The 139,258-nt window shown below is 54.5% G+C and overlaps 2 protein-coding genes and 2 long non-coding RNA genes across 9 annotated transcripts; 2 read left to right on the top strand and 2 right to left on the bottom strand.

Moving 5' to 3' along the window:
• Window positions 1-3,785: 3,785 nt before the first annotated feature.
• LOC149853629 (uncharacterized) lies at window positions 3,786-9,306 on the bottom strand. 2 transcript variants are annotated; one of them, XR_016438907.1, is made up of 2 exons: window positions 9,053-9,306; window positions 3,786-7,829 (listed from the first exon to the last, which is right to left on the bottom strand). It is a non-coding gene; the product is annotated as an uncharacterized LOC149853629 (long non-coding RNA). The 2 variants fall into 2 exon arrangements; XR_016438906.1 differs by having other exon boundaries at window positions 9,085-9,306.
• Window positions 9,307-16,428: 7,122 nt separating this feature from the next.
• Window positions 16,429-37,904, bottom strand: SLC16A1 (solute carrier family 16 member 1). 3 transcript variants are annotated; one of them, XM_090025748.1, is made up of 5 exons: window positions 37,819-37,904; window positions 24,784-25,041; window positions 20,429-20,572; window positions 19,225-20,097; window positions 16,429-18,506 (listed from the first exon to the last, which is right to left on the bottom strand). In XM_090025748.1, the coding sequence occupies exons 2-5, from the start codon at window positions 24,998-25,000 to the stop codon at window positions 18,229-18,231; spliced, it is 1,512 nt and encodes a 503-aa protein (XP_089881874.1). In that variant the 5' UTR covers window positions 25,001-25,041; window positions 37,819-37,904; the 3' UTR covers window positions 16,429-18,228. The 3 variants fall into 3 exon arrangements, with proteins under 3 accessions (XP_089881874.1, XP_089881873.1, XP_089881875.1); XM_090025747.1 differs by lacking the exon at window positions 37,819-37,904 and adding an exon at window positions 26,058-26,377; XM_090025749.1 differs by lacking the exon at window positions 37,819-37,904 and adding an exon at window positions 25,643-25,988.
• Window positions 37,905-57,223: 19,319 nt separating this feature from the next.
• LRIG2 (leucine rich repeats and immunoglobulin like domains 2) lies at window positions 57,224-98,740 on the top strand. 3 transcript variants are annotated; one of them, XR_016438837.1, is made up of 18 exons: window positions 57,224-57,521; window positions 71,535-71,606; window positions 72,162-72,236; window positions 72,777-72,911; window positions 73,693-73,836; window positions 73,985-74,128; window positions 74,929-75,072; window positions 75,344-75,487; window positions 78,416-78,496; window positions 79,991-80,062; window positions 80,206-80,274; window positions 82,191-82,354; window positions 83,674-83,994; window positions 85,483-85,764; window positions 86,515-86,964; window positions 87,534-87,683; window positions 93,668-93,888; window positions 94,578-94,716. XR_016438837.1 is itself a non-coding variant. In XM_090024978.1 (18 exons), exons 1-18 carry the CDS (start codon window positions 57,298-57,300, stop codon window positions 94,805-94,807), a joined length of 3,183 nt encoding a protein of 1,060 aa, XP_089881104.1. In that variant the 5' UTR covers window positions 57,224-57,297; the 3' UTR covers window positions 94,808-98,740. The 3 variants fall into 3 exon arrangements, 2 of the variants coding, with proteins under 2 accessions (XP_089881104.1, XP_089881105.1); XM_090024978.1 differs by having other exon boundaries at window positions 93,607-93,888; window positions 94,578-98,740; XM_090024979.1 differs by lacking the exons at window positions 93,668-93,888; window positions 94,578-94,716 and adding an exon at window positions 88,576-89,007.
• A 1,429-nt stretch (window positions 98,741-100,169) lies between these two features.
• Window positions 100,170-138,004, top strand: LOC149853626 (uncharacterized). Its single transcript, XR_016438911.1, has 3 exons — window positions 100,170-100,522; window positions 119,392-119,920; window positions 137,952-138,004. It is a non-coding gene; the product is annotated as an uncharacterized LOC149853626 (long non-coding RNA).
• The last annotated feature ends 1,254 nt before the right edge of the window (window positions 138,005-139,258 follow it).

Genomic DNA, 139,258 nt, shown 5'->3' with positions numbered 1-139,258 from the left:
GTCAAGGTGGCTTCAATTAGCTCAATGACAAGTGGAAAGGAACTCTGCTAGAAAATACAAGACTCAGAAAGTGCAGGGGAAGAATGCAAACGGCTCTGGAAAACGATCCCAGCACAGCTGTACCAACCACACAATCCTCTGCGCCAGCCCTGCCGGTCTCCTGGCCCGTAGCAGGTGAAGGTCTATCTCCTAGTGTGCACTGAACGGCAAAAAACCGCCCTGCAAGTGGTTGTGCAGCGCCTCCTTGCCCAGCGGAACTGGGAGGCTGGCTGTGCTCCGAGTTCACACCGGGATACAGCTGCTCTGGTACCTTCCTGCGGCTCTCGGCGGTACACAGCTCGCCCAGGGACCTGATTCACGAGCCCAGGGGTGACACCAGCACGAGCTGCCCACACCGAGTCCCAGGGCTGGGCGGGGTGGATCCTTAAGTCATTTATTGCCTTCAAGTCCTTGGGGACAGAATTGAAAGGTGCTAATGATTTTCCTTGCCAAGCAGAGACCTTTTACAACATCAGCCAGAAAGGAAGTTTTGGAGGAAAATAAGTGTCCAGCAGAGGAAAGTGGCTACAACTGCCTGTGACAGCATTAACTGCCCTGTCCTGGAGCCTGTGATGTGTATTCACAGATGATTATAAATAATTATTGGAGGGTGAGAGCCTGTAATTAACCATAATAATTTCATGGTGCTTTGGCTAAGTAAGAACCAGACATTTCAAGATAATGGCTTTCTTTGCCTTTTATTTGGAGCGTATTAGCTCCCCACACAGCCCGAAAGGCAGTTATTAACACGAGTGCATTTTATAATTAGGTTTGTTCTGTCTTGTCTGCTATTCATTAAATACTTAAAGTCAAACCTAATAAGATCTCATTTCTGGGACAGGACAAAACTATGGTCTTAACTAATGGGGGAACTTATTCTTTTTGACACAGCATTGTATCAGTGAACAATCACCGCAGCCCTGATATCTATATACAATTTATAATTCCATTAGGAGGTATTCACTGCAGCTCAGTGTCCAGTGCAGCACACAATTTAAATACGCGCAAATTTAACATTACAAAAAGACCTGCTTTCAAAAGCTAAGGCACAATGAGATGTGAATAGGTTTTGCTCAGCACCAGTCATTTGAACACAATTATTGCCTCTGCTGAAAGGCCCTAACAAGCCGATGTGCTTTGACGAAAACCGGTTGTGGTTTTTACCTTTTATCCCTAGGGGGGAAGCCAGCAAACAAACACAGCCCATCTTGGTTCCCCTCCGTTGACTAATGCCGCGAGGATGCCCACTTCTCAGGCAGAAGCTGCTGCTTCTGGTCCGTGCAAAGCCACGGAGGTCCGACGTGTTAACGAGACACGGGTGACGTCGGGCTGCTGCACGCAGCAGGGCACGCTCACCTCTTGGGCTAGCGTTTCCTGGCAGACAGGGGTACCACAGGCCTTCCACGTGCCAGCTCATTTTCCTCTGCAAGCCATCAGAGACGGGTGACGGGGCTGAGCTGGCTCCTGCTCTTCTGGGCCCAGCTCCACTCTGAACCTGCAACCCCTGAGCCACCAGCAAGGCCCCCGAGGGCCACGGGAAACACAGCCACTTTGTGCCTAGCAGTTGAGTGGCTGGAAGCCAGCTCGAGGCACAGGTCTGCCCAGGGAGCTTGAAGCTCAGACTCGGTGCCCAGGGGCGTCTGTGCGCAAACCGCTGCATTTATTGTGCTTCCTGCACCACGTTCCCTGTGCGCTGGAGGAACCCAGTAAGAGAAGTCTCTAAGTATTTTATAGCCATTTTCAATGGGTCCCTTTGATCCCGTGCCCAGCGTGGCCAGGACCCGGCGCTCAAAGGCTGTGCTGTGCAGCTGCAGACCTGCGTGTGTTCGGGCAGGAAGCTCTTTGGAGGGCTTGATGTGCTGTAATTGCGCCTGGCACGTGACGGCTTGGCATGGAGCTGGTGCTGCTTCAGCAGCCTGGTTTTTTCCTACTCCTCCATGTGCTCCTTGCACGGGAGCTGGGCAGTGTAGGAAGGCAGCTTGCTCAGGCGCAGAGCCTGCAAGGCTCTCCATCCCAGGCAGGCCTCCCACTGCGCAGTCCTCTTCTTTCCAACCCTTTTATGCCCCCGACCTTTCAAGTGCTTCTCTGCAGAGAGAGGGGATGAGGAAAAGCTATTCCTGCACTCTTCCCCACTGGGCTGAAGCCTGGAGCGAAGGGGGACAGAAGGGGCATGAACTCACCAGGCTCCTCTTAACGCCCAGTTCGGTCCTTGCAAGAGGGTCGGAAGGGCGCACAGGCCCGGTGCTGGCCCGCTGCCCGGGGAGAGGCCCAACCTGCAGCACCCTAGAGAAGCCGGGAGCAATCAGTCCAGTGGGGCAGGGCTTTGCTGAGGGGCGGCACATGATCCCGAACCCGCCTGCCTGCCCCCGACTTCCCTGGGAGAGGCCACTGCAGCCACGGACACTGATGACCCCCCACGTGCACACACACCACGCCTGGCTGACGGTGCGATGAAGGACCGCTATCGTGAGCAATTACCATTATCAATTAAACTGTCGCAGCACCTGTGGCATGCTGTGGGCCCTGTCCAAACACCCTGCAATCCCTGTGCTGCAGACATGGCCACTGGGAAGATGAGCAGCGGGCAAAGGATGGTCAGAGATGAACGTGGCGCACGTGAGATGAGTGGCACCACGTCTCTGGGCATAAATCGTCGGAGGGATTATTCTCTGCCTAATTACCGGCGGGCTCATGGAAGGGACGTTAAGAGAGTGGAGTGAAATGAGAAGGAAGAGCAGTGGCCGTAGGGGAAGCCCCCCCACCCCTCTGATCTCTCTCTCCAAGAGGGCGCATCAAGGCTCCTGCAAGCATTTTACAGCACTGCGGCTGACACGCTGCTGCATCGTGCCTCTGTGCCTCAGTTTCCCCATCTGTAAACAGGGTCCACGCTCTCCTCCCTTGCAGGGTTAATCCAAGTCACGGTGCGTGGCCCTGATGCAGGCTGTGGACCAGTTTGAAGCTGGCAGGGCCTGACTTTTAACAGCCACCCCTGTGCTGTCTGGTCCCTTTTGCTGCCCCATTGCTTAAGCACAGGGTCCCCCTGCCCCCACGCTGGTGCCGAGATCACAGCCAGCACGACTTGGGGCCCGCACAGCCCACCCCAACCCCACGCAGTTAAACACTCCCTGCGTCTCCCCCTCCCCGCAAGGCGGCCGCAGGAGCCGGGAAGCTGCAGGAAGAGCCGGGCAGCGTGTGCCGTGGGCCGCGCAGTCGTCACGCGGGACGCCGCGCACCCAGATGCGGGCAGCAGCCTGCCAGGATGGGGGACAAAACCCAGCGGCCGTTCCCCTGGCAGTGAGCCATGGCAAAGGGGGAGATCTCTGACAGCCGGGGGGAAAGGCCCAGCGGTCAGCAGAGCCTTGCAAATCACAGCACACGGGGAGATCTCCCCTGCAGCTCCTCAGCCACCAGCTTCGCCGTCCAAGATGCATTTTCTCGCGGTGCCCCCCACCACCCTGGAGCTGCCTGCGTGGGGCCTGGCTCGCAGCAAAGTGGGCATCGCCAGCCCAGTCTGGCGAGGCTGCGGGCCAGCTGCTCGCGAAGGGACCCCGTGCTGCGGCCCGCCCCGACGCGGGGGGACGCCCCGCGTGCCGCCAGACACCACGTCAATAGATCTTCGTTCCCGTGGCCGCGGCTGGCTGAGCCGCTGTCTCTTTGGGGAGGATCCCGGTCAGTCCTAACATGTTGTTCGTTATTTAGACATTAATCAAACGTTAATGAAAATTCAGCTGAGCCACATCCATAAATTTGCTTGCAAGTCTTTTATATGATCTCAGAAATCCATTTTTCTTTCTTGACCTTATTAATGTCGGCGCCGCACGGGTAAGTGCTCCAATAAATCAGCACGGAGCTGCTCGCGGGGGCCGTCGCTCACCTCAGCGTCTGCCCCCGGGAGCCCCCCCGGACCCGCCGCGGCTCCTCAGCTGAAGAGGCCAAAAGCTGATAGGGACACACTGGAGGGGACCCTTGGATCGTCCCCTGGCTCCAGCACAGCCCTCGCCACCCCCGGGCACCAGGCCGCGGCACAGGGGAGCGACGATGAGCATCTCCCGCAGTGCAGTGGCCTCTCTCGTGCTCATGGCCCTGGCTCCGCCACAAGGACAGCCAAGGAGGCCGGGCCCTGGGGTCTCTCCCCTTGCTGGGCACGGCCTAACGAGAGCTGGAGAGGCGTGATCCCGGGGGAGCCGGTGCACGGCTGGACCCCTCTGCCAGCACCCGCTGGGCTCTGGGGTCTGCGCTGCTGCCGGACTCCGGACAGCGCGGATCTGGCGCCAGCTGGGAGAGCTGGCCCTGAGCCGCGAGCCCCGGCACGGCCGTGCGCGGGTGCGGAGGAGCCAGGACCTCAGGCAGCCACGTGTAGGACCACGGGAAACGGCCACATGCAGTCAGTGACCTGCAGAGGTTTGGACTGTAGCGAGGGTGGAGGGGCTGGATGCATGGACCCATTCATCCCCCGGGGCACAGAAACCGAGGCACCTCCGAGCAGGACCTGGGTGATACTGAGGCCTCTGTGTGGGGGGGGGGCGGGAGAATTCCCCCTGAATTTCCACCAGATCAACCCAGACTGAACTAATTGTTATGCCTGATTAAGGCTCCTAATTAGGTTTTGAATGGCACGGCTTCTCCTCCCCAGGAGTCAGCAAGCCCAGCCAGAGATGAGAAAGGTCTCTGAGTAGTTGAGCCAGCACGCGCTTTGCTCCGTCTTGGGGGATTTAATATGCCAAAGCCAGAAGATCTCCCCTGCCCATCTGCTAATAACTCTTCCCAAGAAGACAATGACCTTCCAAGGCTTGGACAGATGCTGTTCCCCCGCAGGGCAGGGCAGTCATTTCCCTCTAGCAACGGAGACAAGAAATATGACGATGCCACCAAACGCTGCCTGTCTCTTGTCACCAGCTGCCGAGAGAAGGTGGGCGCTGGGCTGGGCACGATGAAGGGAGCGGGCATCGAACAGGCCGCCGGGGGCCGTTCGGGGCTGGCCAAGGGGCGAGCAGGCAGCGAGGCTCCGGCTGTCTGTTGAGAGCAGATGCTTGAAGGGTGAGTAAATCTGCTCGGATGATTAATAAGCCAGGAGGAGCCTGGTGGGCTCACGAGTGACGAGGCTGCTCCCCCCAGCCCTTCGCACTGGCCAGAAGTCCCTCCTTTTCCTTCCGTATAAACGGAGTCGAAGCCCCAGCGGTTCGTGTCTCCAGGGCCGGACCCGAGAGAGAAGTGACTGCTGCCTGGCTGAGCCCATCCGGGCCTCAGGGTCGCGTCTCAGCCCCGGGCTGCTTTCCAGCGAGCGCTGAAATGACTCGGAGAACAACCGAGTGCAAACTCCGGCCCAGCCGGCTGCCTCGTCCCCAGCACCGCTGTTGCCCAAGACAGCTCAGTGCACCGCCCGTTTCCTCTGCCTCCTCCACTTACGCAAGCTCTCTGCTTGCTTCCCGTCAGGCCACGACTCCACGTCTTCCCTTCTGGGCCAGCACTCGCAGCCACCGCCACCGGTCCCACAGGTGCTCCTGCTGGACTCTGGACGTGCCAGGGGAGCGAGCGCGGCCCCGGGGCTCGCTCTGTCTTGTGAGTCACGTATGATTTCCGTGACCGGAGCACCAAGAGGCGCTGCGAGGGGAGAGGGGGAAGTGAGACGGGGCTGTGGCAGCACGTATCCCTGGGGCCCTATGGTGGGGAGCCCCAAAGGGGGCTAGGGGCTCATGGCTCCTCTCCGGAGACACCCAAATGGGGCCTGGCTTACAGATGTGGAGGAAGCAAAACCCTCAAACCAGCCCCCAAAAGCCCTTCCTTCAAGAGCGAGTGGCATGTGTAGCCCTCGGCTGTGCACCCCAGGCCTCCTGCATCTCTTTTCCCTGAGGGTCTGTCTACGTGGCTGTGACGTGGCCGAGCTGCTTGCAGCGTCGCTCGCTCAGGTGCCCGTGGGGCCAGCCGGGGCAGCGCCCAGCTCCGACACAGCTGCAGCCCACCCCCACGAGACCCCGAGAAAGCCCGGGGGGAGGTTGGCCTGGCCTGTGCCAGGTAGTGGGCAGGGCTCACGCGCTGTATTGTGGCTGCTTTGCCCACTTCTGCTTTCCTAGCTCAGCAGCCAGAGGCTGCCAGGCAGGGAGGCCAGGGTGGCAGCTGCGCGGAGGGCAAGACGCACGTCCTTGTCCCTGCGGCGGGGGGCAGATCAAGGGCCTACCGCTGCAGATGCTGGTGGGAAGGAAACAATCAGCAGGCAGCCCATTTGCAGCGGCCTTCCTTGAAAGCGGAGTAAATCGACTCCCTCCCAGCCCATAAAGGCGATGAAGACATCAGAGGAGCGACACTCGGCTGCGCAGGACTCGGCTCTTCATTATGGAGTCGTCCGGCGGCAGGATCGATTCCACTTCCACGCGGCTCGTCGCAGTTCAAAGCTGGGCTGGCTTTAGCATTTCATTGTCGACGGGCTCCGCCGGCAAACATCAAAGCCGGAGGAGCATTAGAGGGGTCAGCGAAGCACTGGAAGTGGTATTAGCACAGGGAGAACCGGAGCGACTCGTTCATTGAGACGTGAGGGAGCAGGGCGGGCCGTGAGAGCTGCTCAGGACGCCGGCTGCCCAGAAGCTGTCCGGCTGATGTCAGGCAGGTCCTTGGGAAGTCACCAGGAAATGCGAGACCCTGAAGTGCAACGTTTGGGGGGGTTGCGTCTGAGAGGGCAGATAGTGCCTCGGAGGACCTGGGCCGGACCACCGCAGCTTTGTTCCTGCACCCTTTGGGCAGGGGGCTGGACTCGATGGTCTCCCGAGGTCCCTTCCAGCCCTGATGTCTATGAAATCTATGAAATCTATGAACTCCCCTTTGCAGATGGGCAGGAGCAGACATCCTTCGCTCCGGGGCTGGGGCTGCCGGCGAAGGGGACCGTGGCTAATGGTGCTTAATCACGGGTGGGCACCTGTCCCCTAGGCCTGGACACGGCTGTGGGTGGTGGCAGCCGCTGCGCTGGACTCAGTGCGCGAGCTGGGAATGTCATCCATGGGGCGCCCTCAGTACCAATTCCTGCAAAGGTCACTGCGTGGCAGGGTCAGGCCCCCTCGCTCAGGCCTCGCGGCACCTCCTGCCCACGTGCTTCCGCCCTCCCAGAGCTAGAAGCAGCCCTTGGAGAGCAGAGGGAGGAGCGGCTGGGCGCTGGGGGTGCCCGCGGATTAGGCAGCCAGCCCCGTCCTTTGGCTCGCAGACACCCCCCTGCCTCCGAGTGCTCCAGCTTGGACGGCGCGCGCCTCTCGGCGCCGCTCCCCGGCGCGCGCCGGCGCTGCCATCGCGTCACGGTGCAGGCTCAAGTCCAAGCTGCTCAGCCCACGGGTGGCCGCCCGCCTGGCACAGCGGGTCTGTCTGTGCCGACGTGCTCGTAGGGTCTGGTGGAATGCGCTCCTCGTGGCGGTGCCTCCCCTGGAGACCAGTGATTCGCCCCCAAATCAGCAAGCGGAGGGGAAGGCAAAGGGCCCAGCACGTTGGAAAGCCTGCTGCCTGCTCCTCCAGGCTGCGGGATGCCCGTGCCCAGGCCCAAGGGTGCCCCCACTCACCGCCAGCTTTGCTTGGAGGCTCCGGCTCAGCCGGCTGGGTCGGGCACCGCCGCAAAGCCCTGTGCAGAGGAAGGCAGCGGCAGGAGCGCTTGCCAAGCAGAGGGTCTGGGGAGAGCTGGCAGCTTTCCCCTTCACCTGCTCAGCAGCGAGATCCTCATCAGCCGCGCCGTGCCAGGCTTCAGCAGCAGCCAAAAGCGAGGCGGGTGAATGAGTGCGCGGAGCCAGCGCGGCTGGAGGAGGGATGTGGCTAATTGCCTGACAGGGAGGAGAGGAAAATGAGACACTGATCTGTAATTGCAAACAATTAAATCAGAAGAAACAGGCTCATTCTCATGCATGACACCTGGCCTGTAATTAAATTTTAAACACATGTTGCATTTTCTCTCTCCCCCCCACCTTATTTTCTGTAGAAAGTAATTAACTTTCTTTTCTGTGGGTAAGTCATTAATTAATACTTTGTTAATTATGATCGGGATCAGACTGTTTTGATTTAGTTAAGTGTTCGTTTTTCCCTTGTGCATTACTCCCCAGCTCTCAGGAGGTGGCGCGGCGGGGGCCGAGGGGCTGGGCCGAGCTGGGCTCTCCCGGAGCCGGGGGGACGCCGGGGAGCGGACCCCGCATCAGGCCGCAGCCCCGGAGCAGCGAAGGCATCCCGGGCCGCCGCGCGTGGCCGTCACCAGCCGCGGCTGCAGTCCCCGGGCAGGGACCCGGTCTCGCCTGGCCCCCGGGACTGTCGCCTGCATGCACGGGGAGGCCACGGGGCCACGGAGGAGATGAACGGTCCCTACAGGAGTCTGGCGAGAACTTGAGCCTGGGACTAGACACGGGGCAGGAGACTCGAGACGAAGCCGGGCCCGCTTGCCGCTAGAGGGGGCCCAGCTGCTGGATTTGCCAGGCCTCGTCAGACGGCACAGCTGGAAACCAGGCCGCTCCTGGGGCCAGACACGCTCACAGCCAGTCTCAGGCTTGGCCCCAACATTGCATTTGTTGTCCAAGGGGAGTGTGAGGGTACCAGCACCCCCGGACACTGCGGTAGCCTCAGCCGCCGCGCCCACACAACCCAGGTCTGCGCGGCACGGGGTCTGGACTCGTATCCTACGCGCGTTCATCAATTCTGGGTCACCCGCCTCTTCCCTCGCTCCTGGAAAGGCAAGGGGCACATGGCGCGGAGGAAGTGTGTTCTCCCCGAGCGCGGACGGGACCAGCCCCTTGCATTCAGGGTGTCCCTGTCTGTTGGGGTATCCCGTCCCCCGTCACCGGAAGAGCAGCCTCCAATTCATCATCTTTCCAAATGATTTGGGCAGCATGCCCAACAGGTACAATGCAAAGGGGGCTGCTCAGCTGAGATGGGGACCAACGGGCCTTGAGGGGAGCTGTGCCCGCTCAGGGAATTTGGGGCTCGACCAAGTCTCTTGGGTTCCCTTGGAGGCTATCCCCAACCCTGGGTCAGGACCTGCCCAGTAGTCCCCGCCGCCCACCTTGCACGGAGGTCCTGCTGCAGATCCCCTACCTGCCAGCCAGGCTGCGCTTGCCCAGGCGTGCCCGAGCGTGAGACCAGCTCCCGCAGGGGCAGGGCCCCCGGCCCCCGCGGCACCGGGGCACAGAGGCTTTCCCCTGCTCTGACTTCTGGCAGGGACGGGCTGCTCCAGCTATAAAGCCTGGCAGTCGGCTCTGCCGTCACGCGCACAGCCCCTCCTCCCAAGATGAATGGTAATAATTAAATTCACATCAAGCAGCAGAAAATCGTGGTGAGAAAGCTGCTTCTCAGCACCTAATGGCAGGGGAGGGTCCCAGGCGAGGGACCCTCCTGCGTGGCTAGATGGACCTGCCAGGAGCATCTCTCCACCTGCCCGCATCCAGCGGGGAGAGGCGGTAGCACTTGCCGCGTGTCTCCCGGGGCTGGAGGGCAGAGGAGATGGGTGCTGCAGCTACGGCTCACAAACGAGGCTGTGCTAGCACTGCTGGCTCAGGGGCACGGTCACCTGCCCCCGTGCTCCCTGGTTGAGACGTGCCCAGGGAGCAAATAGGGCCGGCAAAGCCCCGCAGCCAGAGCAACGGGTCACGGCCAAGCCGCAGGACAGCTACCAGGTGCAGGTGGCAGGGGCCAGAGCCGCGCGGCCACGCGGGCGCGGAGCAACAGGTGCTGCTTTTCCCATCTACGGCACCGCAGCAAGCCGGTACCATTCATCTCCGGCCCTTAATGGGCCCGTGACACCAGCGGAGGGCTCTCATTAACAGCATATAACGTGCAGCGAGAATAACTGATGACCGTCTTGTAGCAATTGATTAGCTGTCCTTCGTGACACCCGGCACTAATACATGAAGGGAGAAGATTGCCTCTCCCCGCCCAGCTCCGACCCCGACAGGCGCCTTTGCTGCCTGCCAGGTCCCTTCTCCCGTCGGCAGTGGAGGAGCCACAGATGATCTCAGCCCGGCTGAAACGCTGCTCTGGGCCAGGGTCCGGCCGGCCTCCGCCCTTTGCCAGCCCGTGCACCGAGCTCAAAGACTTCAGTTCAGCTAAAGGTTTCAATGCACAGGACACGGGGGGCTGACCGGGACCGGGCTGTGCAGTGCCGGGGGTATCACATCCCCGCGCTCCCCGGCAGCGTGCGGGAGACGCCTGGTAGCCCTGGGGGGGTCTGCCTCCTTCCCTGCAGGCAAGGGGCACCCAGGCCGGGCACGAGCTGGCAGATTTCTGGCTACCTGCAGTGTTTCAAATGCAAACAAGGTTCTTTGGGTAAAAATGCTTCCCTCCCAGCCCCGGACCCATGCCTGGTGGTGTTTGATTTCAAATCCCTTCGTCACAAGCTTGGCGCCGGAGGCTGCTGGGAACAGAGCACATTGGACCTGTGAAGCCATGAGGCCCTCACAACCTGATCTGGCAGGGGTGGAGAGGCAGAGGAGCCCCTCAAAGCCCCCTCAGACCCTTGCAAGCATGCATGGGGCAGCCCCACCCTCTTAGTGTAAGAGTTTTCACTGCAGCTGTTGGCCCAGACAGACAGACAGACAGCGGGTCCCTAGTAGGGCTTTCCGCACCCAGGCTCCCCCGCACGCCTCTGCCGCCCAAACACGTGCCCCTGCCAATGCGCAGGTGGCTCAGGGACGACGCACGGGCTGCTCTGCTGACTCCAGAACCGAGCCGCGGGGGCCGGGGCTTTGCTCTCCCGGCCGCTGCCTGCTCCAAGTGGCCCCGAGACCCACTGCTGCCAAGTGGCTGCGCTCTGGGTGAGCAGCTCCGGCCCTTTGTTGCTTCGGGCATGGATGTGTCTCATCACTGTAACCAGCTCTTGCATCTCTGCAGAGGCGACCGGGACCAGAAAGGCCCGTTTGCAGAAGAGCGGCCCGAACTATTCGGCAAAAGATGCAGACGCAGCACAGCTCAAATCCCCTGGGAAGCCTGAACCCACGCCCCTGCACGGGGGAGCGGGAGCCAGGGGCAGCGGGGGAGCCCCGATCCCCTCCTCATGCACATCACATGAAGGAGCTCTGGGGCCGGGGGATTGCAGCGCATTACGGAAGGATTAGCCCGCTTGACCACGGCTCCAAGGGGCCGGGCTCATGCCTGAGCTGTGGGCAGACGCGCAGCACCCCTCCAGCCCGCCTGGGACGTGGCAGGCGGGACTCAGCACCCCCGCCGCGCAGGCTGCTCAGGGCAGGGTCGTGTGCGGGAGCAGGAGGCTGAGGACACACAGGCTCGAGTCATTTGTGTGGCAGCACCGTGATAATGGGCACACACCTGCAGCTGAGCACTGCCCCCAGCGTGACACCGAGTGGCTACCGCCCGGGCTCAGTGCCATGCCCCGGTGCAGACCCTCTGTGAGACCTGGGACCGCTCTGGCCCGCAGGCCCCCACTGATTAAGCAGGGATGAGCGCTTCCAGTGATGGGGCGCTGCGCGAGTTGTAGACCACGTCAGGCAAGGTGCTTGTCCCCCCCAAGGTACGAGCCGGCCCAGCCTGCGGCCCCCCCACTTGACTCCTGAGTGTTTCTTGCCGGAGAATAGGAGGGCGCCCACCCCGACCCTGACCTTGCCGGCTCCTGGCCTGCAGCAGGGCTTCGCAGGCAGGCGCTCGCGGGAACCCTGCTCCCACGCAGGCTGCTGAGGGAGAGACATGTGGCCACGTTAGGCTGCAGCCTGAGCTCACCCTGAAGCAGGCAGAGCCGCTATCTCCCTCGTCTACGCGGGGACAACAGGAAGGAAGGCAGCCTTACCTCCAGGCACTTTAACTGCTGCATACCACAGCCAGGGTCAGCTACCAGCAAGGGCAAGGGGTGGCAGGACTTGCACCCGCCTCATAGTCATCGCGCTAGAAAGCAATGCGGAAATGATGGAGGCAACGGGACCACGCCGTCACATGCACGACCTGTTACTGCCACCTCTCGAGCAATACCGAGACGCCCCTGGGAACACAACTGGTGGACTGGGCCTGCGGCGTGACTCACTAGGAGAGGCAGGATGCCGGCTCTGTGGTGCCAGACGCCTCCTTCCTTTACCTTGTATAACCACAGACAGCCTCGACTGCTCACTGTGGAGGGGAAACTTCAGCTCGTTTAGATGAAATGCTTGCCAGCTCAGCGTGACTCAGCTGCACCAGCGAGTCGATGCGCATCACCCCTCGCAGCACGTACTTTCCGAGGCAGGAAAGCACTGCTCTCTCTCAGCCCGCGGCCCCGTCATAATCCTGGCAGCTTGCTTACCTCTCAGCCCCTCCTCTCCTTGCTGAGCCTCTCCGGCCCGTTGCTTAATATAGCTGGGGCTTTCTTGCAACTACAGAGGGTGGCTCTGATGCTCGAGAAAAGGCCCTTGAATCACATGACAAGGCCAACCTCGCTCTGCGTCCTGGCAGGAGGGGACAGCAGCTTGTCCCAGCTGTGACCCTACCACTGCGACAGGCACTGCCCGCGGGTTAAGATCGTGTTCAGTGTAGTGCCGTGGCTCTTAACCTCGTTAGGCTCGAGGCAGTCCTTGCTGAGAGCTGGCAGTTTCCAAAGTGCTCTTAGCTCTTTGCTTTCACCTGTTTTCTGACTGGTCAAAAAAATACTAGAGCAATTCTTCTGAATTGGGAAGAGAAGACCACAGCAGAGCAGAATTTTTGGCGCTGTAGACTCCTGTTTGAAATCTTGGGGTTTCTCTCATGAATCAGATGGAGGTGCTGGCTAATATTGCACGACCCCTTTTAAAGGCTCTCTCATGACGCTGGCTGGGAACGATGGGTAGCGCCTTAACTTGCAGGTACAAATACTCTAGGCAGCTCGACCGTCTACGCCCGCTCCAGCGCCCACTCTGCGCGGTCAGCTTGGCACAGCAGAATGACAAGGCCAGCGCTGCATTTGTTACCTCTGGGCTGACTTGGAGCACAATGGACGGAATAGCTGCCAGCAGTCCCTTCCCGGGGAGCGGCAACGCCCTGTCCGTGTGCACACCTCGGCCTGCCCTGCCCAGCACCATTGAAAAGGCCTTTTGGCCGCCAGCCTGGGAAAACATTTGGGAAAACGGTTTCCAAGGAATTGCTTTCCAACTATTTCCTTGATCACTCCTGAGCAATTCCCCGCGGAGGAAGGGAGCGCAGGCAGACACAGCGAGCAGGACAGTCGGAGGAAGCCGGTAATGCCTTTGCCGCGAAAGACCTGCCGGGGCTCCAGTGGCAGAGCGTCACGCTGAATGAGGCTCGCGAAGACTTGCACAACCTTGTCAACTATTCACCCCCGTTCCTGGAAGTGTCCTTAAGAGAGTAACGGGGGGGTGAGGGCCTTCCCCAACCCTGTGCAGAGGTATCGATAGCCTCAGCAGTTCTTCCAGCTTAATATAGTTAAAGAGTCACTGCCTGTTAAGGCCAAAGCACAGCAATGTCACCGCATCGCAGCCCCACTGCAGGGTGCCAGTCCCCATCGCATACAGGCAGCGAGCCCCACCAGCACCGACGCGGGAGCAGTGCAACAGCCCTGCTCGCTCTCCACCCGCTCGAGAGACGTGCGCTTCCTTCTGCCTCGGGGAGGGACACGTTTTGGGGAGGAACACGTTTTGGGGCATCTCGTTCCAAACCCCAAGGCTGCTGAGTAATAGCAGGAGAGGTGGTATTAAAGATTACCTGGGCCAGTACAAGGCTGCTGGGTGTCCAACCCTGGCCCCAGGCAGAGCTACATGTGCGGCTCTTCGTTTACACAAACTCTCTTTATAGCACCCAGCCGGGGAGAGACCTGCACATAACCTCGCTCACAGGGGGTCTGCGTACAAGAGGAGCAGAGCTCCTTTCACCTTTTCAGGTCTGAGGAGGGAAGCTGGCTTCAGCCCAGCTCTGCAGCCTACAGCAAGGCGGCTTTCTCCTTCCTGGTGGCACAGTCAGCCTTCTAGCTGGCCCCCGTCTCCAGTGGGTGTGCACGCTTCTGGGGCAAAGGCAGCGGACTGCCGTTATGGGCCCAGTGATGATGCATCCTCCACAGCTGAGTCACCTGGTGATAGCCCTGCAGGCGGGTACATGCCTCCCGTATTCCCCCACTTTCAGCTAGGAGGATTTTATGCCCCGAAGCAGCCAAGCCTGAGCACCCTATTGACTGCAGCAGGATTGCAGGCCTGCATGGGCCCCAGGGCTGGTTGGGCCCCCCCAGGCATTTGGTGCGATTCCTGGGGGAAAGCACCTGATGGCAGGCAGGGCGGAAACCCTGGCTGGGATGAAGCAGCCTTATCAATCAAGGAAGTCAAAGAAGGCACACCCAGCAGGGCAGCACCCTGCTGTTCAAATGTCCAGGTAAAGGAAGCCAAGTGCCTGTCCTCTCCTCTCCTCTCCTCTCCACCCAGGCTGCAAGGATCCTGGGCTTTGTCCTCACCGCCAGTAAAGAACAGGCAATGGCCACCTGCCCTGCTCGTTCTGCCCCTGAGGAGAAAGTCAAACCACAGGCTATGAGTGAGAGCAAAAGCAGCCCCGACCTTGCAGTAGGGACAGCAGGGTAGTTCCACGGCCCTTATCTTGCTGCAAACACTGACGCAGGCACCACCTTTTTGGAAGCAAAGGCCTGGCTCCACGGCGATCACTGTGCAAGATTACGAAACATGGACAAGGTGCCCACTCCCGATAGCGCGTTACACAAAGTCACATCCTTGTCTGAGTGCAGCCCGGAGCGGCCCGGCGCCCCACGACTCTTCGCAGCGAGGCAGCCGTTGCACCGCGCCGAAGGGCAGGAGCTGGGAGGAACGAAGCAGACAATTCAGTGTGCCGTGTGCTAGTCCAGGTTACCCAGGGAGGCTTGCTAGGCATCAGGGGCTGAAAGAGCCCAAGAAACCCGCTCTCCACTCCCCCTTTGTATGGGTCTCTCTAGGTCTGGCCCAAGACACATGGACAAGGTCTGTCTGCCCTGGGAGAGCCTCCCATCCCGCACCTCCTCCCCAGCCTGAGATGCCCCAGAAGAGTGTTAATACTTCCCAGTCACCAGGAAGCAGCCCCCTGCCAGGTAGAGACAGCCGCTCCGAGCGCAAGAACACGCAGCAGCAGCAGCAGCAGCTGGTCGCTTTTCTCTTTCCACCTCCAAGAAGAGGGACCACACCTGCTGTTCTTTGTGGTTAGTTTATTGCAACACAAAATCATCACTATCGACTGAAACACACACATGGAATTCATGAACATACAGCAGCGTGGCGTCGACAATGCCACAGCTCAGTACAGTACAGTACAATAAACTCTGTTTGTACAAAATACTCTATTGGCTTCATAAAGTTACTCTACAGTATGAAAATACCCTGACCAGTTCCTTTTGTAAGATTTAGAGTAGACTGCAATTGAAAAATAAAAATCCCCCGTAACTCACTAAGTCAGCAGCCAAAAAAAAACGGGAGTCGAGGAGTTCACAGTGCATTGGGAAATACTGTCACAGGCTCCCAGGAACGGGAAGGTCACTTGCAGTGAAAATAGACATCTAAGCAAAAACCTGGATTCGGCTTCATTCCTACTCACAAAAACTAGCAATATTTGCCTAGACTCCTCAGTTGTGCAAACTCTGTTGCTCAGCAAAAATATAGCTCAAAGTCTCTGTCATGAAAGTTGATAAAGTAAAGGCTTCTACAGCAATGCAGAGGGGAAGCTCTGGAGGGTTTCCCAGGGTAGATTATGGAGATGATTTTGTTAGATCAGGAGCCTACCTATTTAGTGTACAATTTGAGATGCAATCTTTTTCCTAAAAAAATCAGAGATTTAGGCTTTAGGAAAAGCCATTTACGAGTCACCGTGTGTGGACCGGATCCACTTGGGCTTGCATGCCACCAACCTCCTTCTGCAGTTGAGACAACTGTAAAAAGAAAGGCACAGCCGCCGGAGGTGTACGTTTGCCCCTCACTGGCGCTCTAGCAGCCGGCACTTGAACAAAATAGTCTTTTGGTGTTTTAGACCATCATGTTAGCTTTGGGAACCTGGGGTTTGAATGTTTCTCTTGACTTCAGTTCCTCCCAGTGCGGTGCGTTTCCTAGACACAGCAGAGACAGCCCTGCAGTGCTCTGAGCTGGTTGGCATTTAAAGGATAAGGTGAATGACATTCGGATGGCCGAGGATGTGCTTGGTCAGACCAAGAGAAATTTGAGCGAGGAAGAAGTTTGCTGACTGTCAGAACCATCTTACAAGCCAGCTAAGCTCAGTCTCCCTGCAAAGACAAGGACACGAGCTCGTGGGTTAAATCAGTCCACGGCACCGCACCTCTACCACCACCTGACTGCCCAACCTGAAGAGTTTGCAGCTTGAAACCTCCATGAATTTCCCCCTACAAAAGCACATCCACTGGTGCACCCCTGGGAGACAGCTATGGAAAAGGATGCTGCTATCATCGACTAGAAAGAAAATTCAACATGTGGTGGGTCAATTATACAAAAACAAGTTTATTTGAAAAAAAAACCACACACTCAGCCTCTTACAGGATTTCCTAACAACATTCACTGACACTTGAGAGCCGGCGACGGGTCAGTCGCAGGCTGCTCGCTCAGCCCTGCCCCGTACGCTGGGATATTGACCCATGCTAAAAAAATAAATACATACAAACAAGTCTCCCTCCTCGGCATCGTCAACGTGAGCCACCAGGCTCGTCTTAGCGGCACGAGAGTGAACGGACTCAGATCTGCTGCTTTCGCTCTGCGGTCTCAGGGCTGTGGGAGAACGTGGTATCCTGGCGGCTCCCACGCTACTCGGGCCTGCAGAGCAGTGTGCCCCGGCATCAAAATGCTAACAGAAAGAGATGAGGCTGGGTAGTATGATCTACTGGCCACATGCCATGGCCTTGAATCATCGCTGGTCCCTGGCCCAGTGTGGGAGCCTCTGTCCTGTATCTGGCCCCATTCAGTCTGCACAACATTCAGCCCCACTGCACTGAACTATATATCCCACCCCAGACATCAGGGTGAATCCAGATCCCCTCACTAAGAGCCAGCTCGGCTTTCACTGGAGTAAGAGTTTTGCAAGGATCAGGATCCCCGCCACGCCAGGCGAGGACCCTGTTTGAAGCCCTATACTGTGCAAAGGGCTACCCAGGAAGAACAAGTCTACAGGCAACTTTCAAACAGCCCCGCGGTCCCTTCAGCAGCTCTGGGACAGGGCCAGGCAGGGGGAGAAGTCAGGTCTGGCTGCCAGCGGCAGGCACCGGATTTCAAGAGAGACAGCGCTGGAGACTTCCAAACCAGACTCCGCGGCTGCATGGAAAAGCCTGATGCACGGCTCCAGCCCGGGCCGGCTGGGATCGCTGTCGGGGGGCTGTAGGCACAGGCTCACTCTCCTGCTCTGGTATCCGTTTCATCTCCTAGTGTTACCGTCAGACAAGGTGTCAGGGACACAGCTGGGAGGCTTCTGGCCAGGAAAAGCAGCACCGACTGGACTCCAAATGCTTCCCATGCTATCAAGCCCCACTTGGGAGAGCGGGAGGAAAGCCTGCAATGGAAGCCTGGCTGGACCCCAAGGAGCAGAGCAGAGAAGAGAGCGTTACAGCTCGGCGGGCGTGCCATCCGCTCCTCTCGGGCAGCCGTTTCAGAGTGTTTCACAAAGATTCACTACAAGGAAGGGAGACTGAAAAAACCTACAGTAACTACAGTGTTCACAAGGTGCTAGAAACGGCCTCCGAGACAGCCAGACGGCCTCAGGCACCCGAGTTTATCTGCTTGTATTTATTCTAAAGACCGTGTCCCCCCTCCCCACCCCCACCCCAACAAAAATATCCCTACCTCCACAGGGAGTCTGGCAGTAAGAAGCATGTGAAGCAGTATTCATTTTAGACATGGCAGTGAAGGCAGTCAAGCCTCATCTCATCCAGTATCCTTTTTTATGGCTTTTTAAAACCCCCCTCTAAGCAAAGTACAAAAAGCTAACTACATCATGGTTTACCAAGTGGAGTTAAGGCTTTCTCCAGAGTCAAACAGGTGTGGAAACTTTAAGGCACACATTAGTACATTCATGTAACAGTTAAAAAGCCAACATATAAAAACACCCCCCACCCCTCAATACAAGGATACTGCACACTCGGCTCTGTGACCGCGGCCGAGCGCGGATGGAAAGAGCTGTGCTAAAAATGAACACCTGGTTTACACACTTCTCACGACGGCTCGATGTCTGGGGAACTGCCCTGCCGGTAGTGTTTCCGAGTGACCGCTTCCTCCGACCCCTCCAGGAGGAAGACGCCAAAGACCGGGTCCCTCACATGTGGCTCTCCTCCTCCTTTACCCCGTCCTCCGTGCTCTTCTGTGGCAGGGTGGCCACATCGTTGTTTGCCTCCTTCTGCTTCTCCACCTCGTCCAGGTTGGTCTCCTCCTCCTTCCCTTCCTTCTTCAGCTTATCCTCTGCCTTCTGCTCCTTTGCCAGCAGCCGGTAGTTGATTCCCATTCCCACAAAGAGGTAGATCCCAGAGACTATCAGGATGATGCCACAGGCCCAGTAGGTGTATTTGTAGTCACCATACATGTCATTGAGTTTTCCTGATGAACAGAGGGGAGACAGTGTCACACAACAGACCCGACCCATTGCAGGGTAGGACTTGTCCTGAACTACCACGCCTGAGCCTTGCTCTATAAGGGTTTTCCCCATGAACATGCACACACATTTACTCTCCTAAGCTTAAAACCTTGGGTAAGGCCGCACAATAAAAACCCCAGGGCTAAATCAAGTGCAGGCAGGTCAAATGGCACAGGTGCCATGCACGCACACACTCACAGCAGTCATCAATCCCTGCTTCCATTTTAAAAATGAACACCTTGAGCAACAGGCTGCTCAGGGTTGTTCTGTCTTAAAGCGCCACAGGCTGAGGGCACTGGGGAGGCGTTTCCAAAACTGAACAGAGGTTTCCTAAGAAATCCCAAGGCTGGGGGATCCACCCAAGCCACTGGCCCGGCTCCATCCCCATTCTACCCCTGCCCGCACGGGTAAGACAAGGCAGGTCTGCTGTGCAATAGGGGAAGGGGGAAACACCCCGAGGTGTCCTGCTTCATCTGCTCCTCGTGCGAAGAGGCTGCCTCCCCACGGAGGGGATAGGCTCCTGGCAGGACGCAGGGCTGCTGGAAGGGCTGGCCCGCGTGTGGCTGGCTCACCTGGGCTTCACCAGGGTGAGCCTCCTTGCGGGACCGCTCCCTCTCTCCCCGCCGGCATGCCACGTGACGCCCCCTCCCACCTTCCCCAAGAGCCGTGTCCATACTCTACCTAGGAGAGGGGGTCCCAGGAGCACGGGGCAGCACTCCACGATCGTCACCAGCCCGACAGCGCTGGAGAACCTCTGAGTGCCCACCAGGTCCATCAGCGTCTCAAACAAGACAGAGCTGAGCCAGCCGAAAGCAAATCCAAAGAACCCCGCGTAGATGCAGAACCCGGCATAGGAGGTGGATAAGGGAGCCAGGAGGTGGCACACGCCATTGTAGATCACAGAGATCGCAAAGAAGTACTGCACCCTGGGCCTGATCCACTTGGTGTTGGCCACCAGGCCCATGGAAGGCCTGGCCACCATGTCTACAAAGGCCAGAATGGAGAGCAGGAAGGCAGCCGACTCGTTCGCGATGTGCTTGCTCTTGGCGTAGTTGCTGAGGAAGACCAAGGGAGTGAACAGGCCAAAGAACATGATAACGTTGCCCGACAGGTAGAGCAAGAACCCTCTGTGGGTGAACAGGGACAAGTCCAGGAACTTGTTGATGGTCTGGAAAACTGTGAGCTTCTCCTTCTTGGCCTTTCCCGCAATCAGGTCTGCACTGGCATCACCAGATCCTTCCTCTTTTTTCAGACCAGCTTTCCCGGCCTCCTGCAATGCTTCTTTAGTAACCTCTTTCTTCACCTGGTCGGGTTTGGGGCCTATCGGTCGCATCAGAGATCCGGCCACACAGCAGTTCAGCAGAAGGCCACCGAGAATTAAAAAGCTTCCCCGCCAGCCAAAGATACCGAAGAAGATTTGGTTCACAGGTGCCAACGTAGACAAGAACACAGGGCTCCCTGCCATAGCGAGGCCATTAGCCAACGGGCGCTTCTTAAAGAAGTACCTGCCGATCATGGTCAAAGCTGGGTTCAAGTTGAAAGCCAGCCCAAGACCTGAAAAACAAGCAAGGATATGGTGAATTCAGACATAAGAGCTCTGCCCTTCTAGAGATCAATGGGATAAGGGAAGGGCCACCAGTGCTGAAAAGGCTGAGCAAGAGATATGGGCCAGGTTATTAAGTATCACAGCATTAATTCTTCCAGACACATTTTTCTCAGCAGATTATAAATAAAGAGCTGTGGCTGGGCACCTCAAATAAGGATTACTATCCACCTGTATTAGTCTTTCCTTAAATTGCAAATACTGGTTTAACCTCCCCGCACCAAGAATCTAGGCGTCTCGTTTGTACCGTGACCCTGAATGGGGAGGAAAGGGGCCACTCACCTCCAACAACCCCCACGCAGAAATACAGCTCCTCCACCGTGTTACAGAAGGACGCGGCGATCAAGCCGCAGCCCGACAGGCACCCGCCAGCAATCATGATGGGCCGACTGCCGTACTTGTTCACCAGGATGCTGCTGATGGGACCTAGAGGGCATCAGAAAGCATAGTTAGCCTCAGCCTGGCCTGCCTACACGAGAGCAGGGGGAAGTGCTGGAGAAAGTAGACTTTGCTCAGGAGTCTGTGAAAACCAGGTGCAGGCAGGCAGAGAGCGGCGGCTTCTCTTGTCCTGCCGAGGAGATACAAGGACGTGCAGACGCTTGACTAACGCACATGCTGCCAGCTCCATCAGAAAGAAGGGCAAGGCTCAGGTTGGGGCTCAGGTTGAGTCTGCAGGGGCCCCAAGACATCATCCTGACACCCCCAGGAGAGCCCGCGTGCTGTTACCTTTGCAGTATGGGGGAGTTTGAGCCCCTGGGGTTGTCAGGAGCCTGAGCCCAAGCTGACATAGCATGGCCTCCCCATCTGCTGTTGTAGCCAAGTCAGCTCCCCGTGTGCCTGTTTCGGGCTCCCTTGCCTGCCCGCCCCCACCCGAGCTGGCGTGGAGCGAGGGTCTGTTTCTTGTTAGCGCCTGCTTCTGCTGTTTGTTCCTTCCCTGAGCTGCCACTTCAAACGCAACAGTCACGTGCAGATCCTGCTGTCGCGCACCATGAAGAGGGGGTGGAAGGCGAGACAGCCCCTGAACAAGCATGTTCCAGGAATCAGCTGCTCTTTAAAAAGAAGTCTTTGCCCACGTGGCATCTGAGCCCCCTTATTGGGCCAGTCAGACTCCCCCAGCCCCCAAAATTGGCCCGCAGAATCCTCCTTGGTGGCAAGTGCTGTGTGAGCATCTCTTGGGACATCGACCCCTCAGAGACTCCCTGAATTCAGCCACATGTGTCTCCTGTTTGGGGGACCAAGACAAAGCCTCCCTGGCCCAGTGATTCCCTGAGAGAAACAGTAGCATGAGCTTCCTGAGTAGTGACTCCTGGAGAGACTCTGGCAGACCTGGGAACACAAAGGCCCAGCACAGAGCCCCATGCTTGCATTGCACCGGGGCGATCTGGGGCGCGGGGCTCTTTCTGCCCAGGCAGTCCGACTACAGTTTGCCCAACCTGAACACGAGGGGCTGTCTAGTCTGTGGCCGTCCCAAATGGGATTTGGGGTGAACCAGTCACTGCAACATGAGGGTGCCTCGCGGCCCAGCCATGCTGCAGCCACGCAGTGCCAGACCCGACAAAAGCATGCCGTCTGTGATGGTCTCTGCCCCAAAGCGCTTGCCCACAAGAGGATGAGACCGAACACATGGTGAAGCATACAGGCAGGTGGGAAGGCTCAGATAGGCCAGCAGGGATTCGCAGCCAGGCAGCAGGAACAGTAGCTCCAAAGAGCCACACGTGCAAGTGGCATTTGGTTATTTGCATTTCTCCCGGTGCTCGGGAAGGCAGCTCGCTCTGTGGGCCAGAGCTGACGCACTTCATTACCAAAAACCGTAATCCAAAGTAAACAGCCATTAAGTCCAGAAGTGCATGCTCGACAGACACGAGCAGGTCTTTAAATACACTGAATGAACATCCATTGAATATTAACAAATCTAGCTTCACCATTAACAAGCAGCAAGGTCGTCAACATGTTATTCACAGGTACTCAACTGCTACTTGACCTTCTCACCCAGTTTAAACAGAGCCCGGAAAATGTTTGAAGAGGGACTGCTGGGAACAGGGCATTCCCAAATCCTAGCGCTTGGCCCATCTCCTCCCTCCCATCATACCTGGCGCCTCTACGGATAGTGCCAGGGCCCGGCACGGCACCTGTGTCCAACCCCTGCCAGTACAGCCCACCAGCAGCGGAGGCAGGCCCTGGAGAGGGTCCACAAGAGCAGACCCTTCCCTCTGATCTCAGCCCAGCGGGGGTGACCTCCCCACCCACCACACGGGCACTTGGCACCAGCTAAGAGCTGTACCTTGATCACTCGCTTGCTCCCTGGTGTCCCAAGCCAGGCTTTGTGGACGGCACTGCACCCCCTCTTGGGAACAGCCACAAAGCCGCGGACGGAGCCACCTGCTCAGTTTGGCTTTACAGCACCCTCTCAGCACAGCAAAGAGGGACGTGCATAGAAGGACCTGCGCGCCAGGCTGGACCCAAGCTCTAAACCATCTCAAAGGGCCAAAGCCCTTCCAGCAGGAGCTGGCCTGAACTCCACTGGACAGAGGACACAACATAAAGCTGGGCAGGCTCCCGCCTCCCTGAATCAGATGGTCCCTAAGGTGCCGCCCTGCCCTCACTCCCCGGTGTGTGTGAAGAAACAGGCCGGCCGGCTCTGCTGCTTGTCCTGCATCTGTTCTGCAGCAAGCCAAAGCAAGCCCCGGCATGGGTCTGGCTCCTGCTGCCAGGAGACACGCTGTCGTTGTGCTAAAGAAAACAGAGTTCCTGGAAAGATGTACTTTTCAGGATCCAGGGTCTGGGAGGAAACAGACTGTGCCTGTGATTGCTGGCCAGTCTCAGCCAAGCCGACATTCAGAGGTCCTGCTGGGTCTGTGCAGGCCCACAGAGACCTGCAGGGAAACACTGCATCTTTGGGAGGGGGAAGGGAGTTGTATGTGTATCAGCACTACACACATCACAGCCTCCCAGAAGGGACACTCCCAGACCAGACTACATATGCAAAGTATGCCTGGGATGCCCAAATGACTCATCTCATTCCAGGAACCAAACATGGTAATTTAGGGGGAGGAGTGGCAGCAATATCATGACTCTCGGCTATGCAAAGTGAGAGGCAGTAAGCACTGTGGGGCCCCTGGGGCAGCCCTGCAGCATATGCTGCCCTTTCCCCGCGAGGTTTCAACCCACGGTCACATGCACATTGACAAACCAGTTCCGAGCACTGGGAGAGGCTGGGAGTCCAGCCATGGTGCTGGGGGCACTGCTCTAAGGAGAGCCGGGGCAGCGAGTTGCGTCCAAGCATAAGGCTCGTCCCAGCTGCAAGTGTCTGCAGATTGGCTCCATCCTGACAACAACCCTATAAGCCACTGAGAAGCACTGGGACAGCAGCTCCCAAGGGAAGTGCAGGGAACTGCTTTCACTGGGGAGGGAACGGGAGGAAGAGAGACAGAATGGCTCAGTCGGTCTCATTAAGACCCACGGTCACCGTTTCCAAGCTTGTTACGACAGGGGACCAGGGAAATGTGCCGGCAGCCTCGCCAGCTGAGGGAGGACAATGCTGGAGCTGTTGCCCTGCAAGGGGAAGCCTCGTGCCTCACTCGCCGGCTGACGTCACTTGCTTCGGATGCATAAATACAAAGCAAGAGTCCAGCCGCTTGCCAGTGGACAGTGGCCACACAAGTTCTGCTCCGCTCAGCACCAGACACCACAGCAGTGCCACAGGGGCCGCAGCTTTTAGTCTCCCATGTCACCAGCATTTGCAGTGGTGTTTGCAGGCAGCTGCAGAAAATCAAGGCCTGGTCAGGAACAGGGCAAGAATCCCCCATGTTACCCTGCATGGTCAGAGCCAGCGAGGCAAAGGTGGTGTAAAGGGAGATGGGGATAAGGCTCCAAACTAGCTCCTAAGCTTGGGACAAGGGGATTCCTCCAGAGTTTTTATGCATTTCCCCATATTTTGGATCTGTGTTGCCATCCTCCTCCTCTAAGTGGGAGCACAAGGCACTGCCCTGGGCTAGCACTGCAAAGTACCCTCTGCTAAAAATCAGTGCGGGCACCCCGCTAGTGCTGGCCAGGTCAGAAGCCACAACGCAGCGATGGAAGAACCAACAAAGCAAAGTCACTGGGTGTGAGGAAGAGCAACTGATTGAGCAATCCAAGTGCCTGGATCAGATTTGGGGGCCACATCCACAGCTGGCGCGAGCTGGCACGCTTCCAGAACAGCTCTGCAAGCTGGCATACCGCCTTGTCTAAGGAAGTGCTAGGCACAGACCCCTGCCTGCAGCGCAGTACTTATCTACAAGCAGCCCAGCATGCTAGAGGCAGATACAAGATGTCAGCAGCCACGATAACAAGGACAAGTGCAGAATTATGTAAACTGATAATTCCCCGGAAAGACTTTACTTCCAGCTTTGCTGGACAGGCAGGACAGATTAACCTCATTTTCACACATTTGAGGCATTAAGCCAGGTTTACGCCAAACTCCTCCAAACTAGCCAGCTGCCCAAAGGCTCACCCGGACAGGAGGCCATGCTTGCCGCTGGGGAGGTTTTGGCTGAAGCATCCCAGTAAGGTGCAGTCAGGTCAGAGGCAGGAAGAAGATACCTCCCCAGGCATCAAGATAAAGGTCCTGGCACTGCTGCCGAGGCCTGCTGGCTTACCTCCTCCATACATAACAGCCAACATGATGGAAGAAATCCAGGAGACTTTGCTGCTCGATGCGTTGAAGATGACCTCAATCTCTTTGAAGAACACTGTGATGGATTTGGGAAAGGCGTAGGAGAACCCGATGGAGATGAAGGCACCGATGACCACAGCCCAACCCCATCCTCCCTCTGGTGGTGTGTATCCCTGGGGGCCTCCGACTGCTGGTGCCATCTTGAGCAAAGTCAGTGCTGATGTAGCTGGGGTTCAAGGATCTGCAGAGAAGACAGGGTGTTAGTATTCAGCAAACAGCAGCATTTTATCCTAGAGCCCACACCACAGGGCAGCAACTTTGACCATTATGGCCTCCCTTGCTCCCTCTAGGGAGCCCCCAATCCGGGGTGGAGCAGAGCTACAGAAAAACTCACATAAACACCAAGAGTATCTAAAAGAGGTCAGGATGGGGTTGGGCAGTTCCCCTTGATTTCAGCAAGGGCCAGGAACCCTAACTGTCCCAGATAAGAGCCAGGCTTTGCCAAGGGCCAGTGCTTTGGGGTGTCTTGACTGGTAAGATTCCCAGGCAGAGACCCCGTGAGGAGCACAGATTCAGCCCCCCAGAAACACAGCATCCTGGACAGCGTCTCAAGATGGGCATTCAATGTGCCATTTTCTAGTCGCAGGCTGAGCCACACAAGCTTTGCAAGTTGTGAACTAAGAGCACCGGTGCGGCTGAAAACCAAAAGCAGCTTTACATAAGCAGCACATCGGGCCCAGATTTAGGAGAGGGTTGTTCGGCAGCACTGGCCTGACCCCTGGCAGGGAGCACGGGGTGGCATACGCCATTCAGCTGGTGAAGGTCCATGCTTGGAAACTCACTGCCATGGCCCTTCCTGGAGACGATTCAGCAGCCGCTCCCATCACGCAGAGTCCAGAGCAGGGGCCACCGCACTTCCAAGCACTACCAGGCCTTTGCTGCGCTTTCACCAGAGCTGCCGGTGACGCAGGCGCACACGGGCCCTGCCCTGCTGTGCTCAGCTCTGCAGAGAAGGCTATTTTCGGGCTCTACTCCATGCCACTTCCTCTTTTAGCCTCCCTGCAGCCACACACCCTGCACAAGTAAGATGCAGTGACACAGCTGGGAAGCGAGACAGCAAATGGGAAGCAGAAAGTGCAGGCTGGCCACGTGTGAGGGGAGGCAGCTGATATCAGATAAGAGGCGCGCATTGATGAGCCGGAGAGCAGGTCGCAGCAGGACCGAGTCCCCAGGAAGAGGCAGGTCTTAGACACTCACCCCGAAACAAACTGGATCTTGCCTCAGAGACAGACAGGAGCCAGGTGGCTAGCAGCGTACGAAGCAGCCGCAAAAAGGTCACCAACGGCAGCTAAACATAGCACGCGGGCGAACAAAGGGAAGTTTCAGCAGGTGCCTGGATGCAAATGCTCTGACACAGCCTCGCTACCCACCCCTCCGCGCTGCCGGGAGCACTGGGGCCCTCCCAGACCTCTCCCTGGGTTTCCGGCCGTACCCATCAGCCTCTCCCCCAGCACACGCCATGGCCCGATCCCAATTCCCCACCACCCCGGGGGTCCCAGCACTGCCAGCTCCCAAAGCTTTACTGCCGGGCTCACATTCCCCCCCTCTTCTGGCTCAGGCCACAGCAGAGCCCCTTGGCTACAAAGGGATCTCGTCTTTCATTCAAAAGGGCTCTGGCTGTGGGAAGGACAACTTCAAAACGTGAAGTGGACTCACTCTGGAGGTTCACAAGCTGAAAGGCAAGCAGAGCCTTGCCCCCACCACCTTTTCTAAATGCTCCATGCTATTCTGGGGCCCTCTCAGGATTTCTAAATGCTTTGGGGCCAACAACCCGGAGCCAGAGGGTCAGCTAGCAGCAGAAGCGATGCAGAAGTTAATCCCATCTGGCTGCAGCCACAGAAGAGTTTGCATTGGAAGCCAAGCCAAGGCAAGGAAAGGAAATGACCACTTAGACACAGCCCTGTTCCCAGGAATCAAGATGCCTGCAGTGCTTGCCACCATCTCGCATCAAGACAAGGCCCTTAGAGGCAGAGACACGCACATGTTCCAGACACGGTGGGATGTGCTGGAAATAAGACTTAGCCTGAGGAAATGTCCTGGGTAGCAGGGACAGGCTTTGCCCTGAACTTCGGAGGCTGCATGGCTATGGCAGGCTGCTGCATGCATTCAGCGCTGTGAGAGGGCCCTCTTCCCAGTGGGCATCTCCCTGCAGACATCCCATCGGGGCACGGCCCACTAGCTCCGACTGCCCCCATGTCTTCCCGTCTCCCAGCTCTTGAGACTGGCAGCCTCACCCCCGCACCAGCTCCTGCAACCTGAGCCAGCCCAGGCCTCCCCAGCACTTAAACTGCGCTCGTGTCGCACTGGAACAGGAGACCACAATGCTGAGCATTGCCCAGTCCCAATTTTAAACCATCACATTTGGTTTGGTTTGAACTTCAGATCGGCCCGCTGCAGGATGTGCAACCTACAGCACCAGAAACCTGGGGGCAGAATTCAGGGCAGAGCTGTGCCAAGATAACCGGGCTAGCTGTTGCTGGAAGTAGGGCAGCTGCTCTAGCACCGTGCTTCGCTCTGGCTGAGGCTGACAGCGGAGTCAGGCTAACTGACCCGCGTGGCTGCACTGCTTCTGGGCTAGCATGAGCATGCCCCGGTCTACACAGCAATGCCCTGCAGACTCACTTTCTGTCCCATCTTGCTTGCAGGTTAAAGGGCTTTGAATCATCCACCCCAGCAGGGAGGTGCTCCGGCCAAGCCTGCCAGAGCTCCCGAAAAGCCGCCAGCCTCCTGCTGTTGGCCGTGCCTGATGGGCAAGAGCTTTTGGCAGTTTAATGTGGATCCATATCGAAGGAGAGATTTGCGAAAGCCGTCGCAGACTAGTTCGCACAAGTGCCTGTGCCTTGGACTGACATCCAGCAGCAAGGGGAACAAAATACTGCACAACGTTTTACTGATGCCATTTCAGACTCAGTCCACCTGATCCAGGCACCACTCACTTTTGCTGGATAGATACTTATACCGACTCTTGACCAGCGCAGCCTGCGACCACGGTGAGCAGAAGCAAGTCATGCTGTAGGCTGGATGAAAGGGTCCTTTCCAAGGCACTCCTGCTAAACAAACCCTGCGGCTGCCCCGATCTGCCCAGCCAAAGGGAGTGCTTATTCCACCTTCACATCGGGTGACTTCCACTACCACTGAGCCTCGTTCAATACAGGCAAAGTTGCACAAAGGAGGGCCTTAATACAGATTAAAGCCCACAGGCCTTTGGGAGAAGAGCTCCCAACTGGCACAGATGCCTGGTCTCCTCGTCCAGCAAACCTGCGCGGCCGGCCCAAGTGCTCTTCCCACCGAAGACGCGCAGGGCTGACAGGATGCACTCGCAGTCCGGGGGGAGCGTGGCGCCAGACAAGGGGTGTGCAGGGTACAACTGCCAATGGATACAGCCACAGGGACATCATGCTGCTTTTGATATCCAAGTGGATATCAAAAGCCTGGCAAAGAGAAGGCGCGGGGGGACTTGGCGGCTGCCTGTAAGCGTATAGCAGGTGCACGTCAGGGTCTGGGAGAGCAGGCGTTCACCAGGGCTCCCCAAGGGAAACTAGGTCCAACGGCCACAAGCTTCTAGAAAACCAATTCAGACTTGATATAAGGAAAAGGGCCTTTACGGTCCGAGTGTCCAAGACAGCCTACCCGCAGAGGTGGGGCAAGCACCTACTCGGGACACATTCAAAAGGCATTTGGATGTTTATCTTGCTGGGATCATCTGAACCCTGCAGACTTCCTGCCTCTGGCAGTGGGGCTGGACTCGATAATCAATGATCTCACGAGGCCCCTTCCAGCCCCTAACGTCAATGAGCTCTCTGGATGTGACCGCCCCGTCTTCCGGTGCTGCTCCATGCAACCCGACTCCACGGAAAGCACGCAAGTGAATGAATTGCGCAAACTGCGTAAGGAAGTTTCCAACCTATTCTTGTTGTGTGAGTTGTACTGAGCTTTCATAAGGTTTGCTGAACTCCCCCATTCAAATGCAATCACTTGCACAACGTCCTGTGACTTGCTCCTTTCCCAAACACCCCTTCCCCTTTCCAGATCCAGCTCCCGCGGCAGCAGCTGGAAGACCATGTCCAGGGGGGTCATTTCTCACTCGCTCCCCACCTCTGATCCTCCCCCATTTCAACAGTGGAAAATCCTGAATGGAGGGAGGGTTTCACTAGATCGGAGAGCATCAAGGCAGACTGAAGGGCAGAAAGGGGCGGTCTGCTATTTTCCACAAGCCAGCCAGCTGCAGCTCTGTCTGCCATTAAAGGCAATCAAGAAAGATATATCTTAAAAAACAAAAGTTTCTCTCAACCCTTGCAGCTTTCCCTTATGCTCTATGCCCTCTCATGGAAGAATTTTTAGTCAAAGCAGAGAAACCACACTTCAAAAGCAGCCAGTTAGTTCAGCATGGAAATTCCCAAGAAGTCAGGGAAACAGTTATGACACCAGTTTTGGAAAAGGGGATACGTGTCAGACGTGTTTAGATCTCCAATTCACGACTACCAGGCAGTCAGCTACAATTTACTCTATTAGGCAGTAAAGTAGCTGTAGATGCCATAACTAAAGCTGAGACCGAGTGAAGACTGCAAGCATCACATCTGCTGTGCCGTAAACTCTTAATAAATCTCCAGGAATAAGCAGTATCAAGCAACTCCGCCTGTGCCTTCCTGGCAAGCAAACAACAGGCGGACAAGAAGTCTTGATCGGGGAACAGGTAACTCCAGGTGTGGACCCTCCAGGGGCTGTTCCCCTCCTCAAACTTAGGAGGCTTTAGGAGGAATATCCAGGATATCTGCTTATACAATGCAGCGAGTGACTGTGTCCTTAAAGAGCCCAGCCTGGCCGAATTCCACAGCTAAGACAGAGACTTCCTTTTATAAACACCCTGTAAACGCAGGGAAATATTTTTGGAGCCAACCATCCACAAAAATCTCTGCACAATGCCCACTTGTGAAGGCCCAGGACAGCCATCCTGCACGGAGGACCAAGAAGGCTTTTTATCCTCCCGGGGTCTGATCGGCTCGGCTCTCTCCCCGCTTTGCTACAACCCTTCCCCATGGCACGCCGGCATCCTGAGCAGCTGTCAGAACGCAAACGGCGTCCTGGCAAGCCCTCCTCCTCCTCGTCCTCGTCTTGGCTGGCAAAGAGCCTCCCCTGCACAACCCAAGCCTTTTTCCCCAAAAGGCGATGCACTCTGGGAAGCCGCCGTGCGCCAGCTCGGCTGTCTGTGCGCCCCAGGGCGCAGGCAACATGCAGCCTTTGCCTCTGCTACTCAACAGCAGCATGTTGTTCCTCTAAGACCTAATAACCCCAGCCCTGATTTCCAGCACGGGGGAGGAGATGCAGGCAACAACAACAGGCACAACCCACACGTGCAGTCACGCACCCTGCACAGCTGCGCTCCATCCCTCTGAAGAAGGGAGACACGTGCTTGCAGCGCCGCAAGGTCTAAGTGTCACGACAAGCGGCTCTCTGCTACACTCCCCACCCACCCAGACCCTCACAGGTTTCCTATCGTGCCCACTCCTGGGCAACCCCTGAACTGGTACTACTTGCACGCTTGCACCAAGATGCTGGTGCTGTATTTACCCACAACCAGAGCTGATGAGCTGAACAGGTCAGTCAAGGCTAGGAGGAAGAGGCAGGGCAGTCCAGAAAGGTGAAGGGACTTGCCCCAGATCACAGAGCACATCCCTAGCAGTCAGATTTGACCCTAGCCCCAGGGCATCCCCCGCGCCTCCTGTGCACGGTTAGGACCCGTTCCACACTTTGGAGGTACCCACAGGGAAACCCTTCAGCCCCTGGCCCGAGGGCTGCCTGCTATTCCTACTCCAGCGAGCCACCCGATCCTGCATCCTCGCTGCCTGTGGCCCGAGACCCAGAACTGAACTGCCAAGGTTTTTCTCAGGCCTCGCACCAAGGTGTTTACATTTGTCCATCCTCCCATGGATTACAGACTTGTGCATTTGGCAAATATTTTCCTTTTCCGGATCCTGCCTCCTATTTGCTGCGGTTTGTCTGATATCCTCGTGCCATCAGAGCTGTAAGGAGGTGGTGTTTGTACACAGCACCCTGTGGAGGGGTGTCAGCAGGAGCCCGGCAGTGTGAGCAGCCCAGCGGAGCGCTCCTCTCCCAGCCTTGCCATTGTCCTCAGAGGCAAAGTGCAATGTTAAATTGCTCCTGAAAAACAGGAGCCGGCTGTGACAAGACTCAGCAGGCTTTTGGAAGAGGCCTGTGTGCGAAAGCAGAAGGTTTGGTCATCCAGGCATCACCTGCTGCTCTGCCATCTGGTTACAGCTGGACACAGCTACACAGAAGCACCTCGCGCCACCCACACCTGCCTCTAAGAATGGGAGGCTGGCACTGCCCGGCTCCAAACGCCGCTCAACCCCCTCCCTCTTCTCCAGTTTGCACTTGTGAAGGCACTGCACTTCCATTTGCAAAGGGCTCTGTTCCCCTTGCAGGAAGGCAAACGGAGCCAGGTGCATACAGCATCGGCTGGACCCAGAAGCCCACATCCTCTTAAAACCCCACAACACGGGTAGGCTTTGCCCCGCCCCTCTTAGCACAATTGCCCTCCACCATCCCTAACCCTCAGGGGGAAAGCCCTGCCCAGCACTACTTCCCACCTTGAACAGGAGCCGATCACAGTCTGCCCCACACTGAGATAGGCGTGCATGCCCTGCCTTAGCCAAAGCAGCTCAAGGTATCCCACAGCACATGCCAGACCCCATGGGCTGTCCCGCAGGGCTCCCAAAGACACCCCAGGTGCCCTCCCCAGGCAGGCTCCCAGGCCGGGAGAACAGGGCTTTCCCGGCACCAAGCCAAGGCTGGGTCCGGCTGCTGTGGGAGGCAGCAGAGTCAGCACCGACAGGTTCGGGAGAGGGGGATTGTACAATGCTGGGTATTAAAAGGTCAACATTGAACAGACCTTTACAACCCAGCTACATCCAAGAGATAAAACCAAGGGGGAGGCGAGATGCCTTCCCAGCAGCTGCTTTATGGCCCCTGGTGGAAAACAGCCCCCACGTCCTATCCAGGCCTGAAGCCTCTATAGCGCAAGGTCACTTTACGCAGCAGACTCCCTTTCTCACCGTCCAGCTCTAGGTACACTGCCCGCAGCGTGGGGGGCAACGCAGCACCGGGCAGGCCTGGGGGGGAACCCAGCCCCTGCCATGTGGAGCCAGGGGAAGCCATTGTGCTGCCTGGCTTTTGATCTCGTTATTGAGCAAAGTGGAGCTTTCCCTCCAGCTAGGAGCGGTTTAGTGAGAAATGCTTTACAGCATCAAACTCGGCTTTTGTCCGGACAGGAAGGCTTCCAAGTAGAGCTCATTACAAGCTAATGAGGGGCCCATTCGGTGCATGTAAGCTGGTTAGAGAATTAGGCCGGGTGTAAATCTACCCGTGGCTGCGGTGGGGAGGAGGCAGCGTTATCCTTGCTGCACAAGGAGATACGTGACTCTCCGGCACTCGCAAGGGCTCAGAGCTGAACAATGCCCAATTGAGGGCTTGCCCAGCTACCGAGGCGGGGGTGAGGCGAGGTCAGCACCCAGCAGACCGAGGGCTTCGAGGCACCTGTCCCTGATCGTGCTGCAGACCCCCCAGGCTCCTCGCCAGGCAGCGAGTCTGAAATCACCAGTGGGCATGGCCTGGGCCACCTCCCCCAAAGCTAAGGCCACATCAGGAACGGAGCAGCTCCTGGGAGTCGCTGCCTACCTGCCAGCCTTCAGTAGCAGACAGGCAGATGCCCAAAAAGCAACACCTCATCCTCATGAAACAGAGGCACCAGCAGCTGCCTCCACCCTCAGCACGGGGGTGCAGGTGGCAGGTCCCAGCCTGCCACGATGCTTCCTCTGAGGAAGACGGAGCCGGCGGCACGAGACCAGCCCATCCGCCATGGTAACGAGCACAGCCAAAGCAGCACCGTTAGATCGGCACGTAGATCAGGGCCTCCTCACATGTCGGGGCACTGCGCGGTCTCCACCGTGCCCTCACCACAATATTCCCCGAGAGCTGCCACACACACCAGCCAGCCTCATTACACTCCAGTCACGTCCGGAGCAAGTGATTGTCTAAGGCATGAATAGGATTGCAAGTGGATGCCTGGCTGGCAAGCACCCTTTGTCTCCCACGAGACAGGCTGCATATGTTGGGTCCCCAGCCCTGCAACAGCATGCACCCAGCAGCCTGCCCATTGCTCTCTCCAGGCAGTGGAAGTGGCAGGCCCAAGGTCTTGAACAGCAATCCTGGTATAGAGGAGGGTGTGGAGAATTCATTCAAGACGGGTGGTAGGAAGATCACAGTCTGCAGAGGAAAAACACTCACTTTCTTTAAGGCCCTTATGCTTCCAGCAGCCTGAATTCCCCTGCAGCCAGCAGTCACTAGCCAAGGCAGGACTAGGCAGCATCGTGTTAGCCAGCCCACAACTCCTAGCACACAATGCCCGTGAGACCCTCCAACTCTGCTAGCGGCCACAGGAATCAAGTGGATGGGCAGGGAAAGCAGAGCAAAATGGTGCCCGCTGTGCCACGAAGGTTGGGATCACTGGCTTAGGAGCTGCGAAGGGCAGCGCAGGCACGGGAACTAACATGGAGAAACCAGCTGAGACTCTGGGAGGCCGCCTGGCACGGAGACAGGAGGCTCCTGCTAGATAGATGGCCTTTAAGCTGTGCTCAAGCAGGAGTGAAGGCATTAATTACCCCTAAGATTTCAGCTAGTGACAACGCTCAGCAGTGCCAGAGCCACTACTAGCAGGGCTGGGTCCCCAGGAGCTGCCACGTTCAACAGGACTCCACAAGGATGCTGATGAAGGTGACATCCAAGGGGGACCATTTATTACCACTGGGGATGCCTAGACCATGAGCCTGACCAGGAACAAGTAGGCAGCACGGGCTTGAAGGAAGCTGCTAAGAAGAGCTCAATAAAGCTCTTTTAGAGCCAGTCCCAAGCAGTGGATCCAAAGCTCTCCCCTCCGACCCCAACGCTCCCGGGTGAACTTGTGCTGCCGAGCTCCCCAGAGCCCCACCGCGCCTGAAGAAGTCAGCCACCTTCTGCACCTGATTTGTACACACCCGAGCTTCCACCAGCGGGGTCCGGGCTCAGCTGCCCCAGCGGTGGTAGTGAGGAAGGAGGAATCGGGTCTTTGAAGAGGCAGATACCGACAGCTTCGGAAGCTGATCCCAGGCACTTCTAGAGCTGTTTGCTAGCACCTGAACGCAGAGTCCCACCGGCTGGAGACCAAACATTGCCTATGTCGACCTCGCCCCCCAGACCTTCCCATCAGCAACTTGGACTTTGGCGACACACGGTCAAGGGCCTGCTGCTGACCTGTCACCTCACAATCCCTTCCCTGCTGCCAACCACCTCTGTGTCTGCAGTCACAGGAGGCCTGAACGGCAGCAGTGTCCTGCACAGAGCAGGACGTTCGAAATCGCATACCCTTTCCACGAGGATCACAAATGAGCTATGGAGCATGGGGTCCTCCCTCCGCAGAAGGATCTGGGTGGGGGCGCTCCACGAGCTGCAGTGGAAAAACAGTTCCCAAAGGCCACACAACACGTCCGTACCCACCCCATTACCCACCCCCGCACTGGGCAGGTCTGCAAGGCACAGCGCTTAAAATACCAGCCCCTGCCTGTGTTGTGCAAGCTACAACCATGGCATGGCCGCAGGGTTTCGCCCACGTTTGGCTTCATTTGGCCTCTCCAACAAAACCCTTGGAGAAAGCCTTAAAATACAACCCGTGCTACCCTCCGGCTCAGAAGCCGTCGGGCAAAACGCAGCGGCACAGGAACGCCAAGCATCCGGCCACAGCCTCTTAAAAGGCCAGAATGCGTCTAGGATCTTCAAGTTTCCCATCCCGAACTGTTATACAAGGCTGCTGCGTGCTCCCTCCCACACAGCCTCCTGCCTCGACTGGGTGAATCATCTGTGCCCTGTAGAAACCTCCAGGGATGACAGATCTCTCTCACACACGCAGGAGGGAGAAGTTATCAGAATGAGTAAAAGTGACACTCCATTTGCATCACCAGCACAGCCTGCTGCTGCCCCCCACACTCCTGACTTTACTCCAGAGGAAGAAATCCAGCTTTTCTCAGACTGCAGGACGGTCAGCCCAGAATCTGGAAAGCCAGCCACACACTCGAGTCCAACCTGCAAGCACTGCTGTGTCTTGGACTCGGAGGATCGGTCCGAGCTAGCTCTTCCGCGTGATTGCGGCTTTACAGCCTCTCACCTTGGACTGAAACGTTCAACCTGACAAGACACTCTGGATGCTATCGGGGCCTGGCCTGGACTTGGGACTACAACTGTTCTGCAAGTCTAAGATGCTGCCACGCACACGCCACCTCTGCCTGCAAGACAATTATGCCACAGCGACTTCTAAAACAGTGCTGTTCAGAAATGAGTCGCTGAACGGTGGGAAGAGGCTGACATGCACTGTTCAAAGTCCTCATTATCCCCTGTTCCACAGGAGAAAGCCAGCTGCAACATAAAGCTTCAGCTGCAAGAATAAAGCCAGCACCACATTGTGTAGTTCAACTCACAGCAGCGACCTAGGTGCCACTCTGCAAATATACAGAGAACTGTAGGCAGAATTAAGCTGTTGAAGTTTTCAGTACATGTTCCTGGGTATTTTTCCCTTTAGCTGCCAGGAAAATCAGCACAATTCATAGAATCACAGAAAATGCGGGTAGGAAGGGACCGCAGTGGGTCACAGCTAGTCCAGCCCCCTGCTCCAAGCGGGACCAGCCCCAACTACATCATCCCAGAGAAGGTTTTGTCCAGACAGGTCTTAAACCCCTCCAAAGACGCAGAGTCCACCACCTCTCTGGGTAGCCTGTTCCAGTACTTTACGACCCTCCTCGTGAGAAAATTTTTCCTAAAAATGTTGTTAGCCCGCAGAGGGCTGCTCCGGCTGGCTGAAGGCCTCTAGGGTCTGACAAGCCCGGTGCTCTCAATCCTGAGGAGCTGGGGTAGGCTGAGGGCACATCCGAGACAGCTCGGGGAAGCTTACGGTGCAGCAGCCCAAACAGGTGGCCAGCTGAATTTAAAACCACCACCAACCACCAAGTCAGTTTTCCCAAATTACTGGGCTTTGAGAAGAGGAAGCAAAACCCCAAAAGGAAAGTGGAAGCCTCCACTTTTATGCTGTCAAGGATCTAACTCAGAGCAGCTCCGGCAGATCTTCTTCTAAGTGTTCTCCCACTCCCCAGCTGTACCCAGACACAGCAGGCGGGCTCCGAGACCATATGCCTTAGGATAACGAGGCATGCAGGCAGCCAAGAACAGTGCAGGCTGTCTCTGAACTGCCTTATTTCACTGGTGCATTAAACAAGTAGAAGCGTAACTGAGCTCCAATTAGTGACATGTGAATTTAAAATCAGGAATGTTCAGGATGAAGAGAGGCAGCCATAAAAGTCAAATTTGTGGCTTACTCAGGGAGATTTCCAGCGTCTCATTTTGGTGCAACCATCCAAAACAGTGTTTTTCTATAGTAGCTCAGTGTTCTAGGTAATCAGGTAGAATGAGCATCAGGAGATTAACTATCAAAGACCCAAAGCCTTATAAACAGCGTGCAAAAAGCAACTGAGCCTCACCCTGCAATTATTTGCTGCCGCTGGGGAAGAACAAGCTATACAAATCTCATAATACAGCAGTGAGCACAAGGACACCATTCCTTTGTTTGCTCCCAGTTGCACTCGCATGCTCTGTCTTGTCTTGTATGTAATGGCTGGGACTGGCACAGTCTCCTTGTGATGTATCTGTGCACGCCAGGTGCTGAAGGGGTTATGCATTAGGATTACTGCAAGCAACAGTTCAAGCACAAGTTGACTGTGAAATACCTGGAAAAATGGAGCAACAAGGCATGTGCTCGCACAGGTTCGGCTGCAGCTGGGATTTGCCCCGGCCCCGGGCACACGGCGCTCCAGCTCTGACCTGCACCCCAGCCGCGTTCCTGCCGGTTCACAGACCACAGCCAAAGGGGATGTTGCGCTGCTCTGGCCTAGCACAGACCGCAGAACCCGCCAGCAGTCCCTGCCCTCAGACTGCTCTACGCACACGTGGAAGAAAGACCAGTATAACTCAGCAAACCGAGAGCAGCTCTAAAGCAGCGTGTCAGCCCATTTCTTCAGTGCCATTTCAGAAACTTAAGACACACGGGCTGAGCACAAAGACAAAGTCCTTGCAAGACAAGTGCATCAGACCGCCTGTGGCAGGTGCTCCGACGAGACCGCCCAGCGGGTCGGGTTCAGGCCCTGAATCACAGCAGCCTCGTTTCAGAAGGGATGACTGGCGGCGCTGCTCGGAGGACCCGAGACTCCCAGCCCCACCGCAGGGCCGGGGGGGCAGGAATACCCCAGAAGCACCGTCTGGGTCTACACGGCACTGCATTGCGCTGCTTAAGGCAGGGGGGTTCTGCCCGCGCCGAGGTGCCTGCAGTGTCGCGCTGGGGCAGGGGCAGGGGCAGGGGCAGGGGCGGGCTCCTTTTGTCCTCAAGGAAGACACTAAACTGTGACCTGTCCTCTCTCCTCGAGGACTCGCCCTGGCCAGCTCAGGTTTCTGCAGGTATTCTGCCTTGAGGAGTCAAGCCCTCGGGCCAGGATGAGGTCGTTTCAGTGCGCTTGGACTGCCCTGAGAGGCCACATCCTGCTCTGAAGAGAACAAGACGCCCACGGACGTTTCCTCCGAGGAGCCGCCGCTCTTCCAGGAACAACGCCCCCGGGCGCGCCTCTGCCTCCGCCCGCAGCATCGCCCCCCAGCGGGACGGGACGGCCCGGCCCGGCGCGGCGGCCGCAGGACAGCGACCGGGGGGCTTGCTCCCGCCGCGGGTGCCCCCGCGGCACCAGCCTTGCCGGGGCAGGGCCCGCGCTCCGCCCGTGCCGCCGCCGGCCCCCCGCGCGCTGCACAGGAGGGCCCGAGACCGCGCGCTTCAGCGCCCCGCGCCCGCGTCCCCGCCACGTGCTGCCCGCACCACTACCTGCGCCGCCCCGCCGCCTGCAGCCGGCCCGACTCGCGCCGCCCCGCGCCGCCCCCCTATATCAGCAACGCCGGGGGCGGAGCCGGGCCGCCCCCCGCCCCGCGCCCGCCCCGCGCCCCCTCCGCTCCGCTCCGCTCCGCCCGGCTCTGCCGCCCCGCCGCTGCCGGGCGCCCCGCCGGGGGGCCGGGCCGGGCCGGGGCGCAGGGGGAGCGCGCGGAAGGCGCCCGGGCTAGTGCAACACGCGGAGCGGGCGCGCACGCTGGTGCAAGGACACGTGCAGATGGGAAAGAGCGTAGAGGACACCTTGATGCCCGCCCTTTCTCTCTCCCAGAGCCATAAAGGCGCTGGGTTTCGTATCAGCGGGGGACAGAGTCAGTCCCCTCTGACGCCCACCCAAGTCCAGCGGCGGCCGGCTGGCAGCGCGGGCCGCGGAGGGGCGCAGGTGCCCCGCGCGCCGCTCCCGCCCCGCCACCGACCCGCCTAACGGGGGGCAGGCGGGAGCGCGTGGCCTCGTGGCTCTGTCGCGAACATCAGGGCCGGGTCTAGCCATGTGAGCCCGCCATGAGCCTTCCCGACTCCCCAGAGCAGACGCATTGCACAAGCTTGCACGACCCGGAGCTCACATCACGACTTGCGGAGGAAGGAAGCGGGGTGCAAGACGCACACTCAAGGCGGCGTTGATCCGCATGTAATCGGTCCCTTGCTTTGCACGGCGCTTCCCATTTTGCCTGGACAGCGAACTTTTTTCCGTATTGTTCTGGAAATCAATAATGATTTCTGTCCCCACCCAACTGAAGCAGTTTTCTGCATGGCCCCATGAGCGCTGCACCTCTCCTGAAATCCAAGGATGTTACGGACCCTGGTTTGCTCATAAGCCTGTGGCCTTGCTCCCTGCGAGGGGGCCCTGGAGCGCGCACCCGGCACTGAGGACCCCGAAGCTGTTGTTGTGATAAAGCCCGGCAGAAAAACAGCGGAGCGGGGCTGCCTCTTGCATAGCTGAACTCCTCACCTCCCGTTTTGAGGACAGCCTTTCCGCTTTTCACTCTCAGGAAAAGAGGACATCCTTCATGCAGGAGCGCCTCTGTGCCACTGATGAAGCATCAAGTAGCCATTAGCACTTTTTCTCATGCATGTCCCTGGCCTTTTGCAACCTGGAGTCCTTCTCGCGAGGATTAATTAGGCGACTAGTTTGGTGAGTTAGCTGTTCCATGCCCGAGGTTCTGATCTAGATGAAAGGGAGAGGAGTGGGATGGAGCTGGCAGAGCAGCACGGGGAGGAACGCAGGAAATCTGCAACGCAGCAGATGAAAAATGGGCCAGTTGCCCAAAGAGGTCAGAGTCCGCGCACACGGACGGCAGCCCCTCTGCCCTCCCTGCAGCAGGCGTGCTTACTGCGTGCTCCGGATCACCCGGCTGTAAGAGAAACCAGTGCCAGGCGCACTGCCTAGAGCAGGGCCGGGAATGATAACCCTTCACCCACTTCTAAATGCACGCCACACTGAGATCTAAGAGCTGTGTGTGGAAGGGGGGTCTCTCATACTTCTGCATGAGCGAGGGGTTGCAAAGCCGGGGGAGCTGCCAGCCTAGTCCTCAGCATTGCATTTTGCTCGGGAGACAAAACGTGTGGTGGCTGAAAAGAGAATACGCTGTGACGATGGCAAGGCATCGCTGCACCCGGCGTTGCAGCAGAAGCAACGCTTGAGGCACACCGTGGAAGCCACAGAGGTGTCAGCCAGGAGCCCTGGGCTCCAGTCCCGGCTCTCTGCAATTGGCCTGCTGAGCGACCAGGGGCATGTCACTTCACCTCCCCGAGCCTCAGCTTCCCCATCTGGACAACGGGGGGAATTGTGCTGGCCTTTTTTGAGCCCTGCAGGTGAAAGGCACCGGATAAAAACTACGGCGTAATGTTCATTCTTGTAGTGGGAACCTATTTCTGCCCCGCAGGAACGCAGGCAGGTCTGAGGTGGTGTTCAGCCATCTCCAGGGACAGCACAGAGGGGCTAGGATGGAAAGCACAGATCCCAGCTAATGATGAAGCTGAAGGGGAAAAATGGCTGGCAAAATGGTAACTCCCTGGGTTGATATTTGGCAAGGACACCAGTTCAGCCGTTCCTGCTTCTAGTCAACAGCACTGTGGGACCAGTCAAGGGACAAATGGCCACTCCTCGGTTTTATGTCTCCTCCGAAAGACGGATTTAATTTTAATCCCTTTTGCAATTTTACTTGTAATGGAAACAGGATGTTATTACAGGATATTGAGCAGCACATTGTACTTGAATGTAACCACCAGCAGCCTTGCTGTCCTTACAACTGGCAGGAGTTGCACTGGTCACTAATCAAATCCAAGTCCATGCACTGCCAAACCCTCCTGCGACTGAGGCACCACTGCAAAATCCAGCCAGTCCACAAAGGGCGGTCTGCAGCCCCTGCAAATATGAGTGAAACCTGTAGCAATTCTCCGCAGGAGCGCCAGCTTTAACTTTCCTTGCCGCTGAGGCCTGAGTAGGTCTACGAGCCTGGGCTGCACATTGACCATGAAGACCCAGCCCTTGCCAGGGAAGAGAGGTGACCCACGAGCCCAAATGCCGCCACTACTGGAGATCTGGGCACAGGTATCCTTGTGAGAGACCCATCCCAGCCTTTCCTGACCTGCGAGCTCTAGAAAAGTGGTTTGTGAACTTTCGGGGCCTCCTTTTCCTACATCCCCTCAGTGCAGAGGCATCCTGAGTTGGGCGGTTGCCTCTGAAGGAGTTAGCCTATAAGGTGCCACGCTCGCCCTGCCTTCGGCCACATCCATGAGCCAGCCTCCCACGGGAAACCTGCTGGTCTCTCTCACCAGATGGCAGAGACATGGCATTGTTCAGAGTTATCCTACTGTAACCACCCCTGTGACTGCTCAGAAAATAATCTGCTGCAGAAAGCATCAGAAGGGGCAAAAGCTTAAACTGGCAGTTAATATTGAATGTCTCTTTCAATTGTGGTCTTAATTACTCTCATTCAGGCTGCTATTTCTCTCCTTTCTCAATTAGATAAGACCCCAGGTTTCTCTTTGTGTAGCATCCCCCACCCGCTATCAGTTTCACAGACATTTACCCCCCTGGGAGCCAGTGTCCCCACCTCGCCACCCCCCTCGATGAGATCTTATCTCCACAAAGAGGCCTTAGGTCTCAGGATCCTCCAATAATGCTGTTATCTCTGAGCTGGTCAACTTTTATGTCCCTGGCTGGGCAGCGCCTGTCTCTAGGGGCTGTTCTCGTACCTGCTATGCATGCTCATCCTGCGGCTGAGGACTCAGCTGGGGCTGTGGGGGAGATTCAGTTGTATCTGGATGGTCCGACCAGGGACTTGTTAGCACAAGACATGTGGTGGGATAGAGCTGCCTTCACTTGCAGAGTAACCTCGAGTGCAGGGAGCCGCACAGAGATATTCCCATCCAGCTTGGCCCCTGGCTCTGTCACCTCCAGGGAGGAGTCACACCTAGGGCCAGAAAAGGAGACCCCGACTCCCACGCCTGCATGCAGCGCATTCCTAAGCCCTGCAGGTCTTTGTCGGCCTGACATCCTGCTGTGCCGGCCACCTCCAGCCACATCAAACGCAGCTCTGATTCATGCTGTGGTTCCTAATTACCCTCAGATTAGAGCCACCAGTTGGCAGGGAGCAGGGCCCGGGGTGCTCACCACCTCCAGGTCTGTTCAAGCCACCGAAGCACCGCAGAGCCGCTCTGCCCGGGGGCAGGATCGCCAGAGACGCAGACACAGGGGCACAAATTCAGGGCAAATCTCACGTCTGGGGACACTGGGGCTTGTCCCAGGACATCTGGGACTGTAGATGGCTTTACCTTACCGAGGCACATTACATATAAAGTCATCTGTATTGAGTAGACGCATAACAGCATGGTAACACCCCTTGGTTTTTTCCCCAGATGATGGGGAGCCCTCTCTCCAGGGCCAGTGCAGAGTGGCGGGGGGTCATCGGGAGGGAAAGCTGGAAGAGCAAAGGCGAGGGCGCCAAGGAGGGAGAAGACGTGGCTCCATCATGGTGCCTCAGGGCTGCGAAGGAGGCTTCCCCGGCCGCCAGAGCAGCTCCCAGGCACCGGCTGCCTTCTCGCCTCCCGGCAAGACTGGAACTGGGCCCCCCGCTCCCTGCTATCAGCTGCTCCAGCCCCACCTCACACAGCCCCTCTGGGCTTGGGCAGGGCCTAGCAGCCCTGATAGGAGCCCCAAAGCCAATCTCCGAGGAATGTGGTTATTTTTTCTCTTCTCCAGCCAACTCGCCAACTCTGGAGTCGCTCCTGGCTTGGCTCACCCAGCAGGAGGGCTGAGGCACTGGTAGCCAAGGGGCTGGGTATGATGACTATGCTCACGTGGACCAAAGGGCAGGACAGTCGAGGGAGGCAGAAGTCCATCATTAACTGGGAACATAGGCGGGAATCCAGGGACAACAGGAAGGACAGTTCTGCTTACCCCAGTCACCGAGCCTGGAGCAAAGTGCACCCGCATGCATGTGTCATCACACAAGGCGGCTGGCACGGGGGCACATTCCCCTGCATCCTACGGGCACACGGAGTTAGAAAGCCATTGAACTCCCCTTGATCCGGCTGTGGGAGGCGTGCAAATAAGCACACAAACAGTTGAAGAATTGGGGCCGGGACTGGCATTGCCTCGCACCCTCTGCCCCGCATCTCTCGTCTCCTTCTGTGCTTTGGTCTGTGACTCCACTGCCAACCTGCGAGTCGGTGCCCGAGGACAGAGCCGCTCCCAGTGCTGCACGCGGTGCTGTTCAGTGCTCCCCGAGCCTGCAGCGTACACGGCAAGTGCTGTGACCCCGCGAAAGGCCCACAGCACAGCTGGGGTGTGAATCCACAGGCTGCTGATTGCTGCCCCACAGCACCCGCAGCTCCCGCGAGCAGCCCGAGCTGGGGCTCTCGTAGCGCCCCTGCCTGACAGCCAAATCCAGGCAAAGCCCTGGCAGGCTGCACATGCCCATCCAAGAGCATCATACACCCTGGCCTCTGTGGCAACCAGCACATCCCTGCTCGGGCTTCGTTCGACGGGCCTAACGAGTGTAGACCAAGAGTTAAAGCATTTGTACCTGAGACAAGGTGGTCAGCACGGCACCATGCGCTCCGCTACAAAGTCCCTGTACTTCCCAACCCTCTTATACAACAATCAAACCAAATACTGTAGTGTGCTGCGGTGCCCCAGCAAAGTCGACATTCATCTCAGCCCCAGGCCCAAGGGGAGGCTCAGGCAGTCGTGCTCCTTGCTCCAGATGCTTTTCTCATTCTCTTTCCAGAGGGCAGAGCCAGGCCGTGGGGGAAGCAGATTCCACCTCCTGGGCTTTGCTCCCTGGAGAGGGCTGCGCAGCCGCCGCACGCTCCCACAGGTCCTCCTTGCTGTTGGACGTAATAACAAACATCGCCTCACATGGCAATGGCAGGCTGGAGCCTCTGCACACTTCCTTTCTGCTGCTGAGCTAAACGCTTTGGGGGCTGCACTTTGTCTCCGCTAAGTCTGGCAGCGAGGAGAGAGAAGCAGCTGCCAAATGCCTGCAAAGCAGGAATGCAAGAGGGAGCTCAGCACAGGAAATGAGAGGAGGAACATGGCACGGGGAGGCATGAGATGCCAGGCCAAGAAGCTCACCGCAGAGCCAGCATCTGCTTGTTCCTGCTGGCCACCTCAGAGCATTTCCCTGTGCAAACATAGGGGCAAATCCAGCGCCCGCCAAAGCACCTTGAAAGACTCCAGTTGAGTGAAATCCGAGTCCTGCTGAAGTTACTGGGACTCTGCGTCAGGGCAGCAGAGATATCGCCCGCAATTGCCCAAAAGCGGGCATTGGTGCCGGCCACTAGCAGAGCAGGCTCTTTGCTGGAATAAGTTGGGGGAAGGATGAATAGCTGCATACACGCTCATGAGGCCTCAGCTCATCGGGCACAGGAAAGAAACCATGGCCTGGGTGGGAAACACTGCACACGCCCGATTACCTACCCTGCATCATACATCTTAGGTGAATGCAGGCCTGACCGTGCTCTGTTTGGCCAACCCACGGCTCGTGTCTTTGGGACGCACACAGCAGCACAGTTAACGGGGCTTCAGGGCGCAGCGACTGACCCAGCATCAGCTGCCTCTGGAGACAGAGGAGCCAGAACGGCCTGGCTGGGAAAAAGACTCCGCTCCCAGCAAAGCTCCTGACTTGCTAGTGGAAAATGCATAGTGATGATCCCGTCACTATGAAATTCTACCTGGCAATTGCATCTGCCATTGTCAAGGACAAGAGCTAGACAAAGACTACGAAGAGTCCAAGCATGTTTGCCCCGAATGCTCAGTTTGGGCCACGCTGGCACGCATCCTTGTGTCTGCCCCCGACCCACATTAATCTCTGTGCCGCGCAGGCATGAATATGCGCTCAGGGCAAATGAACGAGCCTCGGCCACAAGAATTCAAGCCCGAGCGGCCTGTGCTCACCCAGGCAGGGAGCAGATGCAGTGGGGTTTGGCCAGCCCAGCCAGCTCCGATCAGCAGCAGAACCAGCGTCCCCAGTGCGTACGGGCCCACCTGCAGCAGGAGGGAACTGGGAAGAGAAGCCAGGGGCCACTGAACAATCACAAATATTCAGAACAGGCTGAGCCTGCCGGATGAATTCCTCCCTGGAATTGATGTCCTCTGCTCCGGTAACAGCTCCTGAAGTCGTTGTTTTTTCTGCATGACAGAGCTCTCCAAGCCAAACGTCCCGTGAAGTAAAGAAGCCCTCATTTCTAAGAAGGAAGATGTTGTCCAATGTCCACCTCAGGGCAAACGTCCTGTCCCTGTTAGTCCCAGGAAGCCAGACGGCTACCCGGCAAGCTCCATGGGCAAGAACAGGTGTCGTGGGTGGCACAGAAGGTCCGGGAACCTGGAAGGACAGGAAGCACGCTGGCATTCAAATTGTGTTTGGAAGAGCATTTGTTTATCATCCCAGGCCAAAGTTGACATGCTCTTGAAGCCCGCTGTCTGGGATTTGGCCTCCCGTCCTACGAGCTCGGTAGACGTCAACAGCCCCAAAGAGCAGCAAGATCTTGTTTGTGATTCAACCCTCTGCTGCCAGGTCAAAGCTATTCTCTGTGTAGGTGGAAGTTCACTAGGGCATCGCCAGCAGGGCCCAGTCGCCTCCCTGCGCGCTGTCGGCTCCGTGGTCGGGAGGAGAGGGGGTGACGGTTGGTGTTGCTCAGTAAAAGCCAGGCAGGGCGTTGACGACCCCTCCCAATGCCGGCTGTTGTGCTGCACACCTTAGCCTGGCAAAAGCTCACCCTCTCGTGTTGGCCTTCGTGACATGGAGGCAGGGACATTCAAGACAGGACTGCGGAAGCACAGATGCTCCGGAGAGGAGAAGGCAGAAAAACAGCCCAAAACCCCAATGTGCTTTCACAGTCAGGAGGTGGTGGGATGCGGGCACGCTGGGTAAATGGCATGCCACTGATGCCACGCTCCTTCAGCACAGGTAGGAAACAGTCAGGGAAAGGCAGGACGTGGCAACACCTACGCGGTCGGAGCGCCACCAGACGTGCCACCCCCAGAGCACCTCCCAAAGGCCTGGGTAGGACTGGTTCAGCCCCTACCCTCACATAAAAAGGCACCTAATTCCTTTATCCTGTTTGAAAATCCCCCCCACCCGTGATGGGATATTTATACAGCCCCAAATGTTTGCTGGGAGCTTGAAACAAAAACAGAGGGACCCACAGTACCTCTTATCACCTGGAAAAACACTTCAACTGCTTTTTATCTTCCTGACTGTCCTGTAATGTTTAGCCAACTTGCGTCTGCAGCAGGGAGACACAGATAAGGGCTGGTCAGATACCAGAGGAACAGAGGGGATGTTGGGCTGGCTCTTTCCCTTCCTCCTGCCCCTTTACTGAATAACTGCCCTGAACTTTTGCGGGGTCAGCCCTGGGTCTCGGGAGGGGATCCCTGCTCCTTCGGGACTAGACAGCTGCCACGGGAACTGCTTATCGAGCTCATCCAGTGTTTTGTGGAGATGCCTGCAGACAAGCTCCTCCGGGGCTGCCAGCGGTACATCACAAGCACTGATGGACAGAGTCCCCCCGCGCCTCGTGAAGGGCCGTGGCCAGCTCGCTGGTAGGAAGCCAAGGTGCGTCCAGGTGACTTGGGAGATCCAGTTTCTCTTCCTCAGACGATCGTGTGTAAACCACAAGGCTGCGGGACAGGCCGAGGGAGCTCCTCGTGCAATAAGGGGGTCAAACGTTACCACACCAGGTAGATTCTCTTTTGGGGATGGGTCCAGAGCCCTTCAAAATCGCCTGGACTCTTTCTCCTGGCTCTGCTGGGCCTGAGCCGTGTCTCTCGGACCGCGGGGGGCAGAGAGCTGGCCGCGGGAGAGCCCCCGTGCCAAGCCGGCAGTGCCCCTCCACGCATGCTCTGTAGGGAGGTGACAAAAGCCATCTGAAGTGTCCCGGAGGCCAAAACCTCAGGGCGAGCGAAGGGCGGGAGATGCTGCTGCTACTCAGAGCCGCAGGTCTCTGTTTCTCAGCGCCGCGTCCTGCGCTGGGGGCCGTGCACCCCTCTCCGTAGTCAGACCTGCTGCCCCGGGATAAGCAGGGGCCTGCCTAGACTGCAGAGACCGATCCCTCTGCTCCTTGCCCTGTGTAGCACCCAAACCAGGACCTGCACGAGGCTGCGTAAGGCCATAACAAGATTAGCCCGTGATATGACCGCTGTGAGATAATCCACCGCTGCATACGATAAACCCCGGGATCTCATTATGCTCTGATGTGATCCTGCCACACGGACGAGGGCAGAGCACTGCCCCCAGCTACCTGCGGCCGGCCAGGCCTCCAGGCGGTCCTCGCTCCTCCAGGACCCATGTGCTCTCTGTGGAGCCCGCTGTCCCGCGCTGTTCAGTGTAGTTGGGGTTATCAGCGAGAGCCGTCCTGTGCTGGCAGGTCCCATTGACTCCCCACTGGGCCACCAGTGCTCTGCTTGTTTGCCTTGCCCTGCTCCTTCCAGCCCCCGCAGCTGACCTCCACTGGCCCGCCGCACCTCTGGGGGCCTCCGGGACAGGGGCCACGCTTCTGCTGGCTGTTTCGCTGGCTGAGCCTGCAGTGCAGCCCCTTCTTTCAGCGTGCCTGGCAGGGCAAATAGGGCAAACTCCACTCATGGCTGCAAAAGTGCTGGAGAGCATTGCATGTGATGAACTGGAGGGCAGTCAGGAGGACTTCCCCCTCCCCAGCGTAGAGAAGGGGCCTGCAGGTGGGGGTCCCGGGACATCACTGCTCAGCCTCTCCCCGCATTTTCCACGTGCTGCAGCTGTGGTTCAGGGCGCTGTTTGCAGGATCCCTCTCCCTGCCCATGCGTCTGTGCGGCTCGGAGCTGGTCAACCGAACGCTGGAGGCCTCCGAGCGAGAAAGCACCATTTGCCGCCCTGCTGAAAGCCCCAGAGGCTGCAAGGCAGGAAGCCCTTCACTTCATCGGGGGCTTTTTGGCTGCTGGGCTGATCTGTGGTTCTCCCCTGTCTGCGGACCCTGGCGAGGCATCCCGGCTTCCCCTGAAACAAGGAGCCCTTGACTGCGTGACTCACGGGAGCACGATGCAAACGAGGAACACCTCGATTCCCACAGGTCCGTACGCACAGGCTGCTGCACCCTGGGGCACATGGGGAAGGGGGTGAGGGCTGCTGGGGGCCAGGAGGGGACCGGGCCCTATAGGGGAGGCTTTAGGGGGCTGTTTTCAATGGGGTTTCTGGTGTAAAAACTCAGACCCCGCTGAGCTGGTTCAAGCAGACATGGAGCAGACATGGCTTTGCTATTGTCGGACCCTTGGAGCGTGTGCTTTCCTCCCAGCGCCAGGGAGCAAGCGCTGCTATCCTGCCAGAGGAAAGCCCCCCCAGAGGGGAAGCCAGGAGAGGGGAGGGGGCTGGAATGCATCCCGGGGAGGGGCTGGGAGGGGCAGAGACAGGGAAACGCCTGGGGGGCAGCGAGATAAGGCCTGGAGAGCTCTCACCCAGGTCAGACCCCTGACACCTTCCCCCCATTGTTCTGCAGGCTGGGACGTGAGGAGCCTCCACGCTGCTGCGGCCTCTGCCCTTCCTCCCCTTCCCCAGCCTCATGCCGCCCTCATCCAGCTCTGAGCCCTGAGCCTGTCGCCTGGCCATGCACACAGGTCAGCAAAGGCCCCCTCAGGGAGGCCGGATCCGGCCTCGCTGCCAACTTGGTGCTCTCTCTAAAGCAGGCATGCTGCTGCCTTGCTTATTAGGCGTCACACATGCACACGCATGCACACTCACATGCACACGCATGCATATGCGCACACACCCAGGAGCCATGCTGCCGGCACTGGCCCCAGCTCACTGCACTGGTTTGAAGCAATGCTCCGTACCTTGGGGGCCTCTTTCCCATGCTGTCAGCAGTGATAACGAGCTCCCTGCGCTAGGATCCAACCCATGACGCAGCGAGGGCCTCCACGGGCGGTAGCAGCAGCACCAGGCAGGCCGCCCGCCACATGCTACGAGCCCTGTCTGCAGCCGCAGGCATACTCAGCAGCCCTGGGTTGGACTCTCCACTCGTGTCCTGAATGTGGGGGTCAGGGACCCCCGGGCTTGCCCTCACTGTCCTGGTCCCCTGAGATAAGCTGCACTGTCCCGGCTCCAAGTCGACTGTCCTGTCCCTCCGGATAGTCACACGTGTCAGCTAGCACAAGGGCAGGGCTCGCTTTTTATCCCGGGGGGACAAAGCCCAGTGAGGCTGGTCTGGCACAGAGCTGACCTCATGGTGTGATCACAATCCAAGCTTGGTTCAGCTTTGCTCAGGCCAACTGGGGACAGGTTTCACGTGCACCCAAACGAGCCCCTCCTGAAGCAGGAGAAGCACGTCCATGCAGGGTTTGTGCCTGGCTAGCTGAGGCAGAACAGCTGTGCGCGTGGACAAGGGCCCAGCCTCGCAGAGAAGCCGATTTGGAGCCGCCCTGCCGTGATGCAGAACAGTGCCCCGTTTGAGAGTCCCCCAAGCTCCTGGCCAGGTGCCTGGACACGGGAGCCAGCTCCGTCCCCCGCATCCTCCGGCACAGGGGAGCTATTAACAAGGGAGACAAAGGACAATTCTGCACTTGGCAGTTGCTGCAGATGCCAAGACCTGGCCTCTCCTGCGGGCTGGCTTTCGGGCAGTCTCGGGAGGGAGGTTCCCCCCACCTTCGACTGCCCGGGCTGCACCTGGCAGGGACCTGACCTGACCCCAGCGCCGGCCAGCCCCTGACATCTGGACACAGGGCTGTCTCTCTCTCTCTCAGCAGCTCTGCTTCCCTGTCCCTTGTGTGCCAGGACACCGGAGGGGCACCTGCCCTCCCCAGGCAGGCCCAGAGGTCCCCCAGCAGCCACCAGCAAGTGGCTGGACTCCCCAAGGGGGGACCTGGCCTGGCACTAGCTTGACCCTGTGCCCAGCTGCTCCAGATGTGCTGGCAGCCCGTGCACTCCTGCCTTCTGCACGCACTGCAGTCAGAGCAGGGACGGCCCCTGTCTAGGCACGCTGCCCTGTTGCGTGTTCTCGGGAAACAGCATCGCTGTGCTGTCCGTGGGGAGAGGTCCGGAGCAGTTTCCCCAGCATCGCCTCCTGGTCCCGTCCTCCTCGTCTGGGCAGTTCAGCGTGTAGCCCGGCATCGCAGCCGCCTTGTGCTCTGCTTGGCCCCGAACGGCTCATGAGCCACCCTGGACTCTCTCCATCGCTCCATATTGCGGTGCTCCTCATTAGTACAATTAATAAGCCGCTTCTGTCAAGTCGATCAGATGCCAGGCTCGACAGCAGCGAAAGGCTTTGCCAGCTCAAGTGGGGAGATTCTGGCAGCGCTGGGAAACGGTCGGAAACCTTTCATCTGAGCAGGAAAGGAATTGTGGGACTGGGATTCTCTCAGGTCATGTTTATTTATCGCCGACTCGTTAGTATAATGAATCAGATCCCCTGTCACTGTGAATAAAGTCACAGGTCCACTGGAAGGGACTTGGCAGAACACCTCGATATTATTCGCGGTGGCGCAGACCCAGCCCCATGGAGGAGGATGCTGCAGCCCCGGCGCGCGCCCAGCTGCGCAGACACAGGTGCACGCCGCTCGCTGCGTGCCCCCAGCCGGTGAATGCACGGTCCCATTGCGGCCGCCCAGTTCATCCCAGGACAGGCCCCTCCAGGAGAGGGGGATCCTGGGACGCTCCACACCGCACGGGCGCAGGGGCTGGGCACAGCAGCGCTGACGTTGCAGGGACGTGGCCAGTCACTTCCTCGCACCCCCAGGCAGACCAAGCCCAGGCTGCTTGCTGCCCTCAAGCCCCGCATGTCTACGCAAGGGTCTGCCCCCAGCAGGTCTGGCTCTGATGGAGGCCAGCAGGGCAGGGCCATGGTGTCCCAGGGAGGAAGGGCAGGGCCTGGGTGCACTGCCTCTGCTCTGGCAGTCTCAGGGCACAGACACGGGGCTACTGCTGCCTTTGGCCCTGGGGACCCTGCGCTGTTTTGCTGAACTTTGCTCTGCTGGTTACCAATTGCGGCCTTTGGAGCCTGCTTTAGGCCCTTTCCAAGCCACAGGAATGGATCCAGCTGCTGAACTCCCCTGTGCTGGTCTTGCAGGGGTGCAAAGCCTTCGCGGGCACCCATGCATGATGAGCTGATGAAGCCACTTGCTCCATTCCTGTAATAGCCAGTCCCACCGCTTTGCAACCAGTGCTGGGACCTGCCTTTGCAATGGGGCTCCAAGCACACTCAGCAAGGACCGGGTCCGCACCCCGAGCCAGCAGTGTGGCTGCCCTGGGAAGGACTGGAGACCCTTCGGCCCCAACTGAGACCTTCCTCCAGGCGCCAACAGGAAAAGATCCTCTGGCCCTCCCCTCCCGGTCCCCCAGATCCTGCCAGGAGTGATGAAAAGTTGGTCTTTATGGCAATAGCTGTGACATCGCCTGTCCAACATGCTGACTTCACTGCAGGCCGAATTGCTGGACAAGGCTCGGGGAGGGGAAAGGTCCTTTTCTGAGCAGCCCAAACGAGTCCTTGTAAAGCAGAGTCGTAATAGCCGCAACCTGTAGTGCAGACAGGTTACTCATCCCGTGCATGCTCATGTAAACAGCATCACCAGCTACAGCCTGCAAAGTGCACTGAGATTACCTTTTCCAAAGGCGCCAGGATCCGCCCTGAAGCTGAACGCACAGGTTTTAATTAACTGGATTTGGGTTTGATTTAAAGATTGATTTCATAAAGTCCCATTTAATTTTTAAACGTAACTTAAAGGTCATAAAGTAACAGTCATATTTTACAGTTAAATTTATCATGGCGTTTGGCCTCAACACTGGAATAAACATTAAATTGTCTCTAATTTACCGCTGGTAAGATGCAGTTAAGGGAGATCATTAATTCTTGATTTCCTAGTCTCTGACGAGGGCCCTCCCAACCACTAAAACTAGCTAGACGGTTAATGCAGGACCTCCTGTTTGCCAAGAGCCAGACCACATCCACTTGGCAGGGGACGAGAGGGGCGCATGTGCCTGCCTTTGCTGTGACACCCTCTGTGCTGCCCATGCCCCAGGAATCAAACAGGGCCCCCCAGCATGTGCAGGCCTATCACAGCATCCACCCTGCACGCTCCAAAGCAGACTCCTGCGTGCTGTGACTGCTCCACTGGCGAGCCCGGCTCTCCCCTTTCTGTCTGGGCAGCAGAAGCACAGGTCAGGGAGCGACGGGGCGTACGCAGCCCTGGTGCACCTGCTCTGAGCTGAGCTGACAATACCAGCACGTGCCCCAGCACACGCGTATCTCTGCTCTGATGCGGGGCAGAGCCCAGGGCACTGGCCACGTACCTTCCGCACCCGATCCCGGCCCGAAGCTCCGGCAGAAACCTCCGCGCTGCAAGGCCGCGTTCCCCGGCACTCCCCGGCGCGCCTTTGCAGCTGCGTGAGGCGCGGCCTGGAGCCATGAGATGCTAAGCACAGACAGAGATCCCAGTGGTTGTGTCATTAGCCAGAGGAAATGTTGCCGGCTGTAGGGTTTCAGACTGTCACTTGCAATTTAGGAAGGCACGGTGAAGGGCACTGGGAGAAGGCTGGAGAGACGGGATACGTGCAGATACTGCACAGAGCATTCAGAGCCGTGTGCAGGTGACTGGGTGCAGAGAAGCGGAACTAAAAACCACAGGGCCCGGCAACAAACCTTGGGCCCCAGCTGTCAACCAGCAAGACGTGCCCATCTCACCGTTACAGGGAGCGCTACTGCAGGAGCCATCACCCAAAGGTGACTACACACCTACACGTGGGAAACGCGGGCCCGCCAGCGAAGGCAGCCGCTCCTGAGATGACCGCTGGCAAATGGTTGAGAATGAAACACAGCCAGGTGAGAGGGGATGTGAAGAAACATTGCCTTCCTGCAAACCTACAACGCTGCTTCCCTTGACGTCAGCGTTTGGCCACCCCAGCTCTGGCAGAAAACGCCAGGGAGCCTTTAACGGCAACCAGAGTCTGGGCCACGACTTTGCAGCCCGGCAGAACAAAGCATCGCTGGTCACTTCCAAGCTTCTGCGTGCTAAGAAACGCCTACACGCGCAGCACAGCTGGACACGCTGGTGAGCCCAGAAACTGCAGCCCTTGTGCAGCGTGCATTCAGCGACATCTGAACCAAATTCCTCATTAAAAGCCTCAGGGCCAGAAGTGGAGATAATGCAAATCTAATACTTGTGTACAGCTCATAATTAAACCAGACAGCCGGGGCCCCTGCCAAGCAGCTGCCACTTCTGAGGCGGGAAAGTGCTTTTTCTCTGGACTTGAGTTCACTGTAACTTGCTGTTTGCAGGCACCAGGGAGCTGGGAAAAGGTCCCCTCTAACTTTCCCGTCTGGCCACGTGGCACACTGCTGCATCCTAGTGGTGCCTACAAGGATGGAGAAGCTTTGCCAGCTCCTGCAAATACTTGTATTAGACTCCTGTTCACTTGAGATCGCTGAAGCCATAAACAGAGCTCAGTCAGTGAGAAGTTCATGGCTCTCCTGTTGCCCACGGGGGCCCTAGCTGAGCTGCTCTGTGCACAGGAGTTAGCTGGGACGTGCTTCTGGGCAGCGCTACTCTGCAGTGCCCTGGCTTTGTGCATCAGCTCTTGCTGCAAGATGATGTCCAACAAGGTTTTTGGGGCTGGGCGGTGGGGAGGCTGCACCTGGAGATGGCTTCAGGGACCTCACGGCCCTCTCCAAGGCCCAAAGGCACGTGTCCCATCTGTCTGTGGCTGCAGTCGAGGCAGGGCATGAGTATATGGTGCCTCTGACCCGTGGCCTCACCGAGGCAGCTCTGCTGCATGCTCTTGGCCCCTGGAGACTCCCTTCCCACTGGTATCCCAGCTTCCGCTCCCAGCTCCTATTGACAAAGCTGCGCTTGGAGAACAATGAGGCCAAATGGCTGTGGAGGGACCTGGCCAGGATAGCCCTTATCTTCACATCCACTCATCTTCCTTGGAAGTCACCGAGGCGCGCACAATGCCCTGGCAGCCGCACCGGAGCCCAGGCCCTGTCTGCAGCAGGGGAAGCGCACAGGTCCCAGGCTCCATTCTGCCCCGGGGCAGCACATCCCGCTGGGGGCTGGCGGTGCGGCCACCCGGGGCAAGCATCCCCGTAGCTAGTTCGGTGGGATGGGAACTCTGCCCTGGAGGCCAGGGAGGCTGGCAGGGGCAGGGATCACGGTAGCAGAGACCCAGGATGCAAAGCCTTGGCTGCAGCCTTCTGGATCCCGCACCAGGCTGCAGGAGCAGGTCTGTTGGCAGTGCCAGTTGTGACTGCAGCCTCCCTTTGTCTTCCCACCCAGGCAATGGGAAGAACAATGCTAAATGCACACATTGAGAACCAAGGTCAGGGTCCCCAGTGCCCTGCAGCACGGTGCAATGCCTGCCCCAGCTGCCAGCATGGGGGGCCGGTAGCTCCTCCGGGAATGGGCCTCGAGGAAGGAAACTCGGAGACACGACCGAGCCTGGTGAGACTGGCTCTTGTGTGCCATCCCGTGGTGAAGGCCGGGTCCTGTCGCTGTGGCTGGGCAGCGGGCATGTGGTTTGGAGAAAACCCAGGGAGCTGCTTCCAGGCTTAGCAAAGGGGCCAAGGGACCCTGTCACCACCTTCCCTCCCGCTCCAGCCATCCCCACAGCCCTGCTCCAGGGTGAGCCCAGCCCTCCAGGCTCTGGCCCAGCAGCACAGCAGGGAGCGTTTCCACAGCTTCAGCCCCTGCATTCACAAACCAGATGCACCAGGTCAGTCCTTCATCCTGCAGAGCAACGGTAAGGAAGCCGTGTGTGTGCATCCTCGGAGAGCACCGGCTCGGAGCTGGGGCGCTCTGTCTGCACTTGCCAGACCTCATGCACGCCCGGGTCTGGGTCAGCCCCAGGGGCGGAGTGGGGACACGGGGGCACGGAGAGGTGAATGCGGGGTTTAGAGCTCAGCTTCAGCGTGGCGTCTGGGCACAGACAGCACTGGGGGCAACCGTGGAAGAGGAAGCGAAGCACAGAGGCACAGGCAGCAGCCAGCCCCAAAGGCTCTGCCCCAAGAGCACTGGGCCTGGTCCCTCCAGTGGGGTGGGGTGTGCTGCCCCTCTAAGGAGCAGCCTAAGCAAACCTGGGTGCAATTCAGAGCCCCTGCCCTGCCTGGCTGGGCTATATAAGTGGGAAAATCCCAGGGAGCCGGAGGGTGGTTGCTTGCTTGCTCCACGATACCTCGGCCCCAGTGGCTCTGTCCTTCCAGCTGAAGCTTTGACTGCTATGAGCCAAGATGCAGAAGGACAAGTCTTAAGGCCCTTATTAAGCTGCCCAAGGGGAAAGGAGAGAGTCAAGCAGCCAGACCCCACGTGCTGAAGCTCCAAGGGCCAGCCCCCTCCCAGAGTGCCCAGAGCGCTGCTGCCTGGGCTGGTGGCCTCACCAAAGGAGGTCTCTTTGAGGGGAGCCGGCTGAACCGGTCAGCCTGCACCCAGGCCGGGTGATGGGCAGTTTGAACAGGAGTCACAAGGCTGCTCCCAATCCACAGTCTGGCATGCAAAGAGCAGAGCATCTGTAAAACAGGTTCTTGCCCGTGTTGTTAGGGAGGCGGGAACAGTCCCGTGTGTTTGCAGTAACAACTTGTGGACTTCATCACGGGGCAGCTGGCAGAAACCCACACCTCCTGCTGCAGGTCCAAGCTGAGCTAGGAGAGCAGCCCACCCCGACCTGCCTTCCAGGGTGCTGAGCACGGGCTCCTGGCAGCACTGCGAGCATGTGGCAGCCCCTGGCTGCAAACCCATCACAGCCCTGTTCTGGGCGGTCGGCAGGTGGCAGTGCAGACGCGGCTGCTGCAAGCAAGCGGGCTCTGAGATGGCCGCTGGCCCGGGTGCCCAGTCTGGGGTAGCCCCAGGCCAGCTGAGCAGGTAGAGGTCACTTGTGGGGGGGCACATGACCCCCTGATGTGTGTGCCAACAGTGGGGTATGGGCCTGCAGCCAGTGCCTGGCAGCAGCATAGAGTTGTGTCCCCGCTCTGTCAACAATTATCCAGGGAATCATCTCGAATGTGGGGGTGCTCAGCACTTGGAGGAGTCAGGCTCCCTAGCATGGGGCACCCCAACTTCGACTGGGATGGTGTGCTAGACTGGCCCAGCCCTGTGGGAAAGGGCAATCGTGGTCTGCAGGGCTGCCGGTCGCTGCCTTCTGAGCCCAGCAGATCAGCCTTCCCCTGCGCGCCTGGTTCCTGACCCCAAGGGAACGTTTGTGCAGTTGGTTGTAACGATGTGCGTGCCGTGTCTGTGGCCAGCCTGGCTAGGGTGTGCACCAGAGGTGGCCCTGGAGCAGGGGGGCACTCTCTGCCCTCAGCACCTCCTGAGCAGGGCTCTGACAGGGCTGCCCTGCAACTCTAGTCAACAGCAATCGACAATACCGGAGCGGTTTGTGGCCCCGGATGCTGGACAAGCAGGCTGCTTCTGAAGCACAAGCGTGGGGCCTGAGGGCCACTGCCCACGGTGGAACCGCTCTGCGGGTGTAGGGAAAAGCCGGCCCTCCAGGCCGACAGCTGAACCAGCCCCGCTGGGGCTGGAGGGGAGGAACGGCAGAGCGCACCCACCCAACTCCCCTGCACATCAAGGTGCTGCTCTCCAGCTGTGCCGCCAGGTGGCACTCGGTGCAGCCCCTGCGAGCCGGCAGCCAGGCCCCGGGAGCACAGACGGGGCTAGGCAGGGTGACAGGACTGGTTCAGTCCCTAGAAGCCGGCACAGGCCACAGCTGGCTTCCAGCGACCCTCAAGGTGTCTGGCGCAGTCTGAAGCAAGTGCCACTGCTTCCTCCCAAGGGCCCGAGATGTTCCCCAGGGAGACTTCTGCCTCTTCCCTGTGCTGGGGCTGGGCTGCAACGGGGAGGGCCCTGCTCAGCACCAGCCCCTCGGCGCATTCGGCCAGCTGCTCCCAACCGGTGTTGGCTCCGTGACAGGCTGGTGCGGCCGCATGAGACAAGAACGCAAGCCAAGGTAGGCCACTCCACCCCTGCGCCGAGGCGGCTGCAGCCCTTGATGCTCAGAGGCGAGCGTCCCAGGAGCCGAAGGCTGCACAAAGCTCTGCCGAAACTGCAGTGACTAGCGTTGAGACGGAGGGACGGGCTTTCCAGCTCCTCCACCTGGCGGTTGGGAGGTGCGTGAAGCCAGCGGTTCCCAACACTTTTCCACGCCCGCCCCCCACGCAACGTGTCAGTTGCCAGCTTTCACTTGTATTTTGCCCACAGCAAAACCAGAGCAGCTCTCCTGCTGTAGAGCCTCGGGCAGACACAGCAGGGCAGGGGGTTTTAGCACCTGTGCAACGATCTTGACGCCCCATTATAAATCCACGGTGCAGGCGCACCTCGAATACGGTGCCCGGCGCTGACTCCACGCCTCCGAGAGGAGAGAGAAGGTCCAGAGAAGGGCAGCGAGGATGAGTGCTATGGAAGGGTTCATAGCAGAGACGGTATCTTTGATTAGACCAACAAGATTTTTGCAAAAAAAAAAAGTCTTTAATCGCAAGCTTTCGGGCACAAACCCCCTTCACCAGGCGCGGGAGAAAAGATGGTAACAGGTCTCCTGGGCAGAAACACAAGCTGCCATTTCACAGGAGTTCACGGAGGGAGGGGCTCGCACACGAAGGAGCGCGCAGAGCCAGGTGCGCGCCGCTCGCAACAGGGAGCGGGAGAAGCCGAGGAGACACGCCAGCGCGCCACGTGCCGCCCACCCGGCCGCCCGCTTCCGGGGCAGGCCCGGCCCGGCCCGGCCCCTCTACTATTGGCCCTGCCGCGAGGGGGCGTGGCGATCCGGGTCCACGCCCCTTCCCCGCTCTTGCTCCCTCCGTGTCCAGCCGCTGGTGGCGGCTCGGCCCCGCCCCCCGAAGGCGATTGGTCCCTCCAGGGCCCCGCCCCCCCCCGCCGCGCGCGCTTGCGTCACGGCGCGGCGTGGGCGGGGCGTAGGCCTGTGCCGCGGAGCCGCCTGGGCCGGGCCGGGCCGGGCCTGGCCGCTCGGGGGGATGCGGGGGGCGCGCGCGGGGACCGCGGGCCGGGCCCGGCCTCGTCCTCGCCGCTTCCTGCTCCTGCTGCTGCTGCTGCCGCTGGTGCTGGGGGCCTGCGCTGCCCCGCCCGCGCCTTGCGCCGCGCCCTGCGCCTGTCGCCGCGGCCTGCTCGACTGCAGCCGCCACCGCCTGCCCGCGCCCGCCCGCCGCCTGCCGCCGCTGCCCGCCGGCACCACCGCTCTGTGAGTGCGGCCGGCCCCCCCGGGGGGAGGGGGCTGGCTGCAGATCCCGTGTCCGTGGCCCTGTCCCAGGTCACGCGTGCCGCAGGGCAGGGGTGTTGGACCTTTGTGTGCTGGGGCCGGGAGCACCGTGACCCAGTGCTGGTGTCATCCCAGAGGTCGCCGCTGGCTGTGCAGGGGGAGCTTCCCCGCGCCTTCTGGGGGCAGGCGGTGGTGCACAGGTCAGGGTTTCGGCCTGTTGGAGATGAGCTCCCAGGCGCCTCCTGCATGGAGGTGGGGTCCTGCCTGGGGCCTTGCCCAAGCGGGGAGGTGGGCTTTCAAGCCTCTTCCCTGGTCCCCGCAGCAGCCTGCCCTGAGCAGCGGGGTCAGAAACCCGCCGGGTCCCAGAACCCAGCAGTCGTGCCCTGCGCCCTTTGCCCAGGGATAAGCTGAGGTTTAGACAGTTAAGCCCCAAATAGGACGGTCAGAGCAGCGAGTCGGACTGGAGCCCGTGCCCGCTGACCTCCCGCAGCAGAGTGGATTAGTGGCCTTGCCCGCCTGCTCTGTGTCGTGCTGGGCGCCTGCGCCAGTGGCTGCCCCCGTGCAGAAGTGCAGGTTGCCTCCAGTGGGTTCGGCTCCACATGACTCACAAGCCAGCCTTGTGCAGCCTTGTGGAGGGGCAGCCCCACCTGGCACAGGCTGCGGGTAGTCGCTGCTAGTATAGGACATGACTGCCAGCTACGTCTTCGCTCCTTTCCTTGGCCGACAAAGGTACATTGGCACCCGTAGTGCTGCTCTGAGCGAGGCGGCTCTGCTTGGATTTGGGTGACAATAGTGTGAAGGAGCTTAAAGGCGTGTTGTCAGACATCATCCGTTGGGGGGGTTCATGTATCAGCTGCTGTTGTGCATAAACATTACCATTGGTGTCAGAGTCGTTCCAGCAACAGAAGGTGCTTCCCATCTGTAGATGCTCTGTGTACTGCAGTTATTTTGTGTTTTTACTTGAACATCAATAACTCTTTCTGCTTCTAGGGAAAAGTGCCTTTTAAATGCTGTCCTTGGGTGTCCCAGGAGGATGTTGCAGTTCAGTTTAGAATTCCTTCAGATTCATGGAGTAATTCAGTCTGAACAGCTGAGATGCTGCTGTGAAAAGACCTGGCCTTTTTTTTTTCCAGTCATGTGGTGGTCAAACTTTCTAATGTACAAGTTTTAATTGGCTGTCAGATAATCACTTGGGCAATGCTTTTGTGAGCGAGAAAGTAGGAGGGCAGAACTTGTAAGATTCACTTTTGTGCAGGTTGTTGGGGTGTATCATCTGCTTCAACGCCTGCCCTGTTTGTTGGGGCTCGTTGCATGTAGGACACTCCACTTGGGTTAAACAGTGTTAAGTTTCAGGTGCTGTACTTCCCCTGCTTTTCTCTGACAGCTTGTTTGTTGTCTCTTGCTTTTTGTTTTGGCACTAGATACTTTATGCCCTTATGTATTGAAAACAGGCCTCATCCCGTTAAAGACCTACCCCAAACTGCATCTGTGATGGAGGCAGTGAAGGGGATCCCCCACAGGCTTGCTGCCAGAGGCAGGGTTCTTGATCTGGTCTTTCAGTTCTGGAAGTATTGGGCATTTGTAATGGAAAGGGGAGGTGCAGACAAGTGATTTAAGTTGCTAACCCATTCAAAATTTGACAGCTTTTGTTAGGGTCAGCTGAGGTCGTCTCTTTAGCAGCACTCAGGGGTTGGAGAGCTCACTTGGGGAAACGCTAAACATTGTGAAGGCTTGTAAAGATCCAGCACTCCTTGAGGGAACATGTTTGACTGCTGTGTAAATAGCCCGTGTATTAAGGTGGCCCTTAGCTAATTCTAGTAATTAATATCACTGTTTTATTCAGCCCAAATTGACTGACAAAAAAGGGCGAGAGGGGCTCATAGCCCTCTTCTGCTGGTGTAAGGAATAAAATGTGTTGAAGCATTACAGGTTGCTAGGTCTTTGTTATTGCACAGTTAAGAGCAGCTGCAAAAGCAGCTTAAGCAGCACGTGCTGCACTAGGGGAAAGGAATCAAGTGGAGCCCAGACAGGGTCACCTGCCTTCCAGCACTGCTGGACTTGGATCTCTGCTGGGAAGCTGCCACGTGCTAACTCTCTAGGACTGATGTGCCTCTTTCCACCACCACCTGGCAGCCCAAGGCAGGACCTTGAATGTTTCAGGAATTGGCTGTAGAGTATACTGGATGTTCCCTACTTTGTGCAGACTGGCTGTTTTTTGTGCCAACATTGTCTCACTCTTTGCCCCATTCTGGGATACAACTGCCCTCTTCTGCCCAGTGCTGGCCCCCTTCCCCCCCACACACTTCTGAATTCTTTCCGGTTAATTAGCAAGGGATTATTTAAGCCTCTCCAAAAAATATGGGCATATACATGAGTTATCGCTGTGTGACCTGAAGCAAAATGCATTGCATCTGAAAGCTTGTCTGTGTCTGTACCAACCGTGCAGTTTGCCCAGTAAAACATAAAAGGGCTGTTCAAAAAGTATTGAACAAAATATCTTATTTACAGGGGTAAACAGTAGGAAACAAAATATCTTATTTACAGGGGTTTCAGCTTAATCTCCTTTTGAAGTATGCTCCTTCTGTAGCCACACGCTTCTCCCAACATCTCTGCCATTGTTGGAAGCACCTCTGATAAGCAATTTGTGGAATCGCTAAAAGCCGCTCCGTTGCACTTTGTATGGTTTCCACATCACAAAGTCGTCTTCGTTCCAAGGTTTTATTTAGTTTAGGGTTGCATGGGGCCATATCAGGTGAATATGGAGGCCATGGAACTTTTGGGATATGGTGTGACTTTTTTCTCTTCCCACAACTGAGAAAATCTTGAAAGGAAGAAGATTTTGTGACGTGGAAACGGTACAACAAAATGCAACAGAGCAGCTTTTAGCGATTCCACAAATTGCTTATCCGAGGTGCTTCTAACAGTGGCAGAAACACTGGGAGAAGTGTGTGGCTGCAGAAGGAAATTAAGCTGAAAGACCTGTAAATGATGCTGCAAGAAATAGTCTCGATACAGGCATACCTCGGAGATACTGCGGGTTCGGTTCCAGACCACCGCAATAAAGCGAGTCACGTGAATTTTTTGGTTTCCCAGTGTGTATAAAAGTTATGTTTACACTATACTGTTATGTTTACACTATACTGTAGTCTATTAAGTGTGCTTCAGACTTTTCTTCTGCAGCTTCCTCACCTCTCTCAGCCTTCACAGAATTGAAGAGAGTTAGGGCCTTGCTCTGGATTAGGCTTTGGCTTAAGGGAATGTTGTGGCTGGTTTGATCTTCTGTCCAGACCACTAAAACTTTCTCCATATCAGCAATAATATCATTCGTGTGTTCACTGGAGTAGCACTTTTAATTTCCTTCAAGAACTTTTCCTTTGCATTCACAACTTGGCTAACTGTTTGGTGCAAGAGGCCTAGCTTTTGGCCTGTCTCGGCTTTCGACATGCCTTCCTCACTAAGCTTAATCATTTCTAGCTTTTGATTTAAAATGAGAGACGTGCGACTCTTCCTTTCACTTGAACACTTAGAGGCCATTGTAGGGTTATTAATTGGCCTAATTTCGATATTGTTGTGTCTCGGGGAATAGGGAGGCCGGAGGAGGTGGAGAGAGACGGGGGAACGGCCGGTCGGTGGAGCAGTCAGAACACACACAACATTTATCGATTAAGTTCGCCGTCTTATATGGGCGCAGTTCGTGGCGCCCCAAAACAATTACAGTAGTAACATCGAAGATGGCTGATCACAGATCACCATAACAAAGATAATAATAATAATAATAATAATAATAATAATGAAAAAGTTTGAAATATTGCGAGAATTACCAAAATGTGACACAGAGACACAAAGTGAGCAAATGCTGTTGGAAGAATGGCGCCGATAGACTTGCTCGACACAGGGTTGCCACAAACCTTCAATTTGTAAAAAACACAATATCTGCGAAGCGCAATAAAGCGACGTATGCCTGTACTTTTTGAACAGCCCTCCTAATCACCCACAGCAGTCCCCACCTGTTGGGTATTTCCTGGACATAAAAGCTACAGCATCACTTCAACTCATCGTTGTTGTTTATTATTCACCCTTCCCCTTGCCCTGTGTTGTCTGACTGTATTGTAAGGTCTTGGTGGTAGGGACTTTCTGCTACTCCATGCATGTTATTAGTTGTCATCTTCATTTCAGCTGAACATTAACTGGCGAGTTTGGAAGAGTGGTTAAATTACTGAGGAAAATCCAGTACCTGTGTGCGTGTGAAGGAAATGATGGGCCCTGTTTATGGGTAGTGTCATTGCTTCCGCTTCCTCTAGCTTGCGTCCCTTTTGACTTTTACATTTCAAACAGTTTAGAAAGAAGATCCAAACAAATCCATTTGTTTTGAAGATGTATGCAAACTCCATATTCAGTTATTTCTAACCAGTTCTGGAGTACCTTGGCTTATGTAGGTACTCAGGACCAGAACATGTTGGGGAGACTCAGTAGTTTTGTCAAGGCAGGGGTGTGAACTGTGGGAAGCCAGACATGCCATCATTGTAACTCTTCTTCTGGTCACTTCTTTGTAGCTAGTTAATGCAGCATGTAAGACATGTAAGTTTACTCCCTTCTAGTAAATGAGGGGAAGTGGTAAAAGAGAACTGTGGAGTTTAAATCATTGTTAAGATGGGTATGCATACATCCAGAAACTAGGCTTTTACAAGACTGGGCAAACTTGGGGAGGTGTGGGATGCCCGTACATAGCTTTTTCTCCAAGGAAGCTACTGTGTTCCTGGAAAAATGACTGGGAGTTGGTCAGGTAGCTAATGAAGAACACAAAAAGGCTTTTGTGTCTGAGAGCAGGTTTGCAGGATTACAGCAGTACTTGTATTTCTCCCTGAGCAGACGAAGGGTGTGTTTAAAACTGCTTGGGCATGGAATGCAATGGGAAGAAGTGGTGTTGGCTGCTTTGCAGAGTTGTGCAATCTGATGAATGCTGTAAACAATAATTAAGTGCATGTTCTCTGTTGTGGCTTTGAGGATTTTGGCATAGGAAGTGTATGGGGCGGGTGACATCTTCTTTTCTTCACTGCAGCTACTCTAGATATTCTGGCTCCAAACAAGCAATGGTGCACAAAAGCTGTTTAATGATAAAATTGCTAGGGGGATTTAAATAATTTACAAAAGTTCCCCCTCTCAGGAGGGAAAGATCCGTGCATTTAGACAGCAGTTCTACACTACAGCTTCCTTCTGCATAACTTAAAGGACCAGCAACACTCCCTATTATTTTAATAAAACTTTGCCTAACTGTCTGCATAAGCTTCAAGCAGGTCTTGCTTACCACCAAGTAAGTGTTCTGTAAACGTGAGTTTTGTGATGAACGTTTCAGACGACCTTAACTGCAGACATATCTCTTGTATCCACGTTTACTCTTTCATTTACATCATGGAGGTAACTTCATTTAAGGTCTTGGTGCAAGCCATCCATGCACATTTCAGTGAGCTCGTACATTTTGGAGCAAAGTTTGTAGGCCATGCTTACAGGGGAGAGACTTAGAGGTTGTGTTGGACAACAAGTTGAATGCAGACTGCCAGTGTGAGCCTGAAACAGAAATTGGGTAACATTGCTGCAGTCTAGCCAATAAACTTTGAGGCGATGCAGTGGTTGGAAATTAAAGTTAAAAATCTGTGCATTATAATAAGCAAGGATTGTTTTAACAGCGAGGGTTGGTTGGTTGTTTTTTCCAATGGTTAGTTACTATGTCTTACAGGGAATTCTCTGTCATTGGTCATTTTAAATCCAACATTGAATTAATTACTAGTTCAAGTTCAGTAACTAAGGTTGAACTAGACTGTATGTTTCAGGAAAAACAGCAGTGTCCTGTGGTCCATATTGTGCAGGAGATGATGCATTCCCTTCTAGCCTTAAAATGTTATAACTTTTGAAAGTAGCGCCCAACTAATTTTGTGTGGTAGAATAAAATCTTAACAAGGTGCCCTGGGAATGACATCTGGTTTGACCTTGCACACAAGACAGCTAGGCCTTTTTCCCCGTATGGAGAGAATTCACAAGTGGTTTTAGTGGATAAATCTGAAGAGCTTTCTTCAGCTGCAGTCAGGTATAATTTATGATAAACTCTCTGAATTTTGTGTGCAGTTGTAGTCCATAGACGTTAAAATTGTATGCTGCATTTTAATAAAACTTGAGCAATGATAATTGTCAAACAAAATGAGCTTCATACACTTTGTCAGTTGCCCTGGCTTCAGATCATTCTCTGGGACTTCTGAAAAAACAGTCAATTTGTATTTGTTTAGATTACTTCTGTATACAATGCCAGACGAACCTTTAAATACAGAGTTTTCACATCATTGTATATTGCAAAACCTAGACCTCAGAGTGCAGATCCAAGCATGTCTGAGATGGTTATTTTTCAGAACGAGGAAGTACAGATTATACTTTGTCCTGGATGGAAAAAACAGAAAATCTTATCTCTATGATTGAGTGATACGTCCAAGCAAGGAAAGCCAGGCCCTTGTTTTTTCCCTTATCAATGTACATGTTGTATCCCGTTGTTGTTATTTTGGCAAGAAAACCATCAGCAGTACTGGTAACTAGCTCTAGGTAGTGCCGAAATTGTCTTGTAAGTAACAAACCAAATACAAAAGTTCTTGTAAAAGCAGGTAGTCACACCCTCTAGGTGTCTTTTGTCAGTGAAAACCTCTGTTACCAGCTAGGCCTAATTTGTCATAGGAGTGCCCTTCACATAAGAATTTTAATTTAATTTTTCACAAAGAGCATTGATGAAAGACCAATCAAACGCCTAATAATAGCATGTGCTAGAGAAGATACTCGACTCTATCAGGATAAACCGTGTGGGTCTTATAGAGAGAAAAGATTGTATTAATAGTCAAGATTGTAAACTGTTGACTCTTAGGCTGTATCCTTTCCCAAGCAGAATGCAAATTTATTGTCCTGTTGCTGGTCCCAGTATATTTCTGCAATAAATCTCTTTGAATTATTTGTCGTAAAACAGTTGTTCTAAAACATTGTAATAGATCATCGCATTAATCTTGTATAGCTTTTACCAATATGCTTTTCTGCTTTGCTATTCTGCTTTCATTTGTTTCTACCTGATGAAACTAATGAAGAAGGTAGATTAATTAATAAAAACTGATTGATACTGTCAGTTGAGAGAGCTTTATGCCAGCAAGTTTGGACCTCAAGACTTTGCACAAACTCATAGAGAGGTGATGACCCTACTGCCTTTCCCCAATATTGTAAAGCCAAATCAGTAGTTTCCTATGTTCTTTCTAATGTCTCCATGCTTCGTGGGCCCTACTGGCTTGCATAGAATTTGTGACTCTTAATGGAGTGTTCAGACAGTTTTGTTGTGCCCTTCCTTTGTGCTTTAAAAGTTAAATCCAGCAGATCCTCACCTTAGAAAGGTCACCGAGTGCCGTGGAATCCTGGAGTACAAGGTTAATTTGGAAAAGGTTGGATCTGTACAATGGGGAAACACATTTTTCTACTTCCTTTCCCACTTTGATGTGCTGGATTATACCGGGCTGGTCTGTTTCAGTTCTCTTTAGAGAGAAAGAGGCATACTCCTTTGCCATCTCTTATTCACCGTCCTGAAAATTAAGGGATTTTGTTCATGGTCCCTATTGAGAAAGTGAAGCAAGATCTTCTGGTGGCTGGCACGTTTCTTCAAGGCTTAGCGAATGACATGGTCCGGTGGAAGAGGTAGAAAAGTGAAAGGGTCCGTTTTACCACATCTTAAAAGAATAATGGTACTGAATCTGTAGTTCATTATCCATTGAAATGCAAGGTGGTTCCTAAGGAGATCTAATATTTAGTTTCTTTTCCTTTTAGCAATCTGTAAAGACACTATGGTAACAACACAGGATTCCAGAAGAGCAAATTAAAGAGCTTTGGCTGTGGACTGTACTGGCCATAGCACAGCAGAACACTGACTTGTTATCTTTTGAACCTAGGAATTAGTCTAAACTTTCTTTTTTTCTTAGCTGTGGCCTTTCTAGATTTTCTCAAGCCATTGCGTGCAAGATGATTGATGCAAAGAATTGCCAGGAATTGTGCGTGAGACTCCCTCCCCATCCTTTTTGGGGGTGACTGGGGCCAAAGACTCTTAGCTAGTTGCAGTATGGTATTTAACCTGACATGATAATGATGATCTAACAGTTTTAACCACCAAGTATAAGGTAGGCTAGTTTTAGTTAAAATTTCTGTTTCTGTGATAACACATGAATCCTCAAGGAACAAAATTTACTTGGGCCCAAAGCCCAGGCTTTGCTCTCCCCACGTCTGTAATAATAGCACAGCACCTGTGCTGTATCTTATAAAGCAGTAAGACTGAAGGTATTATCTGGCAATTGGGACTAATCATGAAAGCTGTGTCACAGTTCTAGGCTTCTTTTTTTTTTTTTTGCTGCAGACTTTTTTCATACAGAGAATATCTCATGATCATATTTCCCTGCTGCCTGCAGAGCTCCCTATACTCCCACCCCATTTATAATCTAATAAGTCCTCTTCGACAGGAACAGCTACTGACATGGAAAGATGCATCGAGAAAGCTGCTTAACATATCTGGCAGTTACTGCAGTCTAGCTGGAAATGAGGCCTTTGCACCATACGAGCAGGCAGACCTGTTCACTGCTGGCCAGTGGCCCATAGAGTGCAGCTTACGCTCTCCAGAACTGAAAAGGTCTGGGGAGCTCAGCATTTGTATCCCTGCACGCTGGATATTATTCACCGCACTTTTGCTTTCATCTGTGCTCTTTCTCCATATTTAGTTCTGAAGGGATTTTTAGTCATTGCTGTCTGTTGGTTGCATTAGAAACCGGTGTTATAACTATGCCCTTCTGAAAGCTTAGAAGCCCAAATTTCAGAGGTCATTAAACATTAATCTGCTTCTTCAGAGTTAAGTGCTAGTGACTGCTACCACCGTGCCTAAACCGCAGGGCGAGTGAGACAAGTTCAGTCTTCCATGGCCTAGTTCTGTTCTGGGCTAGTTCACATAGCGTTTATTGCTGCAGTATCCGGACACCGTCTAAGAGCATGCTTAGCAGTGGGGCTCGCATCTGTCGCGTGTTTTGTTCTGTCTCCCTCCTCCCCGGCAGCCAGCGGAGGTGAGCCTGCACCTGGCCTCTGGCTAGCTTCTCTGAGGTGGCTCAGGATGGGGAGCTGGACTGCTGTACAACTGAAGGGAGAGGGAAGGATTCCTCCTCTGAACTCTGTGTTGGCTGTTTCGGTCAAGAGGCTTCAGGTGTTTGTGACCCTTTCACCAGGCAGGAGGGGCAGAGTTCAGACCCTTGTGTGTCCACAGCTCCTTGGCAGGCAACTGGGCTGTGCTCTGGGGCTGCTACACCGTGGCGTTGGAAGTGGTAGGAGTCTACCAGTCCGTGATTGAGCCGGGATCACTGGTCAGTGACCAGTGGTCACTCTTGTTGCTGGGAGGTAGAAGACTCCAACTACCACTTCCATGAGGAGCTGGTCTGGGCTAGGCAGTGGGTGAGCTGAGATGGCTTCGTTCCTGATATTTTTGCCAGAGATCCAGTCCGGGTTGCAGGGGGTTACATGGCCTGGGTTAGAGATGATCTGCGAAAGTCCTAAGGGACAAGTTCGGGGGGCAGGGTTTAAGGCTTTGCAGCCGTAGCCTTGTCAGTGCGTGCAGCAGAATCCCAGCAGGGCAGGTCTGGTGTGTTTTACCATCATGTCAGACATTTTGTGCACGCTCTTTAAGGTGTCCTTCAGTCTATTGTAGCCCATGAATTGGAATAAAATCTGTTAGTTCCTGAGTGTTGCTGCTTAGTGCCAGAGAGCTACAACCCCAATAACAAACTAGGTGGAAGGAAGAGCAGCTTATTTTATTACTTTGCTATGTAGGTCTGTGGGGGGTGGTAAATGCTTGCTTGACTTTTCCCTCTTTTTTTATTTTTGCTGCTGACAGACAGTACGTAGTGGAGAAACAATTCCACAAAGCTGTTGGGCCCAGAGTTTCAATTGCAGACTGCTCCGTTTCATCTCCACTGTCTCTGAGAAGGAAAAGCACTGCGTACTCTCCATAATTTTCTGTAGGTTCTCCCTGAAATTTTCTTTGCAGGCCCAAGTTATCGTTCACAAGTCTGTTGTTTTTGTGCGTGTCCTATCTGAATTATTTACATCCTGATGGAACTAAATGAGTACATTAGCAGCACCTCTGACTCTGCATGATATCAAGAATGTTAATAATTCATCGCTTATTACAGCTTTATCCCTATAGGTTAGCATGAGTGGGAATTTAGTTCACAACATTCATAAGGCCTTATTTCTTCTCTCTTGAAGATCTGTTTTTTGTCATCTGCCCATAAATATTCAAACAGCATCAGGGTTTCTGGAAATGAGAATGAAGAAAGGAACATAAGCTATATTAATGACTGTGCACAGATTCATAGATGTTACGGTCGGAAGAGACCTCAGGAGGTCGAGCTGATGTTGAATAAAGACTCGATCTGGCTTTGTAACAAGTCGTGGATGTAGTGAGGGATGGGCTATTAGGGTTGTTGGAGGAGAAAATTCCCAAGGCAGGTCAAGCATGTTTAGAAAGCTGAAATGCATATGCAGTTGCTGAGTTTTGAGCGGTAAGTCTACACCAGTACAACTCACTGCTGTAAGATGTTGTGGTGTTAGGGGGCTTTTTGCAATTATGCCAAAGCAGCTGAGACTGGCCACTGTCAGGGTTCTCAAATGGATTCGCTGTCTCTACTTCTACAGCGCACTTGACTTCCCGAATTAGCGCGTTAGCCAGGGAAGTCCTCAGATGGCAGGCTAGACATATTGTTGGCAGCCAGCCTCAGAACTCGACTGGTAAACAGCAGTTCTGAAACGAATGCTGCCCTCGTAGAACGGCAGGTAAACTCCTCTGTTTCTGCTGCGTCTTCTGGCTTCGCTTTCCTTCTCGACTTACGATTGAATGGCAGGTGTAGAATTGGAATCCATAAAACCTGTGAAAATACATGCTTGCCTATCCCAGCCCTGCAGTGCGTGGCAACCGGGAACTTCTAAACAGCCTGCAGAGGAACAATCCCTGTTCTTCAATGCACTTGCCAGCCGGTTCTGATCTTCCTTCCCCCTACTTGTTTATAGCAAATGCAGTATGTTTGCATTTTTAGGCATTTGTTGGTGTTTGTAGCTCATGATTTCCCCATCCTCGTTCAGCCTTCTTGATAATTTGCGGCCATTTGTTTTGTCTCTGTATGTGGCGGTCTCAACCGCATAAACAAGCTGCATGATTTTAAAAAAATACCATTTTTGTCTTCAACCAAGCTCTGAATTGAGAGGTTTACAAGCAAGAGACTGCAACTTGGGGGGGCAGGGTGTTTCATTCAAACAATATCACTGTGGCAACATAGACAGTGTTTGCCTTGCACACTGGGAAGGTGTTTTAGGAGGCTCTGGTGGTCGTCTTGGTCCTTCCCTAAGCTCTGTCTAGAAAGTATAAATCTCGCTGCACCTGAAGGTGATTCTGGGGAGGAGCAAAAAAGGTCTTTCAAGTATGGCTTGAGAACTTGTGGCTCTTAAAGTTAAACTTGAGATCGCTGCCAGATAGACATTGCCTGCTTCTAAAAACGAGTGGCTTCTGAGCCTTTTTGTAAAGGTGGGCTCTCTATCTCCTCGGTTAAGTGTCAGGATAAAAGTGTTTACTTTCACGTAGTGTTGGTGTGGAGAGAAATGAATAGCTCTTGAAATTTTATGTAAGGAAGAGTTTAGCCCGTATCCTTTTGGAGACCTCTGAGGACTATGTTTAGAAAACTAATCAGTCTGCTGGAGAAATTTTCTTTGCAATTCCTACCATAATTTGACTTGCTAGTGGTCTTGGAAAGGTTTGTTTTCATGTTTGTAGCGTGCCTAACAGTGTAGGCTCTGCTTCTATACAGTACTGTATACTACTCAGTGAATACCGTAAATCAGCTAGTTAACAGTGCGATCAGCCTGTGCAACTAATTGCTTGAAGCTACAAAGGTCTCTGACTTTGGTTTTTTTCTCTCTCTTTCTTGCTGTAGCAGTTGTAACAGGAGTACTGGAATTGCGTAGTTTGCTTTGACAATCCATTTTCCTCGTTGTTTCGCGTAGGATCAAGAGACGTCTCTTCTGAAAAACATTACTGTAGCAGGAGGAGGGTAAACAATATAGAAGTACAAGAAAATACAAATAAGATGATGCAGACTTGGCTTCTAAGGTCACAGAAATGTTAGAGTAGCTGTGGTAGAGCAGTAAGGTTCTGGTGTCAAATGCAGCTGACACACGTGTGGAGCTGCAATTACCAGACTCGGGCTTATGAAATTAAGTAAAAAAAAAAAAAGTTTTTTTGTGGAGGTAAATCAGCAGAAAGATCCCATTCCTTGTGTACTTCTGACCCGCCTTGGTCCCCTTGCTAATGGCTGCAGTGTGAGAAGGGCTTGCACATGCCCAGACCTTGGGGGCAAGTTGCAAAGGATGTTTTCTGTAATGAATTTTGAGCGCTCTCAAGATGCTAAAGGACTGAAATCCTGATGGAACTTGCTTCAGATTCAAACTTGTCTTTTGTTACATTCGTGAAGAATATTCCTTTCTCTTAAAATAGAAAAGCAGTCCTGACTGCAAACCCAATTAAAGCATGGAACATGCAATTATATTAGAAGGGTCTGCTTAGAAACGGATTATAGGACTTACCAATGTGCTTAGAAGCATCTGTACCACGTGCTGTGTATGTCCTAACTTCCTCCAGGCTTTAGTTGCTGAACTTTTCATAAGCGATTCAGTGTGACAAAGGTGAGGGACTGTTGCTTGTGTCAGCTTAACTTTATTATCATGGATACAGCTATAATAACCATTCAGGGTGAAAGTATCTAACATTTTGCTGATAGGTCTGACTCGTGCTAACTGAGACATGACTTTCTGCTGTGGTGAACATTGTTCAAACATGCATGCATCTGTCAACACCGCGCTCGTGCTGATGAGACAGTACAGGTAACAGAGATGGGTAACAGTTTGTCTCACAAACTTGGTGTTGTTAAAACACCAGGCTGGGATTGTCAGGACAGGCCCACCTGGGGTTCATCTCGGATCCAGAGAGATGCCAAAATGCATTAATACGGTGGATTTTTTTTTTTTTTTTTTAAATGACCAGCTCTGTGTAAAGTGATAGCTGTCTCTGTTACCAAGTTTCCATTGTAAGCCTGCTCTGGATGATTCCTGAGTCACTTCAGCTTCTGAATGCATCTTAGCCCCTGCCCCAAAGAGCTTTATCTCGTATCATTGTCTGTGCCTCTCTGTAATACAGATAGCAGTTATTACACCAGCTTAGGGGCAAGAGCAGGGGATTTTGCAAAATTATGAAGGGGATGAGATGAAAAGGCCCAGTACTGACTTGGCCTTGCTAGCTACCCAAGTTCTGCACTCCTTCCCCGTAAACGAAAGCAAATGATTAGGGCAGAAGCAGTGCTGTGTTCCTACTCCTGGTTTGTGTGCTGTTTGTACAGAGACTGTTACGTAATATAAACCCACCTTTACTAATGAAGCCATCTGTCAAAAGTTTTGCACATGATGGGGGAGGAAGGGAGAGAGAAAATGGGGTCACTGCTGTAAAGCCCTTCCCAGTGGTTGAGGGTGCTAAAGGGTTGGGGGGGGGCGGTTTCCTTCTACATCCTTCCTTATCTTGAGATATTGTAAGTTTGCTGCTAAAATCACATAAAGCATCCTTGCAGTAGGTGTTTCAGCAGTAATGACCTTTTTTTTCCTGTCAAACCATGATTCTTAACAAAAGGTTAACCTAGTCAAACAGGGGCATAAAACATAGGTAGTCTTCACAAGTAACTGGTATGGCCAGCTAAAAGAAACCTTTCCTCTAGTATAATATGAATAATGCATTCCAGAAACACAAAGAGATTGAACTTCCCCTGTTGCGGATTTCAGATTAAATGACTTGCAGTATGTAGTACACAATGACCTGGATCCAGGCTGCAGGATAACCTCCCCGCTCTCTTTGTCCTCCAGGGATTTAAGTCATAATCACTTACTGTCATCTAACTGGAGCATTGAAATGTCTATTCACACGCTGCAAGAAGTGTAAGTTAATCAAGTTATTGTTTGTTTTAAATAATTAAGGGCAGAGTTCCTGCATATTCCTAATTAGTTTCTAAGCTAGGGCTCCTAAGGCATGTCAAGAGACTTGGTCTGTATTACTGAAAAATATCTGAAGGAAGCTAGAAGAGGGTGGCCTCCTTTGTTGTCGTCCCCCCTCCCCCCGTTCTCCCCCCTTACCTGCATGCTACATGCCAGGTCAGGAGCTGTTCACCTGTAGAGGCCTGTTCTAGCAGGACTAGCACCAATTGCATCGTTTAAAAATAGAAACCAGGCATTGGTTTTTGAGCATTGTTAAGTTTTGATCCTGCTAAACTAATTTACATACAGAGTAAGACGACTTCTTCCTATTATTCTCTTCAGATTTGTTCCTATGCTTGGTGTTAGGGGGTCTCTTAGCTTTATCCACTGCTGAACGTCATGAATACAGCTGGAGCGTTTACAGTGCTGTGGTGTCAGGGGAAATGTTTATCAGTTACCCTGCTGTCTAGAATGGCTTTTTTCCTTTTTAAAATGCCAGTAAAGAAATCTCTCTTTCAGGAAGATGAATTACAATGAGCTAAGTGAAATTCCGTACTTTGGAGAACCAACTTCAAATATTACTCTTCTCTCATTGTAAGTAAATATTTATTTAATGATGTTGAAAAATTACTCACTTATCTTAAACAAGTGGGGAAGATTGAAAGAAGTTGAAAACCAGATTTAGAAAAACCCCTAAACTTCTTTAAACATCTCAGAATTATAGTGTCAGGGTCAATGTACTTCCCTCTTTTAAAAAAAAAAAAAAAAAAAAAAAAAAAACCACCCCAAAACCAGCAGCCCCTATTAAGTGAAATGCAGTCGACTGGGTGTCCCCTTTGTTGTCTTGTCATGAGATGTGTGTGGTTTTGCTGCAGTGGAGGAAATGTTTTCCAAAGTCAAAATCTCCCTGCAACTGCCAGAATTCAAACCTAGCTTTAAAAAAGCAGCCAACAGATCGTAGCCCTCAGGGTGGCAGGGAGGGGTTGTGCCAGGATGCAAAACACGTACGGCTCTGTTCATTTGCACTCTGAAGCACACATTAAGTCTCTCATCCAAAGCCCTATAGTTAGTTGTGGTGTGGAGCTCAAAGTGTGGTCCAGTGATTGTCCTTACGTTGCTCTCTCTTGTTTGTAGAGTTCACAATACCATTCCAGAGATAAATGCTGAGCAACTCCAAGTTTATCTTTCATTGGAGAACCTAGATCTTAGCTTTAACCTCATCTCGGAAATTAAAGCGTCTTCGTTCCCACGAATGCAGTTGAAGTACCTGTAAGTATGAGAGTTGCTCTATGATGTGCTGAAAACACGAGGTTAGGTTGTCACAGACTAGTGCCCCCACCCCCCTGTTTTTTTCCCTAGTGGCTCGGGTTGGGAGCCAGGAGCCGATCCAGACTACTTTGTTGACTTGCCATGCGATTCTGATCCCTATCCCTGTAACTACCCTGAAGTGCCTGTGCTCCGCATAGAGAAGTGATGGTCCCTTGGCCGAGGGAGCCTGAGAGTTGAAGGGCTCATCTACACTAGGTTTATTTACAGATGGCAGAGGCATGGTGAACTGTGCACCTAATGATGCGATTTCCGCCCCCGCTCCACTGCTTTCCTTTAAATTCATTATACGCATTGAAACAAGGTCTTGAATCATTCTTTCCTCACACAGCAGTGAAAATTATTTTTATCTTCTTGGCCCTGGTAGAAGTTGTGTGTGACATCGGGAAGCCCGTTTCTGACGACCAGCAGTGGGAATGGGTGGCCTCCTTGCAAACGCTGGTTCTTGCTCATCTTGGGCAGGTTGCTTAAGTGCTTTTTTGTCTTAGTCATGCCTGTTTTTTAGAGAATTGGAGGGGAGTGGGGGGAATGGGAATCATTTGCCAGCTGTTTCTTTGGGAAGACGAGTTGAATTGCGATACTGGAGCTGAAATCCCCAACACTGGGGACCTGACATCTTTGCAAGAAATCTTTAGGTTTAGTGTGAGTTAGCAAGTCTGAGTCGTATGTGGTATGTTTTGTAGTTTTTTCTAAGTTCCAAACTTCTTTTCTTCTCCCCTCCTAGGAATCTGAGTAACAACAGAATAACTACCCTGGAAGCGGGTTGCCTTGATAATCTTTCCAGCTCTCTAATGGTGGTGAAACTGAACAGAAATCGAATCAGCGCGATTCCACCAAAGATTTTCAAATTGCCTCATGTGCAGTTCCTGTAAGTGGAGGCCCCTGGCCTAGTGTTTACATTTGTATCACTCACTTGAGCATGTATTCGTGGTGGGTGCAGAAGTGTTGCTGAAAATGTCTTGATACAAACAGCTAACTTCTCCACCCCGCCCCCCCCCCCCTTTTTTTTTTTTAAGGGAACTTAAAAGGAACCGGATTAAAACAGTGGAAAGTCTTACATTCCAGGGTCTGGAATCTTTAAAGTCATTAAAGATGCAGCGTAATGGGATTAGCAAACTTATGGATGGAGCATTCTTTGGCTTGGATAATATCGAAGAACTGTAAGTGCGTTTGGTCTGGAATTTTTTTGTGTTGGGGGTCCTGGTTGCGGCTCTGGGAGTGGGCCAGGGTCCATGGACAGTAGTGCATGTCTCCTACCATCTTTCCAGTTCACCTGGGTGATCCAGAGCATGTCACCCTCTGTTTGACTCTTTCTGCTACTTCAGTAAGGCTTCACAGTCTCCTGGCTGTTGAACAAATTGAGTCCACCCATAGTGGATTCCAGTCAGTCCCTGCAACCTCAGTATTGTCGTTGCCAGCCAGCTGTTGGTGCTGCCTTAAAGCAATAATTAGATCATTTTGTTTTCCCCTCCCCAACCTCCTGAGGAATGGTACTCCAGAGTACAATAGATAGTGGAACAGAGTCTGACCGATTTATCTGGTGATGGCATTATAAATAGGATGGCCTTCCAACTGAGGTATGGGTTCAGTGTCTTAGCTGTATTAGTGTCTGACATTAGCCAAGCTGTGCTTCCAAAAATTTCAGTGGAGTCATTTTTGTAAAACAAGAAGCCATTTTCCTCAAGCAGCAAGAGCAGGGGAGAGATGACAGGAACCTGGATTGGCTGCTCATTCACAGTGACCTTGGTCTAGTCACTTAACCTTTCGGTGGTGCATGTGGTGGGTTTGGGTTCCTTGTTACCTAAGTGAATTCTCTAAACTAGGTGTGTTCATGTCTATCGGGGTGCTGGAGGGTTCAGTGTTAATAAATTACTTGGAAATCCACAGATGGGGAGTACTGCAAAAATATGTGTTGCCTCATTGAATATCTGTTTGAAAAATGTTTTCTCTAATTCTTTAGAGAGTTGGAACATAATAACCTGACTGAAGTAAACAAGGGCTGGCTGTATGGCTTGCGGTCGCTGCAACAGCTCTGTGTTAGTCAGAATGCCATTAACAGGATCAGCCCAGATGCATGGGAGTTCTGCCAGAGACTTTCTGAACTGTAAGTGCTGGGCTGAATTTCAGTGGGGCTTTTGTGATGTTACCAAGAACAGATTGGACTGAACATGTATAGCAAGAATGAAGATTGCTGAAGAAAGTTCACAGTCCCCTTTTTAGGCCTTTGTGGAAAACTGCATAATTTGTAATGAAAAGCTTTGTGAGAACAAGTCTGAACAAGGGGATTTAATTCCTCAAGGTCTACCATTTGATGTTTTTACCTTCAGTTGGTCCTTCCTCCCCACCCTCTTACAGTGTACTTCTGATGTTTGTAGGGACTTGTCATACAACCAGCTGACCCGCCTGGATGAATCTGCTTTTGTGGGACTCAGCTTGCTGGAAAAATTAAACCTGGGTGACAACCGAGTCAGTCATATTGCAGATGGTGTCTTTAAAGGACTGTCAAATCTTCAGATTCTGTAAGTACAGGCGGGTGCTAATTTGCTTTGAAAATGAAGGCAGCAATGGCCATGAATGCTGCTGACGCAGGAATCTAATGCACTAAATAGACTGGAAGGTTTTGTGGCTGCTGGGATTCCACTTTGCCTTCAGGGACAGCAGGGTCTGCAGGGGCCCAGACTGAAGGCTGTATTTCGAGAAATAAATACATATATAAATAAAGCAGATTTAGTGCAGGTGGAAAGCAGGAGTTCAGCCTTCCTTGAGAGCGTCCTGTGAACCCACAGAACGAATTAATGCGTACCGCCAGTGACAGTTTTATCTCACCACCTTTGGAAAGGGAGGTAGTGTGGTCGTCTAAGTCTTGTAAGTGCTAGTTATGGGGATAGCCTGTCAGTCTAGGCTCCATATGCCAATGTAACTTCTCATTGGGTATCATTTGGACACCAAGGACCAAAAACTCAAGCTGGCTAGAGGTATGCAGTGCCATCTCCATTTGAAGACAGGCTTTCTGCAAGAGTTTACTGAGTATTCCTAATGACAGTTTAACACATCTGATAAAATAGAAGTCCATCCTGGCGCTTACTGACGACACCCTCAGTAGATCTGAACCCTCTAGTTTTCCTCAACAGAGCTCATTGGAAAAAGAGCTGAAGTTTATAACCCTTCTGTTGCTTCATTAAGAAGTGCCTAAATAGGCGAAATCACCAAAGGGACTTATGTAAGCAGTCATATTCCGTTAACCTTAGTGCAACCTTTTAATGGAATAATTAAAACTAATCCCTTGGATTTAGAGTAGCATGAAAAAGAACAAGAGCAGATTAATTAGTAGATTTTGTTGGGCTCTTAAGGGGCGTCAAACAGCTGACAGACAGGCCACTTGGTTCAGGATGGTGGAATGTTCTCAGACAAGGGGCAGTGGTGATTAACAAGGCTCCAAGCATTCATGCCTAACCGAGCATGAGGAGCAAACTGTTGGTGCACACAATGAGGTTCTATTTTTCTCTTGGGCTGTTGAGAAGGGGGCAGGGGCATTCGTTCACATAGTACAGGTAAGTGCAGTTACTTCAAGCGTGCAGAATAATAGTCAAATTATTTCCATTGTTGTACCCTGCCTGCCTGACATTTCAGTGTTAAGACTGGCTTAAAACTGCTTTTTGTACCTGGTGCTTTTACACCCCACTTTTTTTCCTTGAAAGGTAGTGTATGTGGTTACCATAGAGAAACTGCAGATTATATGTGGGTTATAAATGCATTAGATTAACAGGAGCAGAACAGATAACATCTAAGAACAGAGTAGAAGTTCCAAAGTTTTAAATCTTATCGCCTTGTTTTACTCTGCATTATTGTGACGGACTTGGCAGGAACACTACGCCAGTACTAACAATGCAAAGGTCTGGAATGGGCAGACACTCAGAGAACTCCAGAAGCAAGTTTTCCAGTTGGGAGACTTGGGTAGTATCTCTGAATAAATGTAGCCCCAGGCAGTGCCACTTATTTGGAATGCACACTTTATCAAGAACCTCATATCTATGATCCAGCATGAATATGTTACAAAATACAAACCAGTCTGTAAGGGAGGGCTCTGATTTGGCATTCGTATAAATTACTTCTTGGGCTAGATTGTGTGGTCTTGGCTTATAGTAGAGAGCATTGCTGCTCGTTGGAGTCAGTGAAATTACTTGTGAGCATGTGCTTGTCAACGTGAGTAAAGGTGGCAGAGGTCAGACCCTCGTTAATAATATTTGCCCGGTGGAATTCTGGATGCTCTTAATTAGCTTTCCTTTAAATTCATTTTGAATAGAACAGACAGATCTGTATTGTGGAAGATGCTGCTGTAGGTTGCTAATGCAAACAGTTTAGGTAACAAAATTGCAAAAATTAAAATAAATAGCAGTGACTGCCACAGGGGAAATGCCCGAGTCGGTGTCTTCTGGTGTAATCCTATGTGGTAATTGACTTAACCAAAAATTACCACCAGAAAACAATTTTTTTTATATAAAATGGTGGATTTAACTGTCGCTGTCCTTAATTTTTGTAAGTTGTTTTATGACAGTTGCATACGGGCTCAGGCTCATACGTGACTGCATTTAAAAATATTGATTGCTTTACATTAACATCTCCCACATCATACACTGGCACACCTACAGATACCTTGATTGTACTAAAGTATTGAAAGGCAGATGACAATTGTAGCTTGAAGTAAAAATCCTTGATTGAATCCTTGACATTCAGGCGATAAGGAAATATTACCGCAACTATTATCCTTCCCTCTCCTCCCCAGCTGAAGCATCTAATCCTGGTCCAGACCACAGACACCATATTGCTTTTATCATTTATTCTTCTGCTCAACTAGGGACCCAAATGTTGTTCAAGGGTCAGACAGAAATCTGATTAGCTGGTAACAAGATTTGTGAGCAGAACACTCGCACTTCACTCTGGAAATATGGTCCATCTTGGCTGGCAGCTCTGTGCTACAATCTATATGTAATCTTTCAGTATGCTAATGTTATTACAAACCTATCACTCAGTAAGGTTAACATGACTAGCATATTGCTTAATTGACTTAAACAAACCAACTCACTTCAGGAGTTGCTCCCTGTTTCTGGTAAAGGACTCATCTCATGTGAGCATTAGCCAGGTTGTCAGTCATGCTTTCCTAAATATTGCTTCAAAGAACTGCACCTTGGAGCTTCTGGGTTCGGTTTGTAGCTCTGCCAGTGACATTGGCCATGGACGGTTTTTTCTTCCTGTCTTGTAGCTGTCGTTTTCCTGTTCGTCATGTCGAGGCTTAATGTTTGTGAAGCAGTAGAAAATCCTTTGGAAAGCACTGCACAAAAGCCCAGTACTATTTATACAAAAATACTCTTTTTATCATGGTTACTAACAACTAGTGAGTGATATAATTTGTCCAAGTGTGTAAACAAGACTTTTTTCTATTTTTGTAGCGATATGCGGAACAATGAGATCTCGTGGGCCATAGAAGATGCCAGTGAAGCCTTTGCAGGTCTCAACAAGCTCAGTAAATTGTACGTATTATAAGCCATAGAAATGACCGTTGTGTCAAAGCATTCAGAATAAAAAAGAAGCCAGAAGTATTAACTGACAACTAGTTTGAGTTCAAACGTGAAACAAGACAAAAAGTCTTTCCAATCAACGATGCTTATATATAGTTGTCCCTCTGCATGCTAGACGTTACTCAGTGCAGGCAGCAGGTAACGTACAGCCAGGATGCACGGTGCAGTTCATAGAATCCAATACAGAATAACTCTAGAAAAAACCTAAGGTTGGAGCTGTAGTGCCGTAAGTTTTATGCAGGCGTAAACTGTTAATTTTTGTCCTGGGATAGCCACTTCCTCAAGGTAGATGGGCTCTTAGCATGTTTTCTGCCATCTTAAGATGTCAGAAGAGCCAAATTATGTCACACCAGTAGTCCATCTAACCCAGTAACCTCTGGCAGTGGCAGGAGTGGCTGTTTTAGAAGGAAGGGGTCTGAACAGGATGTACCTGAAGTGATCTATCCCTTGTCATACCCTCCTTGGCTTGCAGCATCTAGCGATGAGATGCTGCATTAGCGCTTATTTTGGTAGTTTCTGCTCTGGGAGGGCTTTTTGATTTATCTGCTCCCAACAGTGATAAGCTGTGTGGGTGTATGCATGACCACTGTGTGAGTTGTTGGCGCTAGTGTGTGTGCCCAGGTTCTTGGACCAGGCTAGGAAATCAGCTGCTTGTTTAGCAGTTCTATTTAGAAGTAGATGTCCCCTGAGCTTCTCTCAGACATGTGAGAAGTGCCTGCAAATGTAGAACAAAACCATTTCCAGTACCATTTCAGAAAGGAGGCTTGAGACCTGAAGTCTGTTGTGCTTTCTAAAATTGCTCTGTTGGCTACATTGAGGCCTAAAACTGCTCTCAGTAGCATTTTACTGAAAGCTTTGCCGAGAGAGATTGCCAGCCAGTGGTTCAGCCGTTCGCATAGAAATAACTAAAGGTCCGTGGCATTTTAGTCTCCCAGAAAGAAACAACTTAATTCTGATGCCTAATGTGTGTAATAGCCTGAAAGCTTGCATGGTTGCAGTAGTTTGTGTAGGCGAAGAGCTTCTGCCTCTGCAGCCACAGAACTTCCTGGAATTCTCCTTTTTCTTGTGCCATGGGTGGAACTTGAGTTTGCGGTGGGCATTGATTAACTTTCATCAGTCTTGTCAGAATATTAGATTTCATTTTAACATCCTTTGGGGGAGGGAGGTAGTGCTTTGTATGCAGGGGTGCCAACAGGAGGGTTGCTGTCCAGGTCAGGAAAGACCTTCGGGTAGGTATGTACAGTGGGCAGTGCTGTTGTATGGAGCTGTAGTACTTAGCCTGTCAAATTCTTACACAAACACTTGAGCCTCAGTTTGCCAATTAATAAGGTGCTGTGTATGACTGCGAGTTTCCTAGTCCATTGGACTGTTGGACATTACAAGGAACTTGTATTCTTGAACTAATACTGACTTTCAGGTTCTCTTTCTGTGGGGCTTTTCTTTCAGAATCCTACAAGGAAACCAGATTAAGTCCATCATAAAGAAAGCATTCTCTGGCCTGGAAGCACTTGAACATCTGTAAGTATTTTGCCTTGCAGATCTTGCAGCTTCCTCTTTTATCAGTGTCAGATTTCTCTCTCCTTCAAGCATCCAAGTCTTATAACTGCTTAGAGTAGCATATGAAATGCAGTGCTCTGTGTGACATTGTGCTTGATTTACAGAGATTTGAACAACAATGCAATCATGTCCGTCCAAGAAGATGCTTTTTCTCAGACTCGCCTCAAAGATCTGTAAGTGTATATTTGTTTGTGGCAGCTTGTGGCATACTGTCCCATACCAAATCCCCTACAGCTTCCCTTTGATTCTGCTGGATTGCAGTTCTGTGACAAAATATCAGTAAGAAACAGCTTTGTAAAGATCAGTTGGATGCTGTGGGCTTTTTGTTCTGCTGGTATCTAGGGTCTGCTATAAAATCGGTATCTTCATTTTCTGAACATATGCTGTAAAGTATCTCTTTTTCCTTGTGGCATTGGGCACATTTTTTCCTATGTTTATGCTGCTTGTTTAGGAATAGTTTGAGAGACCTCTTGAATAGGTGTTGGTGTTAAAAGCAGTGTTCTAATCAATAAAGCTGTGGTTAGCTGGTCTTATCTTGGCTTGGCTCTTCTTTTGTTGGGGTCTCTCTGTCTCTCTCTGAAAATGTCTTCGAACAGGAAGAAGTTACAAAAAGTTAAACCCAGGTTAAAACGTTTGCTGTGCATGACTTGATTACTGTTCTGTCTTAGGGCAGACTTTATATCCCTTGATGATCCACCAAGCGAATGGTGCCATTATGGTTACTTATGTAGATGTTAGCACTACTCCCTAACATTTGTCAAACCAAAGCCTCAATTCTTACTTTGTTGTCTATCATAGTTCATGGTATAATTCAACATGGTGTAGAATTCAACCCCATTTTTCTGATCCAGAAAGTTAGGAATTTCGTAGATGTGTTATGTAAGTTGACCTAAATTTTTGGATCAGAAATAAGGGATCAACTTATACCGGCCTCTGTGGCCCAGGCACCTGGGGGTAGCGTCTCTCAGCTGGTGCAGCCCCGTCCCCTGCGAGCGGCGCTATCTCGGTCGCACCAGCCAAGCGCAGAGCCCAGCCCCATCCGCTGCAAGTGGCACTGCCAAGCCTGGTGCCGCTCACAAGGGACAGGGCTAGGCTCAGTGCTTGGCAGTGCCTTTCATAGCGGACAGGGCCAGGCTCAGCGCTTGGCGAGCACATCCCCACCCCCTGTGAGGGGTACTGCCTGGGCCGTGCCAGCCAAACACTGAGCCCAGTGCTGCTCTTAGGAGTTGGTGATATGATTATAAGTCAAGGTTGAATTTTAAGAGTTAAAAATTGGACTTCAAAACTCAACTTACATGCTGTGAAATACAGTAAAAGGTTCAAAATCAGTTGGAATGCAGCCAGCAAGCAAGAAAATGTTCCATCAGGAGCCTTTCCAGGGCACTTGACAGCCATCATGTTTTGCTTTCCCTTTAGGGGGGAAAAAGCCTTTTTATAAACTTTGCAGTGGTACAGAGATTTTTTGTTGTTGTTACTCAGCTATGCTGCCCAAATCGCATGTGATCTTCAAACATGTAAACCATTCTAATGCTAAGTGACCTACACACCCCAAGCTAGCTTGAGCATAACTCATAGCCTTCTTACAAGCAAATATCTTTTAATCTGTTTTTAAATCCTATTAATTCTGGCCAGATTACCAGATAAAAATGAGGCCAATAATTGTGAGGGGGGGAAGGTGAGAAGACCATGTTACAGACATCAGGCACTTTCTTTGTGAGGTCTTCCAGACTGCCTCATGTTTATAAGATGGTAGATGACAGTAAATAACTCTCAGATAGCTGAAAGAAATCCCTTGTGCTGTGAATTGCACCTTTTCAGTCTGTTACTGAAGAACCTCAGCTTGTGTTAGTGGTAGGCCACTCCTTTCTGAAAGATGAATCTTTTCAGCACCAGAGTCACAGTTCCTGGTGTGACACCTGCTAACAGCAGTAGAAACTTTTGACTGAAGATTCTGTTGCTTGACAGGTGCACCCCAGATACCTGGAAGTGACTATATGCTAGTAACATTTAGCAGCTTTAGGTCACTGCAAATGGAGGAGGGGCATTCAATTAAGAAAAGAATAACTTCACCTTTTCCTTGTTTTTGCAGGATGTTGAACACCAGCAGCTTACTCTGTGACTGCCAGTTGAAGTGGCTGCCACAATGGCTCAGTGACAGTCATTTGGAGCAGGCTGTTAACGTTAGTTGTGCTCACCCTGAGTGGTTAGCTGGGCACAGTGTTCTCAGTGTGGACCCTGAAGACTTTGTCTGTGGTTCGTATTGTTTATTTCTTTCGCTTAAGGACACTGCAATGCCTAAATAGATGTATGCTGCTTTGGAAGCCGGTCTTTGCTGTCTAATTAAGATATCCAGGTCTTGGCAGCAGAAAAAGTAATTGTGTCTGTGTGATCCAGAGCCTGCCACTGGCTTTTTGCTCTTTTTTTTTTTTTTTTGAAGCGGGTTTTTTTGCCTACGCTGCCTGGATTCTGGAGCAGCTGAGTGCTGAAGAATGTTACTGAAAGAGGAAATCCTGAAGCAGTTTCAAATAAATGTTCAGTGCCTTGGGTTTTCTACCTTGTAGAAGCTGTTGGGCGCTGGAGTGTTGGTTTTCTTAGTACCCGAGAGGCAAGGCCCTTAAGTTTTGGTGCATAAGGTGACGAGGGCTCCGTGGTGGAGAAAATCCTGTCGTGCTTACCTAGCCTTCATCCCCACAAGTTTGGCATGTGTCAAACTGCAACACATTATCCTCACATTTAGACTGGGAAATAGGGCAGTGAGGATTACCCCTGCTTCACAGATGGGGAGCTGATGTGCAAAGACTGTGCAACTTGACCAGGGCCACACAGGGAGTAGACGGCTGACCTGAGCGTCCCGAGTGCCAGATTTGCGCTCTAAACAATTGACTGTTCTTCTCCATCTGTGCTTCTCTTTCCTACGGAAGAAGAGAAGTACGATCTTGGGAGAAGCTGAAGCACTCATTTCTGTGCCCGTCCTCCCAGTTTTATTTAGTGCTGTGGCCTATATCAGCGTGTTTGTTAAAACAAATGGCAGTAAAACAGCTGTATGTTAATGGCAGGGAAGTGAGGGGATTCAGGTCACTAAGGCATACTGCAACTGTTCGGTTTTCCCTAAGGTATTTCTTTCAGTTGCTTTTTGGGCACCAAGCACAATTAATTCTGTTATTCTTGAGGATATGCCTTTGCCTTAAAATCTGCCTCTTTAAAACAGAAATATGCAGCACAATTTAGCATTGTGTGCAGAATCTGCAGCACATTCCAGGTGGCAGAGGCAAATGCAATGCCCCACAAAAGACCTTGCTGTGGTGTTCACCTCCTCTTTTCTTATTACTTACTGTCTACAACCACCTGTTGTCATAATCCTGTTTCACAGCTTCCTTTTTCCTATAGCCACCTGACTTGAAGCTGAAGGTAATTTAATGTGGAGAACAGACAGTGAGGATGGATCTGTCATCTGCAGGATAAAACAGCACTATTCCTTCATAAAATACTATTCCTCTCAACATTTGTTCAGAAAGATCAGCTGCGTGTGGAAGGGGAAACTTGATTAATCTGTCTGCCATCATTTTTTGCAGATGACTTTCCCAAACCACAGATAAGAGTCCATCCTGAGACCACAATTGCTCTACGAGGCATGAATGTGACTCTGACATGCACTGCTGTCAGCAGCAGCGATTCACCAATGTCCACGGCCTGGCGGAAGGACAGTGAAGTACTGTATGATGCAGAGATTGAGAATTTTGCCAGGTATCGACAGCAAGGAAGCGAGGTCCTTGAATACACCACCGTTTTACACCTTTTCAACGTGAATTTCACCGATGAAGGGAAATATCAGTGCATTGTCACCAACCATTTTGGTTCTAACTATTCCAACAAAGCCAAGCTGACTGTCAACGGTAAGCAGTTACACCAACAAAAGACGTTGCTTTTAACCAAGAGTTGTTGTTAAGCTTGCAAGAAAAATGCTTTAGAAGTTAGTTGTGACAGATGAAAGCTTGCTTCTCCCCTCTTCCCCTGTAATTGTGCCAGGCTAGCTTCAGGTTCTATAAAGATCCCATTAGGGATCCATTTAGGTCCATGGAAGTACCCCAGCTGGAGCAGGTAAAGAAGATACTGAGAATGATGACAAACACACAGTCCTTCCTCAGTGGAGAGCTCCCTCTGTTAGTTTGTGTGAGTGTGTGGATGGGCCCCACTCTCCGTCACAGAGCTGAGGGAGACCCAACTAGTGACTTAAACTGCAGTAATAGGCTAAAATATAAATGCCATGCCATTTTAGACGTCCTGTTTTCTTGTTCTGGAAAAAGGCAGAGGAAAAACCCATGTTAAACCAGGCCCTTGGAGATACTGAGTAAGAGCAGCAATCCCTTTTCTCAGGAGGTGTCTGTATTTCCAGCTTTGCTTGAAAGGCAAAGACTGCCTTGCAGTGGTGAGCCTGTACCAGAGCCATAGAGGAAACTGCTGTTTGCCATTAAGACATGCATTTACTTCTCCTTTCACTGGGGAGGGGTAAGAATGAGTCAGCAATGTAGCACAGTTGCAAAAAAATAAAATAAAATGCAGTTTTGGGCAGTGTTAACGGAGGCGTCATATGTAAGATACAGGAGGTGACGGCATTGCTGGACTCAGTGGTGGATAGGTATCCGTGAGAGTATCAAGTGCGGTTCTGGGCTCTGCAGTGTAAGGAGGTCCTAGAGAAATGCAAGGTTCCAGAGGTGAATGACAAGCTGATAGAGGTGCTGGGATGCATCTGTACAAAGCAGGGTTGAGAACTTGATTATGTTTAGGTAGGGATAAAAGGAGATGAAAGAGCAGTTTTTAACTATTTGAAAGGTTGTCATAAAGAAGAGGGAGAATGGAGGCCACGATGCAGAATAATGGGTTTAAACTGCAGCAGAAAAGATTTAGATTAAACTTCCACACAATTTTCTTGGAACAGGCTGTCCAGGGAAGTTACAGAACTTCCCTCACTGCAGGTTTTTGAGAACAGTCTGGAGCAACTTCTGTCTGGGAAGGGTCAGCAAGGGCACATCCTGCATTTGTGCTGGGCTAGGTGACCTGCGATGTTCTTTCCAGCCCTGAGATTCTAGAAGGGAGATTAAGTAATGCTTCTTTCCTTTAATTCTTACTATGTTGTGGTGGCTGAAATATTGTCCCTCCCTGCTAAGACTAGGTGAAATAAGCCTTGCCAATATCATATGTTAAAGTGTATGATACACAATTAGAAACCAAAAATAAGAATGACTATATCAGCCTGTATAAGAGGGTAGAATTGCAGCAAGGAGTAAGATCTGCTATCATGCAGCAATTCCTCTAGCCTTCTGCTGTATCCTATGTGCTGAAATGCTTCCCTCACTGAGTTCATGATGTCTCTACTGGTGCAGAACTGCCTTCCTTCCTGAAAACCCCCATGGATCTCACGATCCGTACTGGGGCTATGGCTCGTCTGGAGTGTGCCGCAGAGGGCCACCCCACGCCCCAGATCTCCTGGCAGAAAGACGGCGGCACGGACTTCCCAGCAGCGCGTGAGAGGCGTATGCATGTTATGCCTGAAGATGATGTCTTCTTCATTGCAAATGTAAAAATAGAAGACATGGGAATCTACAGCTGTATGGCACAGAACGTCGCTGGAGGTCTGTCAGCAAACGCCACGCTGACTGTGTTGGGTAAGTGAAGTGTGGATCTGGGATTGTGTGGGTCCTCTCCTTTTTTTTTCCTTCTAGTTGTAAATGGTTTTAGGCAGCAAGGAGCAAGGGAGGGCAGTTCCTTTAAAGACTCTGGCCTGTCTCTCCCCAGCAGGTAGGCATGCACAATGCAGACATACGATTTTTACAGTGGAATCCCAAACTTGATGAAATAGGTAGCCATGCTGTTTCCTTGTCCATTGTTTCCGGGCTGCATAATGAGACGCATGGGGGTAGCTTCCATTCAGTTGTGCTTGCTGTACAGTTTTAAAAGAGAGAATGTAAAGGGTGTACTTCATCAAGGAGCGTGTAGACTTCATAGCAGAGACTATCTTGTGGGAGCTCAAGAGCAGCCTTGAGTGTGCCAGTTAGCAGCAAAAGGAAGGTTGCATCCTCAGGGCTGTAGGCTTCTTGAAGGCTTGCTTCTTTATAATATTGTGGCCATATGCAGACTTAGGAGCAGAAATGACACGGGGACTGTGTTGCCCACGCGCTGAGGTTCGCTTCAGCATACTCACTGGGACGGTATTCCGTCAAGTTGGAATGACAGCTGCAGAGCTGGATCTGTCCCAGTACCTCCTTACTACTGTGTTGCTTTGCTTTGATCTCACTGCCAGAGGCCAGGCTTAGGCGGACTCTTAGATCTCTTTTAGCGCACCTAGGCTTACTGTAGTCAGGATTCGGTGCCCTTATCTTTCAGATTAACTAAAGGTCTCTATCCTCTCCTGTCAGAAACCCCTTCATTTGTGAGGCCTCTGGAAGACAGGACAGTAACCCGTGGGGAAACCGCTGTGCTGCAGTGTATAGCTGGCGGCAGCCCTGCCCCACGCCTCAACTGGACTAAAGATGATGGGCCTTTAACAGTGACAGAACGGCACTTCTTTGCTGCTGCCAATCAGCTCCTGATCATCGTGGATGCTGGCCTGGAGGATGCTGGGAAATACACATGCATCATGTCCAACACGCTAGGCACGGAGCGTGGCCACATTTACCTGAATGTCCTGTCTTCCCCAAACTGCGATTCTTCCCAAGGTGGCATTGTGCATGAAGAAGATGGCTGGACAACAGTTGGCATTGTGATTATTGTTGTGGTCTGCTGTGTTGTGGGCACCTCTCTGGTATGGGTCATAGTTATCTATCACATGAGAAGGAAAAGTGAAGACTACAGCATCACTAACACAGGTAAAATATAGGACTAGGTTGCTTCTGTTCTGTTTCAGCCAGTCACGTGTGAAACACTTGTAGAAAGAATGTAAAGCCCCTGATTTTCCAGACCTGCATTAGGCCAGAGAGAGAAGTCTTTTGTTTCTCATAGCTGAACTTCTCTTGCTCGCTGCATGCAATTGACTGGGTATGTTTTTCAAGGTGCCCCTTATATCTGCTCCCCTTTTGGGGAGGGGAAGGAGTCAGAGCCTTTCATGTTAAGCGCAGTCCTTTGTTTAGACTTCATACTTTGATGCTTGTGTCCTGCCACCCTGCTGAACTGAATGGAACAAATTTAAATATGTGGTTTTGGGAGTAACTGATAACCTGAAATCACTTGCAGACCTCAGGGTATAGGGCAAGGCCCATAATGGATTTTGCCCCCTCTGGGTGGAGGTTTGACTAAGCCAATGCTGGTGATTTCTATAATCACCTTGAAGCGGAGAAGGGACGGCGCACAAGTCGGATCCATTTCTTACTCTGCACCAGTCTGCTAACCAGTGACAAAGCTGTGTTGATTTGGTCATTGTTGATTGTGTTTCTTTCAGAGGAGATGAATTTGCCTGCAGATATTCCCAGTTACTTATCATCCCAAGGAACTCTGTCGGAACCTCAGGAAGGCTACAGCAATTCGGAGGCAGGAAGTCATCAGCAGCTTATGCCTCCAGCCAATGGCTACGTGCATAAAGGCGCGGATGGTAAGCACAGCGTTTGCACACATTGTTTGCCTTGCAGCAGCACTCCAGTGTAGCTCTGAGTTCTGGTAACTAATAACAGCTTGTACAAAGCCAGGAAATGTGGCCTTAGGCCCAAAGGTGACTCTTTTACAAGGTTGGCAGGTAATTCTAAGACTTCTGTGTATTGTTCTGTTAAGTAGATGTTTTCTGTTTAGTCTTAGGGTGTTCACGTATGCTTCACTCTTGGGGGAGCATGAGCTCATAGATTCATAGATGCTAGGGTCAGAAGGGACCTCAACAGATCATCGAGTCCAACCCCCACTGCCTAGGCAGGAAAGAGCCAGATGCCTATCCAGCCTTTGCTTAAAGATCCCCAAGATAGGGGGGAGCACCACCTCACTTGGAAGCCCATTCCAAATTTTGGCCACCCTTACTGTGAAGAAGTTTTTCGTGATATCTAGCCTAAATCTGCTCTCTGTCGGTCTGTGACCATCGTTCCTTATAGTTTCATAGTTGGTAGGGTCAGAAGGGACGTGAACAAATCATCAAGTTCGACCCCCTCCCGCTATGGCAGGAAAGACTAGTGGGGTCAAATGATGCCAGCAAGGTGTCTATCCAGCCTCCTTTTGAAGACCCCCCAGGGTAGGAGCGAGCACCACTTCCTTTAGAAGTTGGTTCAGATCCTAGCCGCCCTGACTGTGAAGTAGTGCCTCCTGATATCTAGCCTGAATCTACTCTCCTTCAACTTATGGTCGTTATTCCTTGTTACTCTCAGTAGTACTCAGGGGAACAGGGACTCTCCCATTGCCTGCTGGTCTCCCTTGGCCACTTTTTATAGACAGCCACCAGATCCCCCCTCAGCCTTCTCTTGTGGAGGCTGAACAGGTTCGGGTCCCTTTGCCTCTCCTCATAGGGCCTGTCCTGCTGCCCCCTGACCGTGCGACTGGCCTCCTCTGGGCCCTTTCCATGTTGTCCACATCCCTCTTGAAGTGCGGCGCCCAGAGCTGGACGCAGTACTCCAGCTGTGGCCTGACCAGTGCCGCATAGAGGGGGAGGATCACCTCCTTGGACCCGCTCAAGATGCATCTGTGGATGCACGACAAGGTGCGGTTAGCCCAGGTAAGAGCTCAGGTATATACCAAGGGACCAGTTCTCTCTGAGATAGGTGGGGTGCCCAGGGCTCCCACGGGGGGGGATTAAGGTGTCTCTTCACTAATGCAAGAAGCATGGGGAACAAGCAGGAGGAGCTTACTCTCCTGCTTGCAAGTAGTAAAATCGACCTGGTTGGCCTAGTGGAGACATGGTGGGATGAAACTTTTAACTGGGCATTAGACATAGAGGGCTATAGGTTGTTTAGAAGAGATAGGAAGGGGAAAAAAGGTGGGGGTTGCGCTCTATGTTAGGGAACAGTGTACCAGTTCTGCCTTCCAAATGGCACCAGAGGAAGGCTTGGCTGAGACCCTGTGGGTCAAACTTCAAGAAGGGTGGGGGGAGAGGGATCTGGTGGTAGGGGTTTACTACAGACGGACCACCGCATCAGGAGAAGAGCTGGATCTGGATTTCTCCAGGCAGCTTGGGGAGGCCGTGCGTGCAAAGGATGTTGTGGTCATGGGGGATACGAATTACCCTGACATCAGCTGGGGGGAGCAGTCGGGCAGGTCGAGCCACTCACGGAGGTTCCTGACGTGCGTCCAGGACCTGCACCTCGTGTAGGAGGTGCTCCTCCCCACTAGAGGAAATGCCATACTGGATCTGGTGTTAGCCTCTGGGGATGACCTGGTGCGGGAGGTGCTAGTACAAGGGAGGCTAAGGGACAGTGATCCTGAAATGATCCAGTTTGCTATTCAGAGGAAGGTGGGGAGGGGAACTAGCACAGCGCAAATGCTTGACTTTGGGAAAACCAACTTCAATGTGCTCAGGGCAGTAGTCAGGGAGGCACTCGGAGCGCGGGGGTAGCTAGTATGAGGGTCCAGGAAAGGTGGTCCGTCGTCAGGGAGGCTATCCTTGGGGCACAGCAGGACGCAGCTCCACTGTGCAGGAAGGCAGGAAAAGGGTCCAAGAAACCTTCGTGGCTGAGCGCGGATGTCCAGGCTGGCCTGAGGGCAAAGAAAAAAGCGTACTGGCAGTGGAAGCAGGGGGCAGGGATGAAGGAGGAGTACACCTCCCTGACCCAAGTTTGTAGGGATTTGGTGAGGAAGGCTAAAGCAGCACTGGAGCTTAGATTAGCTTCTGGGATTAAGGATAACAAAAAGTCCTTCTTCAAGTATATAGGTAGCAAGAAGAAGTCTCGGGGTAACACTGGACCCCTACGAGGCAGGGCAGGGCAGGGCAGGGCAGTTGGTGACGTATGTGCGAGAGAAGGCAGAACTTCTCAACAAGGTCTTTGCCTCCGTGTCCCTGTCTGCTGACAATGGGGAGCTGTCAGGTGACAGCGCAGAGAGGCCCAGGAAGGATCGAGTCCCCCGACTGTTAGTTCAGACCTACTTAAGGATTACCTGGAGGGCTTAGATGCAACCAAGTCGGCGGACCTGGATGACTTTCATCCACGGATGCTGAGGGAATTGGCTGGTGTCATTTGGCATGGCTGTTCGAGGACTCCTGGTGCTCGGGCCAAGTCCCTGAGGACTGGAAAAGGGCCAGTGTGGTCCCTATGTTCAGGAAGGGGAGGAAGGAAGAGCCTGGCAACTACAGGCCAGTCAGCCTCACGTCTATCCTGGGGAAGGTCTTTGAAAAAATTATCAAGGGCCACATTTGTGAGAGCCCTGCAGGGGAAGTGATGCTGAGGGGTAAGCAACACGAGTTTGTGCCAGGCCGATCCTGCCTGACTAACCTGGTCTCTTTCTATGACCAGGTTAGAAAGAGCTTAGATGGGAAGGAGGAAGTCGATGTCATCTTCCTGGACTTCCAGAAGGCCTTAGACACGGTGCACCCCCACCCCCCCACCCCCAATTCTGGTGGGCAAGCTGAGGGGCTGCGGCATGGACGAATGCACGGTCACGTGGGTGGCAAACTGGCTCCAGGGGCACACGCAGAGGGTGGTGGTGGAGGGGTCGATGTCAACCTGGGGGGGTGTGGGCAGCAGAGTCCCCAGGGCTTGGTCCTTGGCCCGGCGCTGTTCAACGTCTTCATCGGAGACGTGGACGAGGGGGTGGAGAGCACCCTGTTCAAGTTCACTGATGACACCGAGCTGTGGGGTAAAGTGAATACGCCGGCAGGCAGGGACCGCATCCAGGCAGACCTGGATAGGTTGGAGAAGTGGGCGGATCTGAACAGGACGCGGTTCAACAAGGACAAGTGCAGGGTGCTGCGCCTGGGGAGAGGGAACCAGCATGACAGCTGTAGGTTAGGGGCTGCCCCCCTCGGAGGCAGAGAGGGATCTTGGAGTCAGGATTGACTCCAGGATGAATACGAGTCGCCAGTGCGACGAAGCAATAGGCAGAGCCAACCGCACCCTGTCCTGCATCAGCAGGCCCAGAGAGGTCTTCCTCCCCCTCTACGTGGCGCTGGTCAGGCCGTGGCCGGAGTCCTGCGTCCAGTTCTGGGCGCCGCACTTCAAGAGGGACGTGGGGAACCTGGAGAGGGTCCAGAGGAGGCCACTCGTATGGTCGGGGGCCTCCGTGGCCAGCCCTGTGAGGAGAGGCTGAGGGACCCGACTCTCTTCAGTCTCCGCAAGAGGAGACCGAGGGGGATCTTGTGGCTGCCTACAGCCTTATCAGGGGCCAGCAGCAGGGACTCGGGGACAGTCTGTTCCCCAGGGCCCCCCTTGGGGTCACTGGGAACAATGGCCACAAGCTGAGGGAGGACAGGTTTAGGTTAGATATTAGGAAGAACTACTTCACTGTAAGGGTGGCCAGAGCCTGGAATAGGCTCCCAGAGGGGGGGTGCTCTCACCGTCCCTGGGGATCTTCACGAGGAGCCTGGACAGGCACCTGGCTGGGGTCTTATCACCCCTGCCACCCCCAGTGCTCCTTCCTGCCCATGGCGGGGGGTCAGACTAGATGATCTGTCTAGGTCCCTTCTGACTCACTGATTCTCTGACTTTTGACTATGTCCCCGTATTCATCTAGGAGCCTATAATGACTCCAAGATCCTTTTCTACCTCTGTGCTGGTGAGAAGGGAGTTCCCCAGCCTGTAGGTATGCTGCTGGTTCTTTCTCCCTAGGTGCAGTACTCTGCATTTGTCAGTATTGAATCCCATCTTATTCTCATCTGCCCACCCCTGTCACCTGTCCAGATCCATTTGCAGCCTGTTCCTCCTTTCTAGCGTGCCCACTTCTCCCCACATCTTTGGTGTCATCTGCGAATTTGAACAGGGTGCTTTTCACCCCTTTGTCCAAGTCACTGATGAAGATGTTGAACAGTGCGGGCCCGAGGACCGAGCCCTGGGGGACCCCACTGCCCACGTCCCTCCAGGTCGAAAATGACCTGTCTGCCACCACACTCTGCGTGCGGCCCTCCAGCCAGTTGGCGACGCATCTGACCTGTGTAGGCAATGACACCACAATCTCCTAATTTTTTAACGAGAATGGGGTGAGAGACTATGTCCAAGGCCTTCCTAAAGTCCAGAAAGACTATGTCCACCGTGACACCTGCGTCCAAGGTTGGTCTGATGGGACCTGCCTCTAATGAACACACGTTGGTTGCTCCTAAGTATACATTCCCCTGCTCGCCCCTCACAGATGTGCACCTGGATAACTTTCTCAAAGAGCTTCCCCGGGACGGAGGTAAGACTAACAGGCCTATCATTTCCTGGATCCTCCTTCCTCCCTTTTTTGCAAATGGGGACCACACTGGCCCTTTTCCAGTCCTCTGGCACCACACCAGAGCACCACAGGTGCTCATGAAGCTGTGTCAGGGGTCCCGCAATGACCTCGGCTAATCCCCTCAGCACTCGGGGGTGGAGGTCATCGGGACCTGCTGATTTGAACACGTCCAGTCCCGCCAGACGCTCCCTGACTAGGTCCTCGCTGACTTGGGGCCTGGCTGCGCCTCCCCTGGGTTACCCCAAGAAGCGCCCTGGTGAACAGGGTATCTCCAATCACTTGCTGCGTCCCCCTAATTAATTTGTAGGTGGCTCCAGATTGGAATTGTTGGGGCCTTGTGCCCATTGGCCTCATGCCAGCTCCCTGCAAGCCTGACCTGCCCCCAAGGGGATAGGGTGTCCAGTAGGACTAGTTGTTGCCCGGCTCCATTCCTCCCTGCTGCCTGTGGTTGAGACGGACTGGAAGAGTGTTTTGCTTGGAAGTATAAAAGCTACCTTCTTGTGTACGTTTAGCACACAGCTGTAAGTTCGCTGTAGACAGGTATTAGCAGTTGGTCAGCTGAATATGCCCCTGCTGTCATCTCTTCACCTTCCCCCCACAAGGGTGCGGTCCCACATACCTAGCTCCCTTTTACGGGAGAGGCGTGACATGCCATTCAGGGTAGTGCAGGAGAAATCCTGTGGGTGGTCTGGCATCAGGCAACATCAAGTCCCTCCAGGCTGCCTGCAGCGGTGCAGGAGGGACAGTGGAACCTGCAAGCGCCCGTGACAGATGCCTGCATATATGGTTCAGCTTCTGAAAAGGCAGATGGAAAGGACTGGGGTTCATTCTTCCTGCCGTTGCTTGGAGGATGCAGTAGGAGAGTTCAGAGCAACACACAGGCATTGCTCCAGACATTCACAAATGCTGCGCCCTGGTAGAGGTGCCTGGGTTGGATGCCACCCTTGGCAGAGCTGCTTTAGCCTCCAAGGACCACATCTGTTATATCAGGCCGTTGCCTCTGAGTCATCCAGAAAAAGCGAGCAAACTTCCTTGGATTCGGTGCTAATCTATGCCAGGCTTTTTGAAGCCATGCCACTGTAATGTTATGTGCTCGTGATTTATTTGTGAAAGCAGCTGCAGAAACCAGGCATCTCAGCCCTTCTAAACAGACTGTGTTTGTTCTGCAATACATTTATTAGGTGGCACAGGTCCATTAGTGATCTGCTCAGATTGTTATGACAATGCCAACATCTACTCCAGGACCCGAGAGTACTGCCCTTACGCGTACATCACAGAAGATGACCCGCTGGATCAAACCCTCTCCAATCTTATGGTGCATATGCCCAAGGAGACCTATCCAACGCATGTCCAGCATGAAACCAGCACCCTGGACAATCTGATTGCAGACAGAGAGATGTCCGTCTTCCTCACCAACCATGACAGAATAAGTGAGAAGAAACTCCCCTCTCAGCAGACAAATGGTGAGTGCCTGACCTATTGTCTGCTCTGTTTTGTGCTGTCGGGTGGGTACCGGCCTGCCTGCCGCCCTTTGTTGGTACAGTTGATTCCCGTGTGTCTGACTGGGTGTGGTAGTGCATGCAATAGCTGATCTGATTGCTAGGTGCTTGTGCTCCTGGCTGTGCTTTGAGCAGAGAGGAGTCTGGAATTGGCACCAAATGCTCCTGGCATTGAGGGACGTGGCAGTTCCTGCTGGAAAAACAGCACCTTTTGAACATGCGGTTCCCCCCTCACGGCGCTTGTGAGGTGTAATCTCTTGCTCTTGGCTATCGGGTATTTTCCTCTGCAGATCTCTCTCAGGAAATCCAGAGAGCTTTTGTGTTTGTATCCAGCGGGGCTCAGTGTTTCAAAGCATTTGAAAAAATGTCTGGTAGGTGCAATAGTTGGGTCTTGTTGCAAGTCTCTTCCAGAGAGCTGCTTTGGTGTACATGGAAAGACTATCAAGCACGTTGTTGCTGGTTACAGTAACAGCCAGCTACAGAGGAAGGCCTCCAGTAAGATGTGTACTTGGAAGCCAAGTAGAAAATAACCTTTTTTTTTTTTTTTTTTAACAATGCCCCTTTCTGCTAAGTCGTGTGGCGTGTCAGAAATCCATTTAAAACTTGGTGCATTGATCGTGAGCTCAGATCCCTCTTCGTTTTTTTCCCCTCAGAACCTTTTCAGCTGCCCCTGTGGGGAATAAACAAAGACCTTGGGCTGTCGCGGTCGCACTGCCTGCATCAACAGTCGGTACACGAGGCGCCTCGAGCTCCCCGAAGCGAGGGCGTCCTTGACGGCGACCGAGAGCAAGCTGCTTCACCCAGACCTTGCCACAGGTTATGTGAGCATAACTTTGATTTTAATAGGACTCGGAACATTCAGGATTACAGTGAAACTACATAAGGCAGCAAGGAGAAACCTTGGAAGCGAGTTCAGACCAACTGACTCTCTTACTACCTCAGGATTAACCCCATGGCCAACGATGCTGTATGTGCATGTCTACGATTCCAAGTTGAGTGGACCAAGATGGACTCTGCTACAAGTAGGATAGTGACACGGGCTCTCGTCTCTGGGATTTGCTGGTGTTAGACAGGAAGGTGCAGCGGTCTGGCTGAACGTCCTGGTGAAAGAATAGCGACAGCCACAGCAGAAGTACAGGAAGGCGTAAAGTCTGATGTGGGGACGGCCTTTGTGGATACGTGTCTTGAAAGTGCTCCCGAGAAGGCATAGCTATTTCATGTTGCCTTCTGTGATTGCTAGCAGCAGCGTTTAGGGTGTCCCTTTGGAATTCGCTAGCGATTGTAAGCATACAGCTGTTGGCCAGCTTGCATTCCTTCCGACTGTCAGCAGCACTTCGCATTACTGTGTCAGTCTTATGTTTTGGGGTTGTTCTTCCTCCTACGACTAATGAACTGTAGTTGTAAATGCATTTGCATTTATAAATATTTTGTATACACTAAGCATATACATGTGTTGGCTGTAATGTAAATATTTTTTATTATGCCAAAGTGTATGTATGCTGTTCTAATTTTGACAGCTGCCTGTCAAACCAGAACTTTTATGATTTGGTTTTCTGATATCGAAAGCTTGTTTCCAAAGGATAGAGCTGTCTTTCCTGTTGGGAAGAACGTGGTGTCTTGCAGGCACGTTGGTGAAAGAGTGCCCCTAATGACTTGTGCTCACTTACAGCAGCAGATGTCAGGCTTGACTAGTGTTACTGCAGCCTGTTCCCTTTTAGTATGTACCCAGGAGGCCTGGGCCCCAGTCTGGCCCATCACACCTGGCTGCAAAGTTCTGTGAGTCTTTTGTGTTGAAACCTGTCTGTTCCCTGCTACAGCATGAAATCCGACAGGAACCTTGTAGGAACAGACCTGATTCTAATCTGCAGCTTCCAGCAGCGCTCGTAGCAGCAGGCACCATGAGATTGACACACCTCAGCAGTGTCTCCAAAATGCAAAATGACTCCTCTTCTTCATGCACATCTAAGGAAGTAATACCAAGCGTAAAAGAGTTCTGAGTGGCTGATGTCCTGCCAGCATTTGAGCTTTCATCTCTTTTCAAAGGCCTTCCTGGCCCATAGGTTGCAGAGAGCTCCGGCTAAGTGAACAGTACCTTTGATTTGTCTCTAGTCCTTGGTTTGGCGGCCATCAGTACAGGCACCTGAATTAGGCAGGGGCCAGTTAGCTGTGCTGGAGGGTGCCAGCAGCAGCTTGGTGTAGACGGTCTTGTACCAGCGCAGCTTGCCTTTTCCCAAGCCTGGTGTTCCCAGGCCTGGCTTTTGTAGTATGAATAGCAGCATAGACAAGGCCTTAACTTGCAAGATGTGAGGCTTAGATCTGCTGGGCCTGGGCATAGAGGAATCCTTTGCAGTAAGTGCGAATGCTGAGTGTGCAGCACACAAACACTCCTCTGCTGCTTAGACAGCCAGGTCACTTCAGGCAAACTGTTGGGAGGACGGCAAGGTGGAGTGTTAGGCCTCTCAAGCTACCCAGAGAGGTGGTGGAGTCTCTGTCCTTGGAGGTTTTAAAGACCTGGCTGGACAAAGCCTTGGCTAGGTTGATGTAGTTGGGGCTGGTTCTGCTCGGAGCAGGGGGTTGGACTGGATGTGACCTCCTGAAGTCCCTTCCAGCCCTCGCTGTCTGTGATCCTGTGATTCTCTTGGTGGAAGGGTGTGTGTGGTACTCGGCAGGTGTTCGGCCTTGCATCAGTGCACAAGAAGCGAATCTGCTGTTCAAAAAGCTTGTGGCCCTATTGTAAACTGCCAGCAGTGAGATCCTGGGCCTGTTCAGGTCTGTGGTGAATCCGATTCTCTCCAGTACAGCCAGAATATTTCGCCCAAGCAGTAGGCGATGCATGGGTAATGAGGACAACGCTTCTGGCCTCCTGCAAAGCATCAATAGCTTTTTTAATCAGAATCCATTTCTGGCCGCCTTTCCCCTAGATTGAGAGAGCATTTCCTGCAAATTCCTCTCACTGCTGACGTTGTGCGTCAGGCAGGGAAGCATCAGGGCATCAAAGTTCCCCAAAAGCCACTGCTTCCTGATTTAAAAAAAAAAAAAAAAATCCAGGTGGAAGTGGAGGGGGTTATTTAATGCTGGTGATCTCATCCATGTCGCATCTTCAGCAACCCAGTGAGCTCAGAGCTCGACTGGGTTAGCGTGACACCTTCCTTCTGGCAAACAGGGTCCCAGGGCTGGCTTCCTAGGGATCGATAGTTCTGTTCAGTTCATAGACAGTTCACTGCATGTGTGTGGGACCAGCAGCACTGCTTTACTTCGCAGGAAAGATGTGTCTGCATCAAACAACAGCTCGAGCTATGTGAGAGCTGGTGCCCGGTGTCGGCTTGGTGGGGGTATCGGGGGACTTGCCCTTTCCGAGCCCCCCACTCAGAATCCCTGAAGCCAGGGATCAGTTGTGCGTGCTGGTGTTGGCTCTCCGTTACTTTCCTAAGGTGATCCTTGACATGGCTGGTGGCCTAAGCCAGGTAAACCAGGCCGGCAATGGCAGGGATGCCCAGGTTCTCAGTGGGTTTGGTGTTGGCAGGGATGCCTGGGTTGTCAAAGCGACTTGCGCAACAGTGCACCAGCCTCATTGGAGCGGGGCCAGAATTGTTCCTGAGCTTGTGATAAAGTGGAACCAAGCGCCAAAATTGTAGCCCCACGGTACTGTGAGGTTTTTAATACTTGTAGGGTATTGCACATAATATAGTCACTACAGCTTAAAGGGAAGGTAAACTTAAGTATCTTTCTGTGGCTTGTAATATATTTAAAGTAGGCTTTCTCTCTGAACACTACAAAGAAGACACTGTCACTTTTTAGATGCAAGCCTATCTCTGTTCCGCAGAAGCCTGCTAAATATTATCTTGCTGGGATCCCGTGACCCCAGCTGACTTCCTGCCCCTGGGGCAGGGGGCTGGACTCTGATCTTCCAAGGTCCCTTCCAGCCCCAATGTCTATGGAATCTATGAAATATCTATTAGGCTAAATTCATAGCAGAAATGTCAGGTCATGAAATTGCTCTAATGGAAAACTTGCCTCATTCCAGGCTTCCTGCCTGCTTTGGTCATACATGGTAAAGGGCCCGGTTGATCCCTGGCACACTGAGAGCCGCGATGTCTTGCCAGCAGGAAAGTAATCCTGTTGTGCTTTGTCCTCTCTCTTGGTTTGACAAACACTTAATGACTTTCCCTCCTGTCTCTTGTATGGAGCGTAAATCAATGCTGTTCAGGTTTCTCTGTTTGCAATTGCTCCATGATTGCAAACGTGCAGGAATGGGCACAAGAGGTCAGAAGTAGTGTCTCTTGGTACAATGAGCAGAATTGGGACCAGGGCTTGTCAGGGAACTTGTCCTACCTGCACCAGAGCAGATTTGTTGTCATTGTGTGAACAACAGCATCTCCCTTTTTATAGTGGTTCTCAGCTGGCTGTAAACAGCCTTCACCACTAAAAAGGTGAGCTAATTGGGAAGGTGCCTTATTCACATTGTGAGAACCAGGCTAACTTCCCATCCGCAGTATTAAGAGCAACAGCTCCTAAACATTCACACTGGAGAAAAAGCTTTGCAGAAATGTTCCCCCAGCTGTTTTCCCGGAGACCCAACTTGCACAGAGCGGATAGTCTATTTTGCATAAACGTACCTGTCGTCTTCAGGCAATGTCGAAGCAGTAGCAGCTCTAGTACTGGGAGTACCTACAACAGTGTGAGCAAAGCTTTCCCCTTTCCTAGTCTCTATTTATATTTTTCTCACTTAAGAATGTATATTTTGTATAGCATGTGTAACATACATTTGTCTACTGTAATATACCTTCATTCAATAAAACACTACGTACCTTGTGAACCTCTGGTGTGGCTTCCATAGCATGCAGGACATGGGATGCTGGAACATGAAATGTTTGCAAGTTTTTTCCCTGGGGGAAAAGTGTAGCAAAGCTGGTAAGTCCTTTCAAGTCAGGTGGTGGAGGAGCTGGCTCTCCTCTCTAAGTAACCCTGGAAATGCGGCTAGAAGGGGACCGGGTGCTTGGTAACATCCATCCTTTCTCTTCCTTGAGTAAGGGGGTTGGCTGGCTCATGTGCCTGCTTGGAGAGACAGCTGGCCAGGACTGAGCCCTGTTGTTGGACAGATGCAGCCCTCACCTGTCTGGGAGTCTGAGCCCCTGCCTGATGATCCCACTTCTCGCTGACCACCCTCCAGCGCTCCCCCACCCCCTTGGGTTTTTGAGATGGGACAGAGGGTTTGGAAAGTCTGGACTTGCAAGTGGTGGGTGGCCTGCATACAAACAGCTAATGAGGTATGTGTGAGCACTGCAGGGCTAGCTCAGCAGTTCCTCTGCTTCAAGTGGCTCTGGGGAGAATGCAGACAACAAGGTGTCTTTCAACAGCTAATAGAAGATAATCAGCAGGTTGAGAGAGGGCTCAGAAGCTCTGTAAAACTATTCAAGTCCTCACTAACTGAGCAGTGCCATGTATCGCAAGGCCTAGTATTCCTCATTTCTTTATAAACACAGTTTTTAATATGCACTGTTATGACCTGGCCTCTTACTTGCAAATCAGGGCTTCATTTATCCCTTGGAAGAGGGCAAAGTATTTGCTCTAAGCTGACAGTGCTGCAGTCCATGCCAGGCTAATCTCTTCTTTGCTCAAGTACAAGAAAGCAGACAACTCAAGAGATGCATTCCTCAAAACTCGAGGCAATTGTCAAAGAAAAACCCCTTGATGGCATGGGGGTGAGAGGAAACCAGCAGTATGCTCACAGCTGCTCCTGTAGTGGCACAGTCTGTAGTGTGTATCCAGAGTGAGAAGATTAGGTACAAATTTATTCCACTGTAGCTAAACTTGTGAAACCCCCAAGTACATCCATGCACCCCATTATCCACAGTTGTCACTAGGCAAGCTTGCAAGGCCCTTTGAGATGAACTAACAGTGCTTTGCAGGTTTTTGCTCTGTGCTTGTAGGATTAGTCCCTAGAAGGACCTCCAGGCAGCTTGGAAGTGGCTAAAGCTGGCCACCTGATGGCCTGTGCATGCTGGGCCTCCAGTGACAGCAACAGCCCTCCATAACCAGGTTTCAACAGTGCTTCCAGCCTGCTCGATGCTACGAAAGGAGAAGCTGGTGTCAGAAGGCCTGCAGCCTCCCAGCACACGTGTCATAGTCCATGTTCAACTTTTGTGGCACGTGGTGAATACCAGCTTGGTCCCTCTGCTTTCCCTCTAAAAAAGCAAATCTCTTCCTGAGTCAAACCATTTATCTTTTTAGTTTCCCAGGTTAAGAATGCTTCTGCTGAGGAGGAGAGATGTCAGCCTATTAGTCATCGCTTTGCAGCAGGCTGAGTAGGAAGCGCCTTATGCTTTTTCCTGGACACGTGGGAACTTTGGCCACCCTGCTGCAGCGCCAGGCCAGGCACACACAGAGTCAGCTCTGCTTCAGCTCTTTCCCCAACCCCGCTCGCCTGTGACCAGAAGTGGCTTCTTCTCCATGGTGGCTCGGTGTGCTGAGCTGAGCTAGCGCCGTGGTCCCAGGGTGGAGCAGACTGCTGGCTCCAGGAGCAGGCTCTAGTTCCTTGCTGCAGGACCACGTCATGGGCCGGGTCACCACCTCGCTACACTCCTCCCCAAGGATGAAAGTAAGTCGCTTGTTGCTGCCTGTTTCCTTGCCTGGTTGCTGTCTGAATAGGCTTTGCATAGTTGCTTGTTGGTAGCTCATTGTTAGCCACCCCCTGTTTGGGATGTCTTCCTGGGCTTGTTGCTGTACCGCTGCTCTGGTGCAACCCAGTGCTCTGCTCTGCCTTGCCCACCCTACACAAGTCAGCACACAGCTTATAACAGTATCCTCATCTGCCTGGGCAGACGAGCAGAGCTTGCATGAGGAAAGCCTCACTTGCTAGAGCTTGGGTTCACATGCGTGAACCACCACTGTGCTTGGCACAGGACCATTTGGGGAAGCCTGGTACATGGCAACTTTTGGCCCGCTTTTCCCTCAGCTGCTGCAACAGCTTGGAGCAGGGGTTGCCCATGGGACCAGCTTGGCAGAAGCACGATCCAGATGCTGTGCTCCGCATGGTGCTTTTCCAGGAGCGCGCAGGCCTGCGCCCAGCAGCCAGCTGTCTAATCAGGCCTGCAGCTGAGGGGGGTCAGCTGGCCAGCAGCCTTGCCATGTGCTTGTGGGCACTTGGTAGGCTCTGCACAGCTCCTGTTTGGGCTGCACTTCCTGCACTGCCCTTCTGCAGACCCACGTGTGTGTCTGGGATGGGAGGGGAAAGTCCAGGGGTGTGATCTTGGTCTGCTGCAGCTCCTGTGGTGGGCTAACAAGGAGACCAAGCCTGGGCTCACGTCCAGTCCAGAGCTAACATCCTGCCGCCTCTGGCACTGCTGCTTGTGGCTTTGTGCTGCTGCCTCCCTTTGTTTTTTTTGGCTTGTCACTAGTGCAGGGGCAGGCCCCAGGCACTCACAAAGTGGGGGCAGAGGCTTGGGTATTGGGACCCCAGGATGGTCACCAAGCTGCTCATGATGCCCTGCGTGAGTGCAGGGATCTCGAGTGAGCCTGTCCCTTACCCCTCAGTAAGGCACAGGCCCAGTGGCTTTTGGAGCATGTGGGCTGTGACTCTCAGCTCTGCTCTTCACTGTTGTGGCACCATCCCTGCAGCAGCAGAGACAGTCACATGCATTCCCCTGTAGTGAGAGCAGCAACCATGTCGTAGGGACCAGCGTGGTTGTGGACCCCACCCTTGCCGGCCTGGGAGGGACCTGTATATTGAAGCTCAGAACAGTGGCTTTGAGCACATGGGAAGCACTAAGCCTGCCAGAGCCAGCGTGGCCCGTGGACAGTGCAAGTGGGATAGGTGCAAAGCAGGCAGGACCAGGCTGGTGCAGAGCCACTTGGTGAGCTCTTTGCATCGGCCCTTACTGCAGAGGCTGCTGAGGGGACTCCCACGCTGCTCAGTGGGAACGGGCACGTGAAGGACCAGCACAGACGAACGTGGCCAGTGCTGAACAAGCTAATGACGGGACCAAGATGATCCATGCAGCCCTCTCCCAGCCCGTCTGTTTGTATTCGGTGGCTCCAGTCAATGCAGCGTGCTGGGATTTTCCCAAAGTTTTCAACAAGGTCCTTCCTTCCCTAAAGGCCTTCTCAGACAAACTGCCATGGAATCAGAGCATGGCTGGCATGCGGAGCTCCTGGCTACAGGACATGGCGGAGGCCAGTCGCCTCACGGGGTCAAGAAGGGGCTGGGCAGAGTGATGGAGGAGGGGTCCGTGGGGCTGGGAAGTACCACTGCTGCCCCCCGCAAAGTCGGGCTTGTTTGCCCGTTACAGACGGCTCTGCCCGTGATGGTTGTGAACAGGTAACGGTCTCAGGTACCCAGGCATATTTAAACATTAACACTGCGGTCTGGTGTTGGAGAGTTCAAAAACTGGGTCATCGAAGAGAGGAAAGCGTGGAAACTACAGCGTTCACCCCAGGGTTTGGCTAGCAACACGCTTCCACTTGAGGGTTTGCGGTCAGCCCCTCTCCTGCCTGCCCTAATCCTTCATGGTGTCGGAGAGTTGGATGCTTCATCAGAAGTGGAGATTTCATCCTAGGCACTGGAGCCGGTGCCCTGCTCCCCGCGGGGGAGCCCGTGGCCTGTGTAAGGAAGCAGTGCGGGCCGCGGCCGCGGCGGGGGGGGGGGGCGGGAGGCTGCTCCGCGCAGGATGACCCCTAGGTGGTGCCTGGATGCTGCAGATGCGGCGCCCGCGCGGCCAGGGGAAGGGCGTGCGAGGGAGGGATCCATCTTTGTCCAGCACCGCGGCACCCAGCGAGGCGGGGAGGCAGCGCCTGATGCCCCATGGGCCGCGTCCAAATGGCTGGAAAAGGTGAAAGCTGGGTCTGGGGGGACTCAGGGCAGTAATACCACACCCACCCCAGCTCGCCCCTCGCTGACGTGAGGCTCCTGGCAGCGGTCACAGACCCTCCTGAGCCCTGGCACAGGGCCTGGCATTGGCAGCACTTCCCCCCGGTCTTTCCCATCTGGCAAAGGGGGCTCAGCCCTAGGTGTGGGGTGGCTGGAGCAGCTTTCGGCTGCAGAGGGCTCTTGCCGGTGGCTCTGGGCCTCGGGGACAGTTTGCCTGGGCTCTGGGGCTGGCGCTAGCGCCCAGGCCCGTTGGGACGTGTGCTCCAGGCAAGGGAAAGTGACGGTGTAAAGAAACCCCAGCACTGAGGGGCGGGGAGGGCTGGGCCCAGCCCTGCCTCCTGGGGAAGAGGCTGCTGCTTTCATGCCTGGCAGGGCCTTGGCCCCAAGCCGGGTTGTCGGCCCGCAGGGAGGGAAGCCGGGAGAGAGCCACCGTCCCGTTCAAGTGAAGCCCCAGCTCGTTCTGGGGCTGACAGGAGCGCGGGGAACAAGCAGAGCCAGAGCCTAATTTTTATGCCATTTTCCCTGCAGCTGCGAGCTGGGAACACGCACGAAACCAGATGACTTCACCCTGGAAAGCGCACGGTGCCTGAGCCTGGCCGTCGCAGCTGGGCAGCGCCAGCGGTGGGTGGGTCAGTGACGCACGTGTCCAGGGCAGCGTGTTGGAGAGGGCCAGCTGTGTCAGGCACCACGGACCCCCACGGCCACCGAGGTCTGCTGGCTTTCACACGAGGCAAATGGTTTGCTCTGGATGCACCCTGAGGGGAGGACACGGGCCTGAGCCCCAGGCCCATGCCCTGTCCAGTGGACTGCAGCCACCTGGTCTCCAGCAGTTCGGTGGAGCCACGCGGGGAGGGACAAGTGGGGTCTCCACGGGACACGCGGGGTCCCCCCAGCCCCTCTGGGGCTGCTGATTGGCTCTCTGGGTGAAACCTGGCCAGGCCCAGGACCTGAGACTTCACATCGGGGAGAACGTGGCAGTGTTGGGCCACGTCACGTTGGTACTTAAGGCCTGCTTTGGGCAGCAGCAGCAGAGCCCCAGGCCCAGATCCAGAGTCTTGGAGCTGCTGTTCATCTCGCGCTCCCCTGCTTTGCCGGTGCCGCTTCCCGCGGCGTTTGCCTCGCAGGCCGACAGCTGCTCTCTGCCGGGAGGCAGAGCGCTGCTGTCCCGGTGGCGGCAAACGCCGCCGCGCTGGGGAGACGGGGAGGGCTCCAGCTCCCCAGCCCTGCTGGGTTGCTCCCTGCAGCCGGGCCCGTGGGGCCCCGTGAAGGGTGCTGCTGTCCACTGCATCCGGCAGAGCAGTCCCCGCCTGCGTCCTCCCACGCACATCTGTGCAGCATCTGGCCCGCGCTGGGCATGTTCCTTGTCCCTGTGCACATGCAAGTTCAGATGGCTGCGTGCAGGAGACGCGCAGAAGCCGGCAGCTCGCGACGCAGAGACCCAAGCGCTCGGCAGAGAGACGGACGTGGCTGGATGGGTCCTGGCATGCGCAGGTGTGCCAGCAATGGGGCCAGAGCCTGAAAGCTTGCTGCCCAAGGCCCTCTGCTCTGCACGCTGTTGGTCCAGTGGCACCAGCGCTGACGGTGCCCGTTCTCTTGTCCGGGGGCTCCTCAGCTCCGTGCCCAGCGCCGAGGACAGCGAGTGCCTCTAGGTCCTGGCGAGAGGCACCAGAAGCATGTGCCTTGCTGCTGCAGCTCGGAGCGGTCAGCAAAGCACGGCGCTTTCCCTGGCAAGACCGAAGCATCGGGGCTTTGTCCGAAGGGGTCGTTAATACAGAACCCTGTGCGGGGGTTGCTGGCCAGGCCCAGGTGTGGGAGGACTGCCCAGGGCACATGAGGCGAGTGCGGGCACCTGCGTCTGCACCACGGGGCTGAAACCAGGCTGTGGCTTCGCTGCCCGGCAAAGACGCACGCAACTTATCTGCGCTTAATGGAGGCTGAGCAGAGCGGGCAGCTTGCATGCGGACCGGCCCCAGGTCAGCTGCACCTTGCAGGGCTCCCGCAGCTTGGCCTGCGGAGGGGAAGTGTTGCTGCTCTTCCCCAGTGCCTACAGCCTGCACTGATCTCCCCGCGGCTCCGGGCTCGCCTGCGCCAGGTCATCGCGGAGGCATGCAGCAAGGCCAGTGGAGCAGGAGGAGGGTGAGTTTGCTCACCTGCTTGTTGCTTGGCCCCAGACATGGACACGGCCTGTCCAGGAGTGACTGTTTGTGGCCTGACTGGAGGGACAGGGTGGTTCTGCCTGGCACCCTGCAGCTGTGCCCCCTTTGGCGATCAGCCCTGGCCTTAGGATCCAGTGCAGAGGTGGGATGCACCATGCCAGCTCTCTGCTCAGTACGTGGCTTGGGATGGGGCCTTTCCCAGAGCATCCTCTTCTCTTACCCCAGGCCTGCAGGACCCTTCTCACCACTTCCCTGCAAAGGCCCCTTGCCGGTCCTTTCTCCCCTGCCACAGCTGCTGCATCTCTCCCTTTGGGGAAGGGGCTGTGCTGTAGCTGCTTGACTAGCACGTGGCTCCCCTGCATCTGTTGCCTTGGCGACCTGTGTGGCCATCTTACTGGTGCTGGCAGAGCTGGCCGTGCAGCGATCCAGCCCTTGGGGCTGTGCTGCCTCAGCTGCTTGTGCTAAATTCCCAATTAAATCCCCTTCCAGAAGAAACCTGCCCCTGGTCAGCAAGGGCCCGTTTCCAGCATTGACTGACTCCTTAATCCATACCAGCTCTACTTCCAAAGGAGGAGCAGAGCAGGACTAACCCCATCCGCGCTGTGGGGGTGGCTTGGCCGGGGCTGCGGTGGCGCTCGGTGAGAGGCAGGAACGCTGCCCGCAACCCGCTCGGCACCGATGGAAGAGTCTCGGCGCGGCAGGGCCAACTCCCTGGTCAGCGCGGGTGCCTCTGGATGGCACCAAGGGAGACGGAGGCTGTCCCACATCCAGTTTGCACCCAGGCAGCCTGGAAGAGGGGGTGTTCAATCTGCCTGGGAGGCCCCATGTCAGGGAGCTGGGCCCTCTCAGGGTAGTGAGCGGTGCCCAGGCTGAAAGCATGGGGCAGCTGCAACACGAGCGCTCGTGGCATTGCAGCGGCCGCGTTTCCAGGTGCTGAGTGCTGGCCCCACTTGCAAGGGCTGTTTGGTGGCTGTGTGTTGGCCCCTGTGTGAGTGCGAGGGGCCACGAGGGCATGGCACCTGCTTCCAGGCCTGAGCCCAGCCCTCGATGTATCCCAGGGCGCCTGGGGTCTGTCCGGGCAGGTCAGCTGTCTGCTGTGGCGCAGCAGGCTGGGGCCCTTCCTGCACTCACGAGACCCGAGGGGGCAAGACCCACAAAGAAGGGAGCCAGTGACCTGCATGTGGAGGGACGCAGCTGGCTCTGCTGCGGACGGAGCAGAGATGGAGCGCATCTCTGCGCTCAAGAGCATTTCAAGGCCTCGTCCATCGCTGCTGTCAAAGGCATGAATGAAACCCAAATGGACGTGAAGGTCATGGGCAGGCGGCAGTAGGGCATGGGCACTGCTGCCACGTACCAGCTCCCAGCCGGGTCCCCTCAGCCTTCCCTCCCGCGTGCCGGCTGGCGGGGAGCGGGGTGAGCCTGGCTGTAGCGAGCCGCATCCTGCTCGGGCGGTCCCTGCCACGTCCTGTGGCGCGTGGCCCAGGCGGCCGTGCTAATACGAGCGCTGGCACAAATTCCAGCCTCCATGAGCACGGTTATTCTCGCTTCAGTAAGTCAGGCCTCTAGCTCAGCACAGGCAGATTTCCTCCAGACGCCATCCTCTGCCAAAGGCTGGCTATTCGCGTGCCCGCAGCAGATGGCTGGTGCTGGTACGAAGGCCCTGCCAGGCCAGTCTGCTCTTTGTTTCTACGGTGCGATCCCACATCACGTGTCAGGCCTCCCTGGCACTCTTCTCTGTGGCCCGGGGTATTTAGGGAGGTCGTCCCCGCGTGGCGCGGGGTCCTGAGCCTGGGCCGTGACTCGTGACTTGCCCCGGGGTGTTCCAGGAGCAGAAGCCGGTGTTGCCCCCCCCGGGCCTGCGCGTGGTGGAGGTGGGTCCAGTTCACAGAGCAAGACTGTGATCCCCATTTTGGCAAACTTGTAATTAACTTAAAACAAATGCCCGGGAAGTGCCGGCCCATTAGCAGCCTCTGCTGCCTGAGACTCATCCCTGCTAATTACCCAGCGTGTCAGCCTGGGCCGCCTGCAGATAGCGCAGCTCCCTATTTGCATTTAAATTAAAAAACATATTTTAAAAATAAAGGTTTCATTAAGGCCTGTTTGTTTCTCGCAAGCTGTTTTAACTCCTCGCTGGCGTCTGGCAGCTGGCTCAAGATGGGCCACGCCGCGTTGAGTTCCTCGCGGCAGGCGAGCTGCAGAGCAGGTCCGGGTGAGATGTCGGCGGGGCTCGGGCGGGAGCTCAGCCCCTCCCAGGGCGCAGGACCTGGCCCGTCGTGGCCGGTTTCCGGGCGAGGCTTCGTGCCCAACTTCCACGAGTCCCTGCCGCGGCCGGGGCCACGGGTGCTGCCGCGCTGGAGGGAGCCGTCCCCCTGCCCGTGCTCGGTGGTACCTGGCCTCGCCCGCAGCCCTGCCTTTCCTCCTGGCTGCGCTCCCTGCTGCTGCTCAAGCCTGACGGCTTTGATTTCTGTCTGGCCGCTCAGGAACATGAGGCTTTTGACGGTTGCTTCGGCCCTTATTCTTCCCTTAATGTTGTTGTTGTTTTGCGTTACTGTCAGAGCCGATCTTATTAAAGCGCCTTCCCGGCCTGACCGCGGGAGATGAAGAGCGCGAATGGCTGCGTAAGCTCCCAGTCCTGTCTGGGGAAGCGGCCTGCGTTATGGATAGGGTGGCGTGGCGATGGGAGAACGTGGCTCTGCTCTTTATCCAGGCCTCCGTATCCCGGGAGATTCGGCCCTGGGCTCCGGGCGCCGGGGGCCAGTGACGTGACAGCCCCTGCCCGCAAGGCTATTCCTGGTGGGGTCTTCCCCAAAAGTGAGGCGGTCGCTCCCAGGGGAACCTCTCTTGGCTTTGCAGCGTGGCTCCATCGTGCGTGCGTTGGAAGGTCTCCCGGCAGCCCCAGACCGCAGCTCTTTCTCCCTCTGCCCTTGCTGCTCCGGGGCTGGCGGGGGGGAGCGTGGTGCGCCTGCTCCCCGTGGGGTTCATCACGCCCAGGCCATGTGCAGCCACATCTGTGGGTCACGGCGGCTGGTATCTTGCCAGGCCCTACCGGGGAAGGCCCGGGCTGGCCCCGGGAGATGGGCTGCGCTAACCCAGATGTGCTCTTTCCCGAGGAGCGTGGGAAGCTGCTGCAACTGCAGGCCTGGGGGTCAGTGCACGCATGTGGTCGTGTTTCTGCCCCAGGGACCTGCCGCGGTGGCTACGGAGAAGAGAGCTCGGTCAGCGGAGCCTGAGCATAGGGTGTCGGCGTATGAGTTCGTACACCCGCGCGGCATACCGCGGCTCCTACCGGCAATGCAAGGACTGAGCTGCCAGGAGGCAGCCGGCCAAGACAGGGGCTTCCCTCCCCTGCAGACGCATGGCGGGACCGTCTCTTGGGGGAAATCGTCAGAGGTCCGGCTGTGCTCTCGGGCTGGTGGAGGAATGCCCTTTCTTCCCCCTTCTTCCGTCTCCGCCTGTCCCTTAGGCAGGGCAGGCACCAGCCTTTTCCCTTGGGCCTTGGAAGTGCCCGGAGCTGCAGGGGCGCTGGCATAGAGGAACAGCGCGCGAGGACGGTGTGTGCACCTGGGACCAGGCAATGTGTACCCCGACCCCTGCCCCGGGAGACTCGGGACGGAGCAGCGTGAGGTGAATCAGCCAAGACGCCCTCGCTTCTGCTGGTAGTTCAGGTTGCGCTGGGCACTCGGCGTCCCGTTGGATTCGGTGCAGCGAGGTGCGTCCGTGTGACCTTGAGTGTGTGAATGATGCAGCTTTGCTGGCAGAGACGGTCTCGGAGGTGATAACACAGGCTTACCTCAGCCAGCAAGTAACCATGATGAACGGGCTGGCAAGGGAAGGACCTGCGCGCGCGTGTGGGCCTTCCCTAGGACAACAGGCTGTGCTGGAGGCTGCCAGCACCCCTTTGCATGGGGCCTGGGGGCTTCAGCAAGCCTCCATCAGCTGACCCGCTGGAGCACTTGGCTCTCATGCCACTCCTGGCCCGAACTGCCTGGGCATGAATGCGGGGATGCTGCGTGCAAGAGGAAACACCCCTGAGCCATGAGCATGGCATGCCTGAGCCTGTCCTGCCCAGCAGCCTGGCAGAGTGGTGCTGACTCGTTGCTGGTAAGCCCTTGCTGGATGTGGCGTGGATGCTGCCATCTGAAATACACCCAGGCTGGAAGCACCAGAGCCACGGTCACGCATGTGCCCGGGCTGCTGGGTAGCCGGCAGCAGGTGTGTGGGGAGCAGGTTGCAGCCAGGTTTACACTGTAAACTGCCGTCCTACTCTTCAGTCCCCAGGCTGCCTTCTCCAAGCTGCCCCATAAACGTGAATCGGCGAGGGGCTTTGAAAGGAGTGCACAGTCTCTCGGAGAGAGGAGGGAGCAGGAGAGCTGCAGCCTACAGCTTCAGAGATGCTACTTGGACATCCTGGGTCTTGATCCTTCTAAGGCCTGAAGATGCTCCTGTACCTACCGGACCCCCCGGCCCAGGGCCCTGGACCCCTGCGTTCCTGGGGAGCCTGGCAGCACCGGGCTGGCTCTTGCCAGGAGTACTGCCACTCCATCACTGAGTGGGCCGTAATCAGGGAAGGTTTGTCTGTGATGAATTGGCGGCTGCTATTGCAAGCAATTATCAATCAAGAAGGTGCTATGAGCTAATACCGGGAAGCTTACTGGGAAGTCAGGAAAATAGCATGTTAGACTCCTTGAATATTGCTCGATGGGTAGAGAATACTTACGGGCTAATTAGAAACCTGGAAAGACTCCAGGAATCATCCCAAGGGGAGACGAGGTGTTTGCGAACTGCCGCTAGCCGGGCTTAGACCTGCACCTCTGGGGCCGCGGTGGGGAGACTTGTGCTGGCCGCGCCGTGCTTGGGGCGGGCAGCGTTGCTTTCCAGCTCCTCCTAGGGTTCCTCTTCCTTTCCTTCTCGCCTCCCACCAGCTCCTCCTCATGCGTCTCGTGGGTCATCGGCTCAGCTGGACCCATCCGCATCCTGCCGAGAAGCGAGATTGTGACGGCTGTGCTTCTGCTGCGTGGCATCTGGCTGTGTTGCAGGACACGGGGCTCAGCCTTCAGCGACAGGCCTGTCTCCCTGGTGAGAGTGGGCTCATCCCACAAATGCCTCAAGGGCCCGCGTGTCCCCTGTGCAGCGGGGATGGCTGCACGGCTGGGCTGGCCTCTGTCTGCGGTGAGCCTGAAAGCTGAGCCTGTGTGCGCTCAGCGCACAGGTGACTTGTAGGTTTGGTCTCAGGACGGAGTCCCGGCAGACACCCCGGATCGGACTGAAACCACGGGTGCAGAGGTATCACATCCGGGTCCTTGCAGAACAGCTACGGGGGCGGTGGGGAGGCCAGTGCCCACTCGCATTTGGCAGGTGGCGATCAGACCTTGCCTGCAGCTGGAGAGCATCCTATTTGCACAGCGTGCGTTTGCTAGGGTGGGGAGGAAGCACTGCTCTCTGTCCTTCACCAGCATGAGGCCTGAGATGGGATGATGCCCAAGACGATCAGTAGCTCCGCAGTCCCCTGCGGCTGTGGCTGTGAGAAATCACGGGTCAAAGACATGGCCCAGCACTTGTGTCAAGGGAGCCGTTAGCAGTAGAGACAGGAAGATATCTCAGCCCAGGGCTGACCGCAGCTTCGAGAGCCAGGCTCCCATCCTGTGCGCCTGCTCTTCCAGCCCATGCCCATGCCCATGCCCCAAGCCCTGGAGAGGCCTCGGTTGGACAGGGCGGTACCCACTGTCCCACATGCTTGTGCCTTGTAACAGGCCTGCTGGCGGCCTGCAGGCTGCACCTGCCCAGGGCAGCAGCTCCGGCGATGTCCAGGCACTCGGGGGTTTGTCCTCCCCATGCAGGACTTGGCGTGCAGGCTTTGATGCAGCTTCAGGATGAGTTCAGCACAGCCTGGCGTCTCCTCTCTCCAACAGGCACGAAAGGAAGGAGTTGTTACCACCAGTGCCCAAGGCGCTTGCCCTCTGCAGACTTCTGCTTGAGCACAGCGAGTTCAGAGAGGTTTTTGCTTCTGGCCAGCAGGCATGCAAGCCAGCAACTCCTTGCCACCTTGGAGTGGTTTTCCTAGCGAACCCTAGGGCGGTGGAAGATACCTGCTCTGAGCTGACTCACCCAGGCGTAAGGCGGAGAAGGATGCTAATGTTTCCAGCCCAGGCTGTGGTGCAGGCTCCCCTGTGCGTGTGAATTGGACATGAGCAGCAGCACAGACTCCTGCCCAAGACCACGGCTGCCTGCCCTCGGCACAGCCTAGGTCAGGCGGGAACAAAGCGATCTCTCGCACACTGGGGCACAAGCGTGTCTGTGTGGTTGTGTGTGCTAGGGAGTGTCTCACGTGCCTCCACCTGTCTGGCAGACGAGGTTCTTTGGGTAAATCTGGTATATTTTATTAGACCAACTGAAATAATTGGAAAAATACTTCTTTGCAAGCTTTTGGCTACAAACACTCTTCTTCAGGGAGAGGAAGGATCACTTGCTGCCTACGTCCTTCGACCACCACAGCTACAGGCAACACCCCTCCACCCCTCTGGGCTCTCAGCTAAGCCCGCTGCCTGCTTTGCCTCTCCAGAAGCCGGGAAAACCCTGCTCTAAGAGCGAGCCTGCAAAGCAGCTAGCAGCCCCCTCCGCGCCGCTCGGGCCGTGCGGCGAAGCGCCGGGACGCGGCTGAAGGAGCCGCTCTGCGGAGAGCTGCCGCGGCCTGGCCCGCGGCCTGGGGCGGCGCAGTATCCGTGCAGCGGCTGCTGCGTCAGTGTGGACCGCTAAGCTGATTTCCCACAAAGGTAATTTTCTGCTCCTCTGACTCGATTCTCTTCATCCCGCAGAACGTAATTAGTATCCCTTCAGTGTTCTTTTATGCCCAGCTAATTGCACCTTGCTTCAGGAGTTAAACTTCATGCCTATCCATCTAGGCTAGTGCAGTAATATCTAATTAGGGACCAGGCCAGGCAGAAATGTGCATGCGGGGTACCGCCTGTGCCAGTGGAAGCGCTTCCCGGTCACCCCGCACGCAGGGCCGGAGAGTCGCGTCTGCGCTGCACGGAGGCTGTTGGCAGGGCTGCAGCCCGCCCCACGCTGCCGCGGGAGCTCTCCCTGCATCTCGGGGAGGGGGTGCAGCGCAGATTGCGCTTCCCTTCCTGATCAGGGCCCCCTGGGCTTGCACGGTGCCGAGTCAGCTGGGTCTGCCTGCGTTCCCCTGCCAGACCTGCCCCGAAATACATCTCAAGGGCACCCAAGTTACGATGGGGCTCTCGCATGCAGAGCCATCGCCGGGCCTGGCAGGTGCCCCACGCTCTCCCTGTGCAGATGCAAACCCATACAGGCTTTTGCTTTTGAGGGGTCTTCTAATACGGGGCCGGCTTTTGGGAGAGGGAGGAGCTGCCTTGCCAGCCCTGGAGGGGAATCTTCCCCCCAGCCGCTGCGTCTGGTTCACGCCCCTGGCCTGCGTCTTTGCTTCTGGGGCAGAGCATGCCACTGCTTTATGAAGCTGAGTGGGGCAGAGAAGGACACGGGCACCCTGCCGCCTGGCCCCTCTGCAGGTGGAGCAGGGGTTGCCCATGGGTGCAGCCAGCGGCAGCTGCGGCCCGATTAGACTCAGCTGCACAGATGATGGCTGGAGAATACTTGCTCCTCCTTTGCCTAAACTGCTCCGCTTTCCATAGGCCCCTGGGACTTCCCTGCAGCAGCAAGTCTCTCCGGAGAGGTCCTCAAGCGTGTCACCGAGACCAGCTGCTGTGCCTGGGAGGCAGGGCAGGGTGGAGACGGCGGGAAGTCCCAGGTGAGGCCCCCAGGATGGGAGATGGAGGCGGCAGCTTTGGGAAGCATCTGAACCCAGGAGCCTGCAGCTATTCTGGGCCACGTCTCGATCCCACCTGTGTCCCCTGCCTCGCACTCCCTCCCCTGGGATGGCACTGCTGTCAGCTGCAAAAGCTGTATGTGTCCTGTGGGCAGAGTTGTGAACCGAAACGTGCTGCTTTCTATAAGCTGGCCTGCATCGCGGCCCCGGGGCGGTGAAACAGAGCAGGCAGGAGCTGCCGGTCAGCCTCGTCATTGAAGCGAGCAAGTAGAAGCACAATGGAGGAGCACCTGGTTTTGGCTGTATGCACTGGTGGGTCCCTGCCCTCCACAGAGGGTGCAAGAAGCTGTACTCTGGTCCTCTCCTGAGCAACTTGATCCCTTGTTCCTCTTCCTCTGACATGCCTCTAACCCTCCTGATTTTGGGCTGGGTTCAGCCGTGCTCCGCGGCTTCTGCACCGCCCAAGCAAGCCCCAGCACGGGGGGGGGAGGTAGCCGGGGCCCGGGTCACAGTGCTGAGAGGAGGTAAGGGAAGGTTGAATCAACACATCCAGGGGCACATGCTCAACATAAAATGGTGCATGTCCCTGCCTGGCTCTAACAGGCTTCGTGCCCCTCTGTGCACATCTCACCCTGTCAGTCCCCAAGGAGTTTGTTTTCAGGTCCAAGGAAGTCTAGGCGGCTCTGATGAAGCAGGTGTGGGTACTAGCAATAGAAACTTGAGTATAAAGACCCGTGCACCTCCAGTCAGATACCAGCGAAATCATTTCACGTGACTTGCTTCCAGTCAAAAGCTCAGAGGTCGAGCACTACCTTTGCCCTGCAAGCTGCTCCTGGACCAGCTGTGAGCAGCAAGGTGGCTCAAGATGATGCAGCTCATCTGGAGAGAGCTGCAGGTGATGGGGGCCAGTGGCTGTCAGGCTGTTTGCTGGGTAAAGGTGACGGTGGCTATGGCAGGAAAAGGACTGTGCTGCTGTTGGGGGTGGGAGCACTGCTGGGAAGTGGATGGGCTTGTGGTGTTTTCTTGCCTCACAGAAAACCTCCCGAGCCTTCTGTTCTTGGCTGCGACACGGCTTCATCTGCTTCCCCGGCTCCAGAAACGCTTCCTCTTCTGCCTCCGCTCGCTGGGGAGCTGGCTGTTCAGCGCAAGTACGTGCGATAATCAAGTGTATTGATGTTTCCACACTTGTGTTTTTTATAGCTGATTTTTACAGACCCGAGTCTGCGATAAACTGTCAGACCACACCGGCAGGCCTCTCGAGTGCAGAGAGAGCTGAAAGCGCACCGGCGATGTGCTGTTCTGGCAGCCACCCTCTGATGTCAAACCTGCCTTGCCACCCCAAAGCCAGCCCCTGTGAAACCAGGCTTTTCTCCAGCGGCTGTAAAGGGAAGCAGTGAGGCCCCCTGAGCCCCTTGGAAGAGTTGTGTGACGCGCCCGGCGGCCTCGCTGGATCGGGCTCGTGTGCCCCCGTGGGTGGGCGACCTTTTACAGTCCCCGTGTGAACACGCTGGCCCGGGGGCCGTCGCCAGCACCGATCCTTCCCTCCTGAAAACCGCGATGCGGCCGAGCAGGCCGGCCCCAACCGCACCCCGGACGGGGCTTTGTCGGCACCGCCGCCGTGGTCTGAAGGGCCGCACGGATGCGTTTGCACCCTCGCGGACCCTGGAGCCACGCACCAGCAGCTCCTACCTGGGGCTTTGGTGTTTCCAGGAACGGGGCTCTGCCAGCATCTCTAGGTCAACAAAACACGTGGAAAATGTCCTGCAAGTGCAAGGCACTGAGATCTGAGGGAGAAGGGCTGACTCTCGGGTGCAGGGTGTTTCTCCAACCAGCCCATGCCTGTTGGACCGGGGCAGTGCAGCGTGCTGCAGGTATTCGGCATCCTTGCGCGGGCATGTAACGATCAGCATTAAAAAAAAAAAAAGCAGCCCTGCGCATGGGGCCTTCCAAGAGCTAACTAGGCTGCGTGCTTGGAGCCTGCGTTAAGCACAGCTGATTATGCATCGGTGACTTTGATAATGCCGGGGACTGGAAAGGAAGCACTGCTCGTCCAAATCACGTCTGCTTTCAAGTAGCTCAGTCCTTCCAAGCGCGCTGCTGCTTAGGAGTGTAATGTTGTGATGGCAGCTGTAAGGCGGGTAATTGGATGGGGAGGTAGTTGCTGGAGCTGAGATTAAACGGAGCGTTGGCAAGGGCGCGCTGCGCGGGGCGGGGCGGGGCGGGGTGCCTGGGCACCTCCAGGACGAGGTCCAGGGATGGAGGAAGGGAAACGCTCCCGGGGGGCAGGCAGCGGGGGTTTTCGCATTCCCTTCGTTGCACGGTCTTCCTCGCGGCCCCAGAGCACGGCGCCTTGGCGCCTCGGGTCAGGCGGTGTCTGGCTGAGGAGAACAGGCCCCCTGCCCGGCCGTGCAGAGGAAGGGGTCGCGGGGCTGTGCGGAGCCGTGGAGCTGCTCCTACCACGCGCCACGTTTTCTCCACGCGAGGGTTTTCCCAGGGCTGTGATTTCGCTGCTTCAGGTCTGGGGCGTGGGAGCGGACGCCTTCTTTCCCTCTCTGGGTTGCAGGCGCAGCGAGGTGCCGCCCTCGGCTTGTGATCCGGCGGCAGCCGTGCCCATGGCACGCGACAGACCCCTCTGGCAGGCTGGAGCCAGGCCCTCCAGAGCCCAGGGCCGCAGCCGAGGCTGGCAAAGCCGCGGGGAGTCTTTGACAGACGGCTAGGAGCTGTTGCATCTAAGTCCCTCTGGCTTTGAATGCGGAGGTGGTACAATCTCGTGGCCGAGGCTACATCGGCGGCACCTCTTACCTGGTGGAGGCAGCTGTAAGCCTGACCTGTGTGAGATCCTGGCACGGGCCATTCAAGCCGTGAGGAGCCATGGTTCGGATGCTGTGGGGCCTCCCCTCCCCACCAGATGAAAAGCTGGGTAGCTGGTGCTTTTGGGGTGGGCATCTCGCAACATCCCCCCCCCACAGCCAACAGCAATGCTGGTCCACTTCGCTGCATCCTTCGTCTGCGTGTTGAGGCTGGGCAGGAGAGGAGCTGGGATCCGGGAGCAGCTCGTGGGCAGCAGCTCAGGCCTCCCCGTTCCTCTGTAAGCGCGTGAGGAGCCTCGTTGTGCCTCTTCCTGCAAGCAGCATCCTGCTAGCTTCCTGGTAGCCTGCAGCATCTCCCTGCGCTCGGCTCCTGCTGCCCCGAGCATCCGCTGGCTCGAGCGCCTCTTCGGCCCCGTGGGGGAGGCCGCTCCGCCCCCCTCCAGCGCCATGCTGGGGCTCCTCCAGACACGCGGCTCCCGGTGACACATGGGCCTCGCGCCTGCAACACCTCTGACAATTGCTTCAAACCGCTTCCAGTTCTGCGGCAGAGCTGACCGAGCGTTTCCAAGGCGGTCCCGCTGCTTCTCGGGTGCCTGGGCAGCGCCGGCTCTAGCTGGCCTCAACCATGCTTCTTGTCAGGGCTTGCGACGCGGGGAGACTCACCAGCCTAATTAAGCCGCTGTTGCAGTACCGGGCTGGGCATCCTGCTCTAGAGAGAGCCACCGATGCTTTTTGAGCTGGAAGGAGTGGCCCCCAGCCTGTCTGCTCCTCTGTCTGGCTGCTCTGGTGCCGGCATGCTGGGAAGCTCCCTGATGCAGGCTCGAAAACTTTCCCTCTTTTCCTCTTTCAGCCAACAAATGAGATGAGATGTTGCTGGGTAAAGCTGACAGAGGTTTTATATTTCAAGCCCTACCCGTCATAAACCCTTCCATTTATGCATAACAGGAGCGAGTATCAAAGGGGTGGATTGGTCAGCCATGCCTAATGTAGATTGATGGCAAATCAGCTTCCCCATCTTAATTTGTTTCTGACCCAGAGCACTAGAGAGCTGGGTCTGTTATCCGGCCGGTGCGTTAATGACTCCTCCAGAAGAAGAGCTCCCCGGGGAGGAACGGTATCCGCTAACCTCGTCCCTGACGCGTTACGTAACAGCACCGTCCTCCCAAGGGCCGCAGTGCGCCCGGCTGGGCCTCTCTCTTGTTCGTGCCGCGTAATATTGTATTTTTGAGATTTCAAGAGCCTTGCGCAGCGAGGGAAGGCGCTGCGTTCTCATCGTGTCGCTTGTCTTGCGTCTCCCTTTGGAGTCTATTCTTAGAAGGCCTGTCGGCGTCGGCATTCAAAGCAAGCAGGCTTTCTCTTTCGAGGTCTCTGATGAATTCCTGCACCCCTATGTCCAGGCAGAAGAGAAAAACAACTGCATATCTGAGGAAGACTTATGGCCCCCGCGCCCCTTGGCCTGCGGGTGCGCAGTGCCTCCAAAGCACTTCCCAAAGGCTCGTGCAAGGGGCAGACGGGCATGGCCGCACACGGGGGAGCAGAGCGATTCCTTCCCCCCCAGATGAGCAGACGTGCTGGCGAGAGCCGCTCGCGTGTATCCAGAAGGTGATTTTGTTGCCGTGCTAATGAGGGACTTGACTTCATCCATTGCTTCGAGGGAACCTGCCATGCTGCAGTGCCTTTTGAAACGGCGCCCGTATTTGTGGTTTTACAGGCTTGTTGGGATTCTACCGCGGACGCTCGGTTACTGGAAACGCGTCCTCCTGCCAGGGGAATTACCTAGGCAGAGCGAAGGCCAGGCGTGCTCACGTGTAGCCTGCCACGTATCTGAATATACCACTGGCAGCAAGAGGGGCCCGTGGAGAACAGGACAGTGTCTTTGCATCATTTTTATGGAAAACGTGCCTCTTTTCCCTCTCGCTTGTGTGTTGTTGCCTCCAGGGACTGAAGAGGTTAGTGTCTTTCCTGCGGCAGGGGACCAGGGGTCAGTCGCATCCCTTGCTATGAATGGCGTCGCCTGGAGATGCAGCCGAAGACTGATGGTGTCCCTTCGACTCCTAGACGCTGGCTTCTTTTGAAGCGGCTGTCCTGTGCTGCCTCGCCGGCAAGAGCGATAGGGCTCCGACATGGGACTTAAGATCTTGTGAACTCAGCCGGAGAAGCCGCAGTGAGAAGGAGGGCAGCTAGCAGCAACCAGAGACCCCATCTCATGGAGCAGGGCAAAGCCATGGGGCACGGCTCTGAAGAGAAAGGGGTGCATCCCCAGAGACTGCATAATAGCGGGGGCTGAGCTCGCCGTCTCCCTGCACACAAGCCAAGACCTCTGTACAGCTGCACGAAGCGGGTGGCCGCGCAGCCCGAGGCCCCGACAGAGCCGGGCGGCCAGAGAGGGCTCCCAATAGCTAGCTCCTTCGGTGCGTGCCTCTGAGCGTGCAGACTCCTCGCCTGTTTCCAAAACCCGCTGGTAGAGTACGGAGAATCCTCTTCTGTAAGAGGAGCCCTCGCACCACGCCGCTTTGTCTTTCCTTTCTTTGAGTCGGTCTTTCTGAAGATGTCGGTAGCATCCCGCCCCATCGGGTCCCCCGTGGTCCTCTTGGCGCCGGGCACGTCCCCGGTCTGCACCATGCGAGCGGGGCACTCGGTGTGCCGGGGTGATGCGGAGTCAAGGCCCCGCGGGTTCATTCTCAGGCTCTCGTTGCAAGCACCGCGGCCTGAGAAGCTGTAGGGATGATGCCTGGGACACTTCCCTCTCCGCTGAGATGTTGACAAATGACCTGTAGGAACAGCTTAACCAGGCCTGTAATACTCAGCCTGAGCTGCAAGCTGTGTCTTCCTGATCCCACCAATGCTCTTCCTACGTGACGCCTGACCAGGATTTTTTTTATCCATGACTTTAACTTCAGGAATGGCCCGAACACCTTGGCAGGCAGCGCACCCTGAAGCCACCGAGGAACATAACTTTGCAGCCCATAGTAACTATCCACGCATGCACTGCTGCTCCCGGCCGGACAGTGGGAGGGCTCCGCGTTTCCTGCCGCCAGACAACTGGGAAACGGGCACCCCGCGCGGTCAGCAGCACGGTGCGACGGCCTGCGCAGGAGGAGCAGAAGCAGACGTGCCGGCGCCCCGGGGGCTTTTGTGCGGTGCAGGGCGCAGGCACTCCTGGAGCAGCCCGTTGCTCTCCTGCACTTGCGTGTGCCTCGCCGAGTCCCGTGGGCCCTCACTCAGAGGTGCTTCTGCAGCCGTGCACTCGCCGGCTCGCGCTGTCCGTGCGTTCAGCGGCTCTTTGTTACTCTCCAATTCTCACGTACTTCGTCTTGGTTGCCAGGGGTTATAGCTCTTGTTCCTTACCTCGGGCTTTGTTCTGTGCCGAGCCTGGTGGCAAACGGAAAGAGCACGGCTGCCGGGAGCCCGTAGGGAACCCTGCAGCGTCAGCCGGGCCGCGCCGCCGGTCGTCGCGCCCGACGCAGCAAGCTACGCATGTTCTGTGGCCAGGTCGCTCGACACGTGTCCCTCTCCCTCGCACGGGGCGAGGCCACGCTGGGGTGGTTGACTCTCGCATCAGAGGGGATTCCTGGGGGCTGCTGTGAACTAGGCCCGGGGGTGGAGGTCAGGGCCAGAACGGGCGTGGGAAGGCTGGGCGTGCTGGCCGAGAGAAGCTTGTTCCGCATCTGTGCCCATCGAGCCTGGCTCTAGCCGGCACCCTCAGCCTCCCACTTTCACTGTGCGCTTTTACACTGCTAGTCAGCTGAGTATTATGCCCAAAGCAAGGTCAACTCTGTCTCTCCAAGAGGGCAGTGTGGCGTGCAGCAGTAGGCCAAAGTGGGTGATTACTTTTTGTACTTTCTCTTTCAGAGATAAGGGGAAGCCTGTGAGAGGCATATAACCCTCAGCTTTGGAGAAGGCAGAAGCCATTTGCAGACTGAAGCTAAGAGAGTGCAAAGAAAGATAAGGCGCTAAAGCAGAGAAAGGAATGAAGATTGCACAAGGATTGCAGACAAATAACCAGGAAATTCTCAGGTATGTCAGGTGCTGGCAGTGAAACCACAAGTCAAGGGCCTACAGAGACGGCAGCACAATTCCCAGGCCCAGGGAAGCCTTCGCTACAGCAAAGGGACAGGATTTCACCCCCTCCATGCATGGGCAGGAGGGGAGCCGGCACTCGCGCACGAAGGGGACCCAAGCCTCACCCTTCCAGGTGTGCTTCAGCCCGCTCCACCTGGCTGGACCTAAATTCTCTCCTGGGCTTTGGGTGTGCTGTCAGCACGGCAGGTGACACTAACACAGCGCAAGTCTCCTCCAGCTCCTTTCCCAGGGCGGCTCGGGCCACACCCAGCACCTTCTCTCCTCCATCATGGTCCCTCATCTGTCACGTTTTGCTGTGGTGAGTCTTGAACTCGTGCCACCATTTCTAGATGGGCTGGGGGTCTTCAGGGAAAGCGCTCTGGATGGTCACAGCAGCACTTTGGCTGGGGGGGACCTTCAGCAGCAACCCCATCTCTAGGTCACGCTTCTCTGCCCTGACGCATTGTGCAGGGTCCCCTCCAGGGCACCCGCTAACAAGGCCAAGATGGCCAATAAATGAATGAGCTAATTGTGGCGGGATATGGAGCCCTCCATCCCTCCAGGAGGGGCTGGGGTTGGCTCTGCCGTGCTCGGAGGCTGAGGCAGGCAAGTCTGAGGGGTAGAGGGGTGTCCCAGCTGCAGCGTGAAGGGTGGTCAGGGAGATGCCTCCAGGGGCAGGGTACCAAACGCAGGGGGATAGCGATGTTAAAGCATCCTGGTGCCCAGCTGAGGGTGTGATGAATGGAGCAGCCTGACTGACAGCCGCCCCCCAAGCAGCTGCTCTCAGCTCTTGGTAGCAGACATTGCGGGTCTGGACAGGCTGGGAGTCCACGAGGCGGAAGGCGTGCACAGGGCAGGATGCCCACAAGTGAGCATGCGGCCAAGGTGTAGCATCGCGGGGGCCACAGAGGAGCGAGCCCTAGCGCAGGAGGAGCTCCAGGGAGCAGCGGCTGCTGCTTGGGTTTTGAAGCGACGCGTCAGTGGGTGCCGTGCGTGGTCGCAGCCAGCCCTCGTGACAGGTGCGTGCATGCGTCTTGCTCATAAACAGCCCTCCTCCGGGGACCTGCACGGGTTCCCCTTCTTCAGCAAGAACCAGTGCATTCACTACCCCTGTCAACTGCAGAAGTGTTACCAGGTGCAGCCATCATCATTAGGGGCTGTCATTTACGTCTGTTTTTACTTCTCCAGCTACTTTCCATTAAAAACCTGTAATTAAGATCATTAGAACAAAGACATTTCTCTTGTAAACAGAGTTCATTTCAGAAATATTTTTTAATTTGCAGGCCAGAGTTGTTAACTTACTATCTGGATAGTAAGGTTGTATATCTGTCTATATGAATTGACGTGACATGAGTGTTGCTAGCCCAGCATTTAGAGATTAATTTAAGGTATTGGCAATATTCTTTGTTTTCTAACCCCCTCCATTGTGGGGCAATGCTCACGCTTTCGGGAGAAGGCGAGACTTGCCGCGGGTGATGGCGTGACCCCGTGTGCTGACACCCGAACCCAGCCCTGGCCCCTAGCTTTCTCACGCTGGGGCGGGGGGGGGACAGCTGAGGAGCGCTGAGCTCTCTGCTGCAGTGGCTAAGCGCTGTATTTTCAGTTGTCTGCCTGTCTCCAATAAGGGAAATGCGAAGATTCACTGTGGATCTGTAACTCCATTGGAGCACCGTGGCGCTGTGAGCACAAATGGCCTCAAACCTCTCCAGGAAGCGGGAGATAGAAATCCCAGCTTCGGGAGCTGATTTCTGGCTGCGCAATACTCGGCATCTGTACGGGAGAGTGCCACCAAAGAGCAACTCGCATCAGAGCCGGCCTGTGGCATCGGGAGGCCTGGCGTCCTGCTTTGTGGCTTGGCTTCTCTGCCCTGCGGCCTTGTGTTGTCTTCGGGGTGCAGCCCTCGCCCTTTGTGCACCAGGCGAGGTGAGAGACCGCCGTGACACGGGCCCCTTCTTGCCGGCTGCAGGAGGACACGTCCCTTCCGTTTGCCCGTCTGTGAACACGTGTGCCATGGCGAGCTCCGGAGGTTCGCTGGCCCTTATTTCCCAGGTTTAAATATAATCACAGGCATTACAAGTGACCGTATAGGCAGCATGATTTACACTGGCTTTTCCTCCCGTTTGTGCTGCCTAGGAGTGAAGGCTCTTACCTCGCGCTACTGCGTTTAGCATCTTTATCTTGGGAGAAAGAAATATGAGCAGCGTGGCACGTTGGCGCCTGCCCGGCCGACAGGAGCGAATTCTGAGTGCACCACGTTCTTGAGGAGCAGCACGACCTGGTGGTATCGTGGCTGCCTCTGGAGCCCAGCGTGGAGCAGGTACCACCAGGGCAATAGCAGCCACGTACAGGAGGGTGAAAAGAGATTTCCTAACCTGCTTGGGGGGAGAAGACTCTGGCGGTTTCCCAAAAGCTCTTTCCAAATGCAAGGCCAGTCTCCACATCAATGAATGCTTTCACATTAGCAGCTGTGAAGTTTTTATCTTCTGCTAAAAAGGCATGAATTTTGCAGCAGCGAAATGCATTAGTGGTGGAGGAACTCTTCAGGCCCCCAGAGCCGGCTAACAGGGGTGTTTTGTGCAAAGGTGTCATCCAGCGCTGAGCATCCCTACCTTGACAGATCTCGCTCTTCCCGGCTGGCAGCTGCTGACTGGCGTGGGGCTGCCCCCTTGTTTCCTGCTCCCTGAAGAGGTGCGTGGCCAGTGGCATGTGGGTGCATACGGCTTCGCTGTCCTGGGAGCGGCCACAGGTGGAAAGAGGCTGCTGGTCTCCTCGCCAGGCTGTGTGGCGAGAGGTTGCCAGGACCCGTCTCTGGCTTCGGGCTGCCCATCTCATAACTTCTCAGCTGTTCGCCCCTCTTCCCGCCCCCAGCTAAAACTCCAAGCCCCGAGTGATGGAAACACAGCAGAGATGTTCTTCTTGGTGATTAACGACCTTTTGTGTCCCCCTCTTTGGCGGAGACTGTTTCTACCTGCGGCTAGGCTGCTCGGTCAGGAGCTCTTCTCCGGGTGGCGTGTGCCGGCTTGCTTCGGGAGAGGCGTTTTGCGTATGTTGGGGCGGCTGAGCTGTAGCTGTGTTCAGGAACAAGATGCTACAGCTTGTTAACAAAGCCTAGGGCCTGACTATCCCAGGGGAAGGGCTTTGCGGTGGGAAGCAGCGCTCAGGGGATGTGTGGCGAGTAGCAGCCCCAGCACAGAAGAGGCCGGACAGAGCGAGGGAGTGTGAAAGGAAGGGAAGCGTCTTATCCCCATCCTGTGCATGCAAAGCTGAGGCCCAGAGAGGTTCAAAGCCTTGTCCGAGGTCATGCAGGACTTAGAGCCAGATGTCCCAGATCTCAGCCCATGCCCTTTGTCAGCTGCCTTCAAGGCTCTCTTTCTTCACACCCTCCTCGGGGGCAGCCGGGCTGCTTGGCAATCCCTGAGAGCATCTGTACTTGCATAGTAGATTTTGCAGCATCTTTGAAGGCGTGGGGATAAGTGAGATGTTAGCTGACAGGCGAGATTCTAAGCTCCTATTAAAAAACAATCTTCCTAGAAAATAATTTATCAGTGGAAGAAAAGGAGGGGCAAACCGTGCTGTTGCCACTCAGCTTCCCTAGAGCAGCCCTCACCACTGCCTCTCACTTTCCAGGAGCTACAGGAGAGAGTTATAAATGAGCAACAGGGAAACTGTTTTACCGAGTTTTATTTTCTTTCAGTGTTACTATGATCTATGAGCCGTCACAAGCAGATCCCTTCCAAAGCAGCTATAATAAATCATAAATATTTATGGCATTTAATCACAAAGCGGCAGTAGAGCAGAAGAAATAATATTCCACCCGGCTGTGATGCACTCAGCATACATCCCAGGAGCAGCCGGAGGGGCCCGTTATTTATTTTTAGTGCTGAAGAGGCCCCGTGCCTAAGGCACCGAGTCCTCCTGCACTGCCGAAAGGTGGGTGGGAAGGCCTGGGGCGAGGGCACTTGAATGGGAGCTGAGCCCGCAAAAGAGAGGGGCGCTCCAGCAGTGGCAAGACCGCAGTCGCGGGCCTGGGAACAAGCGCTGGCCATGCTGCGCTGTGTGCGCCTTTGTGGCAGGGAGTCCCGGGATGGAAGCGGCCAAATCCTCCCTGAGGTGTGAACGCGGGGTTGAGGCTGGCCCCGTGGCGGCTAGAAGAGGTGACGGCTGCTGGGCTGGAGCAGCCAGGTACGGCGCAGTGTCTGGCGCTGCCCACGCCGCGTGCCTCCCGCCGTGTCCTTGGCCTGTGAGCTGGTGCGTCGCTCAGTCCCGACCGTCCCCAGCAGGCAGTAGCCGAGCTGGGAGCGGAGTCGCGCTGGGCGGACACTGCAGGAAGCACCGAACCCACAGCGTGGCAGGGGCTGAGCCCGAGGCCCACGGCCTTCGTTCGGCTCCAGGTCGGCACCCTGGGCCACCCGCCTCGGCAGTGCCGGGAGCCGGGCCGTGCTGGGTGTCTCTTGCCAGCCATGGATGCACAGCTGCTGACTGCCCCTGGGGCTTTTACTTCCAGGGGCCGAGGCCCAAAATCGGAGCATCCCAAAGCCACATGTCCACAGCCTGATCGGTGATGGGGAAGACTTCCGTGCTGAGGGAAATGATTTGCTTTTAAATTGATAGTGCTTCCCCAGTGACACTAAGCAAAGGCATGTGAAATATATCTCATCTCCTCCCAGCCCTTGCTGCAGGCAGGAGAGGAAGGCACGATACTTCTCCATCACCCTTCCAGCCAGAAAGACGTTTTCCTGGCAGACGTGAGGGACGCAGCCTCCTTCTCCTCTCGCTCTTTGAATCGCTCCCCGCACAGCTCCAGCCGTGGGCGCGGATAATGCTCGAGGTGATTGCTAAGAACAGTGAAATCCTGAAGCCAGGCTCCTCGCCCGTTTGGTCAAACAAATAAGTGCCCTGACTCTCCATGGGCCAGGCCACCTGGATGTGCCCCTGGTGTCAGGAAGAGCTGTGGGTGCCCGGGCCATGCCCCTGGGGCCCTGCCATCTGGGGTCTCCAAGGGCGCCGCCCGGGAGCCTCCACCCTGCCGAATGTAAGGAGTGGGAGCGTGCTCTGCCTCCTTGACAGTCAGTCAAGCCTCTGGAGCCCCCCCTGCACCGATGCGCGGACGTGCTGGCTTGCGGGCGCTGCAGGGGAGGCGTCTGGCTGTGGCCAGCACCTGTGCCCAGCACGGCAGAGCTCTCCCACGGTGCGCACTGGGCGCTGTCAGTAGTCACCCCACCATCACCAGACCCGCTGTGAGAAGAGGTTAACCAGCGTCCTGCCACCTGCCTTGCCTAATGGCGTGAATCAAACTGTCCTGTTTCGCTGGGACGCTCCAGGGCAAGGTCCGAGGCTGCACCCTAGCCGAGCTCCAGGACGCTCCTGGCTCGCAGCACAGGCGGCGGGAAGAGGCTTGCGCAGAGCTGGGGCCCGTCTCCAGCACGTGAGATGCCCGGGGCTGTCGCTGGCCAAGCGCTCTCCCGCGGCCCCGGGGAAGTGCGATGCCTGGCGAGGGGATGACGCAGTCTCGCCCCTCGAGATGAGTCTTGCCGCTGCTGCCGTTCCCTTTCTTTTGCTGCAGAGCTGCGTGTCCAGTCTATGTTGAGAGAGTGTGGCCAGAGCACCGCGAGCCCTTGCCTGCCTGCCTGCCTGCCTGCCTGTGAAAGCTTGTGACTTGCGCTCAACCAGCTTGCCCCGGCGGGCCTGCCAGGGGAGCCTGACTTGGCTCTTCCCAGGCGTCCGCCATCCCACGGGCAGGAGCGGTCTTCCCAAGGCAGGTGCTTGGTTCCCCAGGTCCAGGGCCTTGGGCATTGCTAGTTCACTGCTCCAGATCCAGGCACGCGTCTTTTGCTGAAACAAATGCACCGCTCTCTGCTCTGCTATTCCTCGCTCCTGCTTTTTGCCTCCCAGCTGGGAGACTGCCCTTTGATAAAATACCACTTCTTTTCAGCTGCTTTCTGAGCCTGATTCATGATACCAGGCAGCATTTGATGTGAACCTGCAGTTAATTACATGTACTTGCTAAAAATAATTGGGCAGCCTAAGTTCTGATCACCATAATTGCATCCTAATGAATTTATGTGTCAACTTGTTATGCGTGACTTCAGCTTCTACAGTAAATATCAAATTAAGTTCATCGTTCTGTCTCCCGGCACATAAAACAGTTGCTTCCCTGCCTGCTTTGTAACAGGACTCGATGAAGAGAGGAACGCGCACAAAGCCCTGCCCGTTCCTTCGAGCTGTGGGCCCTCACGGCCACGGCTGGCGGGGTCAGTGCTCCAGGGGCAAGGGCAGCACGTGGAAAGTGGCAGGACCCGAAAGCAGGGGCGAGCACTGGGAATCCCCTGCTGCCAGGCCGGCCGGCCGGCCTGCCTCCCGGGGCCTGTGCTCCAGCCCCGGCTGGCTCGTCGCCGTCCTCCCTTCCCTCCCTCCCTCGCTTCTGGCGCACGGGCCGCCGTTTGAGAGAACAGCTCCATCCAGACTTCAGAGCTGCCGTAGGGCCACCCCCTGCCGTGGGCGCTTCCTTACCCTGACTGAGCTGACGGCTCTGATGCCAGGCTTCGAAAGCCAGCCGACCCGGGCTCTGTTGGACCAGCAGCGGGAAGCCGGCTCCAGAGCCAAGCGGCCGCCTGTTCCCGTTGGCATGAAGCTGTGGGCTACTCGTGAAACTGCTCCACTTGCCCTGCTGGGATGCGGGGGAAGACGTGGTTTCCCCCGGTCAGGTATAAACTGCGCAGAGGGAGGCTTTTAGACCAAATAAACGCCTGGAATCGAAATGCAAGATCCTCGTGTTAATTAGTGTTCCTGAACGGGCATCAGACCAGAGCCCCCCACCGGGTCCCATGGGGAAAGGAGAATCCTCCACGCGAGTCAGAGCTCTGCAGCCGGTCCCTTGTCCGGCGGGTGGAAATGGGCGGAGTTGCTGTTTTCACATTAGCTACCGAAACGCTACCTACGGCTCCTGTGCCGAGTTGTGCGTGTTCGTTTAACCTCATTCAATCTTGCAGGATTAGTCAGCTGTTCCTCAACCACCGAACGGTTAGGAAACATCTAAGACTCAGAGTTATGTGGCTTGGGAAGTGATTTTCAAATGCGCAAACTTCAAAGGGATGTGGAAATCCTACACGGTACAGGAGACAGACTAACATTAATCCACTCGACTGCTGCGTGAGAGCCTCTTTAATTTTTGTCTTGATAGGTCTTTAGTAAGCTGTGAAGCGCAGAAGCTGCCTTCAGCTAAGCCGTGGCCTGGAACGATCTCTAGGCACCTCTCTTCCGCGGTCGGTCCCCGCGATCACCTTTACGTGCGGCACCATCTTCTACAGCGGTAGCTGCATCGCTGGGGCCGGCCAGGTGCCGCAGTCGAGCCAAAGGGTGTGGGAAGTCCTGGGTGCTGAAGACCTGGCTGGAGCAGAAGGGTCTGGCCTGGCCACGGGCTCCATGGCTCTGGCAGCCAAGCTCTGCTGCTTCGCTTCTTTTCTTTATCGCTTCTGCTCAAGGAAGGGGAGATGTCACAGCAGTCCCTTCCTGCCTGGCACGGCCTGGGCTGGAAGGGCTGGCAGGCGGGGTGCTGGGAGCAGCTGGCTAATGCTGTCCAACGTGGCAGGGGGGGTGGCATGGCCGAGCTGCTGTAGGGCTTCTGGACGAGGCAGCTCGCGAGCGTGCAGGATTTTCCAGCGGTTCCTCAGCAGGAGTTTGGTGCCTCGTGGACTCTGGCGTCGAGAGGGAGAAGTGGAGGCAGCTGGCGGCACTGGCCTTGCTCTTGGTTGAGCTGTGCTTTGTGTGGCACTAGTAGAGCTGACCTAAAAGTGCTCCAAAAATGCAGACTGGGCCAACCGGAGACTCAGCTGGAGGCCTCCCACCTCGCTGGCCCAGGGAGCAGAGCAGGGGCAAGCTGGCGCACGCAGTGGCTCCCGGGGCCAGGCCCATTTTTGCACGTGCGTGGCTATCTCTGCTTGTAGCTGTGGGTTGTTGCCCCTGGCTGCTAGTGGGCAGTTAGATGAGACGTGACCTGAGCACGGGGCTGGAGCCAGCAATTGCTCTGGGCCGAGGGCTACACCTCTCTGCCCCTCAACTTGCTTGGCTGTGAAATGGGGAGAATGGCCCCATTCATGGGGGAGAAGGCAGATGAGTGCTTGCTAAGTGAACTGAAGTGGTCAAGACCCTTATCAGCAGGACCCCGTTGCAGGAAGGCAAACTGGTAGTGCCCTGGAGCTGGCAGGATAACCCCTCCTTGTGCCAGCCCCTTCCCTGCGTGGCCAGAGCGAGGTCACTGGGCCCCGATCCCTATTTCTAAGCTGGCAGCTTCTCGGGGCAGTGGCTGCCCCTCGCCCCAAGCCTGCGCAGCACCCGGTGCCGCGGAGCCCTGCTGTCGGCTGGGCTCTGCAAGTGCCACTCCACTGCGAATAAATAATAGTGGTAACTGTGCAGTAAAGCGGGAGTTAAACGCCGTGCACTCGGAGAGCACAAAGCATTGAAAGGCACAAATTAATTAAGCTTCACAACCCCCCTGTGAGGAACAAAGGTAATTGCTATGTTCACGGTGCTTGTGGGGAGACAGAGAGAGGGATTCATTAGTGGTGGCATTAATACGGTGCTAGAAATAGTGCTTTAAACCCCTAGGAGATGCCTGTCCCCGGGGCTTCACTGCATAAACGGGCCAGCTCCGTGCCAGGTGCGGGCGCAGTGCTCCCAAACCAAGTCCCTGCAGAGCTGGGGCTGGAAGCCCGGAGCCGTGACTCCCAGGCCCCCGCTCTCATCCCTAGCGCTGGCTCCTCTCCATCGCTTTCCTTCCACTTGGGCCGGAGCAGGGCTGTCTGACTCGTCTGGCCCTGGCGGGGCCGGATCCAAGCCCCGGGGCTTCTCCGGGGCCAACGACCCACCTCCGGCAGCGGCTTGTTGGTGCAGCTCCAGAACCCGGGGGGGACACCACTGCCGCTTGCCCTCTTCCCCCCCACTGCTGGTTTTAGTCCCCAGCACTGACCAGAGACCTTGCATTTAGCTGGGGCGGGGGGGCCAGCGGTGCCATTTGTTCTCTGGGGTCCGAGCCCTGCAGGCCACATGCAGCCCGTGGGCCACCAGTCAGACCGGCCTGGGCTGAAGGATGAGCAGCTCCTGGGGAGAGCAGCTTCTTCTGTGGGAGCAGGAAAGGGCAGGCTCCCAGAGGCTCCGCATCCCGGCCTGGCTTAGTCCCTGTGCTGCACCCAGCAGACAGCGCCGTTTCCTTTTAGCAGGCTGTAACCCAAATTCCGGGGAAGGCTGAAGCGCCTGGTTCATAAACATCAGATGCATGTCGGTGTAATGGAAGGATTAAGTAGTGCAAGTTAGCGAGGTAGGCTAAATAATTTATTCCCTGGTATGTTATCAGCTGAAAATCTGTTAGCAATAAAAACAGGTGCGGAGAAGCAAGAGGAGCTGAATATTTCATTTAAAGGATGTCCTTTAGGATACGCTGCGCCTCGGCTGCTCGTGTTTGCCTCGAAGCAAGAACCAGCGATAGCACTTCAGGAGGGCCCTGCGCCGGGAGCCGGTTTCCCATTTTCGCAGCTTTTTCTTCTGTGTAAGACAGAAAACTCTCTTGCAGAGTGGCCCAGCAGCTGACTGGCAGCAGGAGGCCCTGCAGATGTGCTCCCGTAGGAGCTGCATGTTGCACCCTGGAGCATTTGTGCACCCATGGGTGAAACACCTCAGGGCACAGGCAGCTCCCAAGCCCCGTTTGGGGGGCACTGGCCATCCTCAGTCTGAGTTGAAAATGTCTGAGCCCTGAGCTTTTCGGGACAGGAGCCTGGAGTGAGGCCACACGTTTCCTGACCCCGCTTTCTTCCCAGACGCGAACCTGGCAGCTCTGCTAATGATGCACATTTATCTCTTGGAAGAAGAGTTTCCCAGGATGTCGCTTGGGATGGACCCTGCCTGGCTGACTGGAGCCCCAGGAGGACTAGACTCACCAAGGCAAGGACTCTGTAGCTAGTTTGCCCCGGATATGTGGCGAGACAGCAGAAAGTGGATTGCAGGAGCTGGATCGCAGCGGTGTTTTGACGTCTGCATCCTGACGTCCGCACTTAACGCCGTGAGACTTCCCAGCCTGCTGCAACGACAGATGGATCCGAGGATTACGCATGCAGCTTCCTGGAGGCACTCGGGGTCAAGCGCCACACGGCCGTGTCACAGATGGGTAACCCCGAGTGACTTGAGTGTTGCCCAAACTACACAAGGCACTGCTGGAGCTATGGAAATGGTGCTTCTTGTTGCTTGCTGGGACCGTGGAGCGCGGGAAGCCTGTGCTGGGAGGCCGTGAAGGTGGCAGGCTCGAGGGGATGTCCGGAGAGGGTGAGGAGGTGGGTGGCAGCTGCCCACCGGTGCTGAGCACTGTCCTGCAGGGGCGAGTGACTGAAGGGCTTGGGAAGACTTGGCTACATCATGAAGCTTGCCGGGGGGCGAGGGGGGACCGGACCCAGCCAGCCCCACTTGGAAACAAATGAGATGAGAGAGATCTAGCCAGAAAGCTCATTTCAGAGCCACGCTAAGAAAAACATTGCAACACAAGTGCCTCTTGCTCAGAGAGTGGTGTCGAACCCTCACCTAGGCCCTGCCTTGGGTCTGCGTAGCCGCCTGCTCCTTTTCCTGGCCAAGCAGGCTGCCAGCACAGTGGACTCAGAGCTGCCTTCCTCCTCCTCACCTGGGAGCACTCAGCACCCCTCCAGCGTGGGACATGCATGCGTTGGGGCTGCCTCCCTGAGCCCCTGCTCGCAAAGCACTGCTCCTCCTCACGCTTCCCAGCCGGTTTTCGAGGCAAGTCAGTGCTCGCAGCACGAGAGCCGTATGTGGCCTCCACTCTTCTCAGGGGCTGGTGCTCTGGGCTTAGCCCCGCTGACCTCGGTGAAATTGCAGGCTTACATTTTAAGTCTTTCCATTTGCATTGAAGACCGGCGCTGCGTGCTGGCGGCAGACAGGAGCTGGGACAGCTCCAAGGCTGCTGGTTCTCTCAAACAGGCACTTGAGTGCAGAGCAAGTCCAAGCCCCAAATGCTGAACACATCCCTGGCCATGCAGGATAGAGAACAGCTCGACTGTTACGTGCCGCTGATTTGTTTTCTCAGCAGCGTGTGCGCACACCCTTGGCTGGCCAGGCCAACAGTGTCCATCTCTTCACCGGTCTCCTTTTCCACCAACTTGATTGATTCTTCTCCTTGTTTTAGCAGACAGATTCAATAAGGGAGCCAGGAGCTTGTATCTCACCACTACCCTGGCTTCCCAAGGGTTTTGGTGGGCTCTGGATTGGGGCCTGAGCAGTCTCCTATCCCCACGGCTGGACGAGCACTTGTCCACCTCATGGGACCTTTCACATTTAGTTAGACAAACATTTGGATGCAGCAAAGTGATAGCTCTTGGCCCTCAATCACTGCTCATCAGGAGCTTTCCAGATTTCTCTGGTTTGAAGTCCACAAAAGGTGATGAGAGCTTGATAACTGTCATTGGACTGCATAAGAAAGCTGTCAGCGAAAGCCGTCTTGCTCCTGGAAATACTCGGGGCTCAGGAAGCTCACGGTTGGGAGCTGAAGCACATTCTGGCTCCACACAATACACGCACTAATCTTTCCCAGGCAACAACTGCTAAGGCCAGAGACGTTTGGGTTTCTTCCGTCAAACGAGCCTGATGCATAATCAGGATCTGATTGTATAGAGCCTTGGCATTTCCAGCATTGCACAGTAAATGTAATTTCCTTAATAGATGTGTGAGCAGAGCTAGCAGCGTTTCAGGGTTGACCAGAGAAAGGAAATGGCTGCAGTTAGTGTAGGAGCAAGCAGGTAAGTATGTGAGAGCAAGTATTGGCAGTGGCTAGGGTCATAGCTGTAATGAAATTAAGGCCACTGCTTGTGCTGCTTAAGTAGGCTGCAGGGCCCATGAAAGGAGAGTAGGAAGAGCGCAGTTTAGGAGAGATCCCGGGTAACACGAGTGAGCATAAGACCCATTTCATGTTTGGTAGCAATGGTAAGGTCTGTTTATAGCAGCTTCTGTTCGCAGAACAGCTAATGCACGAGACCTGGGGATTGATATCTGTAAGATGGAGTTTAGAATCAGTGGGCAAAAAAGTCTCAGCTTTCTGAGACCGAAATGAATTCTGACATCTTAATTATAAGTTCAGAGGAAAGGTTGGTGCTAGAATTGCGAGCTCTGAAGATTATTATTATATTGTCATTATTCATTAATGACTGCAAAAGAAACCAGCTCTGAGTGCTAATGCTAAATTACAACTTAAACTATACAGCTGCTATTACGCACTATTTATTTTTCAAAGGATTCCTCAACTAGGAGCACAAAACAAAGCTAGTAATAAGGCTTTGCCGCCCAGTGGCATTTGTCGCTTTGCAATGGTAAACACTTCCTCTTTTTTTTGGCTGGCCATCTTGAAATTTCCGTCTGTCTCTGTCATGTGTTTCACTGTTTTAAAACTACATGTCTGTGGGGCAAATTATCTGGAGCCAAAAGGAGGAATATGAGTTTCAGAGGGGAAAGTCCCTGTCCCTGGGATGCAGGGCTCTTGGTGGGTGGTGGCTGTCATGTTGTCGCTGCAGAAGGTCCTGCGGTGTGAGAGAAGCATAATTGCCCAGGGGATGCAATACCTTATGTCAGACCAATTTGCATTGTTGGGAGAGGTGAGAGACCAGCTCTTGCACTAAGAGCAGTTTTCATCATGTCTGGGGGAAAAAGGCAGGTACAGTCCAAGCTGAACAGTTGCTTTCGTTTGACCTAACGGGAGAAACAAATGGTAAGTCAAACCAGTCTGACTAACTAGGTAACGCCAGCACCTGAGGCTCCCTGTGCTGCCGCAGGTGCACCGGTGCTGTGTGTCTTCATTTTAAATTTACTTTCCTCCACGCACTCGCCATGGCAGTCTCTACCAGTAACTGCTTTCACTCAGCTGGCTGCCCTAAATTTGTTAGGTGCCTTTTTGCCAAGTGAACAGCAGCAGAAATACCAGATTCAATGTAATAGAAAGGGTTGTTATAAACACAGCAGTCTTTTGTCTTTTCTTTTTGAATTGTGAATGATTCTTGGGCAGTGGTCTTTGAGGCTGGTTCCTGCTGAACGGGAACCAGTGAGGTGCACTGGAAACGGTCATTTCGAATACACGGGCCGCTGCATAGCAAGGATTCCTGTAGCAGCCGAGCATTTCACACCCCGAGGGAGAGTCTGTGGGTACTCTAGAAACGGCACCTGTACCTGAAGAGTCCCCGTCCCGTGGCTTACCCTCAGGGTTTCTGTCGACAGCGTGACCTGGGCTGACTTGTAGCTGAGCCGTAGTCTGAAGAGCAGTTGGAGATATTTCACTGAAAAGCAATCAAGGTGCAACGAAAAGATCCTGATCCTTTTCTGAGTGAGTGGGCTCTCAGCCATCATGGCTGCACAGCGAGATTGCTGCTGTTCCCTTGAAAAATCAGCAAAGCTTTAATTTCCTAATTATTCAATGGCCTGCATGAAGTAAACTTTAATTATTTAATAAGCACACTTGTCTCTATTCTAATGGGAAGGATAGCTCTTCCAGCTGTAAAGATGCTTTCCTTCTGCATGGAGGTCTTCTGAGGTCAGAGCTAGAAGCTCTGGAGTCAAGAGCAGGTTTGATCAGGGGTCCCCAGTGTTTCTCAGGGGCTCGGGCACAGCCCGAAGGAGCATCTCATGGGCATCCCCTGCCTACGAGGTTATGCAACAGGCCTACGGTCCCGAGCGTGGCATGTCGTGTGCTACCATAGCATTTAAATGTCTCACTGCACCCGAGAACATAACAGAGAAATAGGCTTCATGTAGCAATCGATAGGTCACCTGGTCGTAGAAGGAAATGAGATCGGTCAAGCAAGACCTACCCGCAACAAACCCGTGCTGGCTGTCCCTCGGGATGTTGGCGTCGGCCAGTCCATTCAGGATGGCCTCTTTAATAAACTTTTCTAAGATCTTCCCCGGGATAGAAGTCAGGCTGATGGGCCTGTAGTTTGCCGGATCCACTCTCCTCCCTTTCTTGAAGATCGGCACCACATCGGCCTTCTTCCAGTCTTCGGGCGCTTCACCAGAGCGCCAGGAGCCCTTGAGGATCCGTGCCAGGGGCTGGGCTATGACGCTCGCCAGCTCCGTGAGACATGAGCTCCTTTAACACGGCGTCTGGCACCTTCTAGGCAGTCACCGCAATATTTGCACGCATGAACAGAAAAACAATCCTGTTGGAGAATGGGGTTTTAACACTAGTAGAAGTATAGACGAGACTTCCCGCAAGTACCGGTTCTTTACCTGCTTATACCATGAAGTAGACATGTTTAAACATATTCCCTGTTTCAGAGGTGGCAGGGATGGAGGATGTACTTATCCAGAGCAGGGAGTGAAGTCTGTTGTGGTCCTGTGAGCTGTTTTTAGAAAGGGTGTTCTTGACAGCTACTCGGGACACTGCTACCCAAGGCGCGGAAGGGGGCAACTTTGACTTCGCAGTGCTGGTGTAACTGTTTCTGTTGGTCTTTTAGCCTTGTGTCCTTAACTGACCCATTTCTGTAAAGGCTCACTGGAGGTAGATCCCTTGCTCAGTGCTGTCCTATCCTATATCTGTTACTGCCTTGCTGAGATGCAGTTATGAGCCGATTTTGTGAATGGAGCGGGCAGCCAGTCTGCTACCTAACGCCTGGGCTTGACAGGAGGCGGCATCGTGGGCAGGCAAGAGCCTGCACTCCCTGAGGGTAATTCAGCGTAAGTGGCACGGTAATCTGGTCTCTGATCCGCCTTCCCTGTTGTCTAACCTTCTGATGCTTGTTGGAAAGCAAGACAGAGTAGCCTCAATCTTCTTTTTCTCAAGCACCTTTTCCAACAAGTTCTTAAGCTCTGATAGCAGTATCGAGATCTCGCTGCCTTAAGGGGAAGTCGACTCTGTCTGTGTTTCATTATTTGGTTTCTTGTACTCAGGTGCAAATTGATCCAAGCCAACTCTAAGAAGCTTATTTCAGTATGCGCTGTAATTACTGCTGCAGCTGCAAAAAGCTTTCTTGAAAAGTTGAATCAAAGTTTTTTAATACAAAAGTTACATCCTGTGATGTCTGGATTTTCCAGGTAGCAAACAGCCTTACATTTAAATTAGTTCCTTTGCTAATATTTATCATGACACATCTACCAAGACTTTTAACTCTTATTTAATCAGCAGAAAAAGAGGAAGAACAGGAGAGCTGTTTTTTAACACGTCTGTAAAGAATACTTAGCATGCCCATGGCAGTGTTTACGTAACAATAATGTAATAAGAATACGAAGACAAGTAATTTATGAATCGTGTAGCTTTGCAGGGAGTGATATTACCCGGTACGAATTATGATGTTAACAGAAATAGATATCTAATGCTGCCAGCACTCAGCAGCTAGGCAAAGTTTGTTTACTCAAAAGATGCCTTCAAACTTGTCAGCAAAACTGAAAAGACCATTAAGTTAATAGAACCACGTAAAGACATAATGACAGCTATGCAGCAGACTGACAGCGTTAGCCTGCAACAGCTCATCCTGTTGCCAGGAGTTGATCCTGCTGGGAAAAAGTTATGTGCATGGCACTGACTCACTGATTTTTTTTCACCTCTCCCCGGCATCGAGGAGGTGAGTGTGAAGGAGCTGGAGAGAAGGAGTCGCAGGTGTGGACTGAGGAAGCAGGAGGCAGACCTTAGAAGCAGCCAGTGCTGCTGGGAGAGATCACACTAAAGGTAATGGTCATTTCTTTGTTAATACAGCCAGACCCCAGACAGTGACCAAACCTAGGGTTTGCATCTTGGTTTTAGACCAGCTGGGGAACGCTGCCTTACTATTATTGTTCCTATTTATGATACAGTCATGCTGCAAGGCCTGTGACGGAGCTCAGGTTCTGGTGGGCACGGTACTGTACAAGTGCTTGCCCCCAAAGCTCCTGCCCTCTAACCTGCAATCCCCCCTGATCTCCTGGGAGTCACCATTTCACTCATTCTGGCTGCTTGCCACCCCCTCCCCACTCAGCCTTTAAAGCTCCTCATTGTAGAGCACTGATTTGTCGGGGTGGGCGGATGGTCTCCCAGAGGGTTTCCCCTGAAGAAGCCTGTGACTCCCCACGCAGGCTTCGCCGGCAGTCGTCTCGCTGATCTCACTCTGCTCCTCTGAATGCTGATGTGCTGTGCTTCCCCAGCCGTTCTAGTGCCCGGGGCCTGGGGCCCGCTGGGAAGTGGCAGAGTGCGAGCGGCTGCTCTCCGGACAGCACGTTCATCAGGAAGAAACCCGGTGTGCCGTGGGGCCGGGTGATCTATCCCCTGTCGGTGTGCAAGACCACGAAGCTTAAGTCTGCTGAGGGTTGCTCAGATCCCACTAATGATGTAAAGCCACTGAGAGAGACCAACGGCTTAAAAATGCAAAAGGGCCCGGTGAATGCTGTAGAAAAATAGGCTGAAACCAGAGAGAGGTTCAGTAAACTGCACTCAGAGTCTGGAAGGACAGTTGCAAAGGAATGGCTGAATTCATCGGACACCGCTCTCTCCGCTCCAGCCTCCCCGTCATGTCAAACTCCACTGAGCAGCCTATTCACAGCCATGCCAAAGTGCCAACTGGTTTCAGGCTTTTTGTGACTTGAGGTTGTTGTCTTGAGGAATTCCCTTTGTTGTAGTTCTGCTCTTAGAAAGAGGCCATACTTGCAGTAGGAACACAGCTGAAAAGGAGGCTTCTAAGAGGCTTGAGTCCAAACCAAACCCAGGCATATCACTACTGGTAACAACAAAAACAGTCTCTGCTATTGCTTGCGTGAATTGTCTCCCCGCTGGCATTCACCCTGCTGCTAGAGCAGTGACAGCTCCTCGCCCTCTGCCCTTGCCAGCCTAGAGACCCCTCAGGGTTGATGGATATGCAGCTTCTGCCCAAGCACACTCCAAAGCCACCGTCCTGTTGCATTGTCACTGGATACGTGGCAGGGATTCAAACTGGACCTGTCTGAACAAACACAAAGCCCCCAGCTTGGAATGGGAAGGTGTGGGGCTTCACAGGTGGTCTTTGAGCTTGCACTAGCTGGAACAAGGCAGGAGGCTGGGGAGGAGAAGCTCTTACGCCTCCACGACCATCCTCTCAGCCTCCGGAGCATTTGGATCAGAATGCAAACATTGCAGCTTGGGCCCATCCCACATCTGAGCGGGGAGAGCTCGCCCAGCCTGTGCTGCACACTAGCCAGCTTCTGCTTGCTAATGCTGATGCAGCTTATTCCCAGTCGATGGATGTGGTACAAGAATACATCCAAGCAAGGGCCTGACACACGAGGCGAGATTAAGAGCTGCATGTGTGCTGATGGGAAAGGGGGTATGAGGAGGTGATGCGGTGGAAGCCTTGCAGCCGTCCAGAAGGCTCCGGTCTGGAGGAGGAGAAACACCTCTTTGGTGCTGTGCGGGCAGGGAGGGAATAACAACTTGAACTGCTTAGGAGGTAGGTAAACAATTCAGCCTGGAAAGCTTGGGTGAGGCGTGCAGACATGGATAGAAAGCAGCTTTGGAAGTCCCTGTGCTCTGGCTGTAAATATTCAAAAGCTAGCTAGATCAGGCCTTCACGAAAGTCAAGTCATTACAATCCCCTGCATACAGCATGGGGCAGGACCCAGGAGGAACCTGATGGCTGGTTAGGTACTTTTTGCCTGTAATATTTATTGAAAATCACAGATTCCCATTTTGCTTTGTCAGACTTGGCACAGTCTGGTTGTGATTTCTCTGCAAAGCACTGAGGGCTACATTCACAGAGGTACTTGAGCCCAACTTAGGCACCTAAGCATCACTGGAGGCAGGGGAGGCCAAAACTCCCCACTCCGCTCCACCTGAGCCTGGAGGCATGCAGAGTTTGCAGCACTGGGGACTACTGCTGGGATATAAGAGAGATGAGATGGGTGCTCCTCTGCTGCTTAGGCCTGTGGAGCCTGGTGTGGGATTCTCAAGTTGCACCTAACTGCTTGGGCCCTGCGTAAAGCCGAGCCACAGGAGAAGGAGCCCCATTTCCTGGGATTGCAGAGAGTGGGGCTCAGGCCAGGTGCAGTGAGGCTGCAGCCTCAGAGGCTGGGCTGGCATCTATCATATGCGGATCTAAAGGTCAGCAACTGGGAGTGACCCTTTCCCAGGGTCTTTTGGGAGCTCTGTCCAGTGGCCTCCCTTTGCACCCTTTGTTTGGCTCGTGGGGCTGGCTGAGCCCTTTTCCTGCCTAGCATCTGTCAGGGGTTTCTCTTTGATTTGTGTAGACAAGTTGTTTCACTTCATCTCCTTAACTGTGTTGCGGAGAGTCTCAGCAAGGACTTGCTGCCTCTCCAGCAGGCGTATGGTAAATGATCTTTGCAATTATATTAAAAAAAAAAACCCTCTGCCTCTTCAGGGGGATCTTCACAGGACCTGGCAAAATGGATTACAAGTCTTCACAAACCTGCTGAGTGAGTGCTCTGGACGCATTTGCAGCTGGAAGAGCTGATGCGAATGATTATTGCCTCAACTTCAGTGAAAGTTCAGGGGTTCGTTATTTTTCTTTCCTTTTTCCTGAAATTTGTCAGATACTGAGGATCACTAGCCAGCCTCTGTCTGAAGGAAATACGACATAGCCCCAGGAGAGATGCATCAGTGGTTTAGGCTATATCTACGTAGCAGGTATCCTATAGCCACCTTGCTCAACAGGAAGTTCTGAATATCTGCACTAACAATTATCCACTTTTTAATATCTCCCTTAGTAACATTTTGCCTTTTACAGTTCCTTTCATCTGAATTTCTTGCAGCAGCACTTCACACGTACAAGGTTAGACTCGTTCTCTTGCGCTGTAAGTCATAAACACTCAAAAGAGTGCATGTAGAAAGACTTAGGCACAGAGAGGGGGGTGACTTTGCCAGGGTCCCACAGCAAGCTGTTGATGGACCTGGAGAGGAATTCTAGTCCAGCGCTTTTTCTGCTGTCTCTCAAGGGTTTGGGTAGCTTATAAATAAAAGTACAAACACCAGCAACAAGTTTTGATTATGAGTTAATATTTGCACAGTGCCCAACAGTGCACTGTATTTTTTTATAACGGTGGAGGGAGAAGGGCACAGTGCCTTGAGGCAGGAGGATGCTTTTCTTGGTTTTTGCCGCTTGGCATCCGTGTACTATGGTGACGTGCTTATTCGAAACACACAGACTGACTTGGTAGGTTTTGTGTCTACAAGGTATGGGCTGATGCTGATACAGTCTTCTGGCTTTGAGGCATTTTCCATTCCTGTGTGACGATTCCAGGCACTGAAGCTTAGTCAGCCCAAGTTGACATGGATCTTTATTATTTATTTTCTAAGCTCTCTCAGAACTGATGAAATCCCCTGGTGTGGCAGCACAAGCTAGAAGGTAAGCTAATTTATGTGGCGTTTAGAAGTTTGTCTTCCACTGGCATTAACCTGGAGTCGCACACTGCTCAGACCAACAGTCCCCAAAACATATGTTCGCAGAGGAGTGGATGTCGCAATAGCTCGCAGCCTCCCTCCTCCTGCAATGACTTGCTGGGGCAGCCCTAGAGGCACGCAGCGCGGCACAGCCTCATTTGTGAGATGCAGTTCCTGAGTGGGTGGGAACGGAGAGCACGTCCCCTCTGCACTTCCTTCGTTGGGTCCCGGTACCTTTTATAGTACTATTTTTGTTAAGCAGCACCATAGAGGGTGTCCTCAACATCA

The sequence above is a fragment of the Crocodylus siamensis genome, chromosome 13 (genome assembly GCF_052110815.1).
Source record: "Crocodylus siamensis isolate JL-2025a chromosome 13, ASM5211081v1, whole genome shotgun sequence".
Lineage (NCBI taxonomy): Eukaryota > Metazoa > Chordata > Crocodylia > Crocodylidae > Crocodylus > Crocodylus siamensis.
The sequence above is the reverse complement of the archived record's forward strand: the minus strand, read 5'-3'. Positions and strand labels throughout refer to the sequence as shown.

Coding starts and splice junctions, on each gene's coding strand:
- SLC16A1 (XM_090025748.1), bottom strand. CDS start 25,000: ATGGCACCAGCAGTCGGAGGCCCCCAGGGATACACACCACCAGAGGGA. Junction 20,573..24,783: donor GGCTGTTATGTATGGAGGAG/GTAAGCCAGCAG, acceptor GATGCCCTCTAG/GTCCCATCAGCAGCATCCTG. Junction 18,507..19,224: donor CCTGGGACCCCCTCTCCTAG/GTAGAGTATGGA, acceptor TCTGTTCATCAG/GAAAACTCAATGACATGTAT.
- LRIG2 (XM_090024978.1), top strand. CDS start 57,298: ATGCGGGGGGCGCGCGCGGGGACCGCGGGCCGGGCCCGGCCTCGTCCT. Junction 74,129..74,928: donor TTGGATAATATCGAAGAACT/GTAAGTGCGTTT, acceptor CTAATTCTTTAG/AGAGTTGGAACATAATAACC. Junction 80,063..80,205: donor CTGGAAGCACTTGAACATCT/GTAAGTATTTTG, acceptor CTTGATTTACAG/AGATTTGAACAACAATGCAA.